The sequence below is a fragment of the Capricornis sumatraensis genome, chromosome 14 (genome assembly GCF_032405125.1).
Source record: "Capricornis sumatraensis isolate serow.1 chromosome 14, serow.2, whole genome shotgun sequence".
Classification (NCBI taxonomy): Eukaryota; Metazoa; Chordata; class Mammalia; order Artiodactyla; family Bovidae; genus Capricornis; species Capricornis sumatraensis.
Genome location: NC_091082.1, coordinates 51,453,040 through 51,594,369, shown reverse-complemented (window position 1 = coordinate 51,594,369; position 141,330 = coordinate 51,453,040). Strand labels below are relative to the sequence as shown.

The 141,330-nt window shown below is 52.8% G+C and overlaps 2 protein-coding genes across 3 annotated transcripts in view; both read left to right on the top strand.

The window, feature by feature from the left end:
- Positions 1-30,870, top strand: part of H6PD (hexose-6-phosphate dehydrogenase/glucose 1-dehydrogenase) — a 39,816-nt gene extending 8,946 nt beyond the window's left edge. For both annotated transcript variants that reach the window (XM_068986444.1, XM_068986443.1), the window contains exons 2-5: positions 5,105-5,741; positions 7,232-7,349; positions 21,935-22,204; positions 23,442-30,870. In XM_068986444.1, the coding sequence (XP_068842545.1) occupies positions 5,105-5,741; positions 7,232-7,349; positions 21,935-22,204; positions 23,442-24,805 (2,389 nt within the window). In that variant the 3' untranslated portion in view covers positions 24,806-30,870. The remainder of the gene's footprint in view (positions 1-5,104; positions 5,742-7,231; positions 7,350-21,934; positions 22,205-23,441) is intronic.
- Positions 30,871-56,755: 25,885 nt separating this feature from the next.
- On the top strand, positions 56,756-126,528 carry SPSB1 (splA/ryanodine receptor domain and SOCS box containing 1). Its single transcript, XM_068986446.1, has 3 exons — positions 56,756-56,883; positions 115,665-116,494; positions 125,239-126,528. The coding sequence occupies exons 2-3, from the start codon at positions 115,801-115,803 to the stop codon at positions 125,364-125,366; spliced, it is 822 nt and encodes a 273-aa protein (XP_068842547.1). The 5' UTR covers positions 56,756-56,883; positions 115,665-115,800; the 3' UTR covers positions 125,367-126,528.
- Positions 126,529-141,330: the final 14,802 nt, after the last annotated feature.

The window sequence follows — 141,330 nt, the reverse complement described above, 5'->3', positions numbered from 1 at the left end:
TTCAGGGAGCTTGGCCTTTTAACTTCTGAGTGACTCTCAGTTATCAGTTCCGTGCTTCCTACTTCAGTCCTGTATTTCCTGGCCTAAACTGCCTTCAGAAAGGTGATGGCCATCTCCCATGTAATAGAGAGGTTATCTCCTTTCCTTGGAAAACAGAGTTTACTGGGAGGAAAGTGCTGTCAAGCTCCTCTAGCTGCCTCTCCACAGGTGGGGAAACTGCAGTTCCCAGCAAGGAACATGCAAGTTCAAGGTTACAAGGTGTTTAGACACTTTTGTGTACTAATCACCACGTGTTCCAGTCCACAGTTGAATACACTGTCCTCCTGTCCCGGAGTGGCTCATACATTGCACTCCTGGTTTTCTTATTTATTAATTAAACACAGATGCAGTTCATAGCAGGACTGGCCGTTGGAATGCCACTTCCGTGTTTTTTTGGCCAAGTTCAAGTATGTGATCTTAAGAGATGTATTTCATAGCCCATTGCTCTCAGAGGAGGCAAGGAAGCAGGAGAAAGTTTTTCAGAAAATCCTTCAGAAGGAGAGGCTTGCAGCTCGAGAGCGGTTTAGGCCACAGGTGGCCGTGGAGCCTTGATCCCTGTTACCTCTTCTCCAGGGGCTGGGAGCCTGGTCATGACTTTGATGGAATTGGACTTCTCGGAGCCTGTTTATTCCTCTGTCGGGGCAACAGAGAGGACATCTGTATACCTGTGTACCCTTCTCAGGGTGTAAGGGCAAGCAGGGGGGTGTTACATAGACGTCTGGGCGTGTCCCGTACTGTCTGCAGCGCTGGGCTCTGGAGCTCCTGAGAGGAGGGGGCAGCACAGGTTTTCCTGGCAGCTGCAGCAGCCTGATGCCATGCTGGGCAGGGTTAGGGGCCACTGTACATTAATTAACTTGGCGTTTGTGTGTGTGTGTGTATGCATGCAGTGTGTATGTGCACAGTCATGCCTGACTCTTTGTAACCCCATGAACTGTAGCCCACCAGGTTCCTCTGTCCATGAGATTTCCCAGGCAAGAATACTGGAGTGGGTTGCCATTTCCTCCTCCAGGAGATGTTCCCTACCCAGGGGTCAAACTTGGGTCTCTTGCATTAGCAGTTGGATTTTTTACCACTGCGCCACCTGGGAAACCAATATATATATATGCATTTGGCTGTACTGGGTCTTCTGGAGAAGGGTATGGCAACCTACTCCAGTATTCTTGCCTAGAGAATTCCATGGACAGAGGAGCTGGCGAGCTACAGTCCATGGGGTCACACAGAGCCAGACAAGACTGCAGTGACTGAGCACGCACACACGCGCCGGGTCTTAGTTGTGGCGTGTGGGGTCTAGTTCCCTGACCAGAGATCGAACCCAGGCTCCCTGCTTTGAGAGCGAGGAGTCTTAGCCACTGGGTCACCAGGGAAGTCCCTAATTCCGCATTTGTATAGGGTTTTTGTCACTGGTATCATCTCAGCTAGTCTTTGCAAACCTCCATTTAGTTTGGGGGGTGTTAGCCCGTTTGATAGGGGAGGACTGACAAGGTAACTTGATTGGACCACACAGAGCTCAGACATGGCCTTAAGCCCAGGTCCTCTGACCCAAAGGCCACCTTCCTCCATTCCACTTGGGGAGCCATTTCACACCGTGCCTGGGGCCTTGGGCTCTGGAACTGGACAGTGGACTTGGCCTGCTGTCTGCTCATCTGTGAAATGGGATCCTTGCAGGACTCCTTCCCAGCGCTGTGTGGAGGGAGGGTTGAGAACATGCATTTACGTCATCTGGCACACGCTGACTGCTTGGTAGATGTCAGGTATTATTAGTCTTGAGGTCATTAGTAACCAGGTTTTGCAGGGGGATGGGTCCATCGCCAACATTCAAGGTGGCTTTGAAATGCCCGTGTGTGCACCCGCCCTGGGCCCACTGGGGTCCGAGGTGAAGGCAGTAGGAGGCAGAAATGTGCATTTTGAAGGGTCTTTCCTGGAGAATCTGCCTGCAGTGCCGGAGATCTGGTTTTGATTCCTGGGTCAGGGAAGATCCCCTGGAGGAGGGCATGGCAACCCACTCCAGTATTCTTGCCTGGAGAATCCCATGGACAGAGGAGCTTGGCAGGCTACAGTCCATGGGGTTGCAAAGAGTCAGACATGATGGAAGCTACTTAACACACATATACACACATGCATTTTGAACAACACTGCAGCCGAATCAAACCTGATGCTCCCCTCTGACACTGGCCCTGACTCGGCTTCACCACTTAGCATTCCAGACCCTGCTTCTCACGGTGGGCTCTTGGCACCTTAGGCCCCATCCCCAGATCCTCTGCCCCAGAATCTGCATTTTTGAAAGAGTTCTCCAAGAGATTCATAAGCACACTCATAAGCACACTGAAGTTTGAGAAATGCTGTTAAGGTTAAAAGACATGGTAATAAGAAAACCAGACATTCAGGACTGCTCCCCTCCTGACTCATTTAGGAAAGGGTTGTTCCCTTGTTGTTTAGCAACCACAGAGTAAGCGGCCGTGTTGCAATAACTGATATTTCTGATGTGTATTTGTTTAAAGGAGGCTGGGGACGTAAGCAAGAGATAAGGGCATCTAACCTGAGCTCTGGGAGCCCGGAGAGGGCTGGGCAGAGAAGACTGCAGCTGACTTCAGAGTCAGAACAGGGTTACATGGAGGCCCAGGGGTCGGCTCAGGTTTTCTGCCGTCTCCTGGGGTGGGGGTAGCAGTGCTGGTCCTCGGAGCTCCCTCACCTGCCACGACAGGCCCGTCCAGACCTCTGGCTGCCAGTGTCCGATCAGGAGCTCCGAGACGCGGCTGCCAGCTGGCTGCTGCTCCTGCTCCAGGCTGTTGCCTGGGCTTCAGATTTCTCGCTGCCTCTTTCCCGCACTGACCTTGCAGCTTTTCCTTCCCTCCAGACTGGGGCGGTTTGCCAGTTAAGAAGGAAGTGCTTGACAGGCCAGGGATAGGGATTGGAAAGCTGAATGGCCCTGTAGTCTGAATTTGGGCACGAGTGCCAATGATGGACAGTGGAAGAGGAGGCTGGGGGTGCCATGCGTGTGGTCCCTTGGTCCTTCAGTTAGACCTCCCATGATGGGAAGGTCTGGTGCCTGTAGATTCTGGTGCAGACGCTGTTGCTGGGTCCTATCTTGGTTTGGCCACTAACCCAGGCCATGTTGGAGATGAATCTCAAGAGAGGTGGGGAAAGAAGGAAAAGGCAGAGTGAGGGGAAGGGGTCTGACGTCAGAGTTGGGGGCAGATCTGGTCCCTCAATACAGCAGATGGTGTTGGGGTGAGGGGAGGTCTGCAGGGCCTTTTCAGAATTCCTTCTGTCTCTTTAAACCTCATTTTCCCCATCTGTATAACTAGACCAGCACCTCATTGTTGAAGACTGTTTTAACCCTTTATTGGGAGAACACCTGCCATATAATTGTGCCAAGCCAGTTATCCTCGTTCCTTCTTCAGTCCTCCCACACCCCAGGCTGGGCCCCAGGCCCCTGACCTAGGTCTGAGCGCTGTGTCACGTTCCTGCCCATTCCTTCTGTCTTTCCTTCAAAGCACTGACCTTGGCAGGGATTTGGAGAATGGGAGAGCCAGGGAGTAAGAATTGAACATATCCAGCCCTAGAGCCTCAGTCTGAGCTGGGAATCAAACCCTCTGGTGCATCAGTGACAGGTCTGGGGCCTCACCTCTCCTGCATGTCAGCTGCTTCAGATGAGACTGAAAACTACCCAAGAAGTTAGACTAACCTCGGGGAGACCATAGTGTGTAATTCCTGCCCATCAGCTCTGGAGCCAAGGAGCCAGATGCCTGCCCAGCTTCCCCCACTTTCTCACCACAGGACTTTCACCTGCCTGAGCCTTAGCTTGTCTATCTCTAGAAGTGGGGGACTGTGCTAGCACTCCTTCACTGGTTCTTTTTTTTCTGTAATATATATTTGGCTGCGCTGGGTCTCAGTTGTGGCACATGCGATCTGCGATCCTCGATCTTCGTTGCAGCATGCAGGATTTTTAGTTGCAGCATGTGACCTCTTAGTTGCAGCATATGGGATCTAGTGCCCTGATTAGGAATCGAACCTGGGCCTCCTGCAGTGGTAGCCCAGAGTCTTAGCCACTGGACTACCAGGGAAGTCCCCCCTCCACTGGTTCTTTGCAAGGCTCTTGTCTGGATTCAGGGAAATCTTGTGCACAGAAGTAGTTAGCTCAGTGTTTGGCACATGCCAGCATTCAGTGTTTGCTGCTGTTAACATACACTATAATGTATGCTAACCCATTCTAGTCCCATAATGATAGCCACCACTTATCTAGTGCTTAATAGGTGGTAGGCATTGTCCAAGACCTTCTCATCAGTCACTCATTTTCTCCTTTTAATAGCCCTCTGGTGTAGGGACCATGAATACCGTCATTTCTGATGAGGAAACTGAGGTACAGAGAGGTTAAATAATTGTTCAAGGTCAGGGTTGAGCTGGGACTCAAACTCAGTTGGTTCCAGAATCCGAGTTTTTGATCACAGTGCAGCAGCAATGATTAGTGGTCATTTTGTGGACTTCCCTGGCAGTCTATGGCTAAGACTGTGCTCCCAGTGCAGGGGGATGGGTTCTGTCCCTGGTCAGGGAAGATCCTGCATGCCGAGTGGCCAGAAAAAAAAAAATGTTAGTGGTCATTTTGTGCTTGGAGCCCAATAGATTTGGGAAGAGCAGACGGAGAAGTGAGGGGGCGACAATGTCCCCCCAGCTCCAGGTCATCATCTAAGACCATGGCCTGCTGCTCTGATGACCCCGGCCACCTGTGCTTACGGATGAGACTGGTGTTGGTCGTAGAGTGGACGGCTCCAAGCGCACAACCACACTGGGGCCTCGCTGGGGGCTGCCGCTCCTGCACAGAACGGCCCCCCTCCAGCAAGTGGCGTTATCTCTGCTTACAGGGCAGGCACCCAGCCCACTGGGTGCACAGAAGCCAGGCTGTGAGGAGGGAGAGGGAAGCTGTGCAACTGAAACATTTTCCTGCGAAACAGGTGGCTGTTCCTTGCCAGGCAGGAAATGTTTGATAACCTAAGAATGTGTAACCCCCCAACATCGCAGCCACCGGGCCATGTCTGATCCTTCCTTGTTGCTTCTCTGTCTTTCCTAGGCGCCCAGGTGTCTGGAAGATGCTCATGGCAGCCATGTGCGTGGCCCTGCTCAGCGGTTTGCAGGCTCAGGATCTCCCCAGACAGGTCTCCATCATCCTGCTGGGAGCCACCGGGGACCTGGCCAGAAAGTACCTGTGGCAGGGCCTGTTCCATCTGTACTTGGAGGAGGTGGGGAAGGGCCACCATTTTCGCTTCCACGGGACTGCTCTGACGAGCACCGAGCAGGGCCAGGAGGCCATCGCCAAGGTCCTGGAGTCCCTGTCCTGCCCCGGGGACATGGCCTCGGGTCACTGTGCTGAACTAAAGTCTCAGTTCCAGCAGCTGAGTGAGTACCGCCAGTTGAAGACGCCCGAGGACTACCTGGCCCTGAGCAAGGACATTGAGGCCCAGGTCGAGCACGAAGGCCTCCGGGAGACCGGCCGAATTTTCTACCTCTCGGTGCCGCCCTTTGCCTACGTGGACATCGCCCGCAACATCAACAGCAGCTGCCGACCAGGCCCCGGCGCCTGGCTGCGCGTCGTGCTGGAGAAACCCTTTGGCCGTGACCTCCACTCTGCCCAACAGCTGGCCGCAGAACTGGGGAGCTTTTTCCGGGAAGAGGAGATGTACCGGGTGGACCATTACCTAGGCAAGCAGGTGAGCCGCAGCCCGGAGCCTGCAGGGTGGGGAGAGCTGGGGTAGGTAAGACCCCGACCTCAGGGCGGCACCACTGGCTGTGGAGCTGGCCCCAAAGCCATCGTGAGATCTGGGCTCCCTTGGTGGTCTTTACTCTGGGCAGGAGATGAGTGGCAACGGCAGGACTGCTTGGCCCTTGTCCGTGCGTCCTGTTCTTTTGTGTATCGTGGCTTCTGTTTCCCAGTCTGGCCCCGTGTTCTGTCCCGAGGGGGCCCTGAGACTCTCGGGTCTGGGCCCGGCTTTTGGGTGGGCATGCTCTGAGAATTAGAATGAACCACGTTACTCCGCACCCATCTACCTTTTCTTAACACCTTTTCCTTTCCAGGTTCTGTTTTGAGCCAGAAGCCTGGTAACGAGATCTTAAAACAGGATAGGGACTCTTTGAGTCCTTGCTTCTCATCCAGGCCCTGTGGCGAAGCAAGGGGCTGGCCTCCTGGGTGAGGCTGGTCAGCTCGCCAGTTCAATCTGAACAGACCCTCAGGGCCCCTTAGGACACCTCTTCCTGGCAACCAGAGCAGAAAACACACAAGCACGTGTGTTCTCTGGCCCTGACCAGGCCACGGGCCCAGGGCCACATGGGGGGCACCACGGAGTCATCTGGGGTGGAGGCATCGCCCTGTGTCCAGCTCTCTTTGGAGCTGCAGTGTTCCAAAGATAAGCCCTTAGACCAGTGCCTGTCCTTTTCACTTGTTTAGGGGAAAATTAGGAAAAAAAATACTGGATGGTATTCAATTTGAGACTTTTCTTGCTCCATTTTTAGTGTTAAAACACCTTTCTTTTATTAAAAATGGATGGTAACAGAAGATCAGTTCAGTTCAGTCTCTCAGTTGTGTCTCACTCTTTTAGACCCCGTGGAAGCACACCAGGCTCTTTTGGACCCCAGGGAAGCACACCAGGCTTCCCTGTCCTTCACTATCTGCTGGAGTTTGTTCAAACTCATGTCTGTTGAGTTGGTGATGCCATCCAACCATCTCATCCTCTGTCATCCCCTTCTCCTCTTGCCTTCTATCTTTCCCAGCATCAGGGTCTTTTCCAGTAAGTCAGTTCTTCCCATCAGGTGGCCAAAGTATTGGAGTTCCAGCTTCAGCATCAGTCCTTCCAATGAATATTCAGGACTGATTTCCTTTAAGATCGACTAATTGGATCTCCTTGCAGTCCAAGGGACTCTCAAGAGTCTTCTCCAGCACCACAGTTCAGAAGCATCAATAGAAGGTGGAGAATCTTAAATGTTTTCTTTCTTGGCAAAGAAAAAAAAAATGCTGCTAACCCTGTGGAGGTCACTGAGAGGTTCTCGAGTCCTTACTGGGCTGTGAAGGCCTGGCATCCGGGGACTGTTGCTCCCGAGAGTGTCTCCTCTGAGTGGGATAGAGGTGGCAGGCCCTTTCGTGGGGTCAGGATTCCCTGTTGGTCCCAGGAGAAACCCACAGCTCCACAGTCTTCCTCCCTGGCAGGTAGTGGCCCAGATCCTGCCTTTCCGAGACCAGAACCGTGCGGCCCTGGACGGCCTCTGGAACCGGCACCATGTGGAGCGGGTGGAGATCATCATGAAGGAGACATTGGACGCGGAAGGTACGTGAGCGGTCCCCGCCCTGCATCAGTGGTTTGGCATCGGCCCACAGGGCTGGAGGGTCTGCCTGGCCCCCGAGCCGGGGCCAGTGCTGTGTGCGTGCCTGCATCCAACTCTTTCGAGACCCCATGGACTGTAGCCGGCCAGGCTCCTCTGTTCATCAGATTTTCCAGGCAAGAATACTGGAGTGGGTTGCCATTTTCCCCTCCAGTGCTTGCTTAGAAGATTGTGCTGGTGTGCAGTCTCCTTTCAGAGCCTGTGTGTGCCCAGTTCTGGGCCATGCTATACCCCAGGGTGCCCGCAGGCAAGCCCCGGATGGTGACAGCTGCCCTAAGGGAGCATGTAGTTGGGTTATGTAGACTTGGCCCAGGCACTGAAAACGCTGGCCGGCAGTAAACCCTGGGAGGTAAGCTGGCTTCCTTGCTGAGTGTGGTGGAGACCATCAGGCTTCTGCTTACAGCAGCGGCCCCCTCTGCTTTCATCTCCTCTCTTCTCTTTACCTCTGGTCCTTCCCGTTCATTTGTTCTCAGCTCAGTGGTTGCAGTGTCGGGGAGGCCCTGCTGACTTTCCCGACAAGGTCCACTCCTGCTGCATACTCCAAGCGAACACACCTCCCTTTCCTGTCCCTCCATGGCCTCGTCTCATCCCCCCATCTTTCTGTCTGTCCCACTGGACTGGAGGCTTCAGGCCACCTCCTGGCTGGCCACCTGGCACACACCTGGGACGTGCTGACCAAACACTGCAGGAATCAGCAGTATTGACCTGGTAGTTGGGATACCGGCATGTCAGGCCCGTCTCTTCCCCCGAGTGGCCTTACTGTGTCCTGTCCCTCATCTGTGTGGCTTGTGTCGACCACAGCAGCTGCGGCCCCATGAGCCCTGGCTTTCTGTGACTCCCATCACATCTCGTGAGCATTGACTGTATGTGTTCAGAGCTTTGGTTCTTTTACCCCAATGATAAAAGCTAATTCTTACCGTGTCCTGAGGCCCTAGTAGCCAAATGAGAAGGGCGCTATTATTAGCCTCCACCTACGGATGAGGTTTGTTGATGAGCCCAAGGTCACGGCCCGATATGGTGTAGCCAGGTCCCTGTCCAAGCAGTCTGGCTCTGGCCCCGGGCTCTGCACCATTGCAGCCAGCTCATCCCCTAACTGCGTGCTGCAACCCTAGGCCACCATCCCACCCATCGGTGTGGGCCTGGAGAGAAAGGTGGGCCCCAGATCCCTTGGGCCTGGATGGGGCCCAGGAGGTCTGTGTCTCTTTTCTGCTCTGTTCCTCCCCTCGGTGTTCTCCCCTTTCCCCTTTGAAGTGTGTTTAGTGCTACAAGCTCTGGGTGGGTGTGGGGGGGTTTCAGGGATGGGGACCCAGCTGCCTGCTGTCCCCTGATGTCTCATGGGTTCACCTGGGGATATATATCGGGACAGACTCCAGAATGAATATTGCAGGTGGTGCTGTCAGGGCCAGGTGGGAGGAACAGTGGGCTAGGGTACCAGACAGGAGCCAGCCTCCAAGGGCCCTGCCGTCCTAAAGAGGAGCTGGGCTTCTCTGTCTGGAACCTGTGTGAGAAAAGGGTGCCCTCCCCACTGCAGCGGCCCTTCATGGCTCTCCTCAAGCCTTCTGGATTTCCTCTCCTGTCCTCAGCAGGGGCTCAGGCTGTGGGTTTCTGCCTGAGACCTGTGTGTGCCTCCTGCCCTAGCAGAAGTGAGGGCTGGGCCATGCCCTGGCTTCATCCTTAGAGAGATGACCTACAGATGACCTGCAGATCTGGTGCCAAGCACCTGGCTGGGGGCGGGTGGGGGCCAGCCCCTCTCTGCCTGGATGACACTGGTTCTCCTCTCCTCCCCCATTTCTGGCAGCTCCTTCCCCAGTTCTACCCCGTGATGTCTGGAGTCACCAGTTGGTGGTGTTGCTTCGTATTTCCTCCACCCTGCCACATCATTCTTCTTGGTGGTGGTTGTTCAGTCACTAAGTATTGTCCGACTCTTTGACCCCGTGGACTGCAGGACACCAGGCTTCTCTGTCCTTCACTATCGGCCGGAGTTAGTTCAAACTCATGTCCATTGAGTTGGTGATGCCATCCAACCATCTCATCCTCTGTCATCCCCTTCTCCTCCTGCCTTTAATCTTTCCCAGCATTAGGGTCTTTTCCTATGAGTCATCTCTTTGCATCAGGTGGCCAAAGTGTTTTAACCATCCTTGATGTTTGATGTCATTTGTAGAATCTATATGAAACCAGGAGCTGGGCAAAGACTCTTCCTTGCAAAGGTACCTTTGAATGTCAGAGAAAGGAAAGCAGAAAGGAAGACAGAAAGGTAGACCGAGGCCTGAGCAGATCTGTTAGCCGTGGCAAACCCATGGCAGGGAGAATCTTGGGTTTGACTGCTAGTATGACGGCTGAGGTTTAGAGCTAGGGCGGCCCGTGGCTCTGCCTTCAGGGCTGCTGTGTGGGACCAAAGCACCGGCCCGGTTGCCTTCAGGGTGTGGGTTCCAAGAGTGGGTCTTATTTTTGCCAGCTCCAGAGTATATGCTGCTTCACTGGGCCCAGAGCAGGGCAGGCCTCGGGGACCCACCAGATGTGCGGGGCTCACAGCCAGGGCGGGGCTGGTTCAGACCGCTCTCCTTGTCAGAGGTGGCACTTGCACAGCAGCTGTCCTGGGTGCCGCATCTCCCTGGCCAGGTGTGTACACAGGCCTGATGGTGTAGGGTGGGATGACTTCCCGCCTCTGTGCTCATCCCTTCAGCCAGGAGCTGTGGACCTGGGTTCTCAGGAACAGCCAGAACTGGGGGTTCTCTTCCCTTTGCCTCTATGTTTCTCCTTCTCCTTCCCTCTCCTTCTGTCTTTCTCTCTCCTGGGCCTAGGGGACCCAGGAGGACGAGCGGTGTCTGCATCCCCAGGGAGGGGCCTTGTGCGTCCCCAACACTGATCCTCTCTCTCCCCTCCCAATCTGCTTCAGGGCCCTGCTGGACTCAAGCTCAGGCTGGAGACAGAGGACAGGAGCTGGGGACCCTGCAGTCACCCCCCATGGCCAGTAACCCTGTGCCCAGCAGACCATGGCCATGGCTGTGCCTCCCCCTGGGGTTGGGGGTGGGAAGCCGCAGGGGGAAAGACTGCCCGCGCTGCCGGAGGTCACAGCGTCTTGCTGTCCTGTGAGCTCAGCCGGCGAGGTGCTGCAGTGAGGCTGAGTGCGGCCAGCAAGCATCCAGGCAGGAGTCCCAGCCCCGGGGTCTGACCATTAAGCAGAAGGCCAGAGTGTGGGGGCCTTCTCCCCTCCCCTGCCCCCCTCACTCTCTCCTGTGCCAGGAAGCCCTGGAGGGACCCTGCTCCTGACTGTGCTGGAAGGGAGGGGGCTACGGGCCAGGCCTTGTCCCAGAGGGACCCTGCTCCTAGACTGTGGCCTAAGTGCTGGAAGGGAGGGGGCTACGGGCCAGGCCTGGTCCCAGACAGACCCTGAGTGGGGGCTTCTGAGCAGCACGGGGGTTTGGATGCCTCCTCCACCCCCCACCCCACCCCAACCCATCCGCTGGCTCCCTCTTTCCATGCCTCCCTCCCTGCTGTGAGAGGTTTTTTCTCCTCTCCTGCCGCAGCCTCTGGCCCAGAGGAGTTCTCTGCAGTCGAGGCTGCTGCAGAGACAGGAGCGGGCAATAAAGGAGGTGGGGGGAGGGGAGCGGTCCTCCTGCAGCCCCAGCTCCCTCTCACCCTTGTCTGGGCCACCCCTCTTGGAAGTCCCATCCTGAGAGTCACAGAAGCCCTGGCCAACCACTCCCTTGGGGGGTCTCCCAAGGCAGCCCTCTGGGCCATCCAGGGAGTGACCTTGTCTGGGCCACTAGCCCGTGTGTGGAGGTGACTCCCACCCGCCCTCATCACGGCCATGGGGATGGGCTCTGCTGGAAGGGGTTTTGTCCTCATGGACTGAGGTTCAGCGGTCAGGCCGGGCTGCCGTCCCCCCACCTAGAAGTGCAGGGAGGGGGTCCCAGGTCTGTGGCACCCCAGAACCCAGGCTCTTAACCACTATGCCCTCAGCTTCAGTCTGTCCAAGCCCTCAGCAGTTGGCCTTCCTGTCGGGAGGTGCACCAGGTGTCTCGCTCCCACCCCGGTTCCCCTCTGGCTGGAAGGCTCTCCTTTTTTTTGGCAAGAGGAAGGAGGGAGCTTTCCTAAGGACTGTGTGGCTGTCCCTGCTTTGGGGGCTCCCTGTTCTGACATTGGTCACCCTGAGGGTTGGAGTGACCGTACCATATGCCTCGCTGAGGCAGCCAGCATCTCCAGGTACACGGCAGCTGTCCTGTCTCCTGGCCTGGTGCCTGGGGGGACGGTGAAAGGGGGTGCTGGTAGCTTGTTCAGCAGGGCCGGCGCCCCACCCGGTGTCCACAAGGTGAGCCCAGAGCCGCTGCTGGGCCTCCAGCCCGTGGGCCCGCTCTGTCCTCGGCCCTCTCCCCGTTTTTATTCCTAGCAGTCCCAGAACCTATTGGTAGAGATGGCAGCCAGCTTTTCGTTTTGTTTTTGCTTTGCTGGGAAAGTCCAAATCTCCCACTGAGGGGAGGCAGCCGGGAGGGGGTTCTGGCCTAAGATCTGAAGGCTGCATGTTGGGCAGCCTCTGCATAGTGATGGCCACCTCTGTTGCCTCTCCCTTGGGACTGTTTTAAGGATTAGGTCAGATAATGCGCATGGAAACGCTCTACAAATGGAGACTGCTGTTCTCCTTCCAAGTGGGCTGGGAGGGGAAGCAGCAGCGTGTCCGTCTCTCTGGGCACCGGGTGACTTGTAGGTGACTTATGTTGGGTTATATAAAGACGGTAAGTGATCTCCAATTCTCTCTTATGTCCATTCTTCACCTAATATTTTCTCTCTCACACACTTACACATGTACCTAAATTTCCATGTATTGACAGCCTGCATAATGTATCCCTTTCAGTCTCTGTGTGTTTCTGTTCAGTCCTGTTTATATCACAGAATATGAATTGTTCTATTATTAGGCATCTCAGTTGTTTCCACTCTTTGCTGTTTTAAATAGTACTTTGTGAGCTTTTAAGAAAATTAAGGTATTCACATACCGTAAAAGTTACCCTTTTTTAAAGTGTGCTATTCAGTAGTTTTTAGTATATTCACACAGTCACGCAACCATTATCTAATTATAGAACACTTATGAGCGTTCTGTGAAGTGTTTTTTCTTTAAGTGTGCTTCTGAAGTGGAATGACGAGACCAGATGGGTCAACATGACCTTATGGCTGTTTTTACATCTTACTGGACTGTTTATCAGAAAATCCGCAACAGCTGCATCCATCACTGGTGACATTCCTACAGCTCTGTCCACATCGGGCCCCCGTCTTGCCTGCTCTGCTCTTCTGGTGGGTTTGCAGCTGCTCTTCTCAGGGTGCCTCGCATGGGGTGCTGCCCGGGAGGCTGTGAAGGCGAACATGACCCAGGAGTAGAGTGATGGGCCTCCCATACCTGCAGGCTTGTGACTCGGATGAGTTCAGTGTTTGAACAATTTAGGAGCCAAGTTGGTCTTTTCTCCCTGTTGTCCAGTCTGGTTGTGCTTTGTTCCAGAGGTCCCTACCCTCTGGGATCTAATGCCTGATGATCTGAGGTGGAGCTAATGTAATAATAATAGAAATAAAATGCACAGTAAATGTAATATACATTTAATCATTCTGAAACCATCTTCCCCTACCCCGGGTCCATGGAAAAATTGTCCTCCATGAAGCTGGTTGGTGGCGCTAGTGGTAAAGGACCCACCTGCCAATGCAGGAGATTTAAGGGAGGGGGTTTGATCCCTGGGTTGGGGAGATCCCTTGGAGGGGGGGCACGGCAACCCACTCCAGTATTCTTGCCTGGAAAATCCCAAGGACAGAGGAGCCTGGTGGGCTATAGTCCAGAGGGTCACAAAGAGTCAGACACAGCTGAAGTGACTTGGCACGCACATGCATGCTTTATTCTATCCTTGTTCACGTATTTTTAAGAATCAATTTTTTTGGTGGCAGTGGGTCTTTATTGCCGTGCTCAGGCTTTCTCTAGTGGTGAGCAGGGGCTGCTCTTGGTTGCGGTGCATGGACTTCTTGTTGCGGTGGCTTCTCTTGTTGCGGAGCACGGGCTCTAGGGCACGGAAGCTTAGTAGTGGTGGCTCTCAGGCTTAGTTGTTCCTCGGCATGTGGGATCTTAGTTCCCCGACCAGGGATTGGACCCATGTCCCCTGCATTGGCAGGTGGATTCTTATCCACTGTACCACCAGGGAAGTCCCCCTTGTTCACATACCGAGGGGATTTTACCCTTCAATTTTCAACCTAGGAAAGATACGAGGAGTCATATGTGTCACTTTCAGGAAAAGTCAGTCCACAATAACTGGTGGTAACCAGAAAAAAATCACCTTGTTTGATGCTGTCAGGAGGACCAGCCCCCACCTGGTCTTTACCGCCCTGCCTTTCCCCAGTGAGGTGCCAGCCATGGGCCTGATCACTCCATTTTAACTGGAAAGACAGCTCCGCAGGAAAGGATCTAAGTCCCCAAATATATGGGCTGTGCTGAACACAGGCTCACTTCCCCTCCCACCCCCAAGCTTGAAATTAAGGAATGAAGGAAGCTCTCTTTTACACAGCGGGTAGTAAACCTATGAATGCCTCCTCTCCAGGAGTGAGAGCGGATAAAAATAGGAAAAGGGCCACTTAGGGATTTGCTGAGCTAATGACTAGTAAGCAGATAACAGGACTCTTTAAGACTGCTGTGTTCTCTCCATCAAAAATTCATCTGCTCTCAAAGCTTTAACTGTCCCCTTTATGCTCCTAAATCCACTCCAATTCATTGATTCCAAGATACACATTTTTACATATTCGAGCCTCTCTGAAGTTGGGTCTACCATGGATGGGGTGATAGAATTGAATTGGCTGCCTGTTTCCATCTTGTTTCAGTCGCTTAGTTGTGTCCGACTCTTTGTGACCCCATGGATTGTAACCTGCCAGGTTCCTCTCTGTCCATGGGATTTCCCAGGGAAGAATACTGGAGTGGGTTGCCATTTCCTTCTCCAGGGGATCACTTGACTCAGGGATAGAACCCTTGTCTCCTGCATTGGCAGGCGGATTCTTTACCACTGAGCCACCTGGGAAGCTAAAACGTGAACTCCCTCAAGCCAGATCTTAGTTTCTGTCTCATTTTTGATTTGATGGAATTTAGTCTATCTCCAGCATTCATTGCCTTTCCAAGCCCTGGTCTTATATATATAATCTCTAGTTGCCTCTGAGATACTAATATTTTCACTGTGTATATCACCATGTCAGACCCAGCAGATTTGGAACTTAAACCATCACTGCATTGTTCTCATGAAATACTGTCTGCCTTTTCTAATTTTTTTTGGCCGTGGTGAGTCTTCGTTGCTAGTTGCAGTGAGCAGGGGCCTTTCCTCATTGCAGTGTGTAGGCTTCTCACTGCAGTGGCTTCCCTTTGCAGAGCACAGGCTCTAAGAGCGAGCAGGCTTCGGGAGTTTCAGGGTGTGGGCTCTGTAGTTGAGACTCGAGGGCTGCAGAGGGCAGGCTCAGTAGTTGTGGCACACGGACTTAGTTGCTCCACAGCATGTGGGATCTTCCTGGACCAGGGATCAAACCTGTGTCACCTGGTGAATTCCTAACCACTGGGCCACCAGGAAAGCCCTCTAACTTCTTCATTTTCAAATAGTGGCTGTTCTCTGGGTTGTCAGTTGTCTCTGACAGACCTTCTCTTGCAGCCCCTGTGATAATAAAAATGCTAGCCAGTGTGTATCAGTGCTTTCTGCATGCCAGGTATTGCTCCATGCCCCATGTACATGTTAGCTCATTGATGTTCACAGCAGCCCCACAGAGCAGGCACTGCGGCCAGTCCTCTTTTATATGTGATGTGGAATCACTTGCCCGAGGTCACAGGGCTAAAAGAAGGCACAGCAGGTCCTTGAACCCATGCAGCCTGGTTGCAGAGACTGCAGACCATAATCCTGCACGGCCTTTCATGGATCCAGCCAGTCATCATGCAGTTTTCCCTCATCCACTCAGTGTCCTAATGCTTCACTGTTTGCTGTAGCCCTTGTTACTTCCTTCAGTTGCAGCCAAAGCTGTTCATTGATTTCATTCCCACCTATCCCCTCTCTGTTCATTTTGCAAATCGTAGATGGCTTAATCTTCTCACAGCACCTCTCTCAGGGTTCCACCTCCCTACTCTAATAAAAAAAGAGTTTTATTGAGAGATAATTCACATATCAATTTGTTGTTGTCTAGCCTCTGAGTTGTGTTGTGTCTGACTCCTTGCAACTCCATGGACAGTAGTTTACCAGGCTCCTCTGTCCATGGGATTCTCCAGGCAAGAATACTGGAGTGGGTAGCCATTTCCATCTCAGGGGATCTTCCCAACTCAGGGATCAAACCCAGGTCTCTTGCGCTGGCAGGTGGATTCTCTACTGCTGAGCCCCCATCATATAATGCACTTACTTAAGTATAGAGTTCAACGGGCTTTGGTATATTCACAGAGCTGTGCATCCATCACTACAATCAGTTGCAGAACATTTTCATCAAAAGAAGCTCTGTATTCCCCCCTACTCTGATTAGCTGCCACCCTCTGATTATGCCCCTCATCCTTCCAGCCCTGGAAACCATAAACTCACTCCCCATCTCTGTGGACTTGTCTGTTCCAGACATTTCATGTAAATAGGATGTACAGTAGGTGACTTTCTGGGCCTGGCTTCTCTCACTGAGCATAATGTTCTCAAGGTCCATCCACACTGTAAAGGCTGTGTCAGTGCTTCATTTCTTTTCTTTATTAATTATTTTTAATGGGAGGATAATAGCTTTATAATATTGTGTTCATTTCTGCCACAGATCAACATGAATCAGTCACAAGTATACATATGTCCCCTCCCCCTGCCACCCCATGCCACCCCTCTAGGTCATCACAGAGCACCAGGTTGAACTCCTTCTGTTATACAGCAAATTCCCACTGGCTGTCTTTTTTACACAGGGTGATGTCTATGTTTCAGTGCTACCCGCTTCATTTCTTTTTATTGCCAGATAACATTCTGCTGTGTGGATGGATTCACCACATTTGATTTATCCTCTTATCAGTTAGTGGACATTTGAGCTCTTTCTCCTTTTTGGCTGTCACAAATAAGGCCGCTGTGAACATTCGTGTACAAGTTTTTGTGTGGACATATGTTTTCTTTTCTCTCGGGTGTCCACCTAGGATTGGAGCTGCTGGATTGTGTAGTAACTCTGCTTAACTGGTGAGGTCAAGGACGTTTAATAGCTCCTCAAGCCCCTCAATCTCCTTTCCAAAGCCCTTTCCATCTGTTCTCGATCTCTGCTCTTCCGAATCACAGACTGCCCGCTTTTGCCAGACTAGCCAGGGTCACCCCCATCCATCATCTGACCTGTGTGTCGGGGCCTCTGCCCTCTGGCTTACGCTTCTCACTCCAACCAGGACATGGCTCAGGGGCAGAGTCGACCCCCCACATACAGTTCTTTGAGACACACAGCAATTTAAAAAATCTGAATTATTTGTACACTTGAGACTGTACTTAATGATCCAGTTTTTCATGTCCTCTGTATAAATGACAAGGTTTGGTCACTGTGGGCCCACATACCTGTGAGGCACTCCCCGCCTGATTGCAGCCAAGGGACACGGCCCTCCTTGTCCTCCTCACACCTTTCCTGGCCCATCAGGTGCTGAGCCCCTAACCCCTTGCGTCGACCCCCCACACCCAACCAAAAAGCCCAGCTTGGTTTCCTGCTTCAGCCACCAGCCTCCACTTCTGAAAGCCACCAAGAGCCCGTGCTGCTCAGCCCCATGCCAGGCGGCCTGTTCTGCCGTGCAGCTGTTTGGGTGGGAAGTTACAGGGAGCCAGGGAGGTGGTGAGAATGGCAAGCTCTGGGACCTGCTTTGTTGCTGTTTAGTTGCTAAGTTGTTTCCGACTCTTTGCAACTCCGTGGACGTAGCCCACCAGGCTCCTCTGTCCATGGAATTTCCCAGGCAAGAATATTGGAGTGGGTTGCCATTTCCTTCTACAGGGGCTCTTCCTGATCCAGGGATAGAACCTGTGTCTCCTGCATCTCCTGCACTGCAGATGGATTCTTCATCGCTGAGCCACCAGGGAAGCCCCTGGGGCCAGCTGCCTAGGTTCAAATTTCATTTTTACCCCTTTACCAGCTGTGCGACCTTGGGCAAGTTGCTTGACTTCTCTGAACCTCAATTTCCTTACATTGTATTTATTTTTATATATTGAAATATGTATTTGTTTATTTGGCTGTGCCAGGTCTTCATTGTGGCAGGATCTTTAGTTGCAGCATGTGAACTCTTAATTGTGGCATTCGGGATCTAGTTCCCCAACCAGGGATCAAACCCGTGCCCCATGCGTTGGAGTGTAGAGTCTTAGCCACTGGACCACCAGGGAAGTTCCTTTTTACATTTTAAAATGAGGGTAATAACAGGACCTCTGTACATGTTGTTACTGTGAGGGGTAAATGGACTGATACACATCCGCCATTATTGCTATTGTCTATTGTCTTTTTCTTGATGTCTTCTCAGTGATATTGTGAGGACTTTGGAGACCAGACCCCCATGGGGCTGGGAGCTGAGCCTTGGTTTCCCAGCTGTGGGTACCTGGGGTACTTTGGCTGCAACAGCCGGGCTGGTTGTCCTGTGTGTCCCAGGTTCTGCCTCCTTGACCAGAGCTGCAAACTCACGCTCCACTCCCGAGGACCAGACACCTTCCCAGGAGCCGACTGTGGGCCCCACTTCCTGCCCTGTGACACTGGCCCCACTGCCACGCCTGGCCTGTAGGGCTGAACTCAGGCCAGGTGGTGCCTGCTCACCGTCCAGCTGGCCCGAACCTGGCCAGGGCAGGTGGGCCAGGCAGGTCTGAACCAGGGGCCATTTCTTTGTGTTGGTTTGAATTAAGTATTGATCAGATAAAAAAAGAATGATTACACAATCCCAGGTGGCGCTAGTGGTGAAGAACCCACCTGCCAACACAGGAGATGCAAGAGACCCGGGTTCGATCCCTGGGTCGGGAAGATCCCCTGGAGGAGGGCATGGCAACCCACTCCAGTATTCTTGCCTCGAGATTCCCATGGACAGAGGAGCCTGGCAGGCTACAGTCCGTGGAATCACAGAGTCAGACATGACTGAGCAGGCACACGGACACACACACACAATCTAGGTAACATACAGAACTGATATAACAGATACTAGTGAACTTGCCAACCTTGGGTCCCTCCGCTAGTCCTATCCCAGTTCCTCTTCTCTACATTCCGGGTTTTAGGTGGACTTTCCCCTTGCTTCTTTATCGTTTCTGTATGGATCCAGTTGCCGAAAACATGCTGTCTAATTTTGAAGAGTCATCATGCTGTGTGTGTGTGTGTGTGTATGTGTGTGTGTGTTGAGTCTTTTCTGTCTCTTGAACCTGCATGCAGGATAATCTGCACGGATCTGTCTTCTAATAACTGACTTTTTTTTACCGCCGACCCTTCGTAATCCATAAAACCTGTCTATGGAATTTCTTATTTCCTCCTGTATTTTTCATTGATTTGAAATTCTGTTTATCCTGGTCATATTATATATTTTCAAAGCAGTTTACATATTTACATTACATCATCAGCTTTATTTCTCTGAACATGGAACCTCCGAGGTGGGTCCCTGGTGGCGTGTGTGTTCAGCTTCCCAGCCGCACAGTGTTCTGCGGAGTGACTGCTGCGCCGTATCTGATGCTTGAGATGCTGCAGGGAGCAGGCAGATGCAGTCCTAACCTGATGGAGCGTCAGGGTGGCAGGAAGAGCGAATAACAGGCAGCACCAAGTTAGTCAGGGGAAGCAGCCAAAGACAGGGCCCTCCAGGAGGGCAGGCTGAGAGCTTGGTAGAACCTTCCGGAAGCCGAGACCTGAAAGATGAGCAGAAGCTGCTGGGCGACAGAGCCGATCCCAGGTTACAGGCGACTCACGGAAACCTCCGATAAGCAGCCGCTCTTCTGGTGGTGATGTCACCTTTTTCTATACGTAAGGCTGTGGATTGGCCCAAGTCTCGGCAAGTCAGCAGAATGTGAGCCATGCCACGTGAGGGGTAGTGGCATTTGACCACTGGCTTGTATGTATTTGAGTCACTGGTAGTCAGAGGTGGTTCTGAGCCCTGGAGGAGGAAGTGTGACGTGTGTGGTTGACCAGCTCCTGACTGCTCACCCCAGCCCTGGGCCTCTGACTTCTTCCTCTCATGTAGACAGGGATGGTGGTGGACCCGCCGTGCCAGACCCTGTGGGTGTAACAGGAGGGGTGCCTGGCGTCTCCGCGCTGTGCCAGGCGCCGTGAGTATTGATGTCAGTGCCAAGCTCTGTGGTTGCTGTTCTTCCTATGCGTCACCTTCTTTTACCTTCTCGGTAACCCCATCCACTGGCCACCTGCTATTTCCCCCTGTATGTTTTAGGCGTAAATACACCTGGTTTCCCCTCCATCAACCCCTTCCTCTCCCCAGTCCCCTCATCTCAGATAATGTCACCATGCCCGTTTTCTGCTCAGGCCTGAGCAGACACCTTCCCAGGAGCCAACTCCCCCTCCACCGCCCCGAGTCCTTGAAGCTGGCTTTGGCTTCCCCTTTGCACTGGTGCTCACCTGCATGGATCACCTTGCATGCTAAGTTGCTTCAGTCAGGTCCAGCTCTTTGTGACCCCATGGGTCATGGCCCACTAGGCTCCTCTGTCCATGGGATTCTCCAGGCAAGAATACTGGAGTGGGTAGCCATTTCCTTCTCTGGGGGATCTTCCCAACCCAGGGATGGAACCCGCGTCCCTACATCTTCTGCGTTGGCAGGCATGTTCTTTACCTCTAGTGCCACCTGGGTCAGCAGGTCCAGTCAGTTCTGACTCCAGAAGCGCCATCCGCCCTCTGCAGCTGCTACACTCCATCACTTTCATCCAGGTCCCAGCATCACCACCCACCCAGGTCCCAGCATCACCCCCCCGAGGTCCCGCATCACCCCGCTCCAGGTCCCAAGTATCATCCCCCCCGCCACATCCCAGGATCACCACCCACCCAGGTCCCAGCATCACCCCCCCAGGTCCCAGTTTCACCCCCCCAGGTCCCAGTGTCACCCCCACCCCATGTCCCAGCATCCCCCCCACCACATCCCAGCATCACCACCCACCCAGGTCCCAGCATCACCCCCCCCGAGGTCCCGCATCACCCCGCTCCAGGTCCCAGTATCATCCCCCGCCCCAGGTCCCAGCATCACCCCCCACCAGGTCCCAGCATCACCCCCTCCCAGGTCCCAGTATCACCCCCCAGGTCCCAGTATCACCCCCCCCAGGTCCCAATATCACCCCCCCGCCCATGTCCCAGCATCACCACCCACCCAGGTCCCAGCATCACCCCCCTGAGGTCCCAGCATCACCCCCCCAGGTCCCAGTATCACCCCCCCAGGTCCCAGTATCACCCCCCCGGCCACATCCCAGGATCACCACCCACCCAGGTCCCAGCATCACCCCCTCCCAGGTCCCAGTATCACCCCCCAGGTCCCAGTATCACCCCCCCCAGGTCCCAATATCACCCCCCCGCCCATGTCCCAGCATCACCACCCACCCAGGTCCCAGCATCACCCCCCTCCAGGTCCCAGTATCATCCCCTGCCCCATGTCCCAGTATCACTGCCCCCCCACATCTCAGCATCACCACCCACCCAGGTCCCAGCATCACCCCCCTCCAGGTCCCAGTATCATCCCCTGCCCCATGTCCCAGTGTCACCCCCACCCCATGTCCCAGCATCACCCCCAACCAGGTCCCAGCATCACCACCCCCAGGTCCCAGCATCACCGCCCTCCACTCCCCCCAACCCCTGCCACCTCTGGGCCGCCACCTGGTCTCCTGCGGTCGACCCCCACAGCAGGCCGGGGCGTGACTGTGTGGAGGTCTTGCCATCTCCTGCTTCAGCCCCTGCACTGCTTCCCCTGAGCCTGGAGACAAGGCAGCCTCTGCCCCTCATCCTACAAGCCCCGCCCTCCCAGCCTCGCCCTCCTGCTCCCGTTCTTCTGGCGCCTGGCAGCCAAGCTCATCCAGCCTCAGGCTTTCCCTCTCTTAGCTCCCTTCATCTCTGTCTGGCTTCTTGCAGGGCTGCCCCCGCACGTCTCAGAGCAGACTCCTTATTACCCTCTGCCATGAACTCTGTCTATAATGTCTTCATTGGCTTTTCCTCCCTCCCATCTTCCCCCGCTCTCCCCGACTATAAGCCGAGGGCAAGGACCCAGCACCTGTGTGGGCTTGGTAGGGGGTGACAGTGAGCCCCCTTTGATGGCAGGATGTGGAGCAGAGACTTGGAAGTCAGGTGACTCACCCAGGGTCACGCACCAGCAAGCTGCCCAGGCCCTCACCACGATGCCTAGCTTCCCGGGACCAGAACTTTCCCCAGGCAGAGCCCTGAAGAGGCCCACGGGGTCTGACACCTGGTGGGGTGGGTCTCGTTGGCTCAGGGCCGCCCGCCCCCTTCCTGCCCAGTTCTGCTCTGGCACTCCAGACTAGGGAGTGTGGCTGTGGGCACAGGAAGCACAGGCAGAGGTCAGCCACGTGCCCAGTCCTTATGACTCCTCCCCCACCCCCCCCGCCAGGCCGCACCAGCTTCTACGAGGAGTACGGCGTCATCCGCGACGTCCTGCAGAATCACCTAACGGAGGTCCTCACACTGGTGGCCATGGAGCTGCCTGTCAACACCAGCAGCCCGGAGGCCGTGCTGCAGCACAAGCTCCAGGCCTTCCAGGCGCTGCGGGGCCTGCAGAGGCACAGCGCCGTGCTGGGCCAGTACCAGGCCTACAGCGGGCAGGTGCGCAGGGAGCTGCAGAAGCCAGACAACTTCCACAGCCTGACGCCGACCTTCGCAGGTGGGCCCCCAGGGCCGGGCACGGGCTGCTGGGCCGCCCCCTGCCCGCCCCTAGGTGGAAGCAGTCCTCCCAACACAGACCCCTTCAGGGTGGGTCAGGAGGGGCTGGAAGTGGGATTTTGTCAAGGTGCTTAGAGGCGAGTGAGGGATGTCCCTGCCTCCCTGGCCTTCTGCCAGCATAAAGCAGTGGGTCACCTGCTGGCTCCCTCTGGACAGAGGGGTGGACACCTCAGTGGTGATCTCTGTTTAGTCCATGGATGTTTCCAGGGCTTGCCCAGCTGGGCTCAGACCTGGCTCCGCCCTTAAGGAGCTTATCCAGCCCCCAGAGAGGCTGCAGGCCGGGGGCACACCTGGCTGCCACGCAGCACGCCAGGCAGGCAGGTGCCCACTGGGGCACTTGCACAGGCTCAGATCTTTCTGGGGGTGGCCGGCTCCCTAACACTGACGTCCCAACCCCCAGCACCAGAGCAGCAGCTGCTGGTTGGGCGCTGACCGCGTGCCCAGCACTGTGTGCACATCATCTCATTTAATCCTCCCGTGCAAACACATCAGGAAGGTGTCGTCATCCTCACTTAGAGGTGAGGGGCTGTGAGGCTCGGTGAAGTTGCTAGAAACTTGCCCAAGGTCACACAGAGATAGGCCATGGGAAAACCAGGTTTGCAGCTCAGTCTGAAGGGCGCTCTGCGTCTGACTCTCACCGCCATGGCCCCCTGCAGGCCTCCTCAGCTGCACAGTGGTTCCCTGCAGGCCTGTGGCTGAGACACCTGGCTCCCCCTCTCCTCCCCCCCCCACCCCCATATCTGATGGCCTCAGCCCATCCTCAGCGCTCTACAGACAGGAAGTAAGCACCTTTCCCTAGGAACACCTCTCCCCACCCCCATTCAGCATCAGTGCCACCTTGCACCCCCACCCCTGCCCCGTGAGACTTCTCGCAGAATCTCCCAATTGGAGCCCCTCAGCCCAGCTACCCTTTGGGGACAATGGCACTGAGAGGCCCCTCAAGGGCGGTGGGTGTCCGAGGTGGCCCATGAGGCTGCTTTTTGAGCACTGACTGGGAAGAGAAGATAATAGAAGAGGTGTGGGGGTGAGGCTAGCATAGCAAGGCCACAGGTTCCCAGAGGAGGAATCAGAAAAGGAGGCTGGCCAGCAGGAAGGAAAGAGGGGAAGGTGAGCCAGCCGGGAGGTCCGGGTCCTGTGCTGGAGCATCACTCCCGCTGTCCCCCTGTCACCTACCCCAGGCATCCTCGTTCACATAGACAACCTCCGCTGGGAGGGCGTCCCGTTCATCCTGATGTCGGGCAAAGCCCTGGACGAGAGAGTGAGCTACGTGCGGATCTTGTTTAAGAACCAGGCGTTCTGCGTCCAGAGTGAGAAGCACTGGGTCGCTGCCCAGAGCCGCTGCCTGCCCCGGCAGATCATCTTCTACATCGGCCATGGCGAGCTGGACAGCCCTGCCGTGCTGGTCAGCAGGAACCTCTTCCGGCCGACCCTGCCCTCCGCCAGCTGGAAGGAGGTAGAGGGCCGGCCCAGGCTGCGCCTCTTCGGTCTCCCGCTCTCTGATTACTATGCCTACAGCCCCGTGCGGGAGCAGGATGCCTACTCCTTGCTCATCTCTCACATCTTCCACTGCCGGAAGGACTCCTTTGTCACCACGGAGAACCTGCTGGCCTCCTGGGTCTTCTGGACACCCTTGCTGGACAGCCTGGCCCACGAGGTCCCACGCTTCTACCCAGGAGGAGCAGAGAATGGACAGCTGTTGGACTTTGAGTTCAGCGGCAGCCACCTGTCCTTCTCCCAGCTGCTGCCGGAGCAGCTGGTGTCGGGCCCAGACTCTGCTCCGCTGCCCAGCGACTTCCAGGTCCTCACGGCCAAGTACCGAGATAGCCCGCTGATCTCGGCCTGGCCTGAGGAGCTGATTGCCAGGCTGGCGGGTGACATCGAGGCCGCCGCTGTGCGGGCCGTGCGGCGCTTTGGCGAGTTCCACCTGGCTCTCTCGGGTGGCTCGAGCCCGGTGGCCCTGTTCCAGCAGCTGGCCGCAGGGCACTACAGCTTCCCCTGGACCCACACGCACCTGTGGCTGGTGGACGAGCGCTGCGTGCCGCTCTGGGACCCCGAGTCCAACTTCCAGGGCCTGCAGACGCACCTGCTGCAGCACGTGCGGGTCCCCCACTACAACGTCCACCCCATGCCCGTGCACCGGCGCCAGCGGCTCTGCGCCGAGGAGGACCAGGGCGCCCAGGCCTACGCCGAGGAGATCTCTGCCCTCGTGACCAACGGCAGCTTTGACCTGGTGCTGCTGGGCATGGGCACCGACGGGCACACGGCCTCCCTCTTCCCGCAGTCGCCCGCTGGCCTGGACGGCGAGCAGCTGGTGGTGCTGACCACGAGCCCCTCCAGCCCGCACCGGCGCATGAGCCTCAGCCTGCCCCTCATCAACCGTGCCCGGAAGGTGGCCGTGCTGGTCATGGGCAGGATGAAGCGTGAGATCGCCATGCTGGTCAGCCGCGTGGGCCACGAGCCCAAGAAGTGGCCCATCTCGGGCGTCCTGCCAGACTCTGGCCAGCTGGTGTGGTACATGGACTACGATGCATTTCTGGGGTGATGGAATCTTGGCCCTTTGCTCACCCCCGTGCTTTCCTTCATTCACCCTCTTCATTACCCTCTCAGTCCTGCCCCCTGCCCATGTGTGCCCTCCTCTCTGGAATCTGACATCTCAGGGTCAGGCCCCCAGCAGGGAAGGATAAGACCCCGTCCCAGCACTGCAGCCGTCCCTGTCTAGTGATGGCAGGTCCCTATGGAACAAGGAAGAGATGGCAGCTCTGCTCTCGAAAATCTACAGATCCAAGTCAGGAGAAACATCCACTTTAAGAAAAGACCTGCAGCAGTTACATGTGGGCATCCACCGGCGCAAACAGGACAGTCTGAAAGCCAGAGCAGGAGTGCAGTCGGGGGGTGGTTAACCAGAAGGTACCTGTGGGCCAGGAGCCTTGGGCTGCCTCCAACAGAAAAGCAGAGTGTGGATGCTGGAGCCCAGGTGCCCACCTGGAGCCACGAGCGCCTGCTAGGACCTGCCGCCTCCTCCTCCGTCCTTTTTTTCTCCAGCCTCCAGCTCAGCCTGCTGTCCTGTCCCCTCCAGGGCCACCTCCTCTTGCTCTGCGTCTCAGGTCCCGTCTTCCTAGACCTCCACCAGGGAGGTCTTCCCACCCCCTCTGCTTTGCTGTCCCTCAGACACCCTAGCAACAAACGCTAGGATGTGGAAATGGATCCAAGAATCTTGTGACTGTGCTGTGGAGCTCCTTTTCTCAGTAGGTGGACTTTACCAATGGCAGGAGGCGCTGGTTCCCCAGCTGCATCAGGGAGGACCCCTGCCCCAGGCACGTGCCGCTGTCTTCAGCCTCGGCCCTGCTGGAGCCTGTCTTTTGTGGGGGGCGGGTGCCGATAGTGTGAACCTGCCACCACAGCCAGACAGCTCTGCATGAAACACTGAAACACACTGGACAGAGTTGGTCAGACCATTCCTGGGATCCACACTGAAGAGGATCCTTTTGTCTCAGGGGACTTCCAATGAGTGTTTCCTCTCTCAGTGTCCCCTCTTGTTTTTCCTGAAAAAATCCAGTTAAATCTTTCTATTATGGTAACATCTAGGGAGAGTGAGATGTGACATCAGGGCACCCAGACCATCCAGGCGCTCCAACCCTCACCCAGCTGGAGCCAGGCCTCCCTGGCGGAGCGGCTGCAGCCCACGTCAGCAGTGGCAGTCCACCGCTGTCCCAGGGCCTTCGCTGGTTGTCAGTGCCGAGAAAGGGCGACTGCTGCCCACCCTTTCACACTACCTCATGGAGGCAGTGGCCTCTTATGTGCCAGCCCCTTCTGCCACCGCTCACTTCACCACTAACACAATGCTGAAGACTTGGGGGAGGCAGTCCCGGTCGAGCTTCTCATTTAGAGTAAACAGGTGCTCCCAAGAAGCCCTGGGCCAATAACAGCTGTTTCTCCGAAACCCCCAAGCGGTGGGGGGCATCTACAAAATTCTTTTATAAAAAAGTGAAAATTCTCAAAACGCTTAATTTCAGCTTTCCACACAGCCCAAGTTACATCAGTGAAGGATAAAGCAGGGTTTTCTGTGGAACAGCTTCCCTATCTTATAGGCACAGTTTGTATCAGATCAGGCGGATACAAAGTGTCAAGGTCACACCAAGGGCTTTCCTGGGCAAGAAGGAGCATCATGAAATGTGTCTTTGAACTTTTGATTGTTTGCACTTTCTTCAAGGCTGTTTACACTTCTTCAAGAATTTACAAGAATTCTTGCTTTGGAGATGGGTGCCTGTGAGGTGGGTGCTGGCGGGGGGCTCTGCACATAAAGGCTCCCATTAACATTTGGCTTCCCCCAGCCTCCAGAGACCCCATCCAGACAGGACATCAATATTAATGCCCAGAAGACTCACTTTGGCCGATCAGAGTGCAGTGCCCAGATGGGAAAGTTTCCTCCCTTTCTGAAAACCAGCGTTTTTAGCTTTGAGGCTTCTGATGGGAGTGGACTGCGGGAATGGACACGTGACTGCAGGTGTCACGTCTGGCCACGTGGGGGCGCCCTCAGACCATCCCTGCTGTCTGGACCACAGAGACGCTCATCTCTCCCCGCCCCCAGGCTCCTGAGCTTCCCTGGATGCCTAGCACTGAGGACCTCCCCCTCCCCAATCTGTTCCTTAGGAACTTCTTCTGTGAGAAAGAAAGGGACCTGCACGTGCCCAAGTGTCGCTGCAGGATAAGGGGCCAGCAGACTTCTGATGGCACCGTTTCTGAGTGACAGCGAGTTACCACAGGCCTGAGCTGGGCATGTCCTGTTCTGAGAGGAGCACCTTGCCTCAAAACGCACCTTCATCTTTGGAGAGCGTGTGTAGGGGCCAGGCGGGGCAGGAAGTGCCAGGGTTTCCTTCCCAGAGTCAAGTGCTCTGGGGTTTTTGTTGTTGCTTTTAATTGGGGTGCAGTTGCTTTATGGTGCTAGTTTCTGCCGTACAACAGAACGCGCCAGCTCTTTGTACACACATCCCCTGCCTCCTGCACTGCTTCCCTGGTGGCTCGCTGGTGAAGAGTCCGCCTGCCAGTGTGGGAGATGTGGGCTCAGTCCCTGGGTCGGGAAGATCTGGAGAAGGAAATGGCAGCCCACTGCAGCATTCTTGCCTGGAGAATCCCACGGACAGGGAGCCTGGCAGGCTACGGTCCAAGGGGTTGCCGAGAGCATGCACACGTGCACCTCCCTCTTAAACCTCCCTCGAAGCTCCCCACCCCCAATCCCACCCCTCTAGGAAGCACTGTCTTAAACTCACACCAGCGTAGTCCACTGGGAGCCCTTGTCACAGTCCCGCTTCCTCCCACGCCCCTTCCCCTTTTTTCTCTCCTATCCTGTGCTGGTGGTTTTCAGACTTTCTGGGTCATGATCCACAGCAAGAAACACACTTTACATCATGAGTCAGCGCTCACACTCATGTATGAATCTGCATCTCAAGCCAAAGTTCCATAAATGAATTCTCATCCTGAGAATTCTGGATACCTTCTTTAAAAAAAAAAAAATGCTGCTTATAATTCACTAAATCAAGCTGATCCATAGTTTGAAACGTGTTGCTCTAATCTGACTTTACGCTGTGGGGTAAACCGAGGTCCCAAGGGTTGGAAAGGAGCACGGGCACCCAGCTCACACAGGGATGCTCATGAGCACTCTGGAACTGGTACCCAGGCTTCCTGTTCCTGCAGCTTCATGCATCAGGCTGGTCTCCACTGATGCTGCTACAGCCTCTGTGGTGGGATGCTCACCGCTCCCATCATAAGGGAGGGGAGGGGTGGGTGATGGAAGACACATCAATCGGAGCCCCAGGGCTTCTGGAAGCGGTGATGATGTGTCCTATACAGAGGGTGGCAGGCTGAGTACTAAACGTTTTCTACTGTATGGTCTTGTTTCATCTTTACAACAACCCCGTGAGAAGGTGGAGGGATCCTAATTGACCTATGATTTTGAAGTTGAAACTGGAGTTGTCTAACGACAGCAGGCCAGTTCTAAACCGGACGTGGACCACAGGGTTGTAGACATGTGCTCCCAGCCATCCTGTGGTACCACCTCCTTCCCAGGGAGCCCAGTGCAGCTCCCAGAGTTTCCCAGACAGAGCCCAGGCAGCTGGAGTGGCTCTGCAGGCCTGTGAAAGGAGACCGGCCCCTCCTCTTGGAGGCCGGCTCACATCCTCTTCTCTGAAGCAGGTTTATTACCAGTTGCTGCAGGGAGAGATTTAGGGACTTTCCCAGCTGCTATAAGCTAGATTCCGATGTTGCTCCAGGAGCAAAGTTTCCTGCCAACTGCAAGTTAGGACAGTCCTGTCCTCCTGCCCCACTTCTTGTTCTTCTGCCGACAGTGCTTTCTTCCCAGTCTCGGGCCTCCCGGGGACCAGCACAACCCAGGCTCTGCCAGCAGGCGGTATTTCAGAACACTCCCTTGGGGGCTCTTGTTCCAGAGCTCACGGGTCCAGTCTCCCCGGTCTGGGACCTTCCTCTTCCCCGTTTGTGTAGAGAACCAGACAGTGTGACTGAGAAAGAGAGGGAGACGCTTCCGCAGAAACTTAAGGGGCGGTTTCCTACAAGTTAGTTTTCAGAAACAGACTTTTTTTTTTCTCAACAAAAATACACACAGTCTTACAGAAGCAACCTCTGCATCAGCTTTACCAGCTCTATTTTTATCTTAAGCAGACAGGGACCCACGGACCTCAGTCCACGCCGGGCAGTGTGTCTGTGTCCGAGAATGAACAGGTCACAGGAAAGGCCAGTGGTGACAGAAGGGTAAGGGGGCCGTGGTGGCAGGTCCCCAAGCTTGGTGCCTGCCCGCCCCACAAAAGACAAACTCCAGTGGGGCCGAGGCTTTGAGAGGCGGCTGTGTCCCGCGGTGGCTGCTTGCATGGCCCAGAAGGGGCCATCCGCTCCCCCCTTATCGATTCGCTGAACTGAAGAGCATCCCTCTCCCAGCCCTCCACCTCCCCTCTGGGAACCTCCCACTTCCCCTCGAGGCTGCAGCTGTGCAGGTGGCAGTTGAGATTCCCACGAGGAATAGGGTGGGTCCTGCAACCTCATCCCTGTTTGGCAGCTGGTCTGTGCCCAGGGACAGCATCGGGAGGGATCCGCAGTGAGGTCAGCTCTCAAGGAGGCCCTGAGTGTTTTGACTGAGGTCATGGATTTGTTCTTCCAAGAACCCCGCCTGCCCCCCGACTGCGCCCCACTGACGGGCCAACATTGGGCCGGGCGTCAGCCTACCAGTCCAGGGTCCATCTTCCATTGCTCACTTGGAGGTTGGAGCTGGGCACCAGCGTGTCCTCTGTGGTCCTTTGCTGCACACTGTGTTGCCTCCACGTGAGATGAAAATCCCGCTTCGTGCTCTTCCTGCTCTAGAGGCCTTCCCAGTGCCAGGCATCTTCACCAGAGGAAGCCAGTGGGGACCACACCAGCCTGTGTTCTTGGAAGATGTGCATCTTCCAGAGCATCCCGGGACCCCTCTCCAGAGGTTCAGGCTTCTGGCCTCTGGCTATCAGCACTCCAGGTGGGGCCGGAGTGAGGAACTCTTAAGGATTCCTCAGCTCATTGCGAAGCAAGGTGCACACTCACGAACACTGTCAGCACAGGAGAAAAGTAGCCGGAGACTAGAGGAGGCGCTTCTGGTCTCACAGCAAGCTGGGGGAGTTGGGGGGAATGAGCCCTTTGATGAACTGTCCTCTCCAGCCAACTTTCAGAAGCCCATCTCTTTTATAAAGCAGACGCCAGTGCTGTATCTGCATGGGACCCGTAGATGGGGAGGGGCGGAGATCTCAATTAAGTATGCTGCTTTTATTCGTGGTGGTTCTTTATCCTTGATGGTCTTTTCCTTGCTGTCAGGTGTTCTAAAGGAAATCTCTGCATCTTTTCTGTCCCTCTGGCATGGGAAGGGATAGATACATTTCCATTCACTAAAAGTCGCATGGAATATGGTTGAGCGACTGGCAGCTTTAGAAACAGAAGTGCAAACAGAACTACATATATTCATCAGTTTGGGTCCTTGGCTGTACCCCACAGTCGTCTAGACAGGTTGGTTATAAATGGTATGGGGTGCTCGAGTATAAGAGGAAAGGACCCTGGAGAAGCTGGTAATCAAGGCTGAATGCGCATCTCTGAGGCATGACCTGTACAGTCTGCCCCATCCCTCCTTGGTCTGGAAGGACAGGGTAAGAGCAGACATCAAGGGGCCTCTGCCGGCTCCGAGAGCCACCGCTTCCCGAGCCGGAGTGAAGGTTTCCAGCCTTCTTGGTGCTGTGCTTAGCAGCTATTGCCAGAAAGAGCCCTGGATGGGGGGTGTGGGCTCTGAAATCATGGTGTGTTGCAATCTGGGTTGTGTCCATGCATTCTGTCCCGTGCGGGGAAACAGAAATCCAAACAGGATTTCTGTCGGGAGGGAAGAGAGACAGGCAAGCTGTTACCTCGGAGAGACTGTTCCCCCGGGTGGTGGAAGACCGATGACCCGGCCAATGGCGTGAACATGCCACACCTTTCTGCAGAAAGAGCAACTGCTCCTGGCTTGTACGAAACACTGGACACTTTTAGTGATGCCTCTGACAGTGAGACATATTCAGATCAGAGTTTTTAAAATGCCTTTTTTGTATGTCAAATGTACCATCTATTTTTTAAACAATAAAATTGTTTCCCCAAAATCCCTGCTCTTTATTTTTCCTGGGAGACCAAGTGTGATGGGCTGTGTGTGTGCTCTGAGAGGTTGTGGCGAGGCAGACCCAGTTACCCCGCACCTATCACAGGTGGATCTGAGCAACCAGCCGGTCCCCACTTGCTTGAGGGTCCCTTGGGCTCCTGGGAGAGACAGTGGGGGTCAAGATGACTGGGTTTCGTAAGTTCACAAGCAGCCTGAGGGATGTTGTCTCCCCATCAGTCTACCTGGCGGATCACTCATGCAGCAGGCCTCGCCTGGAGGGCATTCACTGTGATGTCTGAGGTGGGTGTCGGTTGGGGCACCTTTGGAAGCATCAGTATTTTGGTAAAATAACGCATACTCATAAGTGAATTTATACATTGCCAAAAGGCACACAAATGAATGTTAAATCACTGCAGTCCAGTCCCCTCCACTGCAGAAATGTTAGCAGAGCAATATTAGCAGAGGTGACCAAAACTTGTCCTCACTGAGCCTCTGCTCATGTTCTTGATCCTTCCATCTGCCCTTTATTTGGGAGGTCCACTGTCCACCCCTCTTCAAATTCCTCTTTCTCCTCCATGTCCTCTTCACTAGCAGATTACTCAGTGGCCTTCCAGTCACTTCTAGCCCCACATTCTGTTAGAAGTGGTCTCCGAGGTCACCTCTGATCCACTGGACACAGCCACACCTCAAGGTGGCCGCCATGCCCCGCTAAGAGTCCACACTTCCACAGTAGGGTCCAACACAGCCTAGACAGGAGACCTCATTTCACTGACGGTCAAGAGATGACTGTCATCAAGACCTGTCGGCTACCACCAAATCTGGGGCACAGGACAGAGTCTGCCGGTCCTGAGAGCAAAGTGCTGGCCGGGGTCGGGGCACCTGGCTTTCACTGCTGACTCCTTGTCTTCCTTGATTCTCTTTGTGATTGTCACTACCAGGGGAGCCCCCAAAGCTGAGGTCTGTCCCCATTCTCACTTCCAATCAAGAGGGGAGGCAGTTTGGAAAAACTGAATTTTCTCATTTGGATTTTCATTTATGTATAAAAAAGACACCATTAAGGGACTTCCAGTTGGTCCAGGAGTTAAGACTCCTTCCTTGCTTCCCACTGCAAGGAGCACAAGTTCCATCCCTGGTCAGAGAACTAAGATCCTGCCTGTTGCACAGCATGGCCAAAAAAGTTAAAAAATTAAAAACAAAGTTGTCTGCAGTGCCTGCCACCCCACCAAGTAGTTTTTTCATGTTCAGCAACCTCCCTCCCTCAGGAGATGCTCTATCTCTGTGTCACATGGTTTTGTAGCCTTTATTTTTTACGTTTATTTCATTGTGAGCCTTCTCCACACATCCCCGTGGTCTTCATACTTGGTTTCCACACAAGTGTGAAATCCACTGACAGGAAGCATCCTGGAAGCATATCCCCTCCTCTGCTGTTGAACATTTAAGTTATTTCTAGCATTCATCAGATGGCGCTGGTGGTAAAAAACCCACCTGCCAATGCAGGAGAGGTAAGAGACATGGGTTTGATCCTTGGGTCAGGAAGATCCCCTGGAGGAGGAAGTGGCAACGCACTCCAGTATTCTTGCCTGGAGAATTCCATAGACTGAGAAGCCTGGTGGGCTGCAGTAAGGTTTAAAATGACCCAGTGCTTGTGAACCGCTTTGTAATCAAGAAATAAACCCTGATGTGACAATAATTATAACCACAATAATAAGCAATGGCCTAGGAAGGAAAGGTCTTCATAGAACCATTCAACTTCAGCTTCTTCAGCGTTACTGATTGGGGCATAGACTTGGATTACTGTAATATTGAATGGTTTGCCTTGGAAACCAACAGAGATCATTCTGTCGTTTTTGAGATTGCATCCAAGTACTGCATTTCGGACTCTTTTGTTGACCATGATGGCTACTCCATTTCTTCTGAGGGATTCCTGCCTGCAGTAGTAGATATAATGGTCATCTGAGTTAAATTCACCCATTTCAGTCCATTTTAGTTCACTGATTCCTAGAATGTCGACGTTCACTCTTGCCATCTCTTGTTTGACCACTTCCAGTTGGCCTTGATTCATGGACCTGACATTCCAGGTTCCTATGCAGTATTGCTCTTTACAGCATTGGACTTTGCTTCTATCACCAGTCACATCCACAGCGGGGTATTGTTTTTGCTTTGGCTCCATCCCTTCATTCTTTCTAGAGTTATTTCTCCACTGATCTCCAGTAGCATATTGGGCACCTACTGACCTGGGGAGTTCCTCTTTCAGTATCCTATCATTTTGCCTTTTCATACTGTTCATGGGGTTCTCAAGGCAAGAATACTGAAGTGGCTTGCCATTCCCTTCTCCAGTGGACCACATTCTGTCAGACCTCTCCACCATGACCCGCCTGTCTTGGGTTGCCCCATGGGCATGGCTTAATTTCATTGAGTTAGACAAGGCTGTGGTCCTACTGTGATTAGACTGACTAGTTTTCTGTGAGTATGGTTTCAGTGTATCTTCCCTCTGATGTCCTCTTGCAACACCTACCATCTTATTTGGGTTTCTCTTACCTTGGGTGTGGGGTATCTCTTCACGGCTGCTCCAGCAAAGCACAGCCACTGTTCCTTACCTTGGATGAAGGGTATCTCCTCGCCACTGCCCTTCCTGACCTTCAACGTGGGATAGCTCCTCTAGGCCCTCCTGCGCCCGCGCAGCCACCACTCCTTGGACGTGGGGTTACTTTGCCGATTAAGGTCCGTCTAGTCAAGGCTATGGTTTTTCCTGTGGTCATGTATGGATGTGAGAGTTGGACTGTGAAGAAGGCTGAGCGCCGAAGAATTGATGCTTTTGAACTGTGGTGTTGGAGAAGACTCTTGAGAGTCCCTTGGCCTACAAGTAGATCCAACCAGTCCATTCTGAAGGAGATCAGCCCTGGGATTTCTTTGGATGGAGTGATGCTAAAGCTGAAACTCCAGTACTTTGGCCACCTCATGTGAAGAGTTGACTCACTGGAAAAGACTCTGATGCTGGGAGGGATTGGGGGCAGGAGGAGAAGGGGACGACAGAGGATGAGATGGCTGGATGGCATCCCTGACTCGATGGACATGAGTCTGAGTGAAGTCCGGGAGTTGGTGATGGACAGGGAGGCCTGGCGTGCTGCGATTCATGGGGTCACACAGAGTCGGACACAACTGAGCAACTGAACTGAACTGAGGAAGGAAAGGAGATGTAAAAGGAAGCTGGAAGCCTCTAGGGCAGAAGAGAGAGGAGGGAACCACAGGGTCAGTATGATCACAGGCTGTATCCCCAGCACAACCCTGAAAGAGAAGTGAGAAGAGGCTGCAGGCCAGGGTGATGGACCCAGTGGCTAAGATTCCCAATGCAGGAGGCCTGGGTTTGATCCATGGTCGGGGAACTAGATCCCACGTGTCTCAACTAAAAGATCCTGCCTACTGCGACTAAGGCCTGGCACAGACCAATTAAAAAAAAAGGAGTTCTTGAGTCCGAGTTCCACACTTTGGGTTTCCAAGCCCCCTGATTCCCAGGCTGCAGGGTACTTTTTTCCTGAATGGTGGCCATCACTTGCTATCCTTCGGTTGCAAGTGACAGAAACCCAACTCAAAGTAGATCTGAAAGAAGGACATCCTGGCTCCGCTCTTCAGAAGGGCAAGGGTGGGGCAGATTCAGTGGGACTGAAGTCAGGGAAGTCAGTCAATGTCACCAGTAAGCTGCTAGGCTCCTCCTTCATTGGGGCTGCCAGATTTAGCAAATAGATCCACAGGACACCCAGTGAAGTTTGTGTTTCAGGTAAAGAACAAATAACCATTTTATTTTTAAAAATGTTTTTAATTGCTAGTTGGCTGTCAAATATTTTTTTTTTTTTTTAATATTTATTTGGCTGCATTGAGTCTTAGTTGTGACATGCAGAATCTAGTTCCTTGACCAGGAATCAAACCCAGGCCTCTTGCATTGGAGTGCAAAGTTGGGCCCCTGGACCACCAGGGAGGCCCCCAAGTGTCATTTTAGTAGCAGTATGTCCCAGGAAACATTTGGGATGGACTTAGACTAAGACATTATTTGTTGTTCACTTGAAATGCAGGTGGCTCAGTGGTAAAGAATCCACCTGCCAATCCAGGAGATGTGGGTGTGATCCTTGGGTCGGGAAGATCCCCTGGAGAAGGAAATGGGAATCCATTCGTGTATTCTTGTGGGAAATCCCATGGACAGAGGAGCCTGGCAGACCACAGTCCATGGGGTCCCAAAGAGTCAGACATGACTTAGCAACTAAACACACATGCACACAGGAAACGCAAATTTCCCAGGGTGTCCTGTGTTTCATCTGGCGACTCTACTGTGTATGGTGGCCTCATTCCTGCCTCGATACATACCTTTCCTGTGAGGGATCGTGGCTGCCAACAGCTCACAGCATCTCAATGACCTGGGATGCCCAGGGGAGAGAGAACCTAGGGCTCATGGCTCTGCCTGGGACACCCTAAGGGAGGACTTTATTGGGTCCAGCAAGGGTCACTGTGGTGTCAGCACCAGGAGGTGCCTGGAAGGCCCACTCACATCCCTCCCCCTCATCGGAGCACCCCGTAGATTCTTGGATATGAACAGTTGAAGTTTGCTCGATGTTTGTCAAGTGCTGTGCAATCAATGTAGCCTCAAGGACTACACGCCCCTTTTTGGTAATTTGTGTGTGTGTATGTGTGTGGTTGGCACTGGTCTTTGTGGCTGCGTAAGAGCTATTCCTTAGTTACAGCAAGCGAGGGCTACTCTAGCGGCGCACAGGCTTCTCATTCCAGTGGCTTCTTTTGTTGCAGAGCACGGGCCGTAGAGCATGTGGGGTCGGTAGTTACGTCTCACGGGCTTAGTTGCTTTGTGGCACGTGGGGTATTCCTCGATCAAGGATCGAACCTGTGTCCCCTGCTTGGGCAGGCAGATTCTTAACCCTGGTTGTGGTGGTGGTGGTTGTTTAGTCGCTAAGTCGTGTTCAATTCTTTTGCAACCCCATGGACTTTAGCCTGTGGGATTTCCCAGGCCAGAATACTGGAGTGGGCTGCCATTTCCTTCTCCAGGGTATCTTCCTGACCCTGGGATCAAACCTGTATCTCTTGCATTCGTAGGCAGATTCTTGACTGCTGAGCCACTGAGGAAGCCCCCTTAACCACTGACCATCAAATCCTGTGCTCCCCTGTCTAATCAAATTCCTGTCCCAAAGCCCCTCCTCATGGGAATTCAGGTAGCCCCCAGCTCTGGACTGATACCTGGATGAGGTTGGGTTGGGGGGCAGATGTCTATCCCTGGGGTGTTGCAATCAGCACAAAGATCTTTCCCAAAAGAAGTAGCTGCACCCAGACCCATGTGGACCTACCACTCGAGCTGAAAGCACATTGGAGAGCTTCAAACTTTTCACCTGGTGCTTCCCAGGCCTTAGAAATCAGGGCCGTCTAGTGAACAGAAATAACCACTTTAGCAGTTGTTATTCTGTGTTCTGGAGAGGGAACATCCACCCAAAAGTTTTTCTAATCATCAAGCTATTTCAGAAGCAAGTCATCCCCCAAGAAACCCAAGCCGAGGGTTGTGTTTACAACCAGTTTTGCAGGTCATCCGCTCCGCCGCCCACCTGCGTTCGGGAGCAAAGTTAGAAGGTGAGGCGAGAGGGCGTGTCCGCGGGTGTCCCCTCGCTCCTGAAAATAACCCTGACCAGAGTGCTGTACTTGCCCCCCACCCCCCCCACCACAGCAAATGCTAAAATTACTCCTAGTGCCTCAAAAATTCCAGGGCCACCACAGCCTCCCCAGTCTTAGCCGTGGTTTGATTCCTTGCAAATATTATGACTTCATGGGCTGCCATGGAAGGTTTTCACAAAATCCTAAAAGGCGGGGTAGACACTGGAGACAGCAGAGGTGCAGTTGCCCAGCTCTTGAATTTTATTTTTTATTATTAAAAGACACATTTATTGTTTTAAATTGAAGACAATCTCTGATAATGTATGAGTTGTAACTGCTCTTAGGTAGGTGCTACAGAAAGAAAATGTCCTGCATTAGAGCAGAGCTTATGGTCTCTCTTTAACTTTCTTTACTATTTCTAAGCAGTTTTCGTTATCCAAAGAGAACATGCACGAGTTCTTAATCAGTCATTTGTTGAGCACCTACTATGTGCAGCGCTGTGCTACGTGAAGTGGACAAAAGTCAGGGAAGACCTGATCCTGGTTCCTATATGTGACAGTCAGGTTAGAGAGAGGAGACACATGCAATCAGCTTATAGATTCAGGCCAGCTCTTGACTCTGAGCTGCTGTCCAAGCTGGTCGAACTGAACAGATGAGCTGTGAGTGGCTGCAGGTGCCATACGCTAGCCACCTTCGGCGGGACGGTCCCTGCGCTGGACCTCGGGCGACCCAGAGGCCATGTGGGGCCTAGGGCCCACTGCAGCCTCCCCTCTGAGGGCTGTGTCTGCATGGTCACACGTGTCACAGGCTCTGCCCTGGGATGGCCTGGTGACTCACAAATAGGCTCCGTTTTTCCTAGGGAGGGACTCCTGTAGCCTGTCTCTTCTCTCCTCCACAGTCTCCAGTCCTCCTTGCCCCCTTCCTCTCCAGCCCCCCAGAATCCACCCAGCAGCTCCCCACAGGGATGCCCCTCTGCCTGCTTCACGTGCATTCCAGGCTGGGACCTGGGGCCTCGTTCACTGCCCAGGAGGTGGCTGAACACAGCCCAGCGTGCGTGGGCACCAGGCTTTGCAACATCCTCTTTCATCTGTTTCAACATTTAGTTTTCAGTGTTGAGCCCTGGAGAGAGGAGGCCCATGGCAGGCCCTGGCCTGAGGCCTGGGGTGCTGAGCGGGCTTAACACTATGGGGTTCACCCTCCCTCTCCCTTTCTTCCCCCCACCCCCCACGATGAGGAGGCCAGGCCCCCTCCCCCACCCCAGAGAGGTCAAGGGAGAGGAGGTGATACACGAAGGGTCTTCCGCTGGCCCACCTCTGCATCCTGCCCGACCCCCACCCTGGTCTGGGCCCCAGGAGGTTGCATGGACTGCATCTTATGCTCCCTAGGCCCCCGGCTCCAGTTGGATCCATCTGTGGAACAGGAGCGGCAGAGAAATTTATCACCCCAGCTGTGAAGGGTCCCCTGGGCTGGCCGTGTCCTTAAAGGAAGGTCACAGCGCTTGTGCGGCCAGATTCCCCAAGTATCTCTCCCCCTTGAGGTTCTAGCGCTTGTTCCCTGGCACCAGCCCTTCAGGCCTAGGGATGGAGTCAGCCCTCCTCCCGGTCCGAAAGCAGTATTGCCCCCCTCATAGACCCAGGCGTCTGTAAAGAGCCCCCTTTGCAGCTCTCCTCAAATTAGTCTTAATTTTGTGAGCTTGGACTGGGCTGGTGCCTGGACTGATACACTTTCCCTGGAATTTTCTACCTGGAGCTGATGGAAAAGAGTGTTTTTCCTGTGACTCAGAGCTGTTTGTGTGTTTGCCTGGGGAGCAGGCAGCCAGGCCTCCTGTCCCAGAGAAAGAAGCCACTTAGACAAGAGGCACAGAGTTCCAACCATCCCCGTCACCCCCAGGCTTGCTCCACCCGTGTCTTCCCAGTGTTGTGAACCAATCCATCCCACCTCTTTTTCCAACTTAAGATAATATGGATTGGATTTTTGTCAGCTGCTGCATTGTATAGTGGACAGATTATTCTAACGCTACATTGGAAGTCTGATGAGAGGCATGATGGAGGCCTTGGCAAAGCCAGGAGGGCTTCCTGGAGGAGGAGGTGCTGAATTGAGTCCTGAGGGTTAGTACAAGTGCAGGTGAAGCAACCTGAATTGGGTTTGGGGGGCCACACAGCGTCCTGAGCTGCCGAGGGTGATAGTCCAAGTTACCATTGTGGGCGGCAGAGGCGATAGAGGCCAGACCTTTAGGCCTTGAAGGCCAGCCAAGGAATGTGGACATGACCCCAGGTCGATCTCAGCTTTTCAGATTTCTCGAAAACGTCACTACACAGAGTGAACCACAGGAGAACTTGAACCTCCTAGGACAAAATCTGTGCTCCAGAAGTTGAAGGAAAATATTTTTATGCTAAAACGAATCTAGAGCAGAAAGTAAAATTCCATCCCTTCCCAACATAAAGCACGAGACTCCAGAGATATCTCATGGTGGTCAGGATGGTGTGGGAGGAAACCTGGAGCATCAGTTCCTGGGATAGTGGGGTCATCAAGGGGGCTGCTGACTGGAGAGGGGTCCAGCCAGGCCTGGCTGTGGTGTGAAGGCTCAGCAAGACAGGCATCACCCAGACTACCCGGCCCTGCAGTCATCCATCCACCATCCATCATCCGTCCATTTATCCCACACACAACTCATCACTGTGGTGAATGCTGGGGAGCCAGACGTGAACAAGGCAGGCAGCATGTGATCTGTCCCGTGATGCCCCCTCCCCAGCGGGCTTCCCTGGTGGCTCAGTGGTAAAGGATCTGCCTGCCTGTGCAGGAGACATGGGTTTGATCCCTGGATGGGGAAGATCCCCTGGAGGAAGAAATGGCAACCCACTTCAGTATTCTTGCTTGGAGAATCCCGTGGACAGAGGAGTCTGGCAGGCTACAGCCCATGGGGTCACAAAGAGTCAAACACGACTGAGCGCGCACACACATACCCTCCTCACTAGCCCAGCAAGGGTCAACTACTCATCTCCATGGCCTTGTAAACAGTTGGCGGCCTGTAAGTGCTTGTTGACTGAGTCAGTACTGCCTCAGGACGTTGCATGAGGTTGTTTGGCCCTGTGTTTTGGATCAGCAGAGAGGACTGGCTCCAAGAGGTCCCGGCTCTGACTCTGCCCACACGGCAGCTCCCCCTCGGGAGGCGCTCCTGCCAAGAGTGATTTCCTTCAGGGCCCGAGGCCCGTGCAAACAGCAAGGGTATGCAACGTAGCCTGTGGTATGGTTTCCGCCCCTCGGTAGTATGCTGGGAGCAAGTAGGCAGATCCTACTGTCCTTGGCCTCTCCAGGGTCCCTGGAGGAGACGGCATGCTATGGGCTTAAGGGTTGGGCTCTGGAGTTAGAAACATCTGGGTTCAGATCCCAGCCCTGGTGCTCAGGGGCAGAGTGGCAGCCCAGTGTCACCACTATGATCTTCGGTCTCTTCTGCTGGCTGGGAGGGTCAGCCCAGCTTTGAGGGGAGGAGGCCCTGAGCCTGGATTTCATGGTTTCCTGTGCCCTTCAGGAGAGACCCATGGCCAGAGGCACGGGCTCCAGCGAGAGCAGGCAGTGGGTACCCACCACACCCGTTCATCACACAGTAGGGGTCGCTCAGGTGCCAGGGCCTTCGTCTTACACAAAGCGGGCTCTCAAGTGCTGACCTGGGGTGGGACCAGCAGGAGTTCTCGAGAGGCGGCAGTTCTGGGGTTCTGGGGAGCAGGCCAGGGTGTCAGGAAACACTCCACAAGTGGGGAGCCTCAAATTAGGTGTCAGGAAACACTGCTAGCTGATGTCACACTCACCTCCCCATGTTTGCTGAGCACCTACTGTGTGCCAGGCACTGTGTCACGGGCCTCGGATGGGGCGGAACCTTCCTCAGGGCTTCCCATCTGGTAGTGGAAGAGACGAGGCTCAGGCGATGGCAGAGCCTGTCCGGGTGCGGAGGTCAGGAAGGGCTGCTGTGGGCCTCAGCTCAGCCCCTACCGTGTGCCGGCCTTGGTTTCATGATCCACGAGCCGAGGGCACTGGAGCTGCCAGAACCCCAGAGGATGGTTCCCGTTGTGGTCTGTGCGCGGTCTGGAAAAGAATTTCCAGACATGAGACAAAGGGAGAGGCGAACAGAGTTTATTAGAGTGGGAGACGCTGTTAGAACAGCAGGCCCGCTCAAGGGAGAGTCGATTCTTTTCACAAGCTAGTAGCCAAATTTTCAGAGCTTCAAGATAGAGAAGTTCCTACTGGAATGGTGGCATTGCTGCTGCTGCTGCTGCTGCTGCTGCTAAGTCGCGTCAGTCGTGTCCGACTCTGTGCGACCCCAGAGACGGCAGCCCACCAGGCTCCCCCGTCCCTGGGATTCTCCAGGCAAGAACAATAGAGTGGGTTGCCATTTCCTTCTCCAATGCATGAAAGTGAAAAGTGAAAGTGAAGTCGCTCAGTCGTGTCCGACCCTCAGCAACCCCATGGACTGCAGCCTACCAGGCTCCTCCGTCCATGGGATTTTCCAGGCAAGAGTACTGGAGTGGGGTGCCATTGCCTTCGGCATTAGGTAATTGGTTAGGATGTTATAGGGTGGGTATTTTACCTAATGTGGGATCAGGGAACTGGCTGGTTTAGATCCAGAGGCTCACGGTGAGAGTTGCTACGGAGCTTGGTCAGTCCCAGAGATTTTTATCCTATGACCTTGGTACAGGGCTTCACACCTGTGACCTTAGTATAGGGCACCACAGTTCTCTCTCGGGTCCTGGCAGCCCTGACGGGATGTGACTCCCAGTTCTCCCTCCCCAGGGGCCTACTGATGACCTGGAAGCCCCTTGGAAGTGCAGAATCTTCGAGAGTGTGGCTGGGGAGGCCAATTTATCAGCAAAGCTGTCTGTCCAGCAGTTAGTCCTTCCTCCTACACTTGCCAACGTGCCCAAGTTTCAGCTCCACCTCCTGGGGATCACCCGGAGCCTTGAAGCCCCTAAGGGGAGACAGACCTTCTCTCTTGGGTCTTAGCTGTAGTCCCTGTGTCCTTCCCAGCTGCCCTGAGGGACAGAGGGCACCTCCACACATGCACAGGGCTTCCCAGATGGTTCAGCGGTAAAGAATCCACCTGCCAAAGCAGGACATGCCTGTTCAATCCCTGGGTTGGGAAGATCCCCTGGAGTGAAAGCAAAAGTAACATAGCCTGTCAGGCTCCTCTGTGAGTGGAATTCTCCAGGCAAGAATATTGGAGTGGGTAACCATTCCCTTCTCCCCTGGAGTAGCAAACGCCAACCCACTCCAGTATTCTTGCCTGGAACGTTACATGGACAGAGGAGCCTGGCAAGTTACAGTCCATGGGGTTGAAAAGAGTTGGACATGATGGAGCACGTACTCACTCCACAGAAGCTACAGAGTCATTGGGGAACATTCTTGCTACTGTCCCTGTCGGCAGAGAGAAACCAACTCAGGTTGACAATCCCACATGTGGCTTCAGGCATCAGCAGCGGAGTCTCTCAGATATGGCTTCCAGAGAGAGCTCAGCCCACTGTTGGTACACACCAGCTGCCTGGGTGGTCTGGTATCAGAATGAAATCCAGAGGCCAGAAGGAGCCTGGGTTCAAGTTGCCACCAATTTCCGGCAAGTTCCTTCTGGAGCTTCAGGCAAAACTACTGGCTGAGTAGGAAAAAAACAGACCCTTCACTTGAAACCAGATGTTAGCATCTGTCCAGGAAGCCTGGAGTGCTGCAGTCCATGGGGTCGGACACGACTGAGCGACTGAACTGAACTGAACTGCACCAGCCCAGGAGGCGGGCTCCCCCTACTTTCCCCCCTTCCTCCCCCCTCCAATCCTAACTTGCAGGCTGGGTCAGCCACCTCCCCGCCACACGGCAGACGAAGACCCTGTTCAGAGGAAGCAGCTTCTTAGCGGGCACCTAAAAATATTGACTTGGGTTTTTTTCTTTAAATAGAAAGGAAATTCAGCTCACTCCACCCCAGTCCTCCTCCTTCTGGGTAGTGAGTGGGCACCCTGGAGACCTCACCCAGACTCAGCTTCCCCGACACTGAGCAGCTATGGCGGTCTGGGAGATGGAGCGAGGCCAGGGTGGAGGACAGGGAGGGACTCGCCCACTCCTGAGGGCAAATTCGTGGAGCAGGGTGGGAGGGCCTGACTGACATTTAAAAAAAAATTATTTGCCTGCGCCTAGTCTTAGTTTCTTTCAGCATGCACTATCTTCCGTTGCAGCATTCGAACCCTGAGTTGCGTCATGTGGGATCTAGTTCCCTGACCAAGGATGGAACCCACACCGCCTGAAATGGGAGCGTGGGGTCTTAGCCACTGGACCATCAGGAAAGTCACAGACCCAATGTCCAAAGCACCGTAAGTCCGGAGGCCCTGGGCATCTCTATGACCTAGGAATCACAGGATGAAGGCATAAACGACCCCTGATGCCCCGGGACACCTGGCTTACTGACCTGGTCTCCTTGAAATCTTCCAGGCACCTGGCGGCCGGGCAGGAGCTCTCCCTCTGGCTCAGACCCCTGGGCTCTGTGCTCTGCCTGGGCCTGACGGCCCTGCTGCCATGTCTCAGTGGCCAGCTCAGGTGGGTCCTCAGCACATGGGGAAGAACTATCCCAGGGCCCCCTCCAGACAGGATACCTGTCTTGATTCTGAGCCACCATGGAACACTCCAGAGAGATGCTTGTGCTCAGACTGGACCGTCTCCAAGAGAGGAGTGAAGGGAGAACCACGTGTGGAGGAGTATGGCCCCCAGGTCCGAGCACAGATAGGTCTGGGTGAACACAGGAAGCTGGCCAGCGGGATGCCTTGGGGAAAGGAGACGGGGGATCCCTTTGTACCATTTGAAGCTCCTTTTTTGGACTCGATTTGTGTTTTAATCAAAATAGTGCATGCAAATAGTTTTTAACATTTCAGCGTAAAGTTAAACAAGTAAAGCAAAATTCCCCAGCAATTTCCTGTCCCACCCCTCCCTACGCCCAGTTGCTATACCCAAGAGGTGGCTACTTACCATTATTTTCTAGCTATTTCTTCTGATAGTCACAGCTGTATTTCTCAACAGTTTGTTTATTTTTTCACTATGATGTTATCCAAATGTAAGAAACCATATCGAATAATGGCTAAGATGCTGATTTTCGAGCCAGATTACTTGGGTTCAAATCTAGACTCTGCCACTTACTAGTAGAACAAGAATGAATCAGTTATTTATCTCATCATGCCTCAGATTTCTTATTATAATGTGGGATAGTAATACTTGCCCCATGGGGCTCATGTAAGGAGTAAATAATTTACACATGTACTTTGGGCCCGACATGAAATAATCTCTCAATAAGTGTTGGCCATCAACATCATTTATTATTATCACCTTTCATGAGAGATGAGAATCCACACTCTCTCCTTCCAACTTCATGATATAGTTAGATCACTATGTTTTTTTTTTTTTTTAATTTTTGGCTGTGCAGGGTCTTGACGGCAGCACTCAGGCTTTATTTGCAGCACTTGGGAGCTTCTCTCTAGTTGTGGTGTTTGGGCTTCTCTGCTTGCAACACAAGCACACAGGCTTGGAAGTTGTGTTACACAGGCTTCATTGCCCTGCGTCATGTGGGATGTTAGTTCCCCGATCAGAGATCCAACCCAAGTCCTCTGCCTTGCTAGGTAGATTCTTAACCATTGGATCACTGGGGGAGTCCCCACCATTTTGATTAAATAAACATTTATTGTATTTATCTGGTGTCTCCAATGGTAAAGAATCTGCCTGCAATGCAGGAGACCAGAGTTCGACCCCTGGGTTGGGAGGATCCCCCAGAGAAGGAAATGGCAACCCACTCCAGTGTTCTTGCCTGGAGAACTCCATGGACGGAATTCCTCCTCCAAGACAGAGGAGTCTGGTGGGCTACGGTCTGTGGAGTCACAAAGAACCCGACGTGACTGAGTGACTAAACACATACGTACGCATGCACCTAAACATCACTTATACCCGAGCCACATAGTACACTATGATTAAATTTCTTTTCTGGTGTGTGTTTTGCTGTTTTCCTGTAGCTAATTATTGCCTTGTCTTTTAATATTCTATCAAGTCCCCGAGAAAACTGTGACTCCCCTCTCAACACAGGCATCCACCAGTTCCTTCTGGAGCCTTGTGGCCTCCAGCTCCAACCCTGCGTGATTACTCCCTGAGCGAGGCTCCACCATGGGCAAGGGCCATGAGAATGAACACCCAGATCCTGGCTTCTAAATCTTCCTCTCCAGCAAAAGGAACCAGGGCTCCTTGGGAAAATGGCTGTAGCAGGGCAAGCATAAAATGAGCCTGGAACATCTCGCTGTGTAGGAAAGGATGAGCACTAAGGGTAGTTGTGAAATGGGTCTTTCTGCCCTGAAGGCCTTTATTGGGTCGACTGGCAGAACTCGCAGGGTCTGAGGATTAGATATGTTCACATCCCAAAGTGAGGCTCCTGATTTGAAGGGATGCATTGTGCTTAGGTAGGGGAGTAGCCTTGTTCTGGGGGGTGTTGAGGGATCATGTCAGAACTCTCAAGTGATTCAAGAATTTTTAATGATTATTGGTTTTACTATTGTTGTTTGGCTGGGTCTTCACTGCTGCTTTCTCTCTGAGGGCTTTCTCTAGTTGCAGCAAGTGGGGGCTACTCTCCAGTTGTGGTGCATGGGCTTCTCGCTGCGGTGGCTTCTCTTGCTGAGCACAGGCTTCAGTGCTCGCAGCACGTGGGCTCAATCGTGGCGCATGGGATTACAGCACATGCTGCTGTTGCCCTGCAACAAGTGGAATCTTCCTGGACCAGGGATTAAACCCGTGCCCCCTTCATTGGCAGGCAGAGTCTTATCCACTGTACCACCAAGGAAGTCCAAGAAAAAAAAAATTCTTTACATTGTTCTTGCAACTTTCCTGTGAGTTTCATGTCACTGAAAAACAACAGCTAAATTATTAGTAAAGGTAGAGAGTTGTTAGGGAAGTGGTCGTACCTTCTCTTTGCTATAGCAGCCCACAGATGATGGAGATGCTACTAGTCTGGGTCCCTTAGTGAGGAGAAGGCAGGGCTTCCCTATAGTGAGATGAACTTGGAGTGTGGGTGGTAAGTCAAAACTCTGAGCTCTGGGGAACTGGTACCATCATAATCTCACGTATCCTGACCAGGTTGGAGGCTCTGCTCAAATATCTGCCATCCTTGGCTCCCCTTCACCTTTGAAAGTGAGGCTTAGAAAGCAGATGGAGGGACTTAACCTGACAGTCCAGAGGTTGAGGACCTGCCTGCCCACGCAAGGGACATGGGTTTGACCCCAGTCCAGGGAGATTCCACATGCCTTGGGGCAACTAAGCCCTTTCTCCACAACTACTGAGCCCGTGCTCTAGAGCCCGAATGCCACAACGCAACAAGAGAAGCCACCACTGAATGAGAAGCCTGAGTAGTGGGATGGGAGAGCGAGAGTGTTGCTTATCCACGGGGGAAGTGCACTTGTTTGTTGAGGGCCCTCAACTGTGAGAATCTATAGGTCTTTGCTCTTGGACGGTTTAGTTTTTCCCCCAAAGATCCCTCTGGTTTCTTGTCTTTGGACGAAAAGCTTGGTTGCCAGTGCCCTGGGAGCTGGTGAAAGAAGCAGGGTTGCCACTGTTACCAACCAAGCTTGAGTTCACTCACCCACTCACAGTAAAGCCAGTCTACTGCCCCCGGGTTGTGGTGAAGGACAGTTCAGTGTTTACTGCAGGCACCAAGCAAGGAGTCTAGGCAACTTGTGCATAAAAGGCCTGAACTCCCCAAAAGCTTTCAGGGAAAGGGTTTTTTTTTTTTTTTTTTTTTTTTTAAAGAGACAGGGTGAGACTTCCTTGGTGGCACAGTGGATGAGAATCTGCCTGCCAATGAAGGGATCACGAGTTTGGTCCCTGGTCCGGAAGGATTACACATGCCTCGGAGCAACTAAGCTGCCCACCCTAGAGCCTGTGCTCCACCACGAGAGAAGCCATGGCGATGAGAAGCCTGTGCACCATGGTGAAGAGTAGCTCCCACTTGCCACAACTAGAGAAAGCTAGAGCAAAGCAATGAAGACCCAGAAAAAGATAGGGGAGGGGAGGGGGGTTGTGATCAGTTTGTGGACATTCTTCTGATTGGTTGTGATTGGTGAGTGGTGAGGTAAGTGGGAGTCAGCATCATTAACCTTCTGGTTCCAACCAGCCTGGGGTCTGCATGCATATGGGCAGTATATAGTTATCTTCTACCTGCTGTGGGTTTTGCGTGTGCTTAGTTACTCAGTCCTGTCCAACTCTTTGCCACCCTTAGGACTGTAGCCCGCCAGGCTCCTCTGTCCATGGGATTTTTCAGGCAAGAATACAGGAATGGGTTGCCATTTCCTCCACCGGGGGATCTTCCTAGCCCAGGGATTGAAGCTGAGTCTTCTGGATCTCCTGCATTGCAGGTGAATTCTTAACCTGCTGAGCCGTTGGGGAGGGCTTCCCTGGTGTCTTGGATGGTAAAGAATTTGCCTGCAATGCAGGAGACCTGGGTTTGATCCCTGTGTTAGGAAGATCCCCTGGAGAAAGGAATGGCTTCCCACTCCAGTATTCTTGCCTGGAGAATTCCATGGACAGAGGAGCCTGGCGGGCTATAGTCCATGGGGTCACAAAGAGTTGGACATGACTGAGTGACTTTCACTTTCCATCAGGGAAGGTCATGGTGGGGGTTTTAGTATCTGCAAAATAGCTCAAAGGTTCAGCTCAGTTCAGTTCAGTTGCTCAGTCATGTCCGACTTTTTGTGACCCCATGGACTGCAGCACACCAGGCCTCCTGTCCATCACCAACTCCTAGAGTTTACTCAAACTCATGTCCATTGAGTTGGTGATGCCATCCAACCATTTCATCCTCTGTCGTCCCCTTCTCTTCCCGCCTTCAATCTTTCCCAGCATCAGGGTCTTTTCAAATGAGTCAGTTATTTGCATCAGGTGGCCAAAGTATTGGAGTTTCAGCTTCAGCATCAGTCCTTCCAATGAATATTCAGGACTGATTTCCTTTAAGTTGGACTGGTTGGATCTCCATGCAGTCCAAGGGACTCTCAAGAATCTTCTCCATTCTGTGCAACTGAACCACAGTTCAAAAGCATCAATTCTTCAATGCTCAGCTTTCATAATAGTCCAACTCTTACATCCATACATGACTACTGGAAAAACAATAGCTTTGCCTAGACGGACCTTGGTTGGCAAAGTAATGTCTCTACTTTTTAATATGCTGTCTAGGTTGGTCATAACTTTTCTTCCAAGGAGCAAGCAATTAATTTCATGGCTGCACTCACCATCTGCAGTGATTTTGGAGTCCCCCAAAATAAAGTCTGCCACTGTTTCCCCATCTATTTGCCATGAAGTGATGGGACCAGATGCCATAATCTTAGTTTTCTGAATGTTGTTTTAAGCCAACTCTTTCACTCTCCTATTTCACTTTCATCAAGAGGCTCTTCAGTTCTTCACTTTGTGCCTTAAAGGTAGTGTCATCTGCATATCTGAGGTTACTGATGTTTCTCTCGGCAATCTTGATTCCAGCTTGTGCTTCATCCAGTCCAGCATTTCTCATGATGTACTCTGCATATAAGTTAAATAAGCAGGGAGACAATATACAGCATTGACGTAATCCTTTCCTGATTTGGATACAGTCTGTTGTTTCACGTCCACTTCTAACAGTTGCTTCTTGGCCTCCATACGATTTCTCAGGAGGCAGGTCAGGTGGTCTGGTATTCCCATCTCTTTCAGAATTGTCCACAGTTTGTTGTGATCCACACAGTCAAAGGCTTTGGCACAGTCAATAAAGCAGATGTTTGTCTGGAACTCTTTTGCTTTTTTGATGTCAAAGGACATGGCTAAGCATATTATCTGTAGTCCTTGAGGAGCAACTAAAGGTCCCTGGCTTTGTTTAATGGCTAAACTATGATTATTTTGCCTTGCTTGATTGTTTTCCTCCAATCTGATTCCCACTCAGCAGTGGAAGGGATATATGCAAAATGTGTATCGGAATAATTAACGTGCTCACAAGGCTCTAGGCAGTATGCCTTCTGCCTGTCTCTTCAGCCCACATGAATGTCCCCTCCCCTATCTCTCCTGGCTCCTCCAACTCCCTGCTGCAGCTCCTCCAAGTGTCAAGCTCCCACCTGCATGAAGCATCGTCCCAGCATCTGCCTGAATTTTCCTTCCTTGCCTGCTAGTCATCCTCTGCCTCTTCTCCAGCTCTCAGCTCTCATCCTCTCTGACCCGATTCTTCCAATGCATGCTGTCCCATGTACCCCTTCCTCTGTAGACTTGTCGCAGGAGTTATTTTCACTCTTACTTTACTCTGAACTCAGCACACTGTAGGCTCTTGCATCAGTCGGCTGTTGCTGCATAACAAACCACCCTAAAACACAGTAGCTTCCAGCCACAAATCATTTCTTCTCACTCACATTTCTGCAGCATGGCTGGGGGCCAGTTGCTCCCACCAGGCTTGACTGGGTGACTTTGCTTTGGAATCTAGGGCTCCCTGATGCGGCTCAGAGCTCTGTTCTATGCATTCATCCCAAGGAAGAAGGGGTAGCAGAGACCCTTGAGAAGCTCTTCTCCTGGTGGTCACAGAGGTGCCAAGAAAAAGAGCCCAGTGGTGCAGGCTCATTTCAGTCTCTGTTTGTATCACACACTGCTCACATCCCATTGGCCTAAACAAGTCTGAGTTCCAGGTCACAGGGGTCGGGGGTGGGGGGGACCATCTCCAGTGGCTGGGGTAGAGGACAATAAATATTTCTCTCCAGCAGTTTTCAATCAGCATTTGCTTGAGCAAGATCAAGCGTATGGGAATCAATAGATACAGAATTCCAGGAGGGTCCTGCATGCTTTGCAAGTTTGATAGGCCCAGTGCTGGCCTTCAGGAAAGTGCCTGGGAGATTTAATGCAAAGGTCAACATTAAGATCCCGTGGAAGAGCATAGAGTTGCCCATCCAATTTCATCATGGCCGCAGAGGGAAATCCTGGGGGTGGACTCTCTCCTCACTTTCCTAATTGCTCTAGTGATTTCTCCTTTCATTACACCGACCCTGTAGATGACCCACAGCCCACAACCCACAGCCGGCCAGCGGTCAGCCCTGGGTGCGCTGCCCGAGAGAGTGTGCTGCCCTGCCGGCCACACCCAGCAGTGCCCTGCTTTCCCCCTTCTCCTCTCAATGACAGACAGCGTGTTCCCATGTCTGGAAGTCACCTCTCAGACCCTGTTCCCAGGGTCAGGCAGGAGGCTGACCGAAGCTTCCCTGCTCAGCCTGGAACTTTGGCTGGGCAGCCTTCTCTACTCACGGAATCCTCCTCCACTATAGGTTTGGATACCTTCATTCTTTCTCTCTTTAAAAGTCTATTTGTTTACTTTGGGTTGTGCTGGGTCTCGGTTGCCTCCCAGGCTTTTTCTCCAGTTGCGGTGATTGGGGTCTACCCGCTTGTTGTGGAGGACGGGCTCTTGGGCATGCGGGCTTCAGTAGTTTTGGCTCGTGGGCTCTGGAGCACAGGTTCAATGGTTGTGGTGCGTGTGGTGCCTAGTTTCAGGTGCTCCATGGCACGTGGGCATCCTCCCAGACCAGGGATTGAACCTCTGCCTCCTGCACTGTGAGGGAGATTCTTCACCACTGAGCCACCAGGGAAGCCCCTGGATACCTTAATTCTTTCTTCTTCCAACCTGCTCTCTCCTGGAGAGACATATTCAGGACATTGCCAGTGAGCATATAGAGCCAGCATCACCAATTCCCAGCCAGAAAGTGCCAGGCTTTGTGCAGAAAAGTGAAAGGACTGATGCTGTAAGCCCTTGGAGGCATTCTGCCAACAGTGAGGCAGAATGGGAGCTGATTCATCTCATTCTCCAAACTGGTCTCTTGTGGGATCAATGCTAAATCTTAAAAGCTTGCAGCACAGGATGGGAGCTCACTCCCACTAAAATGCTTGCTTAATGAGTGTGGTAGTAGAGCCTCTAGCTGGAAGACTGGGTATCCAGAGATGAGCATGGAATAGAGAGGTCAAAGCTGACTCATTTTCAAGGGAGCGACCAAACATGGCAAACTGCTGTGGGGGAACAGGAAGGAAATATGAGTCCCTGACTATCAGAGGTCTCTGCTCTGTCATTTGGGACAACAGGTGACCTTTCTAGAACCTTTTCATAGAGATTTTAAAATGTATATATTTGTTTATTTGGTTGTACCAAGTCTTAGTTGGAGCATGTGAGCTCTTAACTGCGGCATGCAAACTCTTAGTTGCATCATCTGGGATCTAGTTTCCTGACCAGGGATCAAACCTGAGCCCCCTGAATTGGGAGCATGGAGTCTTAGCCACAGGACCACCAGGGAAGTCCCATATATATAGAGTCTTAACGGTCGAACTGAGTCCACTTGCATACATGTTTGTTCCTAAAGAAAAATAGTCCTCAGAGCAAACTTCTATAAAATGACTCTTTCTTACCACTTGTTCCTCTCTGACGTGATCTCATTTACTGTTTATTTTCTGTCTCTCCCCCTCCCGTGGAAATTCCCTGAGCTAAGGAGCCTGGTCCCTTTTGTTTACTCCTCTCTCTCCAGCCTGCAGAATAGTGCTGCTCAATACTTATTCATTCAGTTCTTCAATATTTAGTAAAAGAATAAATACTTGGAGAGGTGCTTCACTTGTATTGGCATTTGACTATAATATTGAAGATGTTCCCATGGGGGAAAAATACACTGAAAGACTATTGAAAATGTCCAGTGGAGAGTCAAGATAGGCATCAAGGTCTCAGCCAGCTCACTTCTAGGCACTAAAAGTGTTTTCGAAGAACTTTACAGTAATTATTGTGACAAATCCAAGGTCATCTACTCATTTCTTCTCAAGGTCATAGGAACTCTCCTCAAGCCTGGTTGCTACCCAATATCTCATTTAAAATAGCCGAGGACTTCCCTGGTGGTCCAGTGGTTAAGACTCCATGCTTCCAATGCAGGAGGCACAGGTTTGATTTCTGGTCAGAGAACTAATATCCCACATGCCACATGATGCAGCTAAAAAAATAAAAAATAAAAAATTAACCCCGGAAACTGCTCAACATCACCCCTTTGTTCTGATAACCAGCAGTGTCTGATAGAGCTACACTGCAATATTACACTCTGCCAGCAGGCGTCACTGTCCGCTAATTATGTGATCAGGAGTGAACCCCAGAAGAGTTAAAGAAGAGAATGTGCCGACCAAGAGACATGAAGAATCCACTTGCCAATGCAGGAAACACGGGAGACTCGGGCTCGATTTCTGATCAGGAAGATCCCCTAGAATAGGGAATGGCAACCCACTCCTGTATTCTTACCCAGGAAATGCTATGAGCAGAGCAGGGCAGGCTACATTTCATGGGGGCACAGAGAGCTGGACATGACTGACTGTGCACACACGCATTAACTCATGAACGCTCTAAGATCAAAGTTCTGAAAGGTAAGGGCTACTCTACTTCAGTTTCACTTCATGACATCTCGTATTAAGGGTGCAGAATGGTCTAAATCTGAAAAACACGTTTCAGTTCTTTTTGTTTTGGTGGATTTTGTCACACTTTTGTGTTACGGATCCTATGCTTTTCTAGAGAACTTTTTTTATTGTTAGTAATAGTATCTCTGACTCACTTTGTTGTACAGCATCAAGTAACACTCCACTGAAAAACAATTATACTCCAATAATAAAGTAATAATATCTAGAATGTGTCTATTATCTGGACATTCCTCAAAACTTTCTGCATTTCATTTTAACACAATACCTTGCACACGTTGTGCTCAAAATATTTGTGGTATGAGTGGTACCCATCCCCCACCTCCAAATTCTGGGAAACATGTAGAGCAGTTCAACAGAGGAGGAAACTGGGTCCTAAAAAGATTAGGTAAGTTGCCCAAGGTTACACAGCTGGTGAATGACAGTGCCTGCTGGAAGATTCTTTTTTTTTTTTTTTTCTTCTGTAAACTACTGGAAGATTCTTGAGACTACAAGGAGATCAAACCAGTCAATCCTAAAGGAAATCAACCCTGAGTATTCCTTGGAAGGACTGAGGCTGAAGTTGAAGCTCCAATACTTTGGTTACCTGATAGGAAGAGTCGACTCAATGGAAAAGACCCTGATGCTGGGAAAGATTGACAGCAGGAGGAGAAGAGGGTATTAGAGGATGACATGGTTAGATAGCATCACGAACTCAACGGACATGAGTTTGAGCAAGTTCTGGTAGATAGTGAAGGACAGAGAAGCCTGGTGAGTTGCAGTCCATGGGGTTGCAAAGAGTCAGACGTGACTTAGCTACTAAAAAACATCAATCAAGACCACAACTGGTGAATGGCAGCTGGGGTTTGCATTACTTGTCTAATACCAAATCTCTTGTCCCTTCCCTTCGAACAGCGAAAGGGACTCAGAGACAATGGGAGCCCGAAGAGGCAGGAGCTTGTGAAGGCAGCAGAAGTCTGCTCTAAAGTCTTGCAGTGTGTCTGGGATAGCTCTGGACAGACCTTTTATCATCACAGTCAGCAGCTGAGAGACTTCTTTGGCGGTCCAGTGGTTAAGACTCCAAGCTTCCACTGCAAGGGGCATGGGTTCGATCCCTGGTCAGGGAACTAAGATCCGGCATGCTGTGTGGTGTGGCCACAAGAGAAAAAAAAGAAAAAAGAAAAAGCAGCTGACAGTTAATTTGTTATCTAACAATTTCTCCCCATAATTTTCCTGAAACAGATTAGAGAAGGGAGCGGACTGTGCTTATGCAAGTGATGAAATGTAAGTGGAGGTGGAGGTGCAGTTGCGGGAGGAGGTGACACCACCAGAAGCCCAGAATCATGCCCCCTCTCTACTCAGCCCCATGGAATGACAGATACGTGGTTTAAGACTTGAGTCAGTCTTCAAATTCCTGGATGGCTATCTGCTGATGTCACAATATGTAACAACCCTGATACTGGGAAAGACTGAAGGCCAAGACAGAATGGGGCGGGAGAAGATGAGATGGTTAGATGGCATCACCGACTCAATGGACGTGAATTTGAGCGAGTTCTGGGAAATATTCGAGGACAGGGAAGCCTGGTGTGGTGCAGACCAGGGGGCTCACAAAGAGTTGGACACGACTTAGGGACTGAACAACAACCTGTATCTTTTTAACAAAACAATACTGTTTGTGCTGATAGGATGAGTATACACCCCTTTCATACAATCTGGACTCCACTATTGCTCAACACTGTTCCAGGTCACTGCGGGATGACCAGCTTCCAAGCATTGGTCGGCCTACCTGCCCACGTCTGGAGGAGAGGAAGCCTCACTCCCTAGGGATTCCTCTGGGAAATTTAGGTCAGTGTGATCTCATTACCCAACTGGATCAGAGCTGATATGTGTGGGAGTGCTGAGGCTGTCTTACCCTGAAAGTGTAAGGGTGTGTTTCAGGGTCCTCACATCAAAGGTGGGGTCTCAGGTCCCAGATGGATGGACTGCCACTTGAATTATACCTTGGTCTGCCTCAGTCTAAATTTCCTAAAGGAAATCAACCCTGGATATTCACTGAAAGGGCTGATGGTGAAGCTGAAGCTCTAATACTTTGCCCACCTGATCCGAAGAGCCCACTCATTGGAAAAGACTCTGATGCTGGGAAAGATTGAAGGCAGGAGGAGAGGAGGGCAACAGAGGATGAGATGGTTGGATGGCATCACTGACTCAGTGGACATGAGTTTGAGCAAACTCTGGGAGATGGTGAAGGACAGGGAAGCCTGGTGTGCTGCAGTCCATGGGGTCGCAGAGTCGGACATGACTTGATGACTGAACAATAACAACAATAAAGTTGAACTCCAAGCTCTGCTACGACGAGGCCTTTCACCAGTTATCCCTGCTGATGCCGGAATCTTGGCCTCTGGGCAGTGGTGCTGAACTGAACCTCTGAAACAGAGTTTTAGGTGACATAGAAAAGAATACCCTTATTGCTTTGCCAGGCAAAGGAGGCCTCTGTGGGCTCCTGTCTTTGAAAACTCTGTGTCTCAACACTGGAGGATTTGATGAGGAGTTTTATAACAATAGTACAAGGGTGGGGTTGCTGGTAAGCCTAGGCTGTGTACAGGGCCTGCAGTCCTTTGATCTGGTCTCAGATGATCTTTATTTTTAAATTTTTTGGCCACACAGTCAGGCATGTGGGATCTTAGTTTCCCCACCAAGGATTGAACCCAAGTACCCTACAGTGAAACAGAGGAGTCTTAACCACTGGACTGCCGGGGAAGTCCACCAGGTAATCTTTTTGATGGACTTTGGCTTCTTCAGTCTGGCCTCAGGTGGTCTCCCAAGGCATGGAGAATGCTGACATCTTCCATTTGCTGGGTTTCAATTCTATGTACTCAGTGTACTCAGTCATGTCTGACTCTTTGTGACCCCATGGACTGCAGCCCACCAGGCTCCTCTGTCCGTGGAATTTTCAAGGCAAAACACTGGAGTGAGTTGCCACTTCCTACTCAAGAGGATCTTCCCCACCCAGGGATGGAACCTGAGTCTGTTGTGTCTCCTGCATTGGCAGGCAGATTCTTTACCACTCATGCCCCATCAAGGGCTTTAAGATACTGTTAAGTGTGTCCCTTGGGCTTCCCTGGTGGCTCAGATGGAGACCTGCGTTCGATTCCTGGGTCGGGAAGATCCCCTGGAGAAGGAAATGGCAATCCACTCTAGCACTCTTGCCTGGAAAATCCCATGGACAGAGGAGCCTGATAGGCTACAGTCCACGGGGTCGCAAAGAGTCGGACACGACTAAGTGACTTCACTTTCACTTCACTTTCAAGTGTGTCCCTTGAGGCAGAATGAGGACCCTACCCCAAGGCTGTTTCTTGGTTGTTCCTCCCTTGACTCTGCATCGCCCCTCTTCCCGGATATGCAACTGCTTGAAACAGCCCTTTAGAACTCAGGGGAGGTGCTGGAGGCTGAACGGAAAGGCTCCCTGTGCCCAGGAACCCCTACAGGGCTCACTGTCTGATCTCTACAGTCAGTGTAACAGTTTTGCCCTTATAGTATGGTAAAGATGAAATTACCGCAGAGCAACATTCTTCTTAACAGCTTCTCCAATGTGAATCTTCCATGCCCTTGTGAACACTACTACACACTACTGTGGGTGGAGGAATGTAAAGAGATTCTTTAAAAAGTTCTTTCTTTAAAATCTTCCCAGTTCTAGAGTGCAAGTGACTGCTCTGTTGAGGGGAGTGGAGGAAAACTCCTTCGGTGGCTACTGACACTTTTACACGGACAAGTCTTGGTGGGGTCGGGGTGGTGGGTACCCACGTGGCACTCTTTCATTCATTCAACAAACATTCATGGGGGAACCACCAGCTGTATGCTCAAGCCCATCAAGAAGCTGGTGATGCCCTGGTACTGGCCCCCCGGGGTCTGGGAATCCCAAGACACCCTCCCTGGGCCCACCTAGATGGAAATGCCTCAGTGGGGGGTGGGCTCCAGCAGGACTGACAGCCCTTGGATCATCTGCTGGCCAAAGAACTTTTAGTTTCTGATCATTTGAGATGAGGGTTTCCTAGGTGGCTCAGCAGAAAAGAATCCACATCCAGTGCAATAGACGTGGCTTCGATCCCTGGGTGGGAAGATCTCCTGGAGAAGGCAATGATGCCCCACTCCAGTATTCTTGCCTGGAAAATCCCATGGACACAGGAGCCTGGTGGGCTACAGTCCAGGGGGTTGCAAAGAGCCGGACAGGACTGAGCGACTAAACAACAAGCAAAGCCTTGCTGCCAGAGTTATTGAAATAACCCTGACCCTCCCAAGAGACCAAAAAAATTATTATTAGTAAGCCCCCGCACCCCGCCCCCACGCTGGCCCAGCACCGCTGCAGCCCTCCGGGTGTTGCAACCAAGGCCTCTTACCCAGCGGAGGCTGCCCAGCGTTTCCCAAAGACGCCTCCGGAGGGACCACAGCCTCGGCGCCGCCCGGAGCGCCCCGATGGCCTCCGGGTGGGGCGATGGAGCAGGCAGAGGAGGGGGGCGGCGGCAGAGGCGGTGGAACGACCGCCGGGCACGTGACACACCACCCGCCCCGCGCCCCAGCCGCGCACGGCGCCCCCCGCGCGGCCGCCTGAGCCCCAGCCGGGGGCGGGGCGAGGCAAGAAGAAGAGGGGAGGGGCGGGACGGGGGCGGGCTGGCCCCGCCCCTAGCTCGTTCCTTTTTCACTTTAAAGCCTTCGGTTGCATTTTCTTCTTTGCACCGAAGTCGCGCTCGGGCATCCAGCGCGCTCGCAGCAGGCACCAGGCTCCAGCGCTGGCGCCGGGGCCGCGGGGAGGAGGCGACTTCGCTCCCTGCGGCGGGAAGCCTCCTCGGTCCCGGAGAGCGGGCGGCGGCGGCAGCCTCCCCGGAGCGGTAGGCAGGGCGGGGCACGGGGAATGGGTAGGTTGGGGGTCCCGGCCGGGCGCGCGCTAGAATCGCAGCACCTGGGGACCGAGTGGGCACCTGGGCGCGGGGCTGGGGTGGCGTCTCGCCTGGAGACCCGGTACCGGTGCATGGGGAGCCCTTCTCTAGGCATGAGTCCCAGGAGAGGGGCCTGGGGCGCCGCCCAGCGCTGCTGCGGGTGCTGCCCGTGCAGGCGCGGGCAGGTAGCACGGCCCCGGGCCCCACCTGCGGGGACGAGACGGGGCGGGAGTCTAGGAGGCCCCGGAGTCCGTCGGACCCGGGATTGAGCCTTGGCGGCTGCAGACCTAAAAAGGAGCCCGGGACGCACGGCGGCCCCCGGCGACTTCTAGGTGGCCGGACTCCGGGGGGTGGCCTCAAGACCATCCCTGCGGCGGAGGCGGGGGCGCCGACCTGCCCCTTCCGCTCAGGAGCAGCGCGACCCCGCTCCACGGAGTTACTTTCGCTTTTCCCGCCAGCGGGGGCCGGGATCCGCAGCGCGGCCCAACTAGCACCCTCGGGGGTCGCCAGCTCCGCCGGCGGCGCCTCCCCCGGGGAGCCCGCCGGGCGACACCCCAGGCGGCCCCGCCCCGCCCCCCGCCGCCCAGGAGCCGCGGCGGCTGCTCGGGCAACCAGGGGAGAGCCGAGAGTTCTGTCGGGAAATCGAGTAAAACAGAAAATCCAGAGCAGCCCGGGTCAGTCGGTGGTAGCTGTCCTGTTCAAGTTCAAGGCAGAGGCTCCCGGCAATGCTAACGGCCCCGCGGGGCGATGGCTTGGTATGCCGGGGAGGGACCGCGAATTGTGTGTGTGAGTATGGTGTGTGCTGAGTATGTGTCTGTGTGAGAGTGTGTCTTTGTGAGCCCGTCTGCGTGTGTGCGTGAATAAGTGTATGAATGTGTATGTGTGATGTGTTTGTGTGTGTGCGTGTGTCTCTGTGTGTCTTTGTGCGAGTTAGCGTGCACCTCTGAGTGTGTGTGGTGAGTGTGTCTGTGAATGTGTGTGCATGTGTCTGTGTGTCTGCACCTCTGAGTGCATGTGTGTCTGTGTGGCGTAAGTGTGTGTATGTGTGTGTGCCATCCATGGTAACCTGGCAGTGGGGACCGCTGGCTCCTGGATCCGCTTAACTTGCCTTTCCCTGCTTGGTTCTCAAAACAGGGCTGCCCTGAACCAGGGTACGGGGAGGAGGGCAGGGTGCCTGGTACCAGCTGAGGAGGGTGCAGGCTCCTCCCTCCCTCTCTCTTTTTCTCTGAAAATGAACTGAACAGTTCAGGGGTGAGTTGGCAGGGGCCGCTTCCTGAATGAGTAATATTTAATTAAATGCTCTAGCCAGTAGCATCAGAAACTGGTCATGAGTTGAGTTTTAACAGGTGTTGATGGTAAAAAAGCATCTCTGGTGTCCTTGAAAGAATTCTCTCCTGGGTAGAACATTTAGGGGGGGCAGACCTGGAATCCTGGTTTGGGTGTGAGGACAGAAAGCAAGCGAGGGGGCGGGACTGTCCCTTCCCTTTCTGATGAACCGGTTCCTGACACCACCCCCTCCCCAGTGGCTCCCCGACTGAGGAATCACAGAGCTGGGGAAGCCGTGTCTTATTAATACTTATGGGGCATTCATCTGGGCCGACCCTTCCTTTCCTGGCAGAGGCCCAGAGAGGGTGGCTGGCTTACCCAGACTGCACAGCCAGAGCTTGTGGACCAAATCTCGGGAGCCCTAACTGTTACTGGTTGGTTACTGTCATTGGTTGCTGTCGCTAGTGCTGAGATCATGGGCCGGGCACTTCGTGTCTCCCCAGATGCCAAGTGATGGGCTGGATCGGATCATTTCAGTTCTCTTGTTCTCTTACTGCTTTGTCTTCTGCAGAGCGTGCTTTCCCCAGTAGATGGAGAGAGAGAGAGAGAAGGATGGGGTGGCATGGCCTAATGCAATAATAACTCTACAAACTTCCTTTCCTTTCCCAGTCTGGCTCCCACTAGGGAAGCAGAGAGAATAAAAACAGAGGCACACTGACCGCAGTGGCTCTGACAGTCACAAGCAGGGCAGGCCTGGCGTCAGGAAGGTTGGGGCTTTAGGGAGAATCAGTGGGTTCTGGGGCTTATTAGGGAGAAGTGGTTCTGCCTGGGGTCCCTGATGATGTCACTTTGGAGCTGGGAGAGGCTACTTTCATTGGGCTGCTCCAGCAAGTCTGAAACCACCCTTCTGTGGGCTCCCTTGGGTTGCCTGGTAAAACTTGACATGCCCTGGGGAGTCATCTTCCCCTGAAGCAGGGGAGGAGGGTAGGTGTCCAGCTGGTGGAGGCCCACACTGCCTGCTGCTTTGCTGAGAATGATGGCTGCATGTTCCCTCAGGGCCGTAGCTTCTCCCACCTTCCCTCTCCTCCCGGGTGAGCAGAGACTTGCCTGCTTTGTATTTTCACATTTAGTAAAACCTCTGATTCATACAGTTTGCAAGCTGTGTTCACGAGCTTCATCTGGGAATTTTGCAACAATTCCTCCCAAGAGCTAGGTTCTGGCTGTTGTTCATGATCGATTTATCTTTGTTCCTGAAAAGTTTGAGAATGAGTGTCTTAATCAGGACAGAAGCAGGACTGAGGGCGTGCCTCGGTCCACCTAGGGATGCATAATCTCATCGTTCCTCCACAGGCCTGACTGATGAAATTCAGACTTAAAAGGACCTTTATTTTGGACTTTCAGCCGAGTGCTCTCCTATATCTCAGTTATCTGATAGCCACCCCCCAACACTCCACCCCCCGCCATTCTAAGAGTAAAAATTCTGCTCCAGTAGGTGCCAGGCGCTTTGCTGCTAAGTGCTTTATGGGTTAGATCTTGTCTGATGCTGATGATGGTAGGAATAATAAAGAGAAATAATGTTATAGCACTGCTGCTAGGCTCTGATCTGAGTCCTTGACACATTAACCTTTGTCTTTTTCCTAAGAACCCAGGGCAGCAAGTGGGTTCTTCCACTGTCCACATGGCTTGGCCAAGGTTAGGGGTTTTGGCACCTAAGCCCTTAATCAGTACAGCCTCCTACCTCCATCACCTTAGCCTTTTCTTAAGGAAGCCTGTGTTAGTTTTTAAGTAAAAAATTGTTATGATTATGGAAAATTTCAAACATATACCAAAATTGAGAGAAATATAAGGTTCCCTCACCAGCTTCAAGTGTCAGCATGCACACACAGGAATGTATATGCGTGTATGCACGCCCGCCCCCCCCCCCCCCACACACACATAAACACACGTCATACACACATACTCTTCCTGGCTTGTGGATGGCTCGGATGCTTAGTTGTGTCTGACTCTTTGGGACCCCATGGACGGTAACCCACCATGCTCCTCTGTCCATGGGATTCTTCAGGCAAGAATCCTGGAGTGGGTTGCCATTTCCTCCTTCAGGGGATCTTCCTGACCAAGGGTTTGAACCAGTATCTCTTGCATCTTCTGCACTGGCAGCAGATTCTTTACCATTGTGCTACCTGGGAAGCCCTTTCCTGGCTTGTTGGGAAGCAAATCTTAGACGTAATGTCAGGTCACCTGTAAGTTCTTCCTAAGAAGCTGTTAGAGGAAGGAAGCATTAAGTGTCCAAGGGGCTTCTCAGGTGGTGCTAATGGTAAAGAATCCACCTGCCAGTGCAGAAGACATAAGAGACGTGAGTTCAATCTCTGCCTCAGGAAGATCCCCTGGAGCAGGGCATGGCAGCCCACTCCAGTATTCTTGCCTGGACAATCCCATGGACAGAGGAGCATGGCAGACAACGGTCCACAGAGTCACAGACTCAGACATGACTGAAGTGACTTCATGCACGTAAATGTCCAAGATGTGGACTTTGGAGGGCGAGCTGGGTAAAGGTGCTTTTCCAGACTTGGAGCTGAGGGTCCTTCCTGGCTGGACCGAGGGGAGGGTGGCTCCTAGAGAGGGATCTGTCCTGTTGCCACCCCCCCCCCCCAATCCCAAAAACGTTTGGGAAGCTTCCTGCTGTTTTGTGTTTTAAAAGTTCTGTTCCTTGCCCAACATAATGAAGAAATGCGTCTGCTGGTTGGGAGACAGCACACAGGCTCCCTGGGCCTCCCTTGGAGGAGCTGCCAAGGCACAAGTCTGGCTGCGTCCCTCCACTGAGGCTGGGCCTGGGCAAGGCAGGCTTGGGCTTTCAGGCAGGGCTGGACAGCAGGAATGTGGAAGTGGTTGATCCGCAAGTGCTGTGCCAGACCTAAGCCTGAGCTTAACCGTCTTGAATTCCCCCTGTGGATGATGGTGGGTGTGGGAGCCTCGGCCGCCCTCGGGGTACCTCTGGAGGAGTGAAGGAGGTGGTGGGTCACGCCGTCTCCAGGCTGTGGGCGTGTGGGATGTCAGTGCCACACTGAGTAGGAATCTAGGGTCAACCTGGTGACACCGTCTTGACAGGTGCCCCAGCTGTGAACAGTCCTTGCGGGACAAGCTGCTTGTGGTCACACACAGCTGCCGGCTCTGCCCTTGGGGCCTCTGGTTGTTCAAAATGTTGCCTTGGGTTCCGTCACGTCTGTTTCCTGCCAAGCGGATGGCAGTGACCACATTTTCAGGGTGAAATTGGCAGGTTTGGTGACTTGTTGGGCGTAGGGCATGAAGAAGTGGGAAGAGTTGCAGGTGTCTGTTGAGAGGTCAGAGTGGATGGTGACCCTTTAGGGAGAGCTGGGGGCTAAGGAGACATGGGCATGCCTTGAACTTGTCCCAGGTGGAGATGGTCTCGCAGATATGTCCAGATGGCAGGTAGGCCTAGGGCTCAAGAGAGAGGTCTGGGCTGGAGACAGAAACTTTGGAACTTTCTTTTAAAGCGGGTTAGTGCCATCTGACAAGAGAGCGTTTGGCATGAGGTGAGGTGTGCCTGGGGCATGGAACCCTCATTCCCAGCATTTCAGCTAGAACTGGGGAAGAGACCCTGGCGCTAACACCCTCAGCCTAGTGTTCCTGCCTGGCCTGTGTGTCCTGGGAAAGTCCACCCCGACAAAGAGAGTGTGTGCTGGAGTCTCCACGGTTGGCACCTGGGTGCCCAAAGGCCAGAAGTCTGGAAAGACTTCTCTTGGCTTAAGGGTTTGATTTTTCTCTTTCTTTTCTTAATCATGGTAAAATGTACATAACATCAAAATTATGTCTTAACCACCTTTACAAAATTATTTATTTGAGTTTTGGCTGCTTGGGGTCTTTGTTGCTGCCCGAGGGCCTTCTCTTGTTGCGGCGAGCAGGGGCTGCTCTCTGGTTGCGGTGCGTGGGGCGTCTCGTTGCCTTGGCTTCTCTGGTAGGGCACAGGCTCCAGGTGCACAGGCTTCAATAGTTGTAGCACGTGGGCCCAGTAGTTGTGGCACACGGGCATAGTTGCTCTGTGGCATGTGGAATCCTCCGGGACCAGGGATCGAACTCGTATCCCCTGCGTCGGCAGGTGAACTCCCATCCACCGTATCGCCAGGGAAGGCCACGTCTTAACCATTTGTAAGTGCACAGTTCGGTGGCAGTAAGTACTTCCCTTTGTTCTGCCACCGTCACCCCCTCCATCTCCAGAACTCTTCATCTTGTGAAACTAAAGCTCTATCCCCATTAAGCACTAGCTCCCCACCTCCCCTCTCCAGCCCCTGGCAACCACCATTCTACCTTCTGTCTCTGTGAATGAGACCACTCCAGGCCCATCAGATAACTGGAATCACATGGGATTGTCCTGCTGTGACCGGCTTACTTTTCCTAGCATGATTGTCTTCAGGGTTCATCTGTGCTGTAGCACGTGTCAGAATCTCCTTCCTTTTAGGGCTGAATAACATTCCATTGTATGCATGGACCACATCTTGCTTATCCATTCATATGAGGCTGGACGCTTGGTCTCTGCTTTTTCATTGCTCTCCCTGAGAGTTATAGGCTCTCAGAAAGGAGCCCTCATCGTGGACCTTAGGAGTCCCTGTGGGAATGCAGAGGAAGGGGGCTCTGATGGTGGGCTTTGGGGCTCCTGCCCCTCCCCGATGTGACTGGCCCAGCCTCACAGCTTGCTGTGCCCTCCAGCTGGTCAGAAGTAGATGAGGCTGCTCATGGGGCCATGTAGGGACCTGGGAGCCAGGGTCACAGCCAGAGGGGAGGGACCCCAGGACTCAGGCTTCACTTGGCGGAGAGCTCCCAGACCTGCTGTTTGGGGGGAAGAAGAGGCTCCTCCAGCCCCATCCAGCCTCTCGTTCCCAGGGCAACACACACCTGGTTTCCACTCCCTCACTCCCCTGGCACACAGGTCTTTCCAGCAGCTCCTGGAGGTCCCCGTGCTAACTGCCCAGGCTCTCCAGGCAAGTCCACTCACCGTCCTGCTGCTTTGGCGCCGTGGCCCCATCTCCACCTACAGAGCACTCTCCCCCTCCCCCTTCCACCCGAACCACTGCTGCCGCCTCTTGGCCCTTGTCTCCCCCACAGACCCCTCCCACCCCCACCCTCGACCCCTCCTCACATCTCTCTTGGGCCACCCACCTCCTCATGCCAGCCCCCCTCGCCTCCTCCTAGCTTCAGTCACCAGCATCTGAATCCTGCTGACTGCCCCCACCCCTTGGACTCTCGTCATAGGACCTGACCGCCAAGTTTTCAATTCCCAGATCGGCATCTCCCCCACGGCTCCGTGGACCATCAGGAGCTCCAAAACAAGCCTCTTCTCGTGCACTGTTATTGACCCACTCGTGTTCATTCTTTCATCCAAACTTTTATTGATCCCCTGCCATGTGTGGCCAGTCTGCTGGGCCTGAGAATACAAAGGATGGAGTTGAGGGGGGTTCCTGGCTCTCCAGGTCCTGTCTGTCGAGCGGGAGATGCAGGCTTGTCTCCCTGATGACCTTACCCCACGGAGTAGAGGGATACTGACAAACAGAGAAGGTCGTCAGGAGGCAAGTGGGCCTTTCAGGTTGAAGGATGGCAGGTGTGGAAGGTGAGTGTGGGCCAGTGTGTGGCCGGAGTGGGGCTGAATGAGGGCAGAGAGGATGGAGAACACCAGGAGATTAGTTTGTGGGGGAGAGGGGCCAGGATATTAGGAAACACTCCCACAGGGATGGGGAGGACACAGGGGGATATTCCCATGGGGAGGGGAGGACACTGGAGGGTGTTCCCATGGGGAGGGGGAAGTTTGGGGACTGCTCGCACTGGGAGGGGCGGAACCCAGTGGATGCACCTGGAGGGTGGGCTCTTGTGTGGACTCTTCCAGGCAGTGACTGAGTGTTTCAGGGCAATGACGGCTTCTGCTGGCTGTCTCCACCTTCTTGGCCATGAGTCCCCACAGCAGGGTGGCTGAGTCCTGGGCCTCCATCGTGGTGGGGTACATGCTGCTTCCTGCTCCAGTTTCCTCATTACATTTTCACTAGGCAGCTTTGACTGTGGAGAGCCCTCTGGGCACCACAGAACTGGTGTGTGAGGCAGGGGAGAACCCATTTTCCTGGGGTGTGCCTCTCACCCTCCAGCCCAGATGCAGGAGGGAGTGTGGGGGATGTGGGCATGGGTGGGCAGGCAGGTTGGGCATGGGGATGCTCAAACGCCAAGCTGGACAGTTGGGATGTGATGGAGTCACCATTTTAGGAAGAAGAACCACACGCAGGAGATCAGGAGGAGAGGGGGCAGTGTAAACGCAGGCACAGTGCTGGGCTCAGAGCACGGCCACCCACAGCCGCCTAATGGAGGCTGGCTTCTCTGGATGCTCTCCCGGGGCTGTGTGTGGCCAAGTGGCTCAGCCTTCACAATGTCAGTGAGGCCTGTAGGTCGGTGTTACCCCATTTTACAGATGAGGAAACTGAGACCAGTTCAGGGCTGCTGGGAGCTAGGAGCTGAACTGTGCAGCCTTGGCTCCCAGGTCTACACACTTAAATACCACGCTCTGCCACAGAGAAGGGGAGCAGCAGAAACAAGTGAGCTGAGAGACAGGCTAGGGAGTCACATGTCACCTGTGGCCTGGTACATTGACTGGTGGGGGCTGACAAGAATCAGAAGTGGCCCTAGGTTTGAGGGAAAATGATGCCCACCACACGCACACACACACATATGTAAATGGGGTTGGTAATTCTAACTCCAGGACGTCTCCATACGCTCTGTGATACTAGCCGATTATAGTTTTCTTTTTTAATTGAGATGAGGTCCATAAAACATAAAACTAACCATTTAAGTTTCTTTTCTTTTGGCCGTACCATACGGCACGTGGAATCTTAGTTCCTCGACCAGGGATCAAAACCGCACCCCCAGCAATGGAGATGTGGAGTCCTAACCATTGGGCCACCAGGGAAGTCCTCCAGATTACCCATTTTTAAAATGAGCAATTCAGTAGCAGTTAGTACATTCACAGTATTGTGCAACCAGCTTCGTCTACTTCCAGAACATTTTCCCTCCAAAGAGAAAGCTTGTACCCATTAAGCAGTCCCTTCCCATGTCCCTCCCCCAGCCCCTGGCAAGCACAGTCTACGTCCTGTCTCTATGGATTTGCCCATTCCGGATATTTCCTGTACATGGAACCATCTACTCTGGGGCCTTTTATGTCCGGCTTCTGGCTAATTACGTGGGGCACAGCAGATTGAAGTGTTTCCTAGAAGGAAGTTGGATTTCCCCTCCTGACTCGCTTGGGGGTCACTCGAAGGTAGAAACAAGAGCTTGTCTAAAACATCCACCTGGAAAAGGCAGGAAACAGCAGACACCTGCCTCTGGCTCCTTTTCCATCACCACCAAAGACCCAGACACTGTCCTCTTGTGGTCAGCGGACTTCTTCGTTGTTCTTAATTTTTTTCCAGTGATCTTTTAAAAGTGAGCACCTGAAATCTCAGCTCCCTTCTTAAAGCCCTTCAACAGCCACTGTCACTCGTAGGGTGAATTTCCAGAGTCATGACACAGCCCTCAGGGCATGACCTGGTCTCGATCTCACTTTGTGAGCCCCTCCTGCCCCCTCCTTCCATCTCAAGCAACAGTGTCACTTGTATCTTTTGTGGACCAGCTCCGAGGCTGGGGGTGGTGGTTTCCCGGGGTGGGAACTTTTTCCAGAATTGGTCTCTGATAGCATTGCAGTTTGGTGCCACTTTCGAATCCTGTTGACCCGTCTAGGAGCAGGGCTTTAGCTTCAGCCAGGTACTTTCTCTTCCCCTTTCCTCCCAGTTTTCTGAGACCTGACTCTCTCTCTCATCTGCGGTGTGACTGAGAGCTTCCTGCCCTGCTCTGGGTCAGTGATGCCCTGACAGTGTCCACAGGCAGCGGGTCATCTGCTCTGTGTCCACCCTTGACTCAGTCAGCGGCCCTGGTGCCATGACTGTGGGCAGGGAGACGATGTGTTGACAGGCACAGAAATGGGGACGGTGGCCTGGGAGGGACCTTGAGATGTCACCCGAGGGCACACTGGCCTGGTAGTCATAGGAGCACTCTGACAACATTTCCCTGCCTTTTCCTCCCATTCTTGGACCAACACCTCCTTGAGGGGGTCTTGTTGCCTGTCTGCTCTGTGTAAAACTCTGCTGGAAATGGTCTTAGCTTGCATTAAACACCCCCGTGTGCCAGGCACCATGCCTGCTGCCATAGATGGATTTCACAGCCTGTGAGTCAGGCATGACCTCCCTGTTCACAGAGGAGAAAAGTGAGCATCAGAGATGTCTTGTGAACCACAGAGGTGACATGGCTCTTTGGGTGATAGAGGGTTGGCCTGATCAACAGCTGTGTTCTTTCTGCTGTGAGTGCTGAGCACACCGTATCATTTACTAGGCACTGTTTCCCAGACATCATGCTAGAGGGGTGGGAAGCAGCTCTGGGCCCTCGAGAGTCTGGGGTTGAGCAGGTGGAGATGAGAGACATGTGCTGGAGACACTAGCTAGCTGCCAGGTATGCTAGTCTAGGGGGGCTTGCTCTAGACTGGTGGGTTTTCATGGTGGGCTGCAGTAGAGTGACCCTGAGGAGGGGCAGGCTGTCACGAGGAGGATCACGGGCCAGCTGCCCTGTGGCAGGGAGCCCTGAGCACCGGACTCAGGAGTTGTCAGTGGGTACAGGGTGACCCTGCACCCTCCCCCCGTTTACCCCAAACATTGTTCCTGTGATGCCCGCATAAACTAGACATCTTGTCCCCGTTTGCTCTGTGGTCAGCACTCTGACCAGTAGCTCTTGGAAGCATCGCTTCAGCACCCCAGTCCTTTTGCCTGGATGTGCTAGACACTCGGCGAGCAGATCATTAACTGTCTGTTTGGCGATCTGGCTGCAGGGCTGACGGACACTGGGGTTTCTGGCTGGGGTGGTGCCACTGCTCTGTGGCCCTGCACCTTCCCTCGGGTTTAGGGGCTCCTGGGGGAGACCCCTGGAGCTCCTGCACCTGCCGTGGGAGGGCCACATAGGCAATGGGTCATGTTGTTGGACCTGCCTGTTGGGTTGATCCCAGGAAGCCTCACACAACCCTGAGATTAAATGCAGGACTCAGAGGGAGGCAGTTTTTGTGGAGGGTGTGGGGCCCTGCCAAGTGCTGGGGTTGGGGGCACTTCAGTGGATTTCTGGGGGAGGGAGGGTTCTTGCTTGTCTGAGGGTCTCTCAGTTTGGAGCTTTTAAGAAGCTCTAATGAGACCGTTGCTTTGCCTTTGTGAAGCTGGGCAGGATCATCTTAAGGGCAACACCAATGTGAATTGTTCTCATTATGTATAAATTATATATAAATGTCAGGGTCCCTTTAAAAAATCGTCCTCATCTTTGGAGAACTTTGATGTTCAAAAGATAGGGCTTTTCCCCACTTCCTTCCAGCTCCAGCCTGTGGGGCCAATTTTCAGCTGTTTTGTCTCTTTTGTCTCTTTGCCCCCCATCCCCTGCCTCAGGCCCTCCAGGTTCCCAGAGAGTGTATCTTCCACACCATTGTGTCGCTCTCAGGGGTGTCTAGACAGCTTGGGATAAAGGGTTTTTTTGTTTAATCCTTTAGCATCCAGCCAGTGTTCCCTGAATGCCCGCTCTGTCTCAGCTACCATGGGGCCCGCACTGAGAGCTGCCCACACAGCTCCGACCCAAGAGACGCATCCCAGCCGAGTCCTGAGCCATAACTGGGGTTTCTCTCCGCTCCCCTCCACCCCCAGGGTGTCTCACCCCATTGAGGTTTTGGTTTGCAGTCAGTGTTTACATGTATTTTTTAAATGGAAAAAATGTGAACACAAGCCAGAGCAGAGGCTGGTGTGGGGGAGCAGTCACCAGCCAATCACTGGGCTCAACCGCACGCAGTGGACAGCTTCCTTTCTAGGCAGATCGTACTAAGGGACGCCAGTGAAGTTCCAGGAGGGTCAGGTGGGGCTCTTGTGCTTTGGAGAGTTGAAACTGTGTTCTTGTTTCCTAGGTTTCTGAGAAGGGGACACTGAGGTTTCTGAGAAGGGACACTGGGCATCTCATGGGCGTCCTATGACCATCTGCTAAGGAAGGCTGGGCGGGGCTGTGTGGACCCCATCTCCTTGGCCCCTGATTTCCTGCCGAGCCTCAGGGATGCCACACAGAGCAGCAGGAAGACAGGCCATTTGAACAGAGCACTTCAACCTTTTTCTTGAGCAGGGTGGGGTTTTGTACGAGGCTTAACTTAGGGGGAAAATTATTGGAGCTGCTGGAAATAATTTGGGGGGCTCCTCTCTTAGAGGCAGATTAGGGGTGGTCTTCTCCACCCTCTCCTGCCCCTGCCATCCCCCCCAACATACTTCAGTAAATTCTTAGGACTAGATAGAGGTGAGCACCAAGGTGAGTTGCAGCACCCAAGATGGTTCTGCCTGAGATAACTGAGTTCTCTGGTATTTGGTGCAAGGTGTGATTTTAGCCACAGGAAGAGGGATTGAAAAAACAGAAAGTACAATCTGTTTGTAGGACATACATTAAGTTCACCTTAAAAATGCATTTCAGATACAGTAGATGCAGACAAATACAGTTTGATTCCACTTACACAAGGTGCCTAGAATAGTCAAATTCATAGAGTCAGAAAGTACAGTGGTCAATGCCAGAGTCAAGGGGGTGGGGGTTGGGGAGTTAGTGTTTGATGGGGGACAGAGTTTCAGTTTCGGAAGGAAAAATTCGGGAGATGATGATGGTGAGAACTGCATAACAATGTGAGGATACTTAGTGCCACTGAACTGTACAGTTAAATATGGTTAAAATAGTATTTTTATATCATGTGACTTTTGGTTGGTTGGTTGTTTAGTCCGACTCTTTGCAACCCCATGGACTGTAACCCACCAGCCTCCTCTGTCCATGGGATTTCCCAGGCAAGAATACTGGAGTGGGTTGCCGTTTCCTTCTCAAGGGGATCTTCCCGACCCAGAGATTGAACCCGCATCTCCTGTATTGTAGGTGGATTCTCTACCACTGAGCCACCAGGGAAACTTTTGCCACAATTAAAAAAAAAAATTTTTTTTCAAAATGCACCAGGAAGATACATTTGGAACATCCACGGGGACTTTTCTCCTCGGGTTGAACCACTCTAAAGTCCTAGTCAGGTGAAGTCGCTGTGTTTAGACAAGGCAGAAAAATGGAGCTGGCTTCCCCTCTTTCCATCATGGGGACTCCTTGAGGACCAAATTTTGCCTTGGGTTACCTGTTTTCCCTGAATTTTTGTGAGACAAAGCAGGTGGTACCCACCTTTCTGGATACTGTAGCAGTGGGAGGCTCAGAGTGTAAACAGTAGGGGTTAATGGATTCACTTCTCTGAGGGTGGAAACTGGGGCAGGGGAACTGCAGTTTTGCCAAGTTCCGTAAGTTTGCTGAGTCTCCCAGGTGCTGGTAGAGATGCAGGTGGATACAATCGTAGAGGTTTCTTAGGTGAGCAGCTCATGGGCTGAATTTTGAGGACTGGGTGATCCCAGCACTTGTCCTCTCATAGAAGCAGGACAGTTTTGGGAAGCACCTACTGAAGGCTACCCAGGTGGAGTTTGGAGCTCTGGAGGATGGAAACATGAGGGGATCAGCAACAGCAAGTGCCAGTTGTACCAACTGGGCTGGAGGCTGTGTGTGTTCCTGGCAGACCTGCATACATGGACCACCTTTTCCTTTTGGGTTTAGACCACTTTGCTTAATGTTTATTGAGCACCTGTTATATGCTGGGCACCATGCTCAGCCCTTTGCTGTGCACTAACTTATCCTGCTCCCAGGAATCTTGTGGAGTGTGTGTGTGTGTGGGAGGGAGACGGTTATTGTGCCCATTTTACAGTTGGGAAAACTGAAGCACAGAAAAATCAGATCATTTGCCTGGGATCACACACAGCCATGTTAGATACAGACCCAGCCTGTGGTCTGAATCACTGTTGCACACAGCCTCTGAGCCTGAGGAGGCACATGGTCTGGAGGAGGTGGGGAGTGGGTCTGGAAGCAACAGATGCTGGAGGAGACCATAGCCAGGCAAAGGAGGGAGGCAAGCTGGGGAGGGGAGAAGGGGTTCATGTGATGCTGCAGTGTGGGATCGAGGTGGGTCCAGCCTGGCCTTGCTGTGTCAGCACATTCAGCCCTTAGCAGTGGAGGCTGAACGTGCCAAGTGTCACTGGTGAGGCCGGGAAACGAGAGATCCCGAGTCTTAATTTTTTCCCTTCAGGAGGGACCCAGACAACTTGAAAAGGTCCTCAGACTCCACTGGACAGTTTTAGTGTCTCTGCTGAGCTGTTAGTAGGCCCAGCTGTGTCTGCTGACTCCTACCTCCCCTGTCCCTCCGGTCAGCTTGGATAGCTGGGGCTCCCCATCCTGTGAGCAGCCATCCTGGCACCCCCCCGCCCCCTGCAAAGGACCCTGCCTGGGTTTCCCTCAGCAAGAGAGCCACAAATGTCTTCTTACATTGTTGTGTTTTCCTCTGAGAAAAATCAGCCTTAAGCCTCAGATTTTAATCACCTTCTAGAAGGACACTTCCTGTGGCTATTTCAAGTGACAAGTGGCTACGGTCATGCTTCTAAGTAAAATTAGACTTTTAAACTAGGTCACCAACTCAGATGCCCCCAGGGGCCAGAAAGGAGGCACAAATGAAGCAGCCCATGGAAGGCTATAGGGCAGGGTGAGGACTGTGGCAAAGTGGCATGGGGGTGTCCCATACGAGGGGGTGGCTCTCTTACCTGGAGATGTGGAGTCCAGGGAACTGCAGCGTCCACTTCTTTCTCTCCTAAGGGAGGCCAGGAATCTGGATTTTTTTTTTTTTAAGTAGACAAAAAACTTAAAAAACTTACCAGGTTTTTTGTTTGTTCTTAAAGAAACAACACAGAATAGAATATCTGTGCCTTTTCTGTACATATGAGAAGGGTAGGGCCAGGGAGCCTGGTGGAGTCACACAACTTGGGGCTTAAGGCGCTGGGATGAGACCTGTACCTGCTGGTACCTGGCCTGGCCCAGTTTCCACCTGGCGTGCCACATTCTGGATAAAGCAGCAGGGCTGGGAACCAGCTCAGTAAATTCCCTTGCACCAAGAGGTACAGAGCCTTAAGACAATCGCATCCCTGCTCTCCTTTGCTCCCCTACAAAAGGTGCATTTACGGCTGCCTCTCTGGCACTAGGCACAGAGAACTTCCCTTAGATTGACCCTGGGGCTCTCTGGCACTGGCAGAGATCTGTTGTCCTCATTTTACAGATGAGGAAACTGAGACCTGCAAGTTCAGCTGACTTCACGGAGGGAGGATTTGAACGTGAGCCTGACCCTGAGCCTCGGCTTGTAACCGTCCCCCGTGTATAGCAGTGAGAAGGACATTTCACCCTTCACCTGGAGCCCGGGGACGCTCCCACAGATGGCAATGTGTTCTCAAGCTGACCCACCTCCCAGGGCATCCCCTGGACTTTGGGGAACCTGGTGTGGAGGTCGGTGCCACCCTGCTGCCCTCCTGGTTGGGAACCTCGAGAGCACAGTTGGCTCCACCCACGGAGGGACCACTCCTCGGCTCACAAGGTTGCTGACTAATTCTCTTTGCAAACGGTTTGGTTTCACATGCTTGAGTTTCCAGTAACTACGTGGGTGGATTTGTTTCATTTAAGGGCAAAACAAAACAAAACACGGAGGGGGTTTTCTTTCCCAAGAAGAGGACTCGCCAATTATGGGTTTACTGCGTGCGGCTCCGGGCATCATGGTGCCGGTCGGCAGCCAGCAGGGCCCCTTGCCAGGCGAGCTCCGAGGTGGGAATCGCTTAGTCATTACCCGCGGGGGCCAGGTGCGGGAGGTTGGGGAGGTGCAGCGGCCACCAGGTCCTGCAGAGGGAACAGGGACCCTGTGCTCCTCCCCGGTCAGCCCTGTCCCCCAGGGCAGGGGCAGGGGCCCCAGGGAAGGTGCCAAGTGAGTGAGATAGCCAGTTTTGCTTGCCATGGGGCTGGCTGCACCTCCCAAGGGACTGGGCCTGGGAAAGAAACACTGCCCAGCTGGCCAGGCCACCTGCTTCAGGTAAGTTGGAGATGGTGGTGTGCCCGGGGAACAGTAGATTTTGTTGGGGAAGGAGTCCCTCCCATAGGCAAGGGAGTACGTGTATGTGTCTGTCTGCCCCCACAGGCTCCAGCAGGTGATGTCTGCATGCTGGTTTGGCATGAGCACTGGCCAAGCCAAGCAGACTTAACCTTGATGTTGGGCCCTGAGGGTCCTGCCATACTGGGGGTGACCACTTCAGTTGCTGGATGATGAGGGGGCATGGCTTGTAGCCAAGGGGCTGATTGATGGAGAGGGCCTCCAGGGGCTCAGGGAAGTTGCTATTTATCAACAGGTCTCGGGGTGTGTGGAGATCTCAGAGCCCACGTGTTGCCTTGGCGCAAGTGTAGGCACTCTGCTGGGTGGCATCTCTGGCCCAGGGTTTCATCTCTGGAGGATACTGTGCATCTAGCCTGGCTTTGGGGGCTGGAGCAGTTATGAACATGGCCTCGGAGTCAGAGGGAGGTGGCCGGAGTCCTGCTGTAGTACTTCTTATCTCTGACGTGGGCCTCAGTTTCCATCCATCAAATGGGGGTGTCAGAGGACCCTGTGGATGGAATAAGTTGACATGGATGAGCTGCCAGGTACTGTCCTTGTTGTAACTGAACTCTAAGGCCTGGGGTGGGGCGGGGCCTTACTGCTCATACACTTTCCTTCTCTGAGGAGGGAACATGCCTTGGAATTTATAGTCCTTAATCCTGGCCTTTGAGAGCTTGCTTGGAAGGGAAGAAGGGCAAGTATACTGATAACTATGAAATAATATCATGTTAGACAGAGGGTAATAAAGGCAGTGAGGGGCAAGTAGAGTTCTGGAGGATTTTGATGAGGTTTAGCAGGTGAATCCAGGAAGGCTTCCTGGAGGAGGTGACACTGAAGCTAGACCTTAGGATATGTAGGAATTAGAGAGCAAGGAGGAAGAGAAGAAGGAAAGCAATCTTTCACTGGTCGGAGGGAATGTGCATATGCTTAGGAGCTCAGATGGTCCCCAGTGTGTAATACATGCTTAATAAATACCATCATCAAAATCGGCAGGACTCCAGGGTTTTCAAAGACGTTTTTATAGATGTGGGAATTGATGCTCAAAGAAGCCAAGTCATTTGTCCAGGATCCAGGTTGGAAGGCAAAATTTAAACTCATTGCCTTGGCTTCCAGGGCAAAGGGGTGAAGTGTGTGTGTGTGTGTGTGTGTGTGTGTTTGCGTGCACGTGTGGGCCTGCATGAGCTGGAGAGTGTCAGGCCACCAGGTGAGAGAAGACAGTTTTGAAGCCGTGTGCAGCTGATTTCCTGTGGCAAGGGGGCTGATCTTTTTGAGCCCCCGCAGTTCCGCGGGCTTCTTGGGTGGATGCTTTTTATTCTCCGTTGACCTTCTGGCCTCGATCCGTGTGCTGGCTCTGGCCTGCCCTAGCCACACAGACAGGAAACAGGGACCCAGGTGAAGACCTGAGGGGAGTCCCAATCTTGGTTGGGTTTTTGTGCCCAGGTTCTTCTGGAACTTCCCTGAGCCCTGGGCCTTCCCTGGAGCTCCCGGACAGGCGTGAGGGTCTGACCAAGCTTCCCCTGGGAGCCAGGGGAACCGTGCCTCTGACAGCCAGGTGGGGACCAGAGGAAGCCGCCGCCTTCCTCTCCCTTTCCGGGCAGATTGTTCTGGGCTGATGCTGCGTGGGGAGGGCTGGCGCTTCCTGTGGCCTGCTGGGGGTGCAGGGTGAGGGGTGAAGATAGATATGAGCACCAAGAGTCCCATGATGCCCCTGGGCCCTTGGCCTGGGAGGTGGCCGCTCATGCCTCCCCTGGTCTGGTCCCTCCAGGTCTGTGCCACCTAGGCTGCCCATCCTCCCTGGCCCCTGCCTCCTTTTCACACTTCCTCGCCTGCAGTGTGGGCCCTGCCTGAAGTGCAGCATCTCCAGGCATCGATGGTACAGGAGGCAGAACACGATGTCCCTCTTTGTCCCCGAGACCCCACCCTCACCCCACCCCCGCCTCTCGTCTCAGGCTTTCATCACGCTGGGAAGACTGGGAGGTTTTGTTTTTAATATTTATTGGTTATTTATTTATCTAGCTGCACTGGGTCTTGGTTGCAGCACACGGGATCTTTATTTGCGGCACTTGGGATCTTAGGTTCCCTGACCAGGGATCGAACCCTGGACCCTCTGTACTGGGGGTGTGGAGTCTTAGGCACTGGACCAGCAGGGAAGTCTCAGGACCGTGAGTTTTAATTCTGACTTTCGAACTGGATCTGGGTAGATGACTTCGCCTCTTTGAGTCTCAGTTTCCATGTCTATAAAGTGGGTGTGAGGATCACCGCAAGGACTAAACAAAGGACTGAACTATGTGGTGCCTCGGAGAACTGCTCTCCTGTCATCTAGCAGTTCAGGCGGCTCGCCCAGGTCAGTGCCTCGGCAGGGCTCTGGACACAGTGGGGACACCCGAGGATTCTCTGTCCATGGTGGGGACAGTCGCGTGAGCTATAGACAGAACAGTGTGAGTGGTGTGGTGCACAGCTCTGAGGAGGGCCCCCTAGCCCAGGAAGCCCACCTTGCTGGGTGTTGCTGTAGTGAGTCCTAGAGAGCAGGTGGGGGCTGGGAGGTGGGAGCCGAGGGCCTGGTGCGGAGAGGGCAACAAGCAGAAGCACCTTGTGGGCTGCAGGCTGAGTGTGGACACGGCAGGCTGGCGACAGAGGCGGACGGGGCCACCCCAGCCACATGCTATTGACCTTGACTGTGGGACAAGCCCCACCTACCTCAGGGCACCCCCCGGTGGCTATTCCTCTCCTGGGGCCTTGAAATGCAGGAGCAGGAGGGGAGGCTGTCTGCAGGGACGGAGACAGTGCTGGGCCCTGTTGCTCCACTCCCTGCTCGGGACCCCTCTGGAGTTTAGGAAGAGATGGGGGATGTCTGAGGTTAGGCACTTGGGGAAGTCTTGGCCTGTGCGGCTGATGGGGAGTGGGGAGAAGACTTAACCATAGAGCAGTCCCAGGTGTCCCCTCGGATCAGAGGGGGGGCGGTCACAGGCTGGGAAGGGACAGAGTGAGACTGAATTGCAATGGAAACAGGTGATGGATTTTCTGTGGCTTTGATGTTCAGGCTTCTCCCACACAGGCGTGTCCGGTGTGGTTTTTGGTGGGGGGTGATGTTGGTAGGGCCACCTCTCCAAGGGCGGGGTTTCAAAGCACCATCCAGCCTGGTGTCTTGTCCTGGAGACAGGACGGCCCCCTTGACATGAGCTCCTGAGTCCACACCCACTGGTCCTGTGGCTGCCCCAGCTTCGGCCTCCCCACTTCTCCCGTCTCCTGGATCTCATGGGAGGACCCTGGCTGGACCTGGCCTTGAGCTGGCCACCTGCCTGCCCAGTTCTGGAGTCAGAAGTTGGACTCTCCTTCTCAGAAGGGCAGAGGGGGATTCACGCTTCAAACCCATTGGGTCAAGTGACTTCTATTGTGGCAGTGGGGCCACCTGCATGGACAGGGTCAGAGTTCTCTGCCAAGCCCTCCGGATGTCCAGGTTGGTGCCTGTGTCTCACTGTTTCTGGGTACCCTCCTCCCTCCTTTAGTTTGTCTTTGCCTCCCTCTTAAATTTACATAGCAGTTACCTCCTTCTATAAATATTTACTGAGCACCCACTATGTCATGGCCATTGTTCTAGGCAGGGAGGTTATAGCAGGAACAGGACAGATTGGAGGGTGATAATTAACCACTACTGTCTGTCAGGCCAGGACCACCCTCTGTGTTTTGGGTGCGTTTCTGTCTTCAGGGTCCACTGGCAACACCTCCTCCCTCCCCGCCACCCCCAGCTAGGTGGGTTCATTTCATGTCACCCTGGGAACTGGCGATACAGAACTGGGGCTGGCCCCTGTGCTCAGTACCTGGCCTGAGAGGCTTGTGAGGAATCCAGGAGGTGCTGTGGAGGTCCTGGGGATGTGGTGGGAGTCGCTGAAACCTCCTCCAGGGCGAGATCTTGGTTCTCTCTGGTCGGGTCCTGATGTCTGCCTGGCACACTGGCCAGGACCAGGTCCGGGCTAGTGGGAAGAACTTGGAGGAATGAGTGAATGAATGAGCTAGCCAACCTCTTCACTGACTATGGGAAAGTTAGCATCTTTGATCCAATCCGCTCATATTCCATGGTTGTTTGTGGACTCTTGTCTCCACGAAGGTGGGGGCTTGATCTAACTAGTTCGGCAGCCAAGGTACTTAAGACAGTGCCTGGAACACGGTGGGGCTTGTTCAGCCAATTCTTTTTTAGCCATCACTTTTGGGCTGTAGGGGGTGCTGTAGGCACCCCCCGAGTGGCTGCCCCCCACTCCCCCTGATCATGTCCTTCCTTTCACCGTAGCCTAGAGGGTGGGCTCTGTGTCTGTTGTTCCCTTGTGAGGACTTTTCATTACGACACTGGTGTTTTTGAAGCCCCATCTCCCATCGTGGCTGGTTTTCAGGGAACGGAATTATAGGAAGCTATGGTGGTGAAAGACTGGTGTGACTGGGAGGAGTCACCCCTCAGGCTTTGGTGGAAAACCCTCCCCTCCTTTAAAAATAGGCCTCTTGCTTCTCTGCTCCATCGTCTCAATTCCTGGGTCTCTGCCCCCTCCTCAGGCCAAAGCAGTGGGCCTGGCAGCAGTGTGGTTACAGGTACTGGATATGGTCCTATTTCTCTTTGAACCTTCTCCTTCTACACACACACACACACACACACACACACACACACACAGCTGATAAAAAGCTCTTAAACCTCCTCAGTTTAGTCTGCTGAGGCCTTGCAGACGGTAGGCCTTAAACATTTGCATTCCTTGGGCTTAGCCGATTCTCTGGAGTGTCGAGTTTTTGGGTTAGTGGTACGTGGAGGGTAAAGCCAGAAGTCTTGACAAAGAAAGTGTGTGTGTGTGTGTGTGTGTGTGTGTGTGTGTGTGTTGGAATTCCAAATATTCTGGATGGCGCAGAGTGGCCTTCAAGTACCAGGGCCCTTTCTCAGGGGAGAGCAGGCCTGACCTGTCAGCCATCCCCTTGGTACCCTCAAGAGAGGTGTTTCAACAGTTTGGTTCTCAGACTTTTAGTGAACACTTCCTGTTTAGCCAAAAATGGATAAGAGGGCTGTCGCAGAAGCTCATGAACCAGGGCAGGAGACAGACATGGGCAGCTAACTGATGCTGTGTTTCATCACATGTATGGCGCATGCAGAGGAAAGTTTACCATTCTGTCATGAGCTGCCCATTGTCACTGTAACGAACTGTCAGCTCCAGAACCAGCCCGATTTCAGTGATGCCAAGATGTGGGTCACACTGAATCGTGATGGGGAAAGCGTGACAGGATGGGGGCACTGGCCTAGCCAAGGGCATCACGGAGTTCATGGAGAGGCTCATTCAGCTGCAGCAGGCACCTCGGGGTGGGGGCAGTTTCTGGGCAGAGTAGGGCTAGGAATACAGCAGCAGCAGTGAGATCGATACCAGTGGACACTGCTGACCAACATGTGGCCCTATTCTGGGCCCTCACTGTTCATTTATTCACTGTAGCCTCTTAACTTCAGGGGGAGCAGCCGCAATAAGTCTGTTGTACAAGTGGCAAAGGTGGGCCCAGGTAACTCACACCTGGGAATAGCATCGGGCAGGGGATTTCAGTACCCACTCTCCCTGAGCTCCCATCCTGTGAGGGTCTTTTTTCATTCTTAAAAAATATTTATTTATTTGGCTGTGCTGGGTCTTAATTGCAGCCTACTAACTTTTAGCTGTGGCATGTGAGGTCTAGTTCCCTGACCAAGGATCAAACTCGGGCTCCCCTGGACCGGGGAAGTCCCTCTCTCTTTCTTTTTTTTTTTTTTTTTTAAATAGTCTGGATTTTTTCCAGATTAAATATCACTGATCATTTAAAAAATTAATTTCTATTCGAGTATAGTTGATTTACAATGTTGTGTTAGTTTCTGCTGTAGAGAAAAGTGAATCAATTATACGTATACATATATCCACTCTTTTTTAGATCATTACAGAGTATTGAGTAGAGCTCTCTGTGCTATACAGTAGGTTATCGTTAGTTATCTATTTTATATATAGTGGTGTGTATATGTCAATCTTAATCTCCCTATTTATTCCTCTCCACCCGTTGAGGACAGCACACAGGCCCCCATCCTTCACTATCTCCCCAAGTCTGCTCAGATTTATGTACATTGAGTCAGGAATACCATCTAACCATCTCATCTTCTGCCACCCCCTTCTTTTGCCTTCAGTCTTTCCCAGCATCAGGGTCTTTTCCAATGAGTCAGCTCTTCACATCAGGTAGCCAAAGTATTGGAGCTTCAGCATCATTCCTTCCAGTGAATATTCAGGGTTGGTTTCCTTCAGGATTGACTGGTTTGGTCTCCTTGCTGTCCAAGGGACTCTGGAGAGTCTTTTCCAGCATCACAATTTGAAAGCATCAATTCTCTGGCGCTCATCCTTCTTTATGGTCTCCGGGAGGTAGTTAAGGACAGAGAAGCCTGGTGTGCTACAGTCCTTGGGGTTGCAAAGAGTCAGACACAACTGAGCAACTGAACAGCAACAAGCAACCCCCGAGTGGCTCTTTGTTAAAGACCTGAACCTCTGGGGCTTAGACCCTGGTGCCTAGGCTCCTGCTTCTTTGTCCTGGACCCATCCCTGTAGCTTGTCTTGAGTGAGAGCTCCATATGTCCCAGGCGCTGGGGTGCGTGTGCATCATCTGCCCCTCGAGCCATCCTGGTGAGACAGAGAGTTATTGTCCTCCTTTCGCAGCTGGGGAAACTGAAGTCCAGAAGGTCTCAGGCCAGAGATGGGATTTGAAATCTGGGTTGGCAGCTCCCAAGTCCTTGCCTGTCTCTCACTTTCACAAGTTGTCAGCCTATGCTTATTTGTTATTTTTTCCCAGTTTGTATCATGCCTTGACCTTTTGGCAAGTGGGATGTCAAAGCCCTGACTTGATGACTGAGTGAGAAGGGGCATCTGTGAGTAAGACCCAGGGTGGCAAGTGTTTCTCAGAACTTTGTGAGAAGTGGAATAATTTCCGGTGAGAGAGGTACTTATGGGCTCCTGGGCCAAATTCTAGAGAGGCCAGGACTGCCTCCGGTTCCCCTGAGGGTGAACATGGGCAGAGTCATTCAGAGGGTCAAGAGAGCCAGTGTGGCCAGGGTCCGGCCATCTGGTCCAGCCATGCCGGTGGTCGGGGGAGGCCCCTGTGTGGAGGGGAGGGGAGCGCCGCGTTGGACCTTCAGACACCTCCAGCCCTCCCCCAGCCCCCTGTCCTTTGTTGTCTGGCCGCGTCAGACGTCTGGGTTTGCAGGGAGGTTCCTGAATGGGCCTTGGAAATAGGTCACTCCCTTCCCGTGCCGCCGGCGCTGACCCACATGTGACCTTCCCCGTGGTGACAGTGTCTGGCCGTCACTCTTTGATGCTGTCTGTGGAGGTGCAGTGAATGAGTGGGGGCAGGGCGGCCGCCTCTCCCCTCTCCAGCGGTCGAGGACTTTGCCGCCCAGCACCAGCGCCCGCCGGATGCGCCTGCCGGATGCGCCGGCCAGCGGCCCTCTTTCCCTTGGTCATATCGGACAGGGGAAATCCAACACTCCCGACCCTCTGTCTGAGCATCCGACCTTTTCCGCTCCATGAAGAGCCCTGGCTGGACCGGCAGCTTTGACTGGATGCCTGCTGAACGGGAGCCGAGGGGGCTGGCGGCTCCACTGGGCCCCTCCTCGGCCCCCAGCCCCTCTGCCTGGGTCACGCACGCATGTGCGTTCTGCAGAGTCCCTGGGGTTTTTCCATCTCTTCCCCTGGCTGGCCTGGGGAACCATCCCTCAGAGATCGTGGTGGGTCTCAGATAAACTTGCTCTGTGGCCCTGGGCGCAAAGTTGACCCCGAAGATCTGCACTTCGACATTGACCAGTGTCCAGAGTCAGTACTGGACAGCACTTCCTTTCACCTGGGCCTGGAACCCTGTCTGCCACAGAGGCCTTAATTTGGGCTTAATTTTTTGGCTTCATGGAACCCAGATGCTGTGCTCATCGCAGAGACAGGAGAACACCAGGTTCATTACCCTCCAAGGAGGCTGTGTCCTTCTCACACCTGGCTGCCCTGGCTCGCTGGCATCAGATTCCTGGAAAGTGGCCTCTGCCGATCCTTAAGGTCTCCTGGGCCTCAGCGAGACAGTGGACGCTGTCCACACCATTGACACTCTGATACTGGGGCCCCCCTGGTGACAAGCAGTACCTGTCTGCTGCGATGCTCGCATACCTCAGGGGTAGACTGTCAGGTCTCGGAATCACAGTATCTCAAAACCAGGGGGCTGGTTTGGGGCCTCTTCCCTCCCTCCTCTCAGATCATTCCTCCTCTTGGATCCTTCCTCCCTGAAGCCAGTGGGAAATTCAGGAAATTCTTTCCTGCAGGAAGGAAGAATCAGGATACAGACCCAAAGAGGGGATGATGTGCAGGCTTGATGTACCATCTCCCCTTGGCCACCTGAATCCCTCCTCGGGGTAGTCTGGTTCCTCCGTTCTATCACTGTCCCTAGGTTTTTTCCTAGGTCTTTTAGGCCCTGTGATTTTTGTGTGCCAAAGCCGGGGACTGGATCCCTGCTGGGTAATCACATGTTCATGCTTTTCCAAGCTAGTTGGCACATCTGATGCAGCTGGAATGGGCTCCAGATGGACCGTGCTGTGCCATGGACCCCCTGCACACACGGCACCAGCACATTGTGGGGCTCTTTCCAGTTCCTGGAATTGGTGAACTGTGGCCTGATTAGCTTCATCACATTTGCCAGCCTCCTTTATGCCAGGTTCCACTGCAATTCTGTGGCTCAGGTGGTCCTCCAGGAGGTTTCAGTGGGAAACGGCCCTTGCTGTCTTCTGTGGTGTGTCTAGGTGCCTGGTCTTGGAAGGGTCGACTTGGAAGGGCTTGGATGCTGGACACTGTGTACCCAGCAAGGAGGCCAGCCCGGCTGGGGATGGGCAAAGTCAAGACAAAGGCCCAGTTGTGCCCTCGGAGAAAACCCAAACCTGGGTTTCCCTGCGGCCGAAACTGCCAGTGCCCGGCCCACCTCATTCCCATAAAGGGAACTTTGTGTGTGGCTCCCTGCGGCGGAGGCAGCCAGCATCTCCCGGCGCCCAGACGCTCCCTGGGAATGGGCGTGACCGCCTCGGAGCCACAAGTCACTGCGATGATAACTCCTGTGACCCTTGACCTCTTAGAGCCGACATTGGGCCAGACAATGTCCAGACAGTCCCTGTGTTGGGAACAACGAGTCTGTTCTCCGTGTCCGTAGGCCAGCCTTGTTGGGACCAGACCAGACACATTCTTTTTTGGAAAACCGAGTGGGTGGGGGGCTGCCAGGACAGGACTATGATAGGAGGCACCTTGTGAGCCAGTCTGTGCCAGTGGGCGGCAGGGGGCCACGGGAGCCCCATCTGGAAGCCAGCTCCTCCCCTGCCCCTCACTGGCTGCTGCCCCCTGAATAGAGGGCTTGTGTAGACACTTGACGCTGGGGCCCCAGGGCTCAGGGTGGAGTATGTGGCCGAACTGCTGCTGCTGCTCCTGGTATTTCCAGGAAAGAGCAGCCAGTGCAGGAGAGAAGGGGTCCAGGCTGCCATGTCTCTGGGTACCAGTCGGCCGGACACACTGAGGATGGTTTGGGCTGTGTAGGAGTGGGCTGTTAGGGCATTTGGGAACTGAGTTCTCAAGAAATGAGGGGTCTGCACATCAGTTGTGGGGAGATTCCAGAACAGGTCGAGGGCAGACATATGGATGCCGGACCCTCTTTAAGAAAGTGAAGGACAGGGAAGCCTGGTCCATGGGGTCACAAAGAGTCAGACGTGACTGGACGACTGAACAACAGTGCACGCGAGAGTTTGAGCCTTTCCTTGAGGGAAAGGCTGTGCCCGGTACATAGTGGGCACTTGGGAACCTTGCCGAGGTGACCTGTGTGTCTAGTGGATGCCCCCCAGGTGGTTTTAATCTGGGAAGCCGCACAATCAAATAAGCGTTCGAGAAGGCAGAGCCTGGGCTGAGCTGGAGGCTGGTTGGGAGGGGGCGTGTGGCCAGGGCCTTGGGCAGACTTAAGACAGAGCCTGGCCCCCCCACCCCCCGACCCCCAGGGCTGGGGTGGGGAGCCCCTTCCCACTCCCGCTTCCTCCTGGGGCAGCCTGTCACGCTGGCCCCCACGCCCCTCTCCACACGCGGCCGTCTGGACAAGTTTGGGTGGCGGAGCTGGATCCTATCATTAGCTTTGCCCCCAGCATCCTCTCAGCCCTCTTCTTATCCAGAGAGCTGTTTTGTTCACTTCCCTCTTTTAGCTGCCGGCTAATGTTTGTGGCGGATGAGCAGGGTGTGTTTCTAAAAGCAGCCGGCTGCCCGGTGAGGCCGCCTTTTCACTTGGGTGGCCCGGCTTCCTGGGCTGGCATAAAACTCCCTGTGGTTGAATTTTTTTTGCTCCATAAAAAATCAAGGGAAAATACATTCAGGTCCCCTCATCCACCATGACTCATCCCAGGAGCAGAGATGATGCTTCAGGGGGCCTGGGGTCTGTGAGGTCAGAGTAACCCACCCGCTCCACCCTGCACCCTGCCTGTTCCCACGAGTGTGGCTGGGCCAGAAGCAGCTTTGGAGCCATCTGGTGGAATGCTCTCCATGGGGCTGAATTTGCTCTGCCCTGACTTTGGTTGGTTTGGTTGGTGCTCATGAGATTTCTTGGCTAACGAAGCATCACCGCTCAGTCACCCAAAGTGCCTGTAAGAAAGTCAGTGGGTGGGGTCCAAATGGCCCCCTGAACAGTGGCTAAGAAGGTGAGATGCCACGTTGCTCCCCTGTGGTCGCTGCCTGCCTCTGGCCCAGTGTTTCCTGCTGGGCGGGCTGGCCTGGGAGGATGGGAATGAGGGCTGGGAGGCCCAGCCCTGGAACTGGGGGTTGAGTCTGAGGACCCCAAAGCTGCCGTGCCCATGGGCTCTCCTGCAACTGCGGTGCCCACCCTCCAGAAAGGGGCCACAGGGCAAGGTCACCCTTTGCTCCACCCGCCCCCACCTCTCCAGCCCCACAGCCAGCCGTCTTCCCTCCCACTCGCCTGGCGGTGGTAACCCCCGGCTGGCTGTTGGAAGGGGCTTTCCTCTTTACTGCAGTTTAGTCTGTGTTGGTTTAATTTGAAAGACTTGTTGCCTCTGAGTCAAAACATAAAAATCCCCTTGGATGCGCTGTGGTGTTCGCTGCCTTGGGAGCTGCTGGCGCCATCTCTGGGGGGGTCCCTAATCCTTCCCTTCCTGCCACAGCCAGGTGGGCGAGGCTCCTGGGTCCTTAGATCCCAGGCCTCCACCTCCCCTCCTCCCACCTCCATGCATCTTCTGGGGCAGACACTCAGGGCTGGGTGTCAGGATGACTCCCCATCCTTATCGATTTTGCTGGCTGCGGACCAGCCCAGCCCTCTTTGTTGGGAACTCCCTGGCAGACCAGTGGTTTGGACTCTGCACTCTCACTGCCGAGCGCCTGGGTTCAAGCCCCAGTCGGGGAACTAAGATCCCTGCATGGCCAAAAATAAAAAAGAGAAACAGCAAAAACAGAGAAAGCAGCCCCCCACTTTGTCCACATGCTGAACATGTAGAGGGTACCGGGGGTTCCATGAGCTAGCTGCCTCCAGAGTGGCTGTTTCTAAGATGGTCTGCAGGGTTATAGGTAGAAATTAGTAACTTTGTTTTTACTTTTATCGTCTCTGGTTGAATATCTGGGTTTTTGGTGTGTGTTTCATAATGTACGTCATCTATTGATACAGAAGTATGTGAGTTTAATATGTGCCCAATATATGTCTTTGGGGAGATATCTGCTTTAAAGCTAGCAAACGGGGTGCATAACCTAAAGAAGGCTGATACATTCGATGAGCTCTGGTTTGTGAAGGGAGGGGGCATCACTGGGGCCCAGGGAGGGCTGTGGTGGGGCACGTGCGGGTGCAGGGGACAGAGGGTGTGGCCGTGGGGTGGGCAGACTGCAGGATCTTGGCTCCTTCCTGTTTTTTGGTCACTGTGTGTCTTTCAGGTACACATGGAGGCCTGGGCCTGCTACAACAGGCTCTTGGAAGAGTTTGTGGGAGAAGTTTGGCTCCTGTAGACACCATGATAGACACCATTTCTTTTATTTTTTAATTATTTGTTAAAGTTACTAATTAACTTGGCTGTACCAGGTATTATTTGCAGCATGCGGGATCTTCAATTTTCATTGTGGTACATGGGATCTTAAGTTGTGGTGTGCAGGATCTAGTCCTTGACCAGGGATTGAACCCAGACCCCTTGCACTGGGGGAGCAGCATCTTAGCCACTGGACCACCAGGGAAGTCCCGGTGGCACCACTTCTTAAGTTCTAGATCAAGGGTTCCCTAACTCTTAAGGGCCAGAGTGTAAATATTTAGGCCTGTTAGAACTACTTGACTGTGCTGTTACAGCAGGTGAGCAGGAATGCCAGAGGCAATGTGTAAACCAAAGGGAGTGGCTGCATGCCAATAAAACTTTATTTACAAAACCAGGCAGTGGGCCAGATTGGCCCACGGAGTCATTGTTTGTCAAACCCTGGTCTAGATTAAGAGGAGAGACGCAATGGAGGTTCAGAACCAGCCAAGATTACCCACCAAAAAGCACGCCTCTGACCTTGCTCCACTGGACCCACCCTCAGGAGACTTGAGGGCAGGGTGTGGCCCAGCCAAGAGTCAGTGGAGCAGTAAGCAGCCCCTGACATCCCACTGGAGAGCACTCAGCTGGCAGCACGCTTTCACACCTTCTTTAGAGCCAGAGCAGTGTGGCCTTGGGAGGAGGCAGAGCCCTGCTTATCCTAGAATCGAGACGTAGCAGAGCCAAGAGAGATTTGGAGGCCCTCCAAGCTGGAGTCCCTAGGGATGTGGAGGGGAAAAGTGTGTAAAGAACATCCCCTTCTCTTCCAGGGTGGGAACCACTAGAGTTGAAACCTGCCAAGCTGGACTTCGCCTGCAGGACTTCTCAGAGCCTTGAAGATGCTGATGGGTTCTCTGACTCTCTTGGAGGGAATATAATATTTCCCCAGACTTAGAAACAATTTTTCAGAATCTGTCCAGATCACTTTAGGGAAGAGCTGCTTTCCTTCAACCTTCTGTTTTATAGACCGAACGGAAACCTAATGTCCAGAGAGGCTGAATGTCTTGCTCAAGGTGACACAGGAGGCTGGTGAATGGGTGCTGGCTTCCTACTCAGCCACCTTCTTCCCGGCGTGGCCTTGCCCTGACCTGAAGTCACAGGTATGGGTGTCCCAGGTTGTGCTTCTGGCCACAAGAAGATGACTTTGTCCCAAGAATGCACTATATTCTTCTATCCGAAGCCTGCTCTGTCTCTAGGTTTCTTAATCTTGCACTGTTGACTTTATGGGCAGATTCATTTTGTAACAGGCCTCCACCCATGAGATGTCACCCCAGCTGTGACCACGAAAAATGTCCCCAGACCTGGCCAAATGTCCCCTGGGGGTAAAACCACTCTGGTTAAGATGCACTGAGCCAACATGTGTGGAGCCTACATTTGCTGGAATTGTTGATAAATGGTAGAAAGATCTGTGGGAGTGCAGGAGAGGTCTCAGGGCTGGGGTGGGGGTGGGGGTGGGGGGGGTGGATGGGGCAATGGGGGAAGTGTCCCAGGCAAGTTGCTGGAAGAGTCCTGAGTGTGTAAAGCAAGATAAGGGAACAAGAGGTGGTTCAGTTCTGTGTTAGGGTCAGGTGAAGATGAAGGTGAGATCCCAAATGGATGGAGGGTGCGTGCCCTATGGTCAGAGGACTTCACCGCAGCGCTGGAGGGGAACGACCCTTAATGCAGCGAGTATTCTGGAAAGGTGATGAGGCTGGTGGAGGGGACAGATGAGGGGGTGCAAAGGACAGTGGGCTGGAGATTGTTCCAGGAGGTGAGCCTGACAGCTGATTGGAAGTCAGCTGGAGTCCAGGAGACCTCTTGGACCTCGGCCTTGGAGGACAATGGGCTTGGGTGCAAATGTGTGTGATGGAAGGTGTGTGGAGAACATTCTGTGGGTAGTATCACCTACAGACTTTATTCTCGAAACTTTGATGTTCTGAAGCTTGTAGAGTTTTTTTCTGGGCCTGATGCCTTAGAGTCCAGGGAGGAAAATTGACCCAGATGATGGACAGGTGGTTCAGAATAGTCTGGGAACAGGTGTGCAGACAGAAGGAGAAACCTGACAGGCTGAGTGGGTCTTGAACCACCGTTTGGGGTACACAAGGTATCCTATCTCAGTAAAGGTTTTAATCAGCTCCTGGGCATCTGCATTAGGGCACCAGTCGCACAGGGAGGGCTTGTTTCAAAGCCTAACAGGACGGACTTCCCTGGTGGTCCAGTAGCTAAAACTCTGCCCTCCCAATGCAGGGGGCCTGCATTCGATTCCTGGTCACAGAACTAGAGCCCACATGCCACGACTAAGACCTGGTGCAGCCAGATTGAAAAAAAAGGTCTAATGATTATGGAAAGGAAAGGGACTGTGCCCATGGACGCAGGGGTTTAAGGTGATGGAGAATGTGCAGAGGGCTCTGGAGGGTCTGCCTGGTTCGGTGGTGACAGCCTTCCAGGTGAGTGGACGGTGTGGAGTAGCATGGAGACGTGTGTGAGCCAAACTGGGGGAAGGGAGCAGCTGGAGGAAGGAGGGAATGTTCCTAGAGGAGGCAGTTCTGTGGCAAAGTGGGCTGAGGTCAGTGCGGGAGCAGCCTTTGGTGCCCGTCTCAGATGTCTGTCCTTGTGATCATGTGTGGTCTAAGCAGAATGCTAGAGACAAGGTGACTCCAACAGCAGACACTTCTGGAGGCTGAGAAGCCCCAGGTCAGGGAGCTGGTAGCGCTGGTGTCTGGTGCGAGCTGTCTTCCTGGTTTGCAGACAGCTGCCTTGTTGTGTGCTCATGTGGCAGAGAAGATCATCCCTCTCCTGTTTCTTTCATAGAGGCACTAATTATATTCACAAGGGCTCCACCCTTATGATCTAGTCACCTCTCAGAGAACCAACTCCTAAACCCATCACTTTAGGGGTTAGGGTTTCTACATATGAGTTTTGGGGGGACACATCCAGTCCATAACATCTTTTTTTGCCTTCTTTATTCCTTTTTATTTTTTATTTTTATTTATTTATTTATTTAATTTTTATTTTTACTTTATTTTACTTCACAATACTGTATTTATTCCTTTTTAATTTAAATTGAAGTATAGCTGATTTACAATGTGGTGTTACTTTTGAGGTGTAGAACAGAGTGACTCAGATATAGCCATATATCTGAAAGAACACATCTATTCTTTCTTAGGGCTTCTTAGGTGTTACTAGTAGTAAAGAATCTGCCTGCCAATACAGGAAATGCAGGTTTGATCCCTGAGTGGGGAAGATCCCCTGGAGTAGAAAATGGCAACCCACTACAGTATTCTTACCTGGAAAATTCCGTGGACAGAGGAGCCTGGCAGGCTGCAGTCCATGGGATCCCAAAGAGTTGGGCACGACTGAGCGCACAGACACACACATACACACACAATTCTTTCTTTCTTGAATTCTTTTCCACTATAAGTCACTACAAGGTGCTGAGTATAGTTCCCTGTGCTATAAATAGGTCTCTGTTTATATATTTTGCATAGTAGTGTGTATCTGTTGATCCAAACTCCTAATTTTCCCCCAGCTCTTGGTAACCATAAATTTGTTTTCTGTATCTGTGAATCTGTTTCTGTTTTGTAAATAAGGTCACTTGTATCATTTTTTAAGATCCACATATAAGTGATACCATATGATATTTGTCTTGGTCTGACTCACTTCACTTAGTATAATCTCTAGGTTCATCCATGTTGCTACAAATGGCATTGTGTTTCGTTCTTTCGATGGCTGAGTAATGTTCCACTGTATTTATGTACCACATCTTCTTCATCCGTTCCTCTGTCAATGGACATTTGTTTCCTTGTCATACCTATTGTGAATAATACTGCTGTGAACACTGGGTTGCGTGTGTCTTTTCAGGTCATGCTCTAGCATGACAGCATCGGAACCATTTTTATGTGTCTAGGTCAGTAGTGTTAAGTACATTCACAGTGTTGGGCAATTATCACCAGCATCCAGCTCCCTAACTCTTTTCATCTCGCAAACTTGAAACTGTCTCCGTTAGAGAAACAAACAACTCCCTATGTCCCGGTCCCCCAGCCTTTGTCATCTGCCATCCTACTTCCTGTCTCTATGAATTTGGGGTATACTTGTTACCTCATGCAAGTGGAGTCACGCAGTATATGCCTTTTTGTGACTGGCTTATTTCACTTATCATGATGTTCTCAAGGTTCATCCATGTTGTAGCCTGTGATAGGAATTCCTCCCTTTTGAAGGTCAGATGGATCTACACGTTTCGTTTATCCAGTCACCAGTTGATGGACACTTGTGTGGCTTCCACCTTTTGCCTATTGTGAGTAATGCTGCTGTGAATATCTAGGTGTACGATATCTGTTTGAGACCTTGCTTTCAATTCTTTTGGGTCTATACCCAGAAATGAAATGTTTTTAGAACTTCCATACTGCTTTCCATAGTGGCTGCGCTGCTTTACGTCCCCACCAATAGTACACAAGGGCTCCAATTTCTCCACATCCTTGCCAACATCTGTTCTTTCCTAATTCATTTAACTTAAACCTTTTAACCTAAACCTTTTATGGAAGGGTAAGACACCCTGAGTAACTGCATACCTTCCTTCCTGCCTAGGCATATATGTATGTGTCTTTGGGGACACCATTATTTGCGTTTTTAAAAAAAATTTGGCTATACCAGTTCTTAGGGCGAGCGGGATCTTTAGCTGTAGCATGCAAATGCTTAGTTGCAGCATGTGGGATCTAGTTCCCTGACCAGGTATCAAACTCAGGCTCCCTGCATTGGGAGCATGGAGTCTTAGCCACCGGACCATCAGAAAATCAGGGGACACCACTGATTAAAATGGGCTTTCCTCTCATAGTCTACCCTGTTGTTCCCACTGAATGCATGTGGAGATGCCCCCAGGCTTCAGTGTGGTTCTGCCTTGTTCTTTTGATTGCTGTGTGACGAATGGTTCATGGTACAGATGTGACAGAGTTGGCCACCTGCCACCTGGTGAGTCATTTGGACTGGCAGGAAATGGCAGTGCCTCTGTAATAAGCACCGGTGTAGATATCCTCTGTCCAAGTGCTTTTATTCTTGTGGCCCACGCTCCAGGAGCAGCATTGCTGGCTAAGCCCTCAGTCCATTTCCCTAAAGCTGTGAGGTTCAAAGTCCACGAGCCACACTGGTGCACAACTTCCTCCCCTGCCCATCAGTAGGAGGTGCCATCTCTCTACTGACTGTGTAGAAATCTGGGGCAGGGGGTGCAAGGTGATGGGTCACTTATTAGTACTTAATTTTTTGTTTCCCTGTTTACCAGACAGGTCAGGTGTTTTTTCTGGTATAAGCTTATCACTTGCATTTAATTTTTGTTCCTGACTTGCTTCATCAGGTCCTCTGGCCATTTGACCTTATGCAGTAAAAGGACCAGAAGCAAATGTGACAAGCTGTTGACAGTGGTTCATTTTAGTTGCTGAAAATATGTGTCTCTTTTGTACATGTTTGAGTTACATATTTTCAAAATTAAAAAAAAAAGACTAATATCTAAATGAGTGTTTTAGGAAGATCCGACGGGGTCAGAGAAGTGTTGTGGGCAGGGAGACCAATTTTGGAGACTCCTACACTAACTTTGCAGGTGATGATGACTTGAACCATGAGAGTGAGGGACAGATTTGGGCAACTCTGGGGGGTGGGATTTCTACCATTTGATGATAATGCGGAAAGCCAAGAAGAGGAGGAATCCAGGAAGATGAGGGGTTTGAATCTGGGTGACTGACCAGGAGAAGGAGGACAGAACTTGGCAGAGATGTAGAGGCTGGGAGGGGGCCATGTTTGAGTCTGGCAGGAAGCTGTGTGGGATGCAGGGCAGGGTTGCCGTAAGGTTGCTGTTCAATAATGCGGTCGCCATAAGGGTGATGTGTCAATTTCAAGGGGAGATGCTCCCTGGAGCGGTGAGAACAGAGGAGCCCATGGAGAGAGGAACATCCGTGATTAAGGAGAGGAGGAAAAACTGGCGAAGGAGTTGGGTGGGAGCCTTGCAGAACAGGGAGCACACTGTCATAGAAACCAATATTTCAAGGTCAAGGTCACAGTCAGGGTTTTCAAATGCAATTGCAAGGTAGATGCTTTTTCAGGTCATTCAATGTATTGATCAGGAGGTCCTAATGTGGAGGAGCACATTCCCTGAAGTGTCTGGGGCCTGAAGTCAGCTTGCTGGTTTCTGCAGTCTGAGTGTACAGAAGGTGACTGAGGTCACAGGAAGTATGGGCGGCTGCAGGAAAAGAGCCCTGGCACCCAGCTCTGTGCCATTCTGGTTTGGTTTCAGTGGTGCTTCACCCGTGAGTGTGGACTGAGCCGCCCCTGGGGGCCGTGCTGGGCACCTGCCACCCCAGGTGTCCCAGGGTCCTCGGGGGAGTCCAGCAGAAGCTGCCTTCCTCTTGAGAATCTCAAGTATCTCCGTGTGTGCTATTCAGTGTCTGTTCCCGAGCAGCCTCAAGGGACCAAGGGAGACATGAGTCATTTCCTGGATAGCAACCTGTCCCAGCTTCTTAGCCGTTTGAGGCCTGGCCTTTCCTTTTTAAGTCCACCTCTGTTTCCCGCCAGCGCTGCCTCCTGATGAGGTTTGTGACGCACCTGCAGTGAGAAGCAGCATATGAACACCCCCACGGTATTCAAGTCCTTCTTATTCCAAATGAAAAATAAGAGAGATTGGCCAGGGTGTTCTAAGGAACCCATTAGCCAAGTAAACGATGACATTCTGTCTCTGCCGACTTTGCAGCATGACTTCTGGGACAGCAGGTCTATGTGTGGACAGCTTTGGCCGGCGGTTGGCTTAGAGATGCTGATGAGGTGGGTCCAGAGGTGCTGGTCAAACACTGTAGCTTTGTCCAGCATTTGTTGCCGTAGCGTCAGAATAGAGGGACCCACTCCCCTTTTCATCACTTTTTGTATCTCATATTTTTTTCCTTCCTTATTTTCATATAAAATGAAGCACTTTTTAAATTGTGGTAGAGCGTACATAAAATTTACCATTTTAACCATTTTTAGATTTGTTTGTTTGTTTGTAGATTTTTTTTAATTGAAGGATGATTGCTTTACAATCTTGGTTTGATTTCTGCCATACATCAACATGAATCAGCCATAGGTATATATATGTCCCCTCCCTTTCGAACCTCCTTCTCACCTCTCACCCTTTCCCACCCGTCTAGGTTGTTAGAGAGCCCCTGTTTGAGTTCCGAGTCATACGGCAAGTTTCCATTGGCTATCTATTTTATATATGGTAGCGTATATGCTTCTGTGCTTCCCTCATAGCTCAGTGGGTAAAGAATCTGCCTGCAGTGCAGGAGACCCGCTTCAATCCCTGGGTTGGGAAGATCCCCTGGAGAAGCAAATGGCGACCCACTCCAGTATTCTTCCTAGAGACTCCCACGGACAGAGGAGCCTGGCAGGCTCCTGGGGTCATAAGAGTCGGACACAACTTAGCAACTAAACCATCACCATGCTTCCACACTACTCCATTTTATCCATTTTTAAGAGCACACCCCTTGATGGTGGCATTCAGTGCATTGTTGTACAACCATCACCATCATCCACCTTTGGAACTTTTTCATCTTCATGTAATGGGCAACTGTGTTCCCATTAAATATTAACACCCCATTCCCTTTCCCCGTGCCTCCCACCTTTCCTCCTTCTGTGAATTTGACTACTCTTGATACCTCATATGAGTGGAATCACACAGTATTTGTCTTTTTTTGTAATTGGCCTTTTTCACTTCGTATCATGTCCTCAAGGTGCGTCCACTTTGCAGTGTGTATCAAAATTTCCTTCCTTCCTTTTCTTGGCCACCCCTCGAGGTCTGTGGGATCTTAGTTCCCTGTCCAGGGATCAAACTTGCATCCCTTGCATTGCAAAGTGGGATTCTTAGCCGCTGGACCACCAGGGAAGTCCCCCTTTTGCACTTTAAAAGAAGGTTATGGTTCTCTGGTTCTGCGGTCAGTGGCTGGAAGATGATCTTCAGAGTTCAGATCTGCTTACCCAAATGTCATGTAGCAATAAGACCCTGATGCTGGGATGCAGGAGGAGAAGGGGATGACAGAGGATGAGATGGTTGGATGACATCACCGACTCAATGGACATGAGTTTGAGCAAACTCCGGGAGATACTGAAGCACAGGGAAGCCTGGTGTGCTGCAGTCCATGGGGTCACAAAGAGTCGGACATGACTGAGTGGCTGAACAACAACAGTAATAATTATAGCCACCACCGAAACCCTGAATACACGTGAAAGGCAAGGTGCCCAAAAGCACCCCACACAATGAAGGCCGTGTACACGTCAGGTATTGTCTGAGCAGGTGCTCAGACTATGTTCTGGGAACTTTTTGGCCTCTTCAGGTATATTCATTATCCTCTTTGCAGATTAGGTATTTATCATCTCATTTTTTCAGGTGAAAAATTATAGTTGCTTTCTCATGGTGTTGATTTAAAGCGATATTTCTCAGAATGTAAACACACATCAAGCTTTCTGTTTATATAAAAGAAATGTTCTAATTCTTTCTTCCTGGTTCTTCATCTACCTCCCCCGAAGTACTTATGGAACATCTGCACCCACAGCTCTTTTCGTTAAGCTGTGCAAGGGTAGCTGCTCTGTGGAAAGAGGGGATGTCACTTCTCCGTTCCCAGTGTTTTCTGGTTCTATCCGGAAATCCAGTGGGGTGCTGGCTGAACTTAGGAGCAGGCTTTCTTTTTGAAACTTCATTGTATTTATTTATTTTTGGCTGTGCTGGTTTTTGTGCTTTCTGGGCTTCTCTCTAGCTGCGGCGAGCAGGGGCTGCTCTCCAGCTGCAGTGCTCAGTCTTATCGCGGTGACTTCTTTTGTTGCAAAGCATGGACTCTCCTGGTGCAAGGACCTCAGTAGTTGTGGCCCATGAGCTCCCGGGCTCTAAAGCACAGGCTCAATAGTGCCACACGGACTTAGTTACTCCAAGGCATGTGGGATCTTCCTGGACCAGGGATCAAACCCATGCCCCTGCATTGGCAGGCAGATTCTTAACCACTGGTGTGTGCTTACTCGCTCAGTCATGTCCGACTCATTGTGACCCCATGGACTGTAGCCCACCAGGCTCCTCTGTCCATGGGATTCTCCAGGCAAGAATACTGGAGTGGGTTGCCATGCCCTCCTCAAGGGGATCTTCCCAACCCACAGGTGGAACCCAGGTCTCCCGCATTGCAGGAGGATTCTTTACTGTCTGAGCCACCAGGGAAGGCCAAGAATACTGGAATGGGTAGCCTATCCTTTCTCCAGGGGATCTTCCCGACCACTGGACCACCAGGGAGGTCCTGGGAGCAGGCTTTCTGATCTGTCGCCTCCCTATCTGGCGCCTGTGCCTGAGTCCAGACATCTCGTCATGACATTCAAGGTCTTTGTCATCCAGACTATGTTCCCCGCCCCTCTCTCTCCCTCTCTCCAGTTACTGCTCAAAATTCCCCAATGCCATTCTAATCTCCTGACCACCCTTTGGGTCCCAAATACACCTCCTCACTTCTGTTTGTGATGGGGGAAGGGTTCTCTCACAGCAAGGGTGGTGTCTGTCTGCTTCCTCCCTCAGCTCACCCTTGCTATTAAAATCCCAGCTTTGGTCAGAACCTCTCAAAGGGGATGTCCCTGAGAGTCCCACCCCACCTCCACCCCCCCCTATCTCAGCAACCCCCGAGGTCGAGCATCCTGCTTCTACTGTAGCTCTTTGAAGACACCATCTCTGCTGGGAAGCAGTGGGCACCAGGCAGTTTGTTGGCCTGTCTCCTCCCCACCACTCCCACCAGGCTCTGCTCTGTGGGACAGACCATCAGATTTACCAACTGGACCGTGAGTGGTAAGAGAAGAGCAGGGCTGTGTTAAGAAGCTCTTTACTTTTTCCTGATGGCTTAAATTTTCCTTCACCATGTGAGGAGAAGGACTACAGGAGAATGCCAGTTTGTGGATATTTAAACAGAAAGTGGCACTGAGTGGCCTCTTCCCTAGCCAACCAGGCTCCTGGTGGGCACAGCAGCCATGTTTGCCATGCCCAGGTCCTCAAAGGGAGGCAGGAATGTGTGGGGATGCCAAGTGGGGGTCTGGTATCTTAGCCCAGGGATGCTTGGTCCCTTCTCTTCCCTGTCTAGGATCAAAGTCAAACCTGGATGTCTGGAAGAAACTTCTCCATCAACTCAAGTGAGAGGTGGAGGGGTCTTTCTGAGAGTTTCTGTCCAGTTGTCCCAGAAATGCTCCATTTCAGTTCTCAGCATCTCAGAGCCACGTCTGAGACTCTAACCGCAATGTTAATTCCCACCACTCAGCACCCCCTGAAGAACAGTTCTATGCCTCTGGGGCAGGTGAGGGCGGGGACTTGCCCCTGGGTCCCTCTGAGACAAGCAGAGAGAGACTAGGCCGGGCAGCAGGGTGACCAGGTACTCAGGTGAGCCAGGTCTTTACCTCCAAATGTGCTGATTTGATTTTTTAAAAAGCGGGGACTCCTCAAGGTGCTCAGCCTGTCTGGTGAAGCTGCCGCTGCTGCTTCCAAAGCATAGCCCAGGCTGGTCCTTGCACCTGTAGGAGCCCAGGCTCCCTCCCTGGGGCCACTGGCTGAACTGGTCAGTGAGGTTGCTGACTTGCTTTAGCTTCAAGACCTCCCTGGTTTGGAGACAGGAAACTCTTTGGGAGGGGGCAGGGTGAGGCTGGAGGTGGGCAGAGGTGCACCCCAACCTCTCAGCCTGCCCTGCTCCTCTGAGTGCCTTACTGGGGAAGGGTTCCCCACTGAGTACCACGGGGGAGGGGGGTGCAGCTCCCACTCAGAGCCTGAGCCCCGCCCTCCTGATGGGGACCCTGGGCCAACGCAAGTCTGCTGAGGCTGTGGGGCCTCCACCCTCCTGCTTCCCATTCCTCTGCTTCCTTTCCAGCTTCTTTCTCTGTTTGTCTCTCTGTCTCTTTCTCCGCTTTCTCTCTGTCTCTCTGAGTCTCTGTGTCTCTCTCTCTGCTCTCTGTCTGAGTCTCTGTTTGTCTGTGTCTCCACCTCTCATATTTCTCTCTGTCTCTGTCCTTGTCTCTCTGTTTCTCTTTCTGTCTCTGTGTGTCTCTGTCTCTCTTTTTGCTTCTCTCTTTCTCTCTGTCTCTCCAAATCTCTGTCCCCTAGGAGGTCCGTGAAGCCAAGGCCAGCGTGGCTTCTATAGGATGGGAGAACTGACCAGTGTCCTCTGCAGGGTGGGGTAGGGGAATTCAAGAGGGTGAGACAGGCCCTGTTTGTCTGGCGTTTGGACCTGCCGCCACGTTCCCCATCTAAGGTCAGCCATCTGGCCGCACCTTCCCCATGAGGGAGCAAGGGGAGAGGGAGGCTTGAAACCAGTGCCTGCAGGACATGGAGGATCCGTGGTGGGGGCGGAGGAAACCTCTTCCTGCACGTGCCCCCACCGGGGGGGACCTGGAGATGGGGCTGGGTGTCACTCAGCCCTTCCCCTCTCCACTGGGGGCTCCCCAAGGTTTCTGCTTATGGGTCTGGGGTCACAACCAAAACCCCAAGCTCCAGGATGTCTTCTCAGAGGAGGTATGTGACTGGCTGAGGGTCCCAGGTCTGCTGAAAGGCAACAGTTGGGGATCAGTGCCCGGGCTGTACTTGAAGCACCCCCTTTCCCTGGGGACAGTCTTTGGGGGATGGCCATGGTCTGGGCACCATCCTGGCAGATAGTCCACCAGCCCCAGCTGGAGCCTGGCAAATGAGCTCTTTACTCTCCGCTGGTGAGTTTCTGTTAGTTTCATGACAAGTTGCTTGGGGACAAGAGAGCTGGTTGTTGCTTTCTAGAAGGGATCTAGGAAGGGAGATGAGGCGAGTCTGCCCCTGCAGGCTGGCCAGGATTCTGGAACGTGCTTTGGGCACTGAAGTGGCGCGCTGCCCACCTGGGACTGTGTGCCCTGCTTCCTCTGAGACTCCAGCCTTGCTCTACTGGGGGTCCCTGTGCGGCGTGGAGAGAGGGTCCCTGGGTCTTGAGGAGGACGCAGCAGCAGCAAGAGGGAGGGAATGGCTTACAAATCAGCCTCCCCTTGGGCCAGCAGCCTCCCTTCTGGAGGGCTTTTAAAAACTGGCCGATTACCTTGTAATTGTTCCCAGCAGTGAGGAGCCAGTCCAGTGTTTGTTTTGCCTTCTGTGTTCTCCCAGCCAGCGGTAACCAAGGGCCGCTTCCCCTTGGTGACGGTGGAGCTCACTCTGGCCAGGGCTGATCCAGCCGGGCGAGGGAGGCCTGGGGACCCGCAGGGCCCGGCCAGTGGCAGAGAGGCACCCTGCTCCTGGGGCACCAGCGAGCTGCCTGCACTCCACTTCCGTCTCCCCCAGCCCGGGGATCGAGGGCTTCCCTCCTGGAGCTCCCCCCTCTCTGGGCACTGGCCCGAAACATTCCAGAACTCTGCCAATCCTCCGGTACGTGTCCGAGAGACCATGAGGCCAATACTTGCGGGCGGGCCGTGTGGGAGTGGGTCGTGGCCAGGGTTGTGGACCTGGGCCAGGGTGCTGCTAGGGGCCAGGGATGACCTTCATTCTAGATTCCGGCAGGATCCAGGGTCCTGAGCTAGTTCTGGGGGAGATTTTTGCAGGGAGATGGAGACCTGCTGTGAAACAGCCCAGGTCATGGAGGCCAGCCAGGGACAGCTCCGGGGCCGAGAGGGCCAGGATTGATCTCGGATGGCCCGGATTCGGGTCGGGTGGGGTTGTTTGAAGTGAAAGCAAGGGCTGCAGGTGTGGCTGCAAGAAAGCATGAGGCTCCTGAAGGCTGCGGGCTGGCTTGGCTAGTTGGGGAATCGGGGCTATCTGGAGGAGCAGAGAGAGCTGGGACGCAGAGGAGGGCCTGGAAGAGGTGTTGCCACTGCCTTGGGCTTCCCAAGATCCCGATCAGCCAAGGGCTTCTAGAACATTGGGGGCCAAGGAATCCATAGCCTGTTCCATGCACCCCTCGCCTTTGTGGGTCTAGCGAGGACAGGGCCCTGCCAGGCTCTGCCTGTGACTTCTGTTAACTTGTCGGCTTCTAGATTTGTTTTCTTGGGAGTCCGTTATGTTTCAGGACTGGCTTCCTGGAATGGGCTGGATGAGCCTCCATTTTCTTTCTTTCTGATGTGTTTCCTCCCAGCCTCTGCCTTGAGGACCCAGGCCACAGCCCCAACCCACCTGGGCACAGAGATCACCTGTGATAGGGCTGCTCAGAGGCAGTCAGCTGGGGCCAGGCCCAAGACTCTGCATTTTCAACCAGCTCCCAGGCAATGCCTCAGCGGCAGACCCATGGGCTCCCCAGGTGGGGTCGAGGGGTGGGGGTCATGACCAGATGCAGGGCACTCGGGGTGACTGGCTCCTTTGCTGCTAAAAGGATCACTTCCCAAGGAAGGAATCATCTGGCTCCGTGTGCAGGATCTCAGGCATGTCTGGTTTTCCGTTTGGGGGCCTGGAGAGGAGGTGCTGTCAGTCAAGATTGGGGTACCTGGGGGGTGGGCAGGGCACAGGGGGACCCCTGCCCAAGCACCTCTGTCTGACTTTCACAAGGATTTCTTCCACCAACCCAGCTGCCGATACTACTTAACCTCAATGATTCATTGAAGTGCTTTTCAAGGGAAGGCGTGTTACAGAAACGTGGGTCCCAGAGGCTTGTTTTGTTGGCAGGTCTTGCCGCCTCAGCAGAAAAGAGGTGCTTTTGATATGGGAATGGAAACTTGGGACAGCCTTAGAAACACGCAGTGTGTTGGGTGGGTGGGGGGGAACAAGGTCCTCCTCTGGTTACAGGACGGCGCTGCCCCGGGGCTGGCTGCCCCAGCTGGGCACCAGGGAGGGGTCCCCATGCCTGGGTCTGTGGTCTTGTGCCCCCATAGCTGTGACGAGGCTGCCTTCCTTGACACTGAGGTGTGGGGGACACGTCCCCCGCTCCCCATGTCGCCTGTGAAGGTGACATGCTGCTGCTGTGATTTTATGGAAGGTCCAGCTTGCAGAGGAAATACCTTTCTGAGCGTGTTCTGTCTGGAGTCGCAGTGCAGCCCTGCAGAGGCGAGCGCATGAAATGGGCATGTGCAGCCCTCACTCCTGCTAGGTACCGAGGCCCTGGTCCAGCTTCACTGGCCCATCCTGGGCTCACTTGATTCTGAAGTATGGCTGACAAGCTTGCTGGGCAAAGCCAGTGCCTCCATCTGGCTTCTTCCTCCCTCTGCCCTGATTGCCATCCTGGATCAGCCCATTAAATGGTTATTGGACCAATTTCCCTTTTTTCCATTTCCCCTTTCCTCCTTTTGTATCTTCATATGTGACAAGCAGACCAGATTCACCCCAGATTGAAGTTGCTTTCCCTAGAAACTTCTCCGGACGCATCTGTCCTGGCCCCCTGGCCCCAGAGAGCACAGAGGCATGGCAGACCCACCGCCACTGCCAGAGCCGGCACATTGTGGGGGGAGGCTTTGAGCAGCCTCAGCTTCAGCATCACCTGGGAGCTTCCAGTGGAGACTTCTCTGTCGCCATTAGTGAGCTTGACGGGGCGAGAGGCGGCCACAGAGCTGGATCATGGACACCCCAAGGCAGCTGTTCTCCGGGAGAGTGCTGAGTTTGCAGTGGGGGATGGGTGTCAGGATTTGCATGGCTGCATTCCACCCCTGGGGAGGAGACACATCCTCAAGAAACCCTCCCTGCCTCCCTCCCTCTCTCCCTCCCTCCCTCCTCCTCAGACCATTAAACTACACATACATGGCCACTGTGGCTCTTAAGTGCTGAGCTTTTTTAAGTGGTGGCATCCCCATTTAATCCCTAAAGCAAATCAGTAGGATTGAACAGTCATCATCCCCATGTCAACAGATGTGGAACTTGAGGCTCAGAGAGGTTGGAGCACCTGCCCAAGGTTGCCCAGCTTGTGGAGCTGAAAAGTTAAACCCAGGCAGCCCAATTTCAGATTGCAGCCTTCTCCATCTTTGTAGTCTTCTCCCTTTTTCCTTGATCCACCCTGTTTTAGTTCCAAGAAGTCTTCAGTAGAAGCCTCAGAGCTACCCAGATGAGGATGCCAAAGGGCTGTGCTGGGCCCAGCCTTTGGGGTCATTACAGTCCACCTACATTGGGGTCATTATGGCCCGCCTTCATCGGGGTCATCACGGCCCACCTACACTGGGGTTCATCACGGCCCACCTACATTCAGGTCATTATGGCCCACCTACCTTTTGCATGTTCAAGAACGGGTTTTTTCCCCCCAGTATATCCAGTATCACCAACTCAATGGACCTGAATTTGGGCAAGCTCCAGGAGATAGTGGAGGACAGGGGAGCCTGGCATACTGTAGTCTGTGCTACAAAGAGTCAGACACAGCTTAGTGACTGAATTTCAACAATATATCTATTATTGATATCATTTTTTAATTTATTTAAAAATATCTTTATTTATTTGTCTGCACTAGGTCTTAGTTGCGGCATGCAGGATCTTTAGATGAGGTTGCAAACTCTCAGTTGCAGCATGTGGGATCTAGTTCCCTGCCGGGGATCAAACCCTGACCCCCTGCATTGGAATCGTGGAGTCAGCCACTGGATCACTGGGGAAATTCCTGATACAGTTTAGAGATACCTACCAAACTCACAAGAGACTGATGTATAAACCTGAGGCCGGCCACTCAGGTAGCATTAGTGTTTGCCTCTGAGAGGAGCAAATGGGAGGCACCGAACCAGAGCTCAGGGAAACTGGCAAGTGGCCCTCATGATTTGTGCCTCAAGTTTTGTAGCCTGATATCCCTGTTAGGCCAGGAGTAGACCAAACAAGAGCTGGAGTCATGGGGCCTTGGATTAGACCACTGGGCTCTGCATCTGTGTCTTCACTCACTGCCACCTTTAAAGCTTAAGCAGCCCTTTGCTTAGACAAAGTATGATATGATGTCTCCTACGGGGCTATGGGTTTCCCAGGTGGTGCTAGTGATAAAAAGTGAAGTGAAAGTCGCTCAGTTGTGACCCCATGGACTATACAGTTCATGGAATTCTCCAGGCCAGAATGCTGAAGTAGGTAGCCATTCTCTTCTCCAGGGGATCTTCCCAACCCAGAGATTGAACCCAGGTCTCCCACATTGCAGACAGATTCTTCACCAGCTGGGCCACCAGGGAAGCCCCAGTGGTAAAGAATCCGCCTGCTAAGGTAGGAGACATAAAAGATTCAGTCTCGATCCCTGGGTCAGGCAGATCCCCTGGAGGAGGGCATGGCAACCCATTCCAGTATTCTTTTTTTTTTTTAAATTAATCTATTTATTTTAATTGGAGACTAATTACTTTACAATATAGTGGTGGTTTTTGCCATACATGGACATGAATCAGCCATGGGTGTACATGTGTCCCCCATCCCGAACCCCCCTCTCATCTACCTCCCCATCCCATCCCTCAGGGTTGTCCCAGTGTGCCGGCTTTGAGTGCCCTGTTTCACGCATCGAACTTGGACTGGTGATCTATTTCACATATGGTAATATACATGTTTCAGTGCTGTTCTCTCAGATCATCCCACCCTTGCCTTCTTCCACAGAGTCCAAAAGTCTGTTCTTTATAGCTGTGTCTCTTTTGCTGTCTCGCATATAGGGTCATCATTACTATCTTTCTAAATTCCATATACATGTGTTAATATACCATATTGGTGTTTTTCTTTCTAACTTACTTCACTCTGTATAATAGGCTCCAGTTTCATCCACCTCATTAGAATTGATTCAAGTGCGTGCTTTTTAATAGCTGAGTAATATTCCACTGTGTACATGTACCACAGCTTTCTTATTCATTCATCTGCCGATGGACATCTAGGTTGCTTCCATGTCCTAGCTATTGTAAACGGTGCTGCGATGAACATTGGGGTACACGTGTCTCTTTCAATTCTGGTTTCCTTCGGGTGTATGCCCAGCAATGGGATTGCTGGGTCATATGGCAGTTCTAGTCCCAGTATTTTAAGGACTCTCCACACTGTTCTCCATAGTGGCTGTACTAGTTTGCATTCCCACCAACAGTGTAAGAGGGTTCCCTTTACTCTGCACCTTCTCCAGCATTTATTGTTTGTAGACTTTTTGATCGCAGTCATTCTGACCTGCGTGCGATGGTACCTCACTGTGGTTTTGATTTACATTTCTCTGATAATGAGTGATGTTGAGCATCTTTTCCTGTGTTTGTTAGCCATCTGTATGTCTTCTCTGGAGAAATGTCTGTTTAGTTCTTTGGCCCATTTTTTGATTGGGTCATTTATTTTTCTGGTATTAAGCTACATGAGCTGCTTGTATATTTTTGAGATTAATTCTTTGTCAGTTGCTTCATTCACTATTATTTTCTCCCATTCTGAAGGCTGTCTTTTCACCTTGCTCATAGTTTCCTTCATTGTGCAAAAGCTTTTAAGTTTAATTAGGTCCCATTTGTTTATTTTTGCTTTTACTTCCATTACTCTGGGAGTTGGGTCATAGAGGATCTTGCTGTGATTTATGTCAGAGCCACTCCAGTATTCTTGCCTGGAGAATCCCATGGACAGAGGAGCCTGGTGGGCTATGGTCCATAGGGTCACAGAGTCAGACATGACTGAAGTGACTTAGTGTGCATGCACTCACATGGGGTTATATCTAGTTCAGGTTACACTCTGGATCCTACCGCTTCTACCACTCCCCCATCCAAGCTGCATCCTTGCATTGAGTTCCTAGCTGGTCTCTGGCTACCAACAGCCTCTTCTCAAAACAGCAGCCAAGAGAGATTCTGTTAGAAAGGAAGTCAGGTTGTGTTCTCTGCATGCATAAAGCCCTCTGCTTGTTTCTCAAGACACTGAAGACAAAATCTGAAGTTCTTCATTGTGACCCTCAAGGCCTGGTGTGCCTGCCCTCTGCACACCTTGCACCACCTCCCTCCACAGCCTCTTCCTCCTTCTGTTTGTTCACCTGACCTGCCACACATGCTCACACCTCAGGGCCTTTGCACATCCTGTTCCTTCTGCCCAGGACACCCTTCCGTTTGAATACTCACATGCTTTTCTCCTTTGCTTCCTCCAGGTCTCTGTCCATGTATCACTGTATCTTTCCTCACCACCTTCTCCCATCCCTTTCTCTGTCCTTGCTACTCTGCTTCGTTTTTCTTTGATACTTATTACCTGGCCCCATGTTAGATATGAACTTGGGCAAACTCCGGGAGATGGTGAGGGACAGGGAGGCGTGGTGAGCTGCTGTCCATGGGGTTGCAGTGAGGTGGACACGACTTGGTGACTGAACAACACAACAGTATTAGATATTCATTCAGTCAAGGCTTGTTTGTTTAGCACCTGCTTTGTTTCAGACAATGCTCTAGGCATGGAGCCTCCCATCTTGAACACAATAGATAAAAATCTGTGTCCTGAAGCTCACATTGATTGTTCAGAAGATTGTTACAATGGCTATATGTCTTCCTCATCAGACTGTAAGCTTCTTGAGCACAATGATTTCTACTTCTATAGTATGTATGTTGTTCAGTTGCTAAGTCATGTCTAACTCTTTTGCAACCCCCTAGACTATAGCCTGCCAGGCTCCTCTGTCCATGGGATTTCTAGGCAAGAATATTGGAGTGGGTTGCCATTTCCTTCTCCAGGGGCTGTTCCCAATCCAGGGATTGAGGCTGCGTCTCCTGCATTGGCAGGAGGATTCTTTACCACTGAGCCATCAGGGAAGCCCTATAGTATGTATATGTATAATGTATATAGTAGGTGTCTAACAAGTATTTAGGGAATGAATTCCAGCCCTAAAGCACCTAATTTGGACTTGGCTTTCCCAAATGCTCATTAGCTGAATATTTGCAGGCCACCCCTCAGGTTGGATCACTTCTGCAGTTGTCTGTCTAATAGGTTTCGTCAAGTTTTGCCAGCTTCCACCTGGGGAAGATGCTTTCTGGCAGAGTAGGTGGAACATTCTCTAGCTTTCCCAGGCACCAGTTCCCAGTTTTGAATCATCCACTTTATTGAGGTTCTCGGAGACTAAGGAACAAAGAAAGGGTCTAAAAGCCCACGCTTCCCTATGGGGGATTAGCAGGTGCTTGTGGGCTGGGTGAGAAAGCAACTCAGATATTTATGAGCACCTACTGTATACATGTATGTCTCCTCTGGTGGCTCAGTGATAAAGAATCTGCCTGCCAATGCCAGAGACACGGGTTCGATCCCTGGTCTGGGAAGATCCCCTGGAGAAGAAAATGGCAACCCACTCTAGTATTCTTGCCTGGAGAACCCCACGCACCGAGGAGCATGGCTGGCTACAGTCCATGCAGTCGCAAAGCGTCAGGCATGACTTAGTGACCGAATCAATCAAGTATATATGTATATAGGCCTGGAGCATGGCCGTTTGGGGCCCATTTTTCCGTGTTTACCAGGAGTGAGTCTGGCCAAAAGGGGGTTGTGGGAGAAGGTAGCACCTGGCATGAGAAACTGAGGTCTCTCCAAGTCCGAGCTATGATCGGGAACATAGACACACGGGAACGGAGAAACTCCACCCACGAGAGCAGGTTTGCATGCAGCGGCAGGTCCAGTCACACTGTGCATTAGCCTGGGGCCTGCCTGGCCTGGACCAGCGCCCTGCGCTGTGGCATCACCATGGCTGGCAGGTGGGCGCCGATGTCATCAATGGGGAGTGAGCGGGCGCTGAGTGCCCTTGTAACACACAGTAGCCTCTGCCAGTTTGGAGTGGCCTCGGGGTGTTGAGCTGCTCCATAAACAAGCCAGAACCTGGAACTCCGGGTGTTGTCTCTCCTCAACCTGCCTCCTCCCCAGAGTGGGGGATGTGTGGATGCAGGGTCTGGTGACCTCGGTTCTCATACATCCTCCTCCTCCAACCAGTGGCACATGTGTGCGTCTGTCGATTTGTCTCCTCCCCGCACCACATCACGGATGCAGGCACAAGGATGCAGGCACGCTTTCTGGATTCCCCCAGAAAAACTCCATCCACAGGTGCCGTCTCAAAGCAGTGGGGCTGCCAAACCACAGTTCTGAGCTCTTTCTTTCCTAGGAAAGGAAGGGGGATAGGGTGGGGAGTGGAGAACTCAGCTCTAGAAGGCTCTTTGCTCCTTACTAAATGGCAGTCCACTCCAGGACTATTGCCTGGAAAATCCCATGGACAGAGGAGCCTGGTAGACTACAGTCCATGGGGTCGCAAAGAGTCGGACACGACTGAGCGACTTCACTTCATTTCACTTCATGAGGCTCTTTAGCCCTGTCTCCCTGTGTCGCTCTGGCTGAGGGGCCTGGTTCTGCCCGCTGGGTCTCCACAAGCTCTGGGTTCCTCTCTGCCCTACGGCCCTTCCCACACCTACCTCCTGCCATGTGGATTTTGGAGAAGTGCATAGTTTTCATCCATTTGTGTTTTTTCATTTGTTGTGACATTCACGTAACCGTTTTCAAGAGGACGGTTCCGTGGCTTCTAGTACCTTCACGATGCTGTGCAGCCACCACCTCTGTCCAATTGTAAAATGCTTCACCCACCCCCCGCCCCCCATAAAAGAGACCCTGACCCCTTAGCCTTCACTCCCCATTCCCCTTCCCCTGGCCCCTGGCAACCACCAGCCTGCCTTCTGTCTCTATGGGTTTACCTATGCCGGCTGTCCCGTAGACGGGAGCACCACTATGTGACCTTTTGGATCTGCCTTCTTTCCCAGCATGAAGGATTTGAGGTCCACCCATGCTATGACAGATGTCATGTGTCAGTCCTTTCTTCCTGTTGATGGCTGAGTGACAGTCCATTATATATGTTTTCCGTTTGTTTATGCCATCATGCATTGATGGACATTTGGATTCATGCATTTATGGTTTTGCAACAGCAATAGGACAACAGTAAGGAACTCTGAAAGAAAGGGAAGCTCATAAACTCATCACTCGAAACATAGAAACAATTTTTGCTGCTTATTTTCCTCTCTGTTCACACATGTGCCTGTATACTTTTTTCTAGACTTTACTAGCAGGGCAGATACAGTTGTGTCCTTCCTTCCACTTAAGATTGTTGTTCATTCACTAAGTCATGTCCAACTCTTTGTGGCCCCATGGACTGCAGCACGCCAGGCTTCCCTGTCCTTCTCTCTGAGTTTGCTCAGACTCTTGTCCATTGAGTCAGTGGGTGATGCCTTCCAACCATTTCATCCTCTGTCACCTCCTTTTCCTCTTGCCCTCAATCTTCCCAGCATCAGGGTCTTTTCCAATGAGTCGGGTCTTTGCATCAGGTGGCCAAATTATTGGAGCTTCAACTTCAGCATCAGTCCTTCCGATGAATATTCAGGGTTGATTTCCTTTAGGATTGACTGGCTTGATCTCCCTGCTGTCCAAGGGACTCTCAAGAGTTTTCTCCAGCACCACAATTCAAAAGCATCAATTCTTCAAGGCTCAGCCTTCTTTATGGTCCAACTCTCGCATCCGTACGTGACTACTGGAAAAACCATAGCTTTGACTACATGGACCTTTATTGGCAAAGTGATGCCTCTGCTTTTTAATACACTGTCTAGGTTGGTCATGGCTTTTGTCCCAAGGTGCAAGTATCATTTAGTTTCGTGGCTGCAGTCACTTAAAATAGCAAACCTTTTCCCTTGCCCCTCGTACAGTGATCCTTTCAGCTAGCATCTTGGACAGCTGTGTCCATCTCCATAGATGTGCCAGCTGAGGAGACCCCTTCCTGCCTCCTCACCTCATCCCTCATGTGACTAGCTGGCACCATGGGAATCTGGTGCCCAGACCCTTGTGCTTGCCTGGAAGTTCAGGATGAATGTATTTGCCACCTGTGGGTCTGCTGTGGTCTCCCTTGTTGAGTTATCAGCTCAGGTGTTCAGGACTTTCCAGGCTGACAAGATTGGAGGAGGAAGGCCAATATCTTACAAGAGGAAGTTTCTGCAGGCCATTGTATCTTTAAAGGATATTTAAGTCCCTTTTTTTCACCAACTGGCCTGTGAGGCCCAGGGATTTGCTTCTTCCTTGGCATCCTGTTGAGTTCCGTGAAATCTCATCCAGCGAACCATGATTAGGTTGCACTAGGAGACGCACTGCCCCATTCCTTTCAGAATCTTGCTGCCCAGGTTCACTGGCTGTGGTCCATCAAGGTCCAGTGGACAAACCTTCAGCCCAGTGAGTGCAGAAACTTGTGAGCGCCTTCAGACCCCACAGTTCCAACAGCAGGAAGCCTGATGGTAGGTTACTTTCACATTGGATTTTCTTCTTCTAAAAATAGACAGTGGGGTGGGAGGTTCTGAGGTCCAAGATTTTGAGGGCCATGAGAGGAGAGGTGGCCATGAACTAAATGGGAAGACACATAGGAATTCCCTGGCAGTCCAGTAATTAGGATTCCTTCCAATGCTTCCTTTACAGGGGCATGAGTTTGATCCTTGGTTAGGGAACTAAGATCCCACAGTCATGTGACACACCCCCAAAAAAGAAAAGTTACCAAAATTGTGATAATGGAATATTACATAGCTACTAAAGCATAAAGTTGATGTAGGCTGGAGCTAATATATTATGACTTAGAAAAAGCAACTTGGGTGTAGTGTGTGTGGTGTGATCCTTTGCTGTGAGTGGACAGTCCCTGTATCTGTGCTAGAGTAAGAGGGTGATATTTTATTTCTCTGTGATTTCTTATGAGCGTGGACTTCCCTGGTAGCTCAACTAGTAAAGAATCTGCCTGCGATGCAGGACACCCTGGTTCAATTCCTGGGACGGGAAGATGCCCTGGAGAAGGGATAGGCTACCCACTCCAGAATTCTTGGGCTTCTCTGGTGGCTCAGATGGTAAAGAATCTGCCTCCAGTGTGGGAGACCTGGGTTCGATCCTTGGGTTGGGAAGATCCCTTGGAGAAGGAATGACTACCCACTCCAGGATTCTGGCCTGGAAAATTCCATGGACAGAGGAGCCTGGCAGGCTACAGTCCATGGGATTACAAAGAGTCCGACATGACTGAGCTACTTTCAAAAAAAAAAGAGCATATATAACATTTGAAATATTTCAAATCAGGACAGAACAAGAAATTTTTAAAAATGATAGTCATCAGTCCAAGCTTGTCAGTTTTCAATGTGGATTTGAGATTGCAAAATCTTGAGCTGTAATTCCTTTAAACTAGCAGTGTCCTAATCTCTGGAGGGCTCGTTAGAATGCTGACCCCACCCCCAGCATGCCTGATTCGGGAGATTAGGGTGGGGCCCAAGCATTTGCTGTCTCTAAGGATGACACTGATCTATTGATCCAGGAACCCTGCTTTGAACCTGTGGCTTCCCTGTTGGCTCAGAGCCTGCCTGCAATGAAGGAAACGTGAGTTCATTCCCTGGGTCAGGAAGATCCCCAGGGAAGGGAATGGCAACACAATCCAATATTCTTGCTTGGAGAATTCCATGGACAGAAGAGCCTGGTGGGGTACAGTCCATGGGGTCACCAAAGAGTTGAACACAACTTAGCGACTAAAGAACAGTCTTCTTAAAGGGAGGTAGGAGAAGGCAGGGAGTGGCATGTATTAAACACCTACTGTGTACCCCCAATGCTATGTGAAGTGCTTTAGCTATGCCGAATGCCCCTCTTCCCCCTCCTTTTACACCCTAGGTGGTTTGAGAGCATCACCTGAGCCTACAGGTGGGATAAGCAAACACAGGCCCCTCTAGCTCTCAGCAGCCAACCTCTCGAATCTCTCTGGGAACTGATTCCTCTCTCAGCCTCACATCTCTCCTTGGCCTCCCTCCTGCTCACTCCTCCTGGAGGGACATGGGGTGACCTATGGGGCCACTCTCCGAGGTGACCTTTCCCAGTTGGCACGTCCCATTGGAAGAGGCCAAAATGTCACCTGCTTGCACTCAGGTCTCTAGGCCCTAGAGCCTGGACGTGGTCAGGCTTCGCTCTGGGGTTACCGATGCAGGCGAGTGGAGTTGCCCTAGGCCTCGTCACAGGCCACACGGAGCTGGAGTGAACAGGTGAGCGTGTGTGCTGCAGGTAGCCAGTGCAGAGAGGACCCTTGTTTCCCCGGGGAGCCTTGTCCCGGCGCTCACCTGGGGAAAGGCGAACCCCACCTCTCTCGAGGCTGGAGCACACTCCCTGGAACCAGCAGTCCACCGGGGTTTGTGGGCTTCTGCCACCAGCCAGGGTGAGGCAAGGAGGGACCCGCGTCCCTGAACCTTCTCCCTTGGGCACCCGTGGGCTCTCCCCTGGGAAGTGGCTGTGACATTGTCCTTCACGCTCCCTTCCTGCCCCCTTCCCACGGACACCCCTCCCCCGTCCAGTTCCTGCATGGCCCGGGCAGACCCAGTGTGACGGACCGCCCAGCCTGAGTGACATGGGGAGCCCCACCATCCAGACTTCCTCCCCACTGGGCATCTGCTGCTGTCTCGGAAATCTTTCTGGAAGGTCACCGTGTGTCATTGCCACTCAGCTCCCTCCCAGGAGCAGAGCTGCTCATGTGAACGGAGCCGTTGTCATCATAACCTTGACTTAGCTGCAGCCGTGACTTTTTTTTTCATGATTTTTGGTCTCTGAATGAATGTGAATGTTGTTTCCCAGAGGCCAGGCTCAACTGATTCGAGCCCTTTCTGAAAGTGCCATGAGTAATCTGGGTCCTTCTGTAGGTGTTTACGGCAGGTGCATCTTTTGGTCTTTTGAGGTCAGAGGCTAGAGCTCCAGCCCGTGTGGGATTTTTCTCTCCAGAACCACTCATCAGAACTTTCCAGAAAGGTCCAATCCTTTTCATTGATTCTGGGGGCAGATGCTGACTTTTCTAGCCCTGCTTGAGCAAGAAGACAGCTTTCCTGGATCTTCCTGGGTGTCTCTCCTCAAGGCTATAGGTGCACGGAGTAGAGGTGGTGATGGCCACATAACATGGCTTTTGTCCTGCAGTTGGTGGCACCTTGGCCCAGGCTGTGTGGTCAGGCTTGCACGGAGCACACCCTCCCTGGGTGCTCCCACCACCGAAGCGTGTTCTTGAGCCCTTACTCACGAAGCACAAACCCCAGTTAGCAGACGGAGCATGGCAGCCACTCAGCCTGGCTGCAGAAGCTGTGTCCTAATCTAATAGCCCATTGCTCAGGCCTCCTTCTCTTGCAAAATCCTTGGCTGCAACCAGTGCTGTGTGAGGTGGGGAGGCGGAGGGAGGGAGCTTATTTGATCTGCAGGTGAAAGGAGGCTTTATAAATAGGTCACCTTGTTCCACATCCTGAATTTTATTCTTTCCCCATCACGTGTTGAAACAATGGTTTTACTGTTCTGGGGGCAGTCGGACGCACTGAGGGGGAACTGAGCTGAAAGCGAGGTTGGGTGTTCGCCTGCCATGCCACAGTGACTGCCTCTGTGTGTCCCCTGCCTCCCCACCCCGTCCCATCCATTTGTCACCTATCACCTTGGACGTGTCTCCAACAGAGGGTATTGCTCGCTCAACAAACATTTTTTGTCTTTAACAACGAAACAAAAGGGTAATTTTTAGCAGTTCCAATTGATCCGAAAGTGCTTTTTTGGAAGGCGGAACTGCGGAGCTGCTGATTTAATTGAAGGGACAGTGTCGCGTTCCCAGCAGGTGCTGAGGGCACTGTCCCAGCTGCGTCAAGGTTGGTGGCCTTGCCCCTCTCCAGCCTCTGCCCCCTGGAGGTCCTCCTTCCTCATCCCCCAACCTGGCCTTGGCAGAGCACAGAACCCCGTATAGCCACCATGGCTGGGTCTCCCATCTGAGGATGGCGCAGGTCTTTTCTTGTTTGGAGCCCATGGAGACAAATTGTTGTTTTTCAGCTGCTCGGTCATGTCTGACTCTTTGCAACTCCGTGGACCGCAGCATGCCAGGCTTCCCTGTCCTTCAGTATCTCCCAGAGTTTGTTCAGACTCATGTCCATTGAGTCAGTGATGCCTTCCAACTGTCTCATTTTCTGTTGTCTCTTCTCCTCCTGCCTTCAATCTTTCCCAGCTTCAAGGTCTTTTCCAATGAGTCAGCTCTTCGCATCAGGTGGTCAAAGTATTGAAGCTTCAGCTTCAGCATCAGTCCTTCCAATGAATATTCAGAGTTTATTTCCTTTAGGATTAACAAATAGCTACCCCAGTTTTTCTGGGAAAAAATAAAATTTGAGATGTAAAAGCAGTGCAATTAGAAGTCCTGGGAAAACTTCGTGTAGAAATACTGTCCTCTTTTGGGGGGGATGGCTCCAGAGCTGTAACTGGGAATTCTTGTCCTGTATTTGAAATGCCCTGCTGTCTCCTTCATGTGTATCTTCCTGGGTAAATTAAGCATTTATCCTGTGCTTGCTTTATAAGAAGTGACACACCTGGAAAGACTTTAGGAGTTGCTTTGGGAACAACTTGCTCTTATGAATGTAGTGTGTTAAATCAGTATTTGTCCACCTTTTTATTCTTTTTTGTGTGCTTAAACATCCTTTTCATTGCAAAACAGAATACATGCATTGAATTTTTTTTTCAATTCAAAGAGTCCTTAAAGTTAATGCATCCCACCCCCACATTCCAGGATTAACTGTTGTGACAGTTTTGGTGTTTATTCTTCTAGACCTTTCTCTATGCCTACAGACAAACGTGCGGAGATAGCATTAAAAATTCTGTTCTTACAAACACCAGTTCGTGCTCAGCATGTTTTTCTCCAATTTGTTTTTTAAAATATAACAGTGTCATGTTACATGTTACGTTAAGTCAGCACATCTGAGGGGCCACCTTCTTCTCTCCACGGCTGCTGGAGTTCATGGTGCAATGGGCATCTTTGCCCACATGTCCCTGTGCAGGCCTGTAGTGTTTTACAAACAAGACCCCTGGAAGAGTGGTCAGTGGGTGATTGCAGCATGTTTTACACCTGACTGGAGACTGTTACGTGGCACCTATATGCCGAGAAGCATGTCCCAGGTGGAGTCTGTCTGTCTGGGATACATGCCCACACCTGTACGCAAACAGCCTTTTCCCCACATCTTCTCCTGTTCCTTGTGCCTCCCACAAGGCTCGCTGGTCCCTCCGTCACCGACAGAAGCCTGTTAGCATTACTTTCCTCTTGCATAGTGAAAACCGTGGGCGTATCCAACAGGTGTTCTCAACCACGTGTGCCCAGGAGACAGGTATCAGTGTGCCCTTCCCTCCCGCTTCAGAGAGGATTGCTGCCTTAGATCAGTAAAGGCTGGGTACCCTTCCCCTGGTCCAGGTCTTGGATTCCCAGACAGTGGGCTTCAGAGATGCTTCTGACTCCTCCCCTCTCACTGGGGGTCACTGTCCAGCTCTGGGCTTCCTTCCTGGCATGTCCTCCAATTCTGGATCTAGTTCCCCTGCCCTCTGAGAGCTGAGAGCCCACCTGGAGGAGCCCAAGAAGCTGGAGGGAAGGTGCTGTGTGAGGCTTTGGTCTTCCTCTCGGTGGAGAGCTGTGGCTCCCAGCAAATCCTCTCCGAAGCCAGGCTTTGGGATAGGAGTGCTGTTCCCCAGACTCTAAGCCAAGAGCATGTAATTGGCTGCTGGTGGTGACAGTGGGAGGGATTCATCCACTTAGCGCTGGGTGTCCACCTGGAATTCCATTGTGAATGGGCAGCTCTGGTGGGTTCTTAGAGACCCGGGCCACCCCGTCCCAGGAAAAATACTATGTGGACGGCTTTTGCCCATGAGACTGTCCGAGACACATCCCCTTTCACAGTGAACCATAAGCTGACTTTTATCCCAGCAAGGATGATGGGTGTGGCATTGGGTGGGAGGGGCATGTTCACGGTAGGTGGAAAATGTCCATCAAAGTCAACCACAGGGCTTTGAAGATGTCCCTCCCCTCTGTTCCAGAGCTTTTTTTTTTTTATGTTTATTTTTAATTTTTAAAAATATTTATTTATTTGGCTGTGTCGGATCTTTGTTGCAGCACTTGGGATCTTTAGTTGTGGCATGTGGGATCTTAGTTTCCTGACCAGGGATTGAACCCCAGCTCCCTGCACAGGGAATGTGGCGTCCTAGCCACTGGACCACCAGGGAAGTCCCTATCTCAGAACTTTTTATCTCATTCACTCTCCTGAAAGTAAGTGCAGACTCCATGAAGCCTTGCCAGGCTTCTAGTGTGGCGTGTGTGTGTGTGTGTGTGCGCGCGCGCACGTGTGTGTGAGAACTGTATCCCTCTGTGTCCCTCCTCAGGGGAAAGCGAGTGCATCTGCAGTGCCAGTGTGTGAATCGCAGTGTCGCCGCCTGTGACTGTGACTGCCCACCACTCCTGCTTTCCCCACGCCCACCCCCATACCCCCCAGGGTATGAGAGGAGATGGAACCTTCACAACCACGTGCTCTGCTCTGATCCTGGGGACGGGCTTTCCTCTTTGACACCCACCTTACAGAAGAGCAAACTGAGGCTCAGAAAAGCATCGGATGAGTCTCAGGCAGAGGGCTGAAGATTAGAAGCCGCAGGAGCAGGGCTGGCAGAGGAATGATGCAGAGTCTGGAGGCGAGGATGGGAAGGAGCCTGGGGGGAGCACCCTGGCAGGCCATAGTCCCAAAAAAGAGGGCTAGTGGGTCCCTGCGGCCACATTTGAAGGTAGACAGGAGATGGAGAGCAGGCAGGTGGCTGACTTGGACAGACAGCTGACCAGCCGCTGAGAGGTTACGCTGTCTTTTCTGACCCCTCGTTCTGGGGCTGGGCTGACCTTGCTGCCACACGATTCCTCCCAGCAAACATCTCGTGCTTTCCTGCTGCTGTGATCCGTGTGTGGGGTTGGCCGACTACCTCCTGGTCTGCTCTTGTAAATAAAGATTTATTGGAGCTCAGCCAGGCTTCTTTATTTATGTGTTGTCTGTGGCTGCTCTCAGGCGACAAGGCAGAGCTGAGGAGTTGCACAGAGACTCTTGGGCCCACAAAGCCTAAAGCATTTACCAGCTCTCCCTTGACAGAGAGTTTGCTGATCCTGGTCCGGGTATGTTGTTCAATCACTCAGTCGTGTCCGACTCTTTGCGGCCCCATGGACTGCAGCACTCCAGGCTTCCCTGGCCTTCACCATCTCCCCGAGCTTGCTCAAACTCATGTCCATCGAGTCAGTGATGCCATCCAACCATCTCATCCTCTGTTGTCGCCTTCTCCTCCTGTCCTCAATCTTTCCCAGCATCAAGGTCTTTTCTAGTCATTCAGCTCTTTGCATCAGGTGGCCAGAGTATTGGAGCTTCAGCTTCGACATCCGTCCTTCCAATGAATATTCAGGGTTGATTTCCTTTAGGACTGACTGGTTTGATCCAGCTACAGTAGGGGTTGCATGTGTGCACAGGCCCAGATGTACTAGCCCACGAGCTCCCTCTGTCCCTCTCTACCCCTCTCCCCCGACTACCCTATCAACCCTTCCCTCTCTCCACCTCTGACTTGACCTCAACCTCCTTGCTGTGGTCCTTTTCCATTCCCACTCATTTCTCCCCAAGTATTTTAAATTAATGTGTTGGAAGGACTTTCCCACCACCACCCTTCCTTCCCAGGTCTCCTCTCCCCCAACCCCATCCCTAGCCTCCCCCTCATTCTCTCCACCTGCTCTCATGGGTAGGCTGGGGTGGGATCTTTGACCCCATGAGGTTGAGGGAGAGAGGCCCTTCCTGCTATGAGGCTTGAGCCAGCTGACAAGAGGGTGATAGGCTGGATGGTGAGAAGAGTATCCTGCTTGCTGAGATAAGGAGGTCCAAGCACTCCCACATGGGCACTTCCCAAGAGCCTGCCTCCCAGGACCCCTGGCCGCCTTGAGGATGGGGCAGCTCTGGGGATCTTCTCCCAGCTGATGAGAGGAAGACAGCTCCAGGGCAGCCAGAGACCAGATCAGAAGCCAGTCTCACTGCAGATCCCTCCCGTCCTCCTGGTCCTGTGGGTCCCTGGGTGCCCGGTGGGGAGGCCAGTGGTCCCAGGTCACCAGATCTTCTGCAGCCAGTCCTGCCCTCGTCCCCTGGCAGATGCTTCATCTTGCACCTCAGAGGGAAAATGACATGCCAACTGCAGCCCCACACTGGGCTCCCTTGTGTTGTCCTTGTCCCAGGCACCATCTTGCTCCTGGGAACAAGTGACCCTGTGACGCTTCTCCAGCAGCCAGGCACCCATGGCCTCTTGCCCAGCTCCTCTGTGTCCTCGTTTAGTCCTGTTTATGTAGCCAGGAGTCTGCCTGCTCCCTTGTCTGGTCAGTCCTGGGAGAGCGTGAGAGCATGCACGCTCAGCCATGTCCGACTCTTTGTGACCCCATCTACTGTAGCCCACCAGGCTCCTCCATCCGTGGGATTCTCCAGGCAAGAATACTGGAGTGGGTTTCCATGTCTTCCTCCAGGGGATCTTTCCTACCCATGGGTCGAACCCATATCTCTTGCATCTCCTGCACTGGCAGGTGGATTCTTTACCACTGAGTCACCTGGGAAGCCAGTCCTTGGAGCATATCCCCCAAACTAGGCAGCCAAGAGTCCCTCCCATGGACCAGGGGAGTGGGAGGTAGGGGTTGTGATGGCAGGAAGCACCCTCTCTCTTGAGTGAGGCTCAGGAAAACAAAACAGCTCGTGATTTCCCCTTCCTCAAGGTGGACATGGGGACTGGAGTTGGGTGGTGACCAGAGTCCTATCTGTCCCACATTTCACCCCCTCCTCCCAGTGCTGCCGATGGAGAGGACAGACTCTCCCCTCCAGCCTGTGGCTCTGATCTCCCTTAAAGGACACAGGGATGGTGTAGCCTGGGCAGAAATGAGTCGTCTTGGAGTCGGACTTCTTTCCCAGATGGGCTGTGGGGACTGGAGGGGCCAAACACTAGACATCAGTTGAAGAATGTGGGTGGGAGAGGATGGCTGTCTAAAGGTGGGTCCAGAACCACCCAGGGGTGGCAGTGAGGGCCTTGTACCCACCTGATTCTGGGCCAGCTAGGTGGGGGCATTGCTGGAGCCACTGGAGTCACTGAGTCAGGAGTTTTATGCCCACCCTGGGGTCCCCTTTCCTAGTGTGAACTGGTGGTACATCCTCGGAGGTGGCTGTGCTGGAAGAGAGAGGAGGGACTGGGAATCAGCATCTCAAACGGTTTCTGCTGCCACGCAGGGATTCAACTGCCCTCCAAACAGCAGGTGCTGGGAGTAAGCCTCCCATTGCTTTGACCAGAAAGGAGACGCCCACTGCCCTGAGCTGACCTTGGGATCAGGCCAACTTGGCTTTCTGCCCTGAGAAACAGTGACGAGTTGGCGAGCCTCAGGCTGGACACCTGACACAGTTGGGCATAACACCTGCCCCCAAGCCCACCTTTCCACACAGACTTCCAGGTGCACGGCCCCCTCCTTTATGCTAACCTAGCTGCAGGACAGAGGGAGTGTCACTCAGTGCAGAAGCTCCGGTCTGCCTAGAATCAGATGTGATGGGAGGGACATGCCTGTATGATATATGAACCTAGTGGGTTTCTCCCCTTCTCTCTGCACCCCCAGCTCACCCCCCGTTTCTCCTTCCATCCCCTAGGCAGTACCGGATGCTCCGCATCACCTAGCGCCTCCCTTAGGAGTGCCATCCCGGCCTGATTGGAAACTGGAGAAGCGGCCCCGCCGTTGATGAGTTTGTCTTGGGCGTCGGTGACCAGGTGAAACGGGAGGCCGACATGGGGCAGAAGGTCACCGGAGGGATCAAGACGGTGGACATGAGGGACCCCACGTACCGGCCCTTGAAGCAGGAGCTCCAGGGTCTGGACTATTGCAAGCCCACCCGCCTGGACCTGCTGCTGGACATGCCTCCCGTGTCCTACGACGTCCAGCTGCTCCACTCCTGGAACAACAACGACCGCTCACTCAACGTCTTCGTGAAGGAGGACGATAAGCTCATCTTCCACCGGCATCCGGTGGCCCAGAGCACGGATGCCATCAGGGGCAAAGTCGGGTACACGCGCGGGCTGCACGTATGGCAGATCACCTGGGCCATGAGGCAGCGGGGCACCCACGCCGTGGTGGGGGTGGCAACAGCAGATGCCCCCCTGCACTCCGTGGGGTACACAACACTCGTGGGGAATAACCACGAGTCCTGGGGCTGGGACTTGGGGCGCAACCGGCTCTACCACGATGGCAAAAACCAGCCGAGCAAGACATACCCAGCCTTTCTGGAGCCGGATGAGACATTCATTGTCCCCGACTCCTTCCTGGTGGCCCTGGATATGGACGACGGGACCCTGAGCTTCATTGTGGACGGACAGTACATGGGAGTAGCTTTTCGGGGACTCAAGGGCAAAAAACTGTATCCTGTAGTGAGTGCCGTCTGGGGCCACTGTGAGATCCGCATGCGCTACTTGAATGGACTCGACCGTAAGTGTCCTTGGCTCTGCTTTTGGTGGTGGTGCCCCTGGCCTCCCTGTGCCCTGCTGGTCTTGGCTGGGCCCAGCTAAAAATTTACAGTTGTTGCATTTAAATGTCTTTAAGTAGACACCCGAACTTTCAGATCCTCAGACTCTTGCCTTGCCTCTGATTAGATGGGATTTCTATCTAGAGTCTGCAGATTGCATGGCAGCACCTCATGGCTGGATGGTGGATGGACGGATGGATGAATAAGTAAAGGAGTGCATGGGGGGGTGCGTGGGGGGTTGAGTAGATGGGTGGGTGGATGGATGGTTGAATGAATGAAAGGATCAGTGGATGGACTTTGACAGATGTGGTTTGTTTCTGGTTGACCTGCCTCCAGGTTTGATCTGCAGTTGACCACCTTCTAGCACAGTAACCATCATATTATTGAGCTGGGCTTTGCGTCCTGGGGGTACTAGGGCTGCCCACACAGTGAAAGCCAGCGACCTCTCATTCATTCGACAGAAGATGCCCCCTGTACTCCATGGAGTACACATGTTTCTCTTTGGAGCCTTCCGCTGCCCATCTTTCCCTTGCTGCCCCTGGCAAGCTCTGACAGGGTGAGGGCAGTGAGCCCACAGCCACGTGGGGTGTCTACCTCACCTGTGTAGCCCAGCACTGTAAGTCCTCCTGGTACTCCTGGCAGGTGTGCATCCAGCAGGTAACCTCCCTGAGGAAGTTCTAGGGAACCAGCAGGGCAAGTTCTGTGAGTCTGTCTCTCCACGAGTCAGGCTAGAAGGTTCACAGCCACATTTACCCTATGCAGGGATGGGCAGGGATTGGGAGCCCGGGACCCAGGGTCTCAGGGGACCCTGGCCTGTAGTCCTGCTTATCTCTTCCTAGTAGAGAGTGGCCACAGCCCCAGGGAGTTCCATGCCGTCCCCCTTTTTTTGTGACATTTATTTATTTGGCTGCACTGGGCCTTGGTTGTGGCATGTGGCGTCTTCAGTCTTCGTTGCAGCGTGTGGAATCTCTAGTTGCAGCATGCGAACTCTTAGTTGCAGCATGTGGGATCTAGTTCCCTGACCAGGCATTGAACCCTGCCTCCAAGCATTAGGAGCTCAGGGTCTTAGCCACTGGACCACAGGGAAGTCCTTTAATGCCTGCTCTGTGCAGACAGATGAGTGAACTGTTGGGTCCAGGCTTCTGAGACTTGGTCTCTCCAAGAACAGGGCAGCCCTGGCCCCTCTGGAAACAGGTCCATCGGTGCCGATGCCGGGAGTGCACGGCTTCACTGCTCACATTCCCAGCTCCGGGACAGAACACAGACCTCAGAGCGGCCAGGAGGGGCCTGTTCCCCCTTGGTGAATCAGGGCGTGCACGAACAGAACTGTTTCCCTGCCGAGTCAGGACAAGGCTCGACGGTGGTTCTGCCAAAGCAGTCCTGGAGGCCCAGACGGGTATGATCGGTCAATGCCCTGTCAGCTCTGCATTAGATGGGAGGTCAGATGTCTTTGCAATTTTTCTTGTTTGGGAAACTTAAAGCTATGGAGGTGGAGGGGAATAGCATGGGTATGTGTTATGAGAAGCCCACCCCTGAGCTGGACCCCGGGTGGAGGAGGGAGACTGGAAGTGCCCAGAGGCTTGAGCCCCCTCCACACTCTTGGTGTCTGATGAGGACACTCCTCTGTCCCCACCATAATGCCAGGCAGTGCCAGGGCCCCGTTGGCTTCTTGCCTTCTACTCTCCTAATCAGACATGAATGGGCCCCATTCTGCACTGCTGGCTGGCTTAGGAGGATCCAGATGGGAAACCTGTGAGGGTAAGGCAGCAACTCCAGCTGCTGCAGGGTGTTTGATCTTATGTCCTAGAAGGGTCACTTTGGCTGCTGTGTAGAAATGGACAGTGGGGGCAGGAGGGGCCACCAGGAGGCCAGGGAGGAGCCCTGATGGTTGTCCAGAGGAAAGGTGGGGGTGGGGACGAGGGCCAGGGTGGGCACCATGGACGTGGGGAAGTGACATTTGTGATGCTCATTCAGCATGTCACAGTGACTCTGCAGGTCTGGAGACAGGACAGTGGTCAGTGGAGTTGGAGCTGAAAGCTCTAACCCTGGATGAGGTCACCAAGGAAAGGAAGGAGGAGAGGGCTGAGGCTCAGCCCTGGGGCGAGTCATTGTTTAGGGTGGATGATGAGGAAGGAAAAGTGGAGTAGCTGAGGGGCTGGGGGGAGGAGGAGTGTTCTGGACACCAAATGAAAAAAGGACAAAGTCATGCCAAGTCAAGTACCCTCAGCCAAGTCAAGTACACTCAGCCAAGTCAAGTACACTCAAGACTTGTCCATCAGCTTTGGCGGTGAGGCGATCGCTGGTGACCCTGACGAGGGTCATCTGGATAGGGTGGGTTCAAGAGCCTGAGGAAGAGGCTGGTGTAGAGAGGAGGGTGGTGTGGTTATTTCCTGGGGCCACCAGAACAAATGACCGCCAACTGGGAGGCTTAAAGTAACAGATGTTTCATCTCAGTTCAGGAGGCCAGGTATCTGAAACCAAGGTGTGGGCAGGGTCAGCTCCTTCTTAGGGCTGAGAGTCTGTCCTGTCCCAGCACGCCTTGGTCTGTGGACGCATCACCCAGTCTCTGCCTCTGCGGTCATGTGGCCTCTGGCTGTGACCTCTTCTTATAAGGACAGGGTTCATCCGACTCCAGGATGTGTGAGTGCTCACTCAGTCGTGTCTGACTATTTGTGACTTTATGGACCGTAGTAGCCCACCAGGCTCCTCTGTCCATGGGATTTTCCAGGCAAGAATACTGGGGTGGGTTGCTATGCCCTCCTCCAGGGGAGCTTTCCGACCCAGGGATAGAACCCGAGTCTCCTGTGGCTCCTGCATTGCAGGCGGATTCTTTACCGCTGAGCCACCAGGGAAGCCTGACTCCAATGTGATCTCATGTTAACCAGTTACATCTCCAAAGACCCTGTTTCCAATAGGGTCACATTCTGAGGTTTTCAGATGGACTTGAATTTGGTGGGAGGGGTGCTGTCCCACCCACATTTCCTTCCCTTCCCTGGGTTGCTGCCTTTGGGGAAAGATGAGGCAGTAAGAGACAGAGCCCAGAGTTCAGATGGTGGATATCTGTCAGGTGAGGTCAAAGGGCACCCAAGTCCCCTGCCCAGGAGGATTTGCTTTACTCCCCAAGGCAGCTGAGGAAGAAGAGATGTCAGAGTCCACCCAGGGAACAAGGTGTGACAGGCAGAAGCCCTGGCCAAGTCTGACCAGATACATCTTCTTGGTGTCAGGCCTGGACTGGGCTCTGCAGTCTTCAAGGTGACTGTGGGCTCTACAGTCTTCGAGTAGTCTTCTTACTGCTCTCTGGGTCGTCTGGAAAGTCCACTCCCTCCTTCTCCACCCAGTCCCACTTCACCCGGCTGCCCGGTGCTGACCTCAGCAGGGAGCAGCTGTTTGCAGAGCGGGTCAGCCAAAGTTGTCAGAGTCCTGTGCACCCCCTCCCCCGCCTCACCCCACCCTGGGTGCTGCAGTGGGCATTTTGTCCTCCTAGTCTGCCTTCCCCCGAACGCCAGGTGGACCCTCCCTGGAAGAGTCCCTGCCCCAGTGCTGGGACCCTGGGCTGAGCTGGCCTGGACAGGGCCAGAGCAAAGGCTGTGTGTCCCTGCGTGACCTCCACCACTGTCCAACCACCTCTGATCACAGACCACTTGTTCTGACTCTTCCTTGGGGCTCAAGGTCTCTGGGGCTGAGGCTGCAACCAGAGGGGCTGCTGTGTCATCTTGCTCTTTTCTGGGAAGAAGGGGCAGCAATGGCCACTGAAGTGGGGAGACAGGGCCCAGCTTGGCTCCTAGGCCTGCCCACCCCACGCCCTGGAGATGCAGAAGGAAAGGCCTATTTTTTTTTCAGCTGTGCTGTCTTCGTGGCTGTGAGGGCTTTCTCCAGTTGCAGTGAGCAGGGGCTACTCTCTAGTTTCGGTGCTTGGGCTTTTCATTGTGATGGTTTCTCTTGTTGCAGAACACGGGTTCCAGGGCACGGTGGGCTTCAGCAGTTGCGACTCTAGAGCAGAGGCTCAACAGTTGTGCTGCACAGGCTTAGTTTCTCTGCAGGATGTGGGATCTTCCTGGATTAGGGATCAAACCCGTGTCTCCTGCGCTGGCAGGTGGATTCTTCACCACTTACCCCAGGCCTATTTTTTTTTTTAATAGTTATTTGTTTGGCTGCACCAGGTCTTAGTTGTGGCCTGTGGGATCTAGCTGCCCGACTAGGAATTGAACCTGGGCCCCCTGCATTGGGAGCATGAAGTCTTAGCCAGTGGACCACAGAGAAGTCCTAGGAAAGGCCTATTTTCAAGCAGCAGACCAGCTGTCACTCAAAGGAGAGTCCTCCTGCACCTCTCCCCCCAACTTTTAATGGCGCCTCCCATTATGGAAGCATTTCCTTGCAGTTCAGCATTTTCAAATTCTCCTTTTTTTGGTTCCCAGGACCTGGGAGCCGTGAAGGTGGCAGGTGGAAACGTCTCTGAACTGGGCACTTCCTGACTTGAGATATACATCCTTGACCTCACAGACCCAAAGTCCATTCACCACCCGTGGACTGGACACAGAACCAGGCTCTGGGGCTGCGGGTGGGCATATCTTGGAGAACTAGGAGGTGACCCTGGCCATGCATGTTCAAATAGGCCACCAGGTGGTTGCTCGTCCTGGAGATGTGGATGTGGGCACGTGGCCTTGACCAGTTCCTTGTCCTTCTGCCCCTGTAAATAGCGCCGGCTTCACTTCCTGATTCCTGAGCCATACTCCATGCGGATGGAGCCAGATTCAGACCCTACAGCCAGGCACTCCCCACCCTGGGCAAAAGGACTGAGGTCGGGAAGACCTTCTGGGTCCTGGTAGTGACCAACCAGAATCTGTGGGACAGATGTTTTTCCTGGCATGATGTCCACGTCCATCTCTGGAGCTTTGTGTTCGGTTTCTGCAATCAGACCAGGACCCCGGGCATCATAGTCTTGCCTTCTGCAAAATCAGCAGTGGGTGGGGTGGGGGTGAGGATGACCTGCTGCTTAGAAACATTTCTTCCTGAGGGTGTTTATGAGCTGACTTGATACCCATTTAGCCAAGAGGTAGGGATGGGAACTCCTTCTCAGCCCTTCCCACCGTCCAGCAGTCTCTTCATCATAGTCAGTGGCTTGCGAAGCTTTCTCAAGTGCCTTCAGACATGAGGGGAAGCCCCTCGGGCTGAGCCACATCCTTGAAGAAGGCAGTGCTGGAGGAGGATGGAGGAGAGTTTCTGAGTGGAAGCATGCGTGCTCAGTTGCTTAGTTATATCTGATTCTTTGCAACCCCATGAACTGTAGCCCACTAGGCTCCTCTGTCCTTGGGATTCTCCAGGCCAGAATACTGGAGAGGGTTGCCATTTCCTTCTCCAGGCGACCTTCCTGACCCTGAGATTGAACCTGTGTCTCCAACATCTCCAGCATTGGCAGGTGGATTCTTTACCACTGCGCCTCCTGGGAAGCCCTCTGAGTGGAGGCGAGGAGCCCAATTCCCCACTCAAAGGCTCGGAGGACCACTCGCTCCTCATCCTGGCATTGCTGGCCTTCAGGAGCTCAGCCAATGGGACTCTGGGGAGCATCTGGTCGAGACCCCTCGTCTTGCATCTGGGGAAGCTGAGGCCTGGGGGAAGGGAGCCATTTGCTTGAGGTCAGTCTGCTATGCAGGTGAAGCTGAGGGGCCAGGTCTGGGGACACCGAGGCAGGTCCAGTGAAGGAGACCAGGTCTCTGCAGACCAGCAGGTGGGATGACTCCATCCTGATCCACCAGGAGTCTGGGATCCTTGACCCGAACAGATGGAACATCGTTTAGTTAATCCTTCCTCCAGGAAAGGCCCTGATTCGAAGCTTTCCATGAAAAACATCTACCACTTCCATCCTGTCTCCTGGGCTTCCCTGGTGGCTCAGACAGTAAAGAATCTGCCTACAATGTGGGAGACCTGGGTTCACTTCCTGAGTTGGGAAGATCCCCTGGAGGAGGGCATGGCAACCCACTGAAGTATTCTTGCCTGGAGAATTCCATGGACGGAGGAGCCTGGCAGTGTGGCTGCATGGGGCATCAAAGAGTCAGACATGACTGAGCAACTGACACTACTGTGACTGTCCTGTCTCCTGGGACTGCCCAGGGGAGATAAAGAGCCATTGTTTGTCTTCTTTTAAAGCCTGGAATTTCATAAATGCCCTGTCAACACTAAGATGTATTCTTTTTTTAAATAATAGCTTCACTGTGATATAATTCACATGCCATGCAATTCACCCATTAAATTGCACCGTGCGGTGACCTCTAGCTACTAACAGCTGTGTAGCCACTGGTGTGGTCTTAGAACACTTTCATCATCACCAAAGGGAACCCCTACTCAGTCATTCCCTGTTTCCCCAAAAACCACCAGCCTTAGGATTTAGTCTTCAATCACTGAATTTTTATTTATTTATTTACATTTTGGGCCACACAGTGCACGGTTTGCCGGATCTTAGTTCCCTGACCAGGGATTGATCCCAAGCCCTCGGTAGCATAAGCACCAAGTCTTAACCACTAGTATGTGATGTATGTGAAAGTCACAGCCGTGTCCAACTCTTTGCGACCCCATGGATTATATAGTCCATGGAATTCTCCAGGCCAGCATACTGGAGTGGGTAGCCTTTCCCTTCTCCAGGGGATCTACCCAACCCGGGGATCAAACCCAGATCTCCTGCACTGCAGGTGGATTCTTTACCAGCTGAGCCACAAGGGAAGCCCAAGAATACTGGAGTGGGTAGCCTATCCCTTCTCCAGCGGATCTTCCTAGCCCAGGAATTGAACTGGACCACCAGGGAATTCCCAATGACTGAATTTTTAAATATTCTTTTTAATATTCTGAGACACACTGGTGAATATTAAAGAACTTTCATCTACTTTTTAATTGGTGGAATGGGATCTCAAGGGAAATGCTGGGGTTTTCTCAGTTTCTTGGTTTGACCTTTTGTTTTGTTTACAAGGAGGTTTGGAGAGACTGTGGACGAGGTCACAGATCCACTCACTTTAGCTCTTTGTGCATCCAGGACCCCCTGGGGGGGAGAGACACCCCCCCGCTCCAGCCGTTCATGTGTGCTCACCTGTACCTGGCTTCATGGGTGAGAGCAAGGAGGAGTCATCCAGGCATGGGGGGAGAGGAGATGAGCAGAGCCCATGACAACTCAGCAGCCTCTGGGGCCTTGGAGGGCATGACTTTCTGGTTCCTTCTGGAGCAGAGGGTTTATCTGAGATGCAGGCTGTGTGGAGCCGCTCTTGCAGGAAGCTAGGTCTTAGGCCCTTCCAGGGACACGAGGGCAGAGGTGCCCTTGCAGGCTGCTGCCAGAAGCCCCTTGGGATTCAGGTTCCTGACGCAGCTCTACCATGAACTGGGCCCTGACTGCAGGGGTTTGGATCCCAGCCTATAATCCTGGCGCTTCGGTCCCCTCTGTACCTGAGTGCCCTCAGCTGTAAAATGGAGAGGAGAACCGTCCCTGTGAGCAGTTGGGTTAGCACAGAATGATTCTCCTCCTGAAAGACCGAGTAGGGTCTGAGACTGGATATATGCAGGGGAGAGCCCATGAAGAGGGCCTCAAGTTCAGTGGCTTAGAGCTAACCCTGATCCTAACCCTTGATCCTTGTCCTGCCAGTGGTGTGGCCCTGGGAAAGTTATTTGGACTCTATCCCTCAGTTTAGCCACTCCAGTGTTCTTGCCTGGAGAATCCCAGGGACGGGGGAGCCTGGTGGGCTGCCATCTATGGGGCCACACAGAGTCGGACACAACTGAAGTGACTTAGCAGCAGCAGCATCCCTCAGTTTCCTCATCAGTAAAATGGGAATGATGATCATGGTATGTATCTCCCTGTGATTATTAAATCATTCATAACAGACCATCATGGGGATTAAACGAGAGCTTAGAAGGGGGCCTGGCCCAGTGAGTTTTCTGTGTTGCTACTGCTGCTGCTAAGTCGCTTCAGTTGTGTCCGACTCTGTGCAACCCCATAGACAGCAGCCCACCAGGCTTCCCCCATCCTTGGGATTCTCCAGGCAAGAACGCTGGAGTGGGTTGCCATTTCCTTCTCCAGCGCGTGAAAGTGCAAAGTGAAGGTGAAGTCTCTCAATCACGTCCGACTCTTCACGACCCCATGGACTGCAGCCCACCAGGCTGCTCCATCCATGGGATTTTCCAGGCAAGAGTACTGAAGTGGGGTGCCATCGCTTTCTCCTTTCTGTGTTAGCAATTAATAACTCATTTAAAAGGTAAAATGAGACAGAAATCAAACCAATATTATAAAGCAATAATCAATCAAAAATAAATAAATTTTTTTTAAAAAAAGGTAAAATGAGGGGAACCTTTGGTGGTCCAGAGGTTAGGACCCCACGCTTTCACTATCGAGGGTCCAGGTTCCATCCCCTGGTTGGAGAACTAAGATCCCATAGGCCACTCTGCATGGCCAGAAAAAGAAAGTAAAAGGAGTTAATTTGTAGTCATCTGGGTATTAAAACTAGTATCAAAACTTCCATGGTGGTTCAGTGGCAGAGTCCAAGTTCCCAATGCAGTAGGGCCTGAGTTTGATCAACCAAGACCCTGTGCAGCCAAATAAATAGATCAATAAACATTTTTTAAAAAAACATCTAGTACCAGTCAGTGATGCTATTGCTGCTGTTGTTGATGTTTGCTCTCAAACCAGCCGGAGCTGTACTAACAGGCGTCCTCTCTCTCCTCATATCCTCAGCGGAGCCCTTACCCCTCATGGATCTCTGCCGTCGCTCGGTGCGCCTGGCCCTGGGGAAGGGGCGCCTGGGTGAGATCCACGCGCTGCCACTGCCCGCCTCCCTCAAGGCCTACCTCCTCTACCAGTGATGCTCCACCTGGGACCGCCAGCACAACCAACCCCCGGTGCCAACTCACTGAGCCACCACAGCGCCACGAGCCTTGGACCGGCGTCCAAGGCGTGGGAGGAAGTCCCAACTTCCTTTTCGTCCTCCTTGGCTGCCCCGCCGGACACAGACGGCTTTGGATACGGGCCCTTCTGCTCTCCTTCTGGACCTTGGCAGAAGTCCCCCGCATGCCGTATCACAGCCCCTCCTTGGAAAAAACACAGAGGATAAACTGCTGCCCTGAGCTCTGATCAGCTCTTGGGGTGGCCTGGGTGCTCCCCACACCTGCTGGGACCCCCCAGTGCCGAGAACAGATCCAAGGGGTGCGAAGAGGTGCTTAGATGAGGGCCAGCGCTGGCCCAGCAGGGCAGCCACAGTGGACGAAGCTCAGGATGTCAGAAGCTCACCATGGCCACCGAGGAAGAAACCAAAATGGGACCTTCCCTAGGCGCATGAGCACCCAGCATCAGTCCTGGCTGCCGGTGCCTCCATACCCTGTATTTATTCTTTTAACAGTAACAAAAGCCATTTATTTATTCCATTTAGAAAGGACACTTTGTTCGGGTCACTTCTCTCTGGAGTGTTCTGTTGCTTTTCTTCCACCTGCCCCTTCCTGGGATGTGTGTGCCTCACCTGGCCCTTGCGCTGGGTCATGTTTGTGATGTGTCCCCACGTGGGCACAGGGCACCTCTGTGTGGGCCCCTTGATCTACAGTTTCCAAGGGGCTCTGCTCCTGAGTGCCCGAGCGGGCCCCTGAAAGGGCACCTCACGTGCAATAATGAGTGTCTTAGGGACCTGTCTGCAAGGGCGGTGGCAGCTCCCTGCATCCCCCCAGACAGCCACTTGTCACTCAGGCTCATCCATTTTTGCACGTGGTTTTATTTTTTTAGTCTTCTGTGGGGTTTTTTGGTGTGGGTTTGGTTTCATTTTCGCTTTCCTACCTGAGATTTGCCACGTGAATACTCGGAAGCTCTGGCTTCCCCTGTCGAGGACCTGCCGAAACAAGACAGGGGGATGAGTGGGTCTGAGAGGCCAGGGGCAGGGCAGGATTGGGGAGACCAGAGCAGAGTTGTGTGTCCTCGAAGCCAGTGCCTGTCTCCGCTTGGTGCCCCTGTCCGGGCTCTGGGCTGAAGTGGAGCAGCCTCAGTTCATCACGGTGCCCCAGAGCTGTGGGGTGGGGCAGGGTGGGGTGGGGTGGGCAGCCTGCAGCGGGGGGAAGCACCCTCCCTTGCACAACTCCCCCACGTAGCAGACCCCAGCACCTGCCACCAAGTCACCTTTTCTTATGTCTTGAAGTCCACCCTCTTAGAATCTGCCTTCTGTTCATTTCTGTACAGGTACAATAGATGACTTTATTTGTTTAAAATGTTTAATATATATGCATATATATTTGTCCATAAAAATTATGTTTAAACAGCTGCTGTAGGGTACCTTAAAAAAAAAAGTCTTCCAGTGGAGTATATTTTTTAAAGCACAAAATTGGTGCCAAGACTGGGTGAGGAATGTAAATTTCCCCTTGCTATTGGGAGGTTTGTTTTTCCCCCAGTGGGTGGGAGGAACCGAACCTGAGACGTTTAAAGACTGTCCTCACTCCTGTTTCAGGGTGGGCCATGTTCTGATGAATGTTACACATGAGAGGGTCTCATTAGACAGATCCCAGCCTTATCGCCTTGACCCAGTCGTCACCCACAGACGCTGGACAAACCCCTGGGCTCCTTGTCGTCTCTCTGCACCCCCGACACCCCAGCTCCCCGAACCTCAGCCCCATCTGTCTTTCCTCTCAGCCCAGAGCCTTGTGGCCTGTACAGTTTTGAAACTCCTGTTCTATTTTATGATGGTTGATAATAGTCAGTAACCTAATAAAGGAAAGTTTATTACAATACAAAGGCGCTTTGGAGTCCCTCTTTGAGCTCTGTGCTGTGCTTTGCTTAGTCCCTTCAGTCATGTCCGACCCTTTGCGACCCCATGGACTGTAGCCTGCCAGGCTCCTCTGTCCATGGGATTCTCCAGGTGAGAATACTGGAGTGGGTTTCCATGCCCTCCTCCAGGAGATCTTCCCAAACTTTGATCTTTAGGGGAAGGGAAAGGGCATGACAAACCCCTCCCAGGTCCATGGTTTTCAACAACAGATAATGAGGTGACCCCCCAGAGCCCTTGGTGGAGGGTGGAGTGTCAACAGGGGTCCCAGATGGAGGAGGAGAATCCCAGAGGCATGATCCTAGAACATCCCCATCCTTTTCAGAAGTTTTTGAGCCTGTAGCTCAGAGTTAGGGACTCGCTGAGCTAGTAGAAAGAATTCTGCACATCAGCAAGGACCCTTGGCTCATTGTTGAGTTGACTGTTGGCTTTTCAGAGTCCAAGCACTGGGCACTCAGCTAAAGGAGCTGGTCCTTCACCCCTCTTTGCATCCCCAGTGCCAAGTGCACAGGAAGGCTGAATGAGCCCATTCTGCTAGCTACTCCCCACTCGGCACCCCAGTGGAGAAGACAGGAAGTTCTGGCTTAGAGGACTGGTGACTGATAAAGTGAAGAGTCAAGAAGTTTACTAGATATGACCACACATCATGACTAGTTTCCAAAGAATTAACAAGAGTGCATTCCACTCCCTGCGTGTGTGCCTGTGTGCTCCATCACTCAATCGTGTCCAACTCTTGGTGACCCCATGGACTGTAGCCTGCCAGGCTCCTCTGTACATGGGAATTCCCAGGCAAGAATACTGGAGTGGGTTGCCATTTCTCCTCCAGGGGATCTTCCCAACCCAGGGATCGAACTCCTGTCTCCTGTGTCTCCTGCATTGGCAGGTGGATTCTTTACCACTGAGCCACCTGAGAAGCCCTCAGCTCCCTGTGGGTACTTTTCATTCTAAAGGCATGTTGGGATCTGCTGGTGCTGGGCAAATTGCCCTGGTCTGAGGCCCAAGACCCTTGGAATCAAGGGCCCCTGTCACTTTCTCTGAGAACCTCCTGGCCAGCTTTCCTGAGACCTCTTGCATGAGACCCAGCTGAGGAATGTTAGTTAAGATGCTCCTCTCTGGACGCTGCCTGAGATGGACAGAGTGCACATTTCTGGGACCAGGTCCAGGGATGCGTGACTCCCTCCACCTCCCCAGGTGACCTTCTGTGAGAGTTTGGAGACCACTGGTGGTGACTAGGTCAACTCTACTCCCGAAAAAGTTGCAGGGCAAAGGGAAATCCTTTCAGTGTGTGACTGGGTTGGACCAGCAAGGAGCACGTGGCCTCCTAAGTCAGACCTGGGTTCCAGTGTTTCTCTGACTCTCATGAGCTGTGTGATCCTGGTGAGCCTCTGAAAAGTTGTGTCACCATGGTCCCCATCTCTGAGGAGGGTAGCAAGAGTGACAGAAGTCTTTAATTTAAAAATATATATATATTTTTAAAATTATTTATTTTTGTTTGCACTGGGTCTTTGTTGCCGTGTGGGGGCTTTCTCTAGCAGCCGTGATCAGGGGCTACTCTAGTTGTGATGCACAGGCTTCTCGTTGCAGTGGCTTCTCTTGTTGCAGAGCATGGGCTCTAGGCCCAGGAGCTTCAGCAGTTGTTTCACATGGACTCAGTGGTGGTGGAGCACAGGCTTTGCTGCCCTACAGCATGTGGAATCTTCCCGGACCAGGAATTGAACCTGTGTCCCTTGCATCCGCAGGCAGATTCCTAACCACTGTACCACCAGGGAAGTCCTATGACATAAGGCTCTAGAACAGAGCCAGACATATCAGCAAGTGTGTAAACACATGCTTTCATAGCTCTTGCACCTCTGGAAAATGACAGTTCCCAGATTGGAATTGGTCTCTGAGACTGGCCCAAATGTTTCTCACCCAACTTCCTGAGAGATATGCTTTCTTCCCAGGTAAAGTCTTCAAAGATCAAGGTGGGTGTTGGGAGAAGGGACCCCTAGATGCCTTCTGCAGATGCAGTTGGAGGAAAGGGGTGGGCTGAACTTATTTTTAGGTTGGAGTTCATGTCTGAGTTGCCACTCCAACTTGCTTAGAAGGAGATGGCAGTAGGAGGAGAAGGGTCAGGGGGTGGAGAGGGGATGGGGGTGGGTGGCAGACACAGAGGGAAAATAAGGGCCTTTGTGTTACCGGGAGACTTCTGGGGAGCAGGCTTTCATGTTGAAGGGAACGGTCTTAATAAAACCATGGTGCAGACTGGCCCATGTGGTTGTAATTAATACCCTGCCTTCAAGCAGGTAGCAGGCTCTCGGGCTTGGCCATAGATGGGAAGAGCCCCCTCCTCCCTCCACCGTCCATCTCCTGCACATGACTCCCCACCCGCCCTCCATCCTGCTCCTCCTCGGCGGCGAGATGAGGAATGTGGATTTACTGAACCATAAAGTATGCCGGGGGAGCTGGGGAGGGGGCCGAAGACAGAGCAATTAGTTCATGCTCCAGTCCAGACACCCAAACATGGTTGGAGGCCAGCTGCAAGGAATATTTGAAATAAATGAGCTGCCTGGGGCCAGGAGTTTGCTGTGTTTTCTGTGCGGGGCCATGGCAACCAGGGAGGAAATCATGAGCTAGGGATTGGACTCTAGAATCAACAAATGATGTCCTGGCTGAGCAAGACCGGAGGAAGCCGCTCAGGGCTCTCCGAGGGCTTCTCGGGGTTCAGCTGCCGACGGGCAGGACTGCTCGAGTGTACTCCTGGTGGACTCGGTGGATTCCTGTCCCAGCTTCAGCCCTCTCCGCCATCCATGGGGTTCTGCTCTGACTTTTTCTTTCTTTCAAGAAAAAAGAAAGCTGACACCTCCCTGGAACCTTTCTTCCTAGTCTGGAGAATAGCTGCTGGTCTGATAATGCTATTCCTGGGCTGAAGGGATGTTCCCACTAGGACAACCTAGGCCAAGGGCAGCTGGCTGCATGGAAGGTGGCACTGACCTTGCCCTGGGGTCTGTCTTCTCACCCAGCTCAGCAGCAGCCTCCTCTGTGACTACTTTGTAGGTACAAAAGGCAAAGGCCCCATGAATCCCTTCCCTGACTCTTCTGAGGTGGACCTCACAGCCATCCCTAAGAATGTGTCTTATAGAAGCACAGGAATAACAGGACCCAGTCTAGGGCCCTTAACTTGAAGTTCAAATACCTCCTGCTTCTGAATCATCTGGTGACCTCAAGGAAAAAGCGAAATCTCAGAAATGTTGATGCCACAGGTGGGATCTGGAATCTTCCTTTTGAAACACCCGTAGCTGACTGGGAGACATTGTCCTCTGAGACCCATGCAGACTCCCCTCTGGTCCTCTTTTCCTTCAGAGACCTGCAAGGAGCTGTGATCCAGAGGAGCTTGGTGAGCACTGGAATGGAAGGTTCCATGGGAATCAGCTCCACCCACTCTGAAGTGCAAGCGACAGCCCCAGAGAGCTGGGGCTGCGAAGCCAGCATCCTGCCCCGGCACAGAGGTGCTTGTCTTGGAGGAGTGAACAGGATGGGTCCAAGGGGAAACCTCAGGCCTGAACTTTGGCTTCGCCTGAGAAACGAGTACTGTGAAATCTGAACCAGGAGCTGACAGGCGCCGTGACCCAGCACCCCCCATCAGGGCCAGTCACTCCACAGATGCTCTCAGCTACTTCCCATGACCTTGGTGCCCACCCAGGACCACGTGCCCCCATCTCCTCACGCCATAAGGAGCAGGCGTTCCACTCCCCCTCACACCTGCACCCTGAGGCCCCATCTGTTGAAAGATTTTCAACCCAAGCCCATTTATGAAGTATCTTCCCAAAGATTTCTGTTAAGCAAAGCGGCCATCAGGCTGCTGATAGCTTCAGGTAGAGCCAACTTCAGGCTCCAAGTAGAGAACCTCACCTTCCCACTGGTCCATGTGTTGACAGGGGAAGGGCCAGAGCCTGGCCCAGAGCCAGGACAGACCAGGATTGATGCCCAGCTCCCCTCCTCACTGCCTGTAGGGGAACAAGAGCCCCAGGAGCCTTGCTACCTCCATCCATGAAGTAAGAGCCATACTTTCCTGCTGAGGAGGCCCACTGAGACACTGTGTGCTTAGGGTAGGGTACATGAGGGTAGCCGGTACCAGGCATTCCTGCCTCACCACTTTCCAACTGGCTCTTTTTAAAAATTAAGCTGAGGACTTCTCTGGAAGTCCAGTGGTTAGGAATCCACCTGTCAATGTAGGGGACACAAGTTCAATGCCTGGTCTGGGAAGACCCACATGCCTCAGAGCAACTAAGCCTGTTGTTGTTCAATCGCTCAGTCGTGTCCAGCTCTTTTTGACCCTGTGGACTGCAGCATGCCAGGCTTCCCTGTCTTTCGCCATCTCCCAGAGCTTGCTCAAACTCATGTCCATCGAGTTGGTGATGCCATCCAACCATTTCGTCCTCTGTCATCCCTTTCTCCTCCTGCCTTTAATCTTTCCCAGTATCAGGATCTTTTCTAATGAGTCAGCTCTTTGCATCAGGTGGCCAAAGTATTGGAGATTCAGCTTCAGCGTCAGTCCTTCCAATGAATATTCAAGCCCATGCCCCACAGCTGTTGAACCTGTGCTCTAGAGCCCGGGCCACAGCTGCTGAAGCCCATCTGCTTAGAACCTGTTCTGCAGTAAGAGAAGCCACTGCAGTGAGAAGCTTGTGCACCACAACTAGACAGTAGCCCCTGCTCGCTGCAGCTAGAGAAAAACCCACACAGCAACGAGGACCCATCACCGCCAAAATAAATAAATAAATGATTTTTAAAAAGCAGGTTTGTAAAAACTTAAAGCACTGCCCAGCGCACAGTAAGTGATCAACAGAAGCCGCCGATGTGATTATTCGCACACTGCCAGGGGTGCCCAGAGACCCTTGTCTGGGCTCCAGTGGCACAGACAAGATGAATGAGACTTTCCCGGGAAGGCATCGGGCAAAGCAGTCAGCTGGGCCTGGGAGCTTCTTTCCTTCTGGATGGAAATGAGGTCACTTTTCTAAAAATCAGTCTCATTGTCAGGGCGGCAGAGTCCCCAGCAGTTAAGGGCAGCATGGCCCGGCTCAGTCTGTCTGACCCCCAGTCTCCACACTGTTTTCGTTTCTGGTTTCTGCCATAGTGAGCTACCAGACCCTGGGTGGTTTCAAACAGCATGTGTCTGTTGTCTTACAGTTCAGGAAGTCAGAAGCCCAAACTCCAGGTGTGGACAGAGCCCTGCTCCCTCTGGAGGCTCTCGTGGAGGGAAATCCTTTCTGCCTCTTCCAGCTTCTGAAGGCTCCAGCCTTTCCTGGCTGATGGCCACATCCCTCCAACCTCTGCTCCCGTCATCAAGTGGCCTTCTCCCCCTGTGTCTCCATGTCTGTATTATAAGGACAATTGTCACTGAATTATCCAGGGTCCTTAATGCAATGGCACCTAAGACCCTTTTTCCAAGTAAGGTCACACTGACAGTTTCCAGGGTTGGAACAAAGACCTGTCTTTCTAAGGGCCATCATTCAACCCTCTACATACATCCTTAGAATGGAGTTCATAAGATACACACTCATAGGATGCCCAGAAGGATTTATGAAACAAACAATAACGGTGGAAATCATAGCCCAGTGCCAGACTGGGCTAGGTGTGGTGGGTGCTGCCACAAGGTGAGAATTCCCAGAGTTATCAGCTACAGCCCCACGGCCCTCCTGCCCCAGCTCTGATGGCCTATCCCATAAAAGCAGGTTGGTTGTGGAACTGATAGATGGTGGACACCTAGGCTGAGCGTGGAAGCCCTGAGGCCAGGCTCAGGCCAGGATGTGGAGGGAACTTGGAATTTGACCATGGACAGAGGATGTGGCCCCTTCTCCCTGGGTTTCCCTCTGATCAGCTCCAGTGAGTTGGTGGTGTGGTCTGGAAAGTTATGGGCTTTGTTCAGGTGTTATCAGAAACTGAGGCCAGGCCAGGGGCAGGAAGCCCCAGTGCCCCATGCCCTGTGGACTCTCACTGCCCACCTCCCCATCTTTCTCTGGGACAGAGGGAGGCACTCCCACCCTGCAGCCTCTGCAGCCACACAAGGAAATGGAATGCGAACCCTGGGCTATTTAAAGAGCAGGAGAGCCGGGGGCGCGGCTGGGATCCGGCCAGGCAGGGAGCCTCAGGTCAGCCTGGGGCTCCTCTTTGCACATGGCTTGATTTACGGGAGGGCCGTGAGCAGCTCCAACTTCAGACACAGAACTATTTGAAGCAGCTGCCAGATGTTGTGTCTGAGTTGGGTTTTTACAAGTTGCTTACTGGTTAGCAGCCTGCCTCCCGCCGGAGTTCATCTTGCCCCAGCGGGTTTGGGGCCCTGGCACCAGCCCACGATGGGCCTTTGTTCAGCGGCCTTGCCGCTCCCTCCCGTGCAACCCAGGCCTGCTCTGCCTTGAGTGGAGCCAGGCTGGGAGCCTGATTCCCAGAGCATCCAACCTGGCTGGGGTGGCAGCATGGCCCTGACTTCAAGGTGTCTCAAAAGCACCAGAAGCTTGTGGAATGTTCCCCTGGAATACTGTTTAGTCACTAAGTTGTGTCCAAATCTGCAAGACGCCATGGACCACAGCACACCAAGCATTTACATCCTCCCTTGTATCCCAGAGTTTGCTCAAATTCATGTCCATTGAGTCAGTGATTCTATCTAATTATCTCATCCTCTGTCACCCCTTTCTCCTTTTGCCTTCAGTCTTTCCCAGCATCAGAGTCTTTTTCAGCAAGTTGGCTCTTCACATCAGGTGGCCAGAGTATTGGGGCTTCAGCTTCAGCATCAGTCCTTTCAGTGATACGCAGGGTCTAAAACCAACCTTGAGACCCTGTGGACAGCTCTGCAATGAACGCCCCTTAGAGCAGGCCTTGCCTGCCAGGGCTGTCCCCGGGAGGTGTGGACCCAGACCTCACCCCTTCTTCCCAGCTCTTCCATCCTGGTCCCACTTTGGCCACTTGATACCAGCCTCTTCAAATGGAACATGGAAAACCACAGGGGCCCAGAGCTGAGACTGCAGTTCATTTGGGGGTGGGGGGTGGTTCTGGAAGGTTCCCAAACCTCTGGAAATTCCAGTGAACCAGGGAAGTTCCAGGGAGGCACCAGTAAGACCAATCTTTGGATTGAGGCCACCGTGTCAGGTCAGAAGCCACCCTTGTCAAGTGGGCCAAGGTGTCCCAGTGCGAGACTATTGGGGTCCACAGAACTCGGGCTTGGGGTGTTGCTTCTCAGCCCCTCTCCGCTCCAAGGAGGCCTGTGGGGAGAGTCACCTGACTCAAGTGTACACTTCCTGAGGCCACTTGGAATGAGTGCTCAGAAGCTTGCTCTGGGGCAGAGCAGGCAACCAGGGGAAAGAGTGGGGACAAGGGGTGGGGTGCTGAGGAGCCGGGAGGGAGGTTGTGCAATTAATCTTGTCGCATGTGAAAGCACACTTGTGTCCGTCCAGGAATCCTGAAGGCCGCCAAAGTGGACACAGTGTTCAGTCCACTCCTGAAAGTGCCAGCAATGTTTTGTCCACTGAGCAAGAGAACATCCATGGCTAGCACCCGCATCCAGCTCTCCCTTAAATGAAATGCCTCTGGGGGCCTCGCTGGGAGGAGCTGGGTGGGGCGGGGCTGGGGGCACTCACCGGGCCCTTGGGGAGGCCTGCCTTCTGCCCCGCCCCCCGCCCTGTACAAGGGGAGGCTCCCCAGACTGCCTGTTCTAGTAGTCCTCAGGGACCCACCTCCAAACCACTCTTTCCCAGCCCTGCTCGCTTTTAACTTCTGACTCTTCCAGAGAACTTGAAAGAGAGATGGCAACCAGGGCACCTTCTCTCCAAGAGCCCAGGTTCCCTGTGGCAGAATTTAGGAAGACCCCAGGCCCACCCGCTGCAGGATGAGGCCCACAACAGTCGAAAGAAGCTCAAAGAGACCCAGGCAAGGTGGTACAAAGGCTGGAATTTGGGGCTTAGATTTAGAATATCAATTACCAAGAAAATAAAGTCTGTTACTGCTTCCATTGTTTCCCCATCTATTTGCAATGAAGTGATAGGACTGGATCCCACGATCTTCGTTTTTTGAATGTTGAGTTTTAAGCCAGCTTTTCATTCTCCTCTTTCACTTTCATCAAGAGGCTCTTTAGTTCTTCTTCATTTTCTGCCATAAGGGTGGTGTCATCTGCATATCTGAGGTTATTGATATTTCTCCCAGCAATATTGATTGATTCCAGATTTTCTTGGGCTCCAAAATCACTGTGGATAGTGACTGCAGCCATGAAATTAGAAGATGCTTGCTCTTTGGAAGAAAAGCTATGACCAACCTAGACAGCATATTAAAAAGCAGAGACATTACTTTGTCGATAAAAGTCCATATAGTCAAAGCTATTGTTTTTCCAGTAGTCATGTATGGATGTGAGAGTTGGACCAAAAGAGGTGGCTGAGTGCCGAAGAATTGATGCTTTTGAATTGTGGTGTTGGAGAAGACTCTTGAGAGTGCCTTGGACTGCAAGAAGATTAAACGAGTCAATCCTAACGGAAAGCAACCTTGAATATTCCTTGGAAGAACTGATGCTTAAGTTGAAGCTCCAGTACTTTGGCCACAAAGATTGAAGGCAGGAGGAAAAGAGGACGACAGAGGATGAGATAGTTAGATGGCATCATGGACTAAATGGACATGAGTTTGAGCAAATTCCAGGAGATGGTGAAGGACAGGGAAGCCTGGCGTGCTGCAGTCCACAGGGTTGCAAAGAATCAGACATGACTTAACAACTGAACAACAACTGGCCAAGTTCATGGTGTTGCAAAGACCAAATAAGGCCTCAGCGTGGGCAAAGCCTTGAGAAGTTGCAAAGCCCGAGCTTGCCCAAGATCTTTTTATCATATCTGTTTATGAGAAAGTGAGAAAGATAAGCATCTGACAGAAGCCTGCTGCTCCCAGAAAGCACCTGTCCTTCAGGTACTATGGCTCCTCCTTATGCAGCCAGGAGCCAGCCCTGGAAGTTGGGGATCCCCTCTGAGTATCCCCCACCCCCAGTTTCCTAGAAGGGTGAGCGGGGGATGAGCTGAAGTAGCAGCCCGTCCAGACTCACCTCTGGAGGACAGGCCCTAGAGGTCGTCCTGGCCACCTAGGAGGGAGACAGCAACCTCTCCCTGCAGGAGACCCCGTGGGAATTTGGAGAAGAGGCACACAGCTGAAGTGGTGAGGGCAGAATTCAAAACCAGACCTCCCTGGCACCAAACCCTGGACTCTTGACCTCAGGCTCTGCCACCTTCTTCGGGCAGCTGAGAGCTTTCTGCCACCCTGCAGCCACACTCCATTCATTCAGCATGTGTCCAGCAAAGACACCATGCTGGAGGCTGTGTTGGGCCCTAAGTGTGGTTCCTGGGCACAGAGTGGACTCTTCCTGCCACAGAGATGAGAGACTGGGCATCGTGTCTGTTTGGCTTTCTACTTGATCTTAGCACATGGTACATTTCAGCAAATGCGCATGGGGTGAACAAGAGAAGAGGTTAGGATGATGGGCTCAGCTCATGATTTAGAGGGCCAGCAGGAGAAACCCTCAGGCTCTTTCTGAAGGTGAAAGAGAGGCAGCCAAGTCTTTTCTGCCTGGGGACCAGGAAGGGGGCCATGTTAAGATGAGGACTTGACATTGAGAGGTCAAGGCAGCATTTAAGGCAATGAAGGGAACTCGGGACTTTCCTGGTGGTCCAGTGGCTAAGAATCCATGCTCCCAATGCAAGGGGCCCCAGGTTCTATCCCTGATCAGGAAATTAAGTCCTACAGGCTGCAACTGAGAGTGCACACTGAAGATCCCGCATGCCACAAGGAAGATGGAAGACTGTGAATGCTGCAACAAAGACCTAAAGCAACCAAATAACTTTTAAAAAGAAGAGGAAGAGGGAACTTGTCCCTTCAGCTGACACTGGATGGGGGTCTGGGTGGGAGGGCCAGACATGCCTGGGGCAACAGGAAACATCAGGAGAGGTCGAATTCCTTTCTCCCAGCCAAGCAGACCCCTGGGCCCCATCTGCTCAAGGGTTTATCTGTTGTGCCCTGTCACACCCTGGCCTTCTGTTCATAGGGGAGGCCGGGACCCAGGCGGTTCACACAGCGTCCTGTGCTCCATAAGCCCCGGGCTGTCTGTCCCCGGCAGGCTTGCAAGGGAGTCACTCGCATCCATATCCCTCCAAAGCCAAGGCTCAGAAGGGAGCCCGGATGGTCTGCTGGGGACAGAGCAGGGTCCTGCCTCGCTTCACTCCACGGAAGCTCCCTCCTGCCCAGTTGGGGCCCCCAGCTCTGTACCATGTGTCTAATGAGCAGGCTCGTTGTAACAGGCTTGGGGTAGGCTGGGGATGTAGAAAAAGCATTAAGGGACAGCACAGAACAATAGCATGTCGGAATGCCTTTGTGTCATGCCAGCGCTCTCTTACCATGCAGTCCTCTCCCTGAGGTACAGGGTCTGAGCTCACCCCCATTTTACAGATGAGGACACTGAGGCACAGAGCAGCTGGCCACACTGCCCACACAGGCCTGGCAGGATCAGTCGGGCTCCCATGCACATGTGCTCAGCTCCGACCCTATACGCTCAGGACCTCAGGGGGTAAAGGGGACAGGGAGGACTCATGCCTGGGGTGGGGGTTGCTGGGGTCTGAGGTGGGCATGGCTGAGATGGGTGCCCCAGGTGAGACCTGGGGAAACACCATCCAGAACAGAGTGAGCAGCCTGTGAGTGGTTCCAAAAAAGGAGAAGGGGGTCCTGGGGAGGGTGGGGCGCCAGCTAGGGCTGAAGGGTGTGGACAGGCAGAGGGCAGGGAACTGGGGAGAGATGAGGCTGGTGGTGAGGAAGATTGGGCGGGGTGCCCACCTCTCACTCATGGGTGCCAGGTAGCTTTGCCACTAAGGAAGTGGTAAGGTCAGATCACTGGGCTTGTTGTTCAGTCCCTAAGTCGTGTCTAACTCTGCAACTCCATGGAATGTAGCATGCCAGGCTTCCTTATCCTTCACCATCTCCCAGAATTTGCTCAAACCCATGTCCACTGAGTCAGTGATGCCATCCAACCATCTCATCATCTGTCGCCCCCTTGTCCTCTTGCCCTCAATCTTTCCCAGCATCAGGGTCTTTTCCAAATGAGTCAGCTCTTCACATCACGTGGCCAAAGTATTGGAGCTTCGGCTTCAGTATCAGCCCTTCCAATGAATTTCCGCGGGGCCTCCAGCAGTTTGCTCCAGGACACTCACCTGTGTTTTCACATCTGTTTTGGATCATGTCCCTCGGAAGCATCTTGAAGACAAGACCAGAGTTACTGCCTTGTTGTAGTTTAGTCAATCAGTCATCTCCAGCTCATTTGCAACCCCATGGACTGTAGCCCACCAGGCCCCTCTGTCCATGGGATTTCCTAGGCAACAATACTGGAGTGGGTTGCCAGTTCCTTTTCCAGGGGATCATCCCAACCTGGGGATCAAACCCATGTCTCCTGCACTGGCAGGTGAATTCTTCACCCCAGAGCTGCCAGGAAAGCCCAGGATTGCTGCCTGGGGTGTTGGAAATGCTCAGAATGTATTTGTGAATTAATTCAGTGAATGAACGAATGGACTGTGAGGTGAGCTCCAGACACATGTCTCCTTGATCAATCACTCTTCAAGTCCAGAGAGCTGGGGTGACCAGCAGTGGCCTCTGTGCTGGGGGCAGGAGCCCCAGGACATGGCAGCTGGGTGCTTGGCACCCCTGGGGAGGCCGAGGTTTTCTGCAGCTGCTTCAGAGGCCGGTCCTGAGCCCAGTGGTGGTCCTCTGTCCCCTCTTGCCCCTGAGGGAGAGACTCTGTAGCCCCCACCTGCCCCCCCCACAGTGATCTCTGCTGAGGGGCACCAGCAGAACTGCGGGCTTCCCCTTGTTTTCTCTGAAAGCACCCCCAGGTCCAACACAAACAAGGACCATTGACCTCGCTGGGTTACCTTGGTCTTCCCGGCCCAGAGCTGTTCCCAGCTTATTTTTATGAGCTGTTTAATCTGCACACTGTCTTCTGTTCTCAATAAATGGGGCTGCGCATTCCAGGATGGCCTCGAATGATAACACCAGCTGTCTAGACGGAGGCCAGCCCGCTGACACTGTCATAAATAAAAATAGCTTTGTCTTCCAGCCTCTCTCTGGAGCCTGGGGAGGGCTGAGCAGACTCCCTGCGGGTTGGCTGGGATGCAGTTCCCGTCACCCTGCCAGCCTCTGCCCCTGCCTCCAGACCCCAGGCCCACACCTGGTGGGCTGAGAAGCCCCCACTGCCTGTGGGAGGGAGGAAGGCAGCCAGGTACCCTTGGAGGGGCCCACTGGGACCCGGGTACTCTCCCCTCTCTGTCGGCTGTGGTGGCTACTGGAGTAACAGACACCCAGGTGGCCACTGGGAGTTTTAACCTTGGACTCCAAGGTCAGTGGACCTGAGTCTGGGCTGGTAGAGGCTACAGGCCCAAACCCAGAACCACTTGGCATTAAACTGAGAAAAAGGGTGCATCCTCCACCCAGCAGGGACCCTGAAATCAGCTAGGGTCCTGAGCTCTGCTCAGCATGAGAGTCACGGTACAAGGTCAGAATTTTCAGCCACTCACCCACTCGTTTGTCATCACTTGTCCCACATGTCACTGTCCCTTCCGGCATTCATTCACGTATTTGGTCTCTGCTTGTTCCTCAAACTCTGACTGAGGTCTGCCCTAAGTGACCCTTGAGAGCAGCAGGTAGGTGGGAGGGCCTTGGGGACACCCCCAAGCTCAGTGGGGCTGGCCCAGCTGCATATGTGTGTGTTTTGTGTGTGTAAGAATGTGCAGGGTGGATGTCCAGTCCAGTGTTGTTGTTCAATCACCCAGTCATGTCCAACTCTTTGCGACCTCAGGGGCTGTGGCATGCCAGGCTTCCCTGTCCCACACTATTTCCCAAAGTTTGCCCAAGTTCATGTCCATTGCATCAGTGATGCTATCCAGCCATCTCATCCTCTAACACCCCCTTCTCCTTCCACCCTCAATCTTTCCCAGCATCAGGGACTTTTCTAATGAGTCAGCTATTAGCATCAGGTGGCCAAAATACTGGAGTTTCAGCTTCAGCATCAGTCCTTACAATGAGTATTCAGGGTTGGTTTTCCTTAAGATTAACTGGTTTAATCTCCTTGCAGTCCAATGGACTCTCAGGAGTCTTCTCCAGCACCATAGTTTGAAGGCATCAATTCTTTGGTGTTCTGCCTTCTTTACGGTCCAGCTCACAACTTGTATGTGACCAGTGGGAAAGTCATAGCCTTGACTATACGGACCTTTGTCAGCAGAGTAATGTCTCTGCTTTTCAACACACTGTCTAGGTTTGTCACAGCTTTCCTGCCAAGAAGCAAACATCTTGGGGTTACCAAGACGTTTCATGGCTGCGGTTACCATCCTCAGTGACTTTAGAGCCCAAGAAGAGAAAATCTGTCACTCCTTCCATCTTTTCCCCTTTTATTTGCCATCAAGTAATGGGCCAGATACCATGGTCTTATTTTTTTTTTAGTATTAGTTTTAAGCCAGCTCTTTCACTCTCCTCCTTCACCCTCATCAAGAGGCTTTTTAGTTCCTCTTCTTTTTCTCCCATTAGAGTGGTATCATCCACATATCTGAGGTTGTTGATGGTTCTCCCACCTGTCTTGATTCCAGCTTGTAACCCATCCAACCTGGCATTTCTCATGATGTGCTCAGCGTATCAATTAAACAAACAGGGTGACATGCAGACAGCCCTGTCGTACTCCTTTCTCAATCTTGAACCAATCAGTTGTTCCATACAGGGTTCTAACTGTTGCTTCTTGACCCGCATACAGGTTTCTGAGGAGACAGGTAAGATGGTCTGGTATTCCCATCTCTTTAAGAGCTTTCCACAGTTTGTTATGATCCACACAGTCAAAGGCATTCTGCTAAGTCGCTTCAGTCGTGTCCGACTCTGTGCGACCCCAGAGACAGCAGCCCACCAGGCTCCCCCATCCCTGGGATTCTCCAGGCAAGAACACTGGAGTGGGTTGCCATTTCCTTCTCCAATGCATGAAAATGAAAAGTGAAAGTGAAGTCGCT

Coding starts and splice junctions, on each gene's coding strand:
- SPSB1 (XM_068986446.1), top strand. CDS start 115,801: ATGGGGCAGAAGGTCACCGGAGGGATCAAGACGGTGGACATGAGGGAC. Junction 116,495..125,238: donor CTACTTGAATGGACTCGACC/GTAAGTGTCCTT, acceptor TCATATCCTCAG/CGGAGCCCTTACCCCTCATG.